Raw genomic sequence first — 144,179 nt, forward strand, 5'->3', positions numbered from 1 at the left:
TACATGTACAGCAATTAATTAGGAATGCATTACACCAAACATTGGCTGCACCAAACTATATTATACCTACCTGGAATGCGAAATAATTTGAATTATGAATTAATTTAAGATGTAGGCATTTTAATTCATTAAATTATATTCAATTAACATGAATAATATTTAATAAACATTATTTGTTAAATATTACAAAATTCTATTTGATAGAATTGTTATGAAATTGAAGTGCGTAAATATTAAATTAGGCCAAAATATTTGTGTAATTAAAAAAATAAATAAAAAAAATTAGATGACTTCAGGGCGTAGATTCCGGGAGGGATGGGAATTGTTCACGTTAAATGTACAACCTTGGATGAGTTCATATAATTTTATTATTTAAAATAAACCCGGTCAGTAATCGGTCGCTGTCTTTAAAGAAATGCTTTGTGAAAGACAAGAAAAATACAGAAAAAAAAAAAAAGTGCATTCATTGGAGATCTTTGTTAAATCTACCATTAAACTTTATACACATACAGTAACACGAGAGCGCGCGCGTCATCAGGTGAGGGAGTCGCATTTCATTGCCAACTTTCAAGATTAATCATCAACAGACTTCACATTCCTCTCCAAACTCCCCATAAACATTCCTCTAAAACACAGCAAACACATGCATTTAAACAACTAAAACACCTCAAACTCTCGGACACGCGCTAAAACGCCCTCGAACACGCGCCTTGCGAGTATTTTAACTTCACGCGCGCGGCGAAGCTTGTCACTTAACTGAATGAAGTTCATATTACTAAACAAGTTTATTTCTTACCTCCTCCTCTAATGAAACACTGGTGTTCGTCTCTGAATCTGACTTCAGACTCATTGTGTAACTTATCGCTTCTTTTTGTCTTTGTGCCAGAAAAACGAACAAAACAAAAACTCAGTTTTCCCTGTCGGTGATTTTCCCCTGGTGTGCGTTAAAGTTGCAGAAGAAAACCTCGGTGTCGTTTGTGCCCAGGTGAAGCCGTGAGTTAAAGCCAGAATCCGAAAATAAAGGTGAGAGGTGCTCTGTGAGGGTGAGAGAAGGGAAAGGAGGTGATTTTTTGGAGTTTTTGCCCCCCTCGCTCACATCAAGCTCGTTTGAGTTGAAATGGAAAGTAAGGAGAAAAGAGGAACCCTGGGTAGATTTAAAGCTGAAGTTGTGCGTCTCTGCTCTTCTGTCCTATTAGCGGGTCAATCATGTTCAATGCGCGCTCACGAGCCTCAGATGGGACTCAGCTGTGCGAGGCCCGGCCCACTTTACCATCACCAACATACTCAACTCTCTAACCCCTCCTTTACATCTAACCGTGTCGTCAGATTTAAGCCTGCCCAAATATCTAACTGTATCTTTCCCACTAACCCTGCATTAATAACATACAGAACCCTTCTTTCCCCAATAACATGTTAGGCCTATATACTGTATAACCCTCACTCTTCTGTCTACTTCCTCTACTCCATAATTGCACAAGTATTTTACTCCATGAGTCATGGGAATGTGTGTGTGTGTGTGTAATGCCGCGGTGCTCTTGACCATAAAGCACGCATTTTTACAGGCCAAACTGGCTCCGACCTTACTTAAATTAATTTAATTGGCTCTTTTCAAATGTGATGTACAAAATTACTGGACAAAGAGGACACGAATTCAGTTTCTGAGTAAATATTCCACAGCTAATTTAATCGACATATATCCTCTCAGAGTCAGATCTGTGTGGTCTGTGCGCCTGTCCCGCATGATGCGCCCCCTTGGTCTTGTGACGCACTCTTGATTTCGTCGCGCGTGTTTTATGGTCAATGCGCGTGTGAAACATTATTGATCCTGTAAAACAACTATGCTGACAGTTCTTACACGTTTATTAAAAAAAAAAAAAAAAAAACAAGAACAGATTATAAGTCATATTTAGTCAACTACCAAATATGAAATTCATGTTTAGTCATAATATTCTAATTTCAGTGCTGCTTTGGCCAAAAAAAATGTAAAAAATAAAATAAAATAAAAACCAACAATTTGATATTATAAATGAGAATCTGCTTTTCATCTAATAATATAGCATTGTTGTGTAGCTAATGAATTATGTAATAATGAACAATGGGTTTACACATAACATTTATAAAAAAATATATAATAACTTGAAGGGTAAGCGACTAGGCTATGCTATTTCAAAGACAACAATAATTATGCAATGGTACATCTTAATAGTAATTATATTTTATTTATATAGTATATACAATAGCCTATGTATATATATATATATATATATATATATATATATATATCCCTGATAGGACATGTACTTCCACAAGACGTATATTAGATGTGTGTGATTATATCTGGAAGACGTCTATTTTACGTCATTTGCTCATCTTCAATATGTCTATTATGACGTATTGTATCTGTTCCTCTCAGATGTCTATTAGACATTCAGCAGGAGTCTTTGTGACATTTATGATTTGGAATGTTCATAATTCAGATCTTTTTTAAGATGTTTATCAGATTGTGACGCTTTCCAGATCAAAAGACCTAAAACAGACCTCCTGGGGATGTATGTGTGCTGTCTGTCTGTCTGTCTATCTATCACATAACTCACACACAGTGACCCCTGACCCCTAGAGCAACATCCACCTGATCTGATTGTGTATACACCGATCAGCCACAACATTAAAACCACCTACCTAATATTGTGCAGGTCCCCCTCATGCCGCCTAAACAGTGGCAGCCCGCATCTCCAAATAGCATTCTCAGATTATATTCTTCTCACCACAATTGTTCAAAGCGGTTATCTGAGTTACTGTAGACTTTGTCAGTTCGAACTGGTTGATTTTTGTTTTTGGCACCATTTGAGTAAATTCTAGAGACTGTTGTGCATGAAAATCCCAGAAATACCTCAAACCAGCCCGTCTGGCACCAACAAACATCATGTGATTATCTAATCAGCCAATTGTGTGGCAGCAGTGCAGTGCATAAAATCATGCAGATACAGGTCAGGAGCTTCAGTTAATGTTCACATCAACCATCAGAGGGGGGAAAAATGTGATCTCAGTGATTTCGACCGTGGCAGGATTGTTTGTGCCAGGTGGGCTGGTTTGAGTATTTCTGTAACTGTTGTTCTCCTGGGATTTTCACACACAGAATGAAAATCAGAATGGTGCTAAAAACAAAAATCATCCAGTCATTATCTCATTATAAATGAGAATCTGATTTTTGTCTAATAATATAGCATTGTTGTGTAATTAATGAATTATGTAAATAATGAACAATGGGTTAAAAAATTACATTTATTAAAAAAATATATATAATAACTTGATAAAACTTATTTAAAAGACAACAATACATATGCAGTGGTACATCATAATAATAATTTTATTTTATTTAGTATATAGTAAATACAATAGCCTATATATATATATACACTCACCTAAAGGATTATTAGGAACACCTGTTCAATTTCTCATTAATGCAATTATCTAATCAACCAATCACATGGCAGTTGCTTCAATGCATTTAGGGGTGTGGTCCTGGTCAAGACAATCCCCTGAACTCCAAACTGAATGTCAGAATGGGAAAGAAAGGTGATTTAAGCAATTTTGAGCGTGGCATGGTTGTTGGTGCCAGACGGGCCAGTCTGAGTATTTCACAATCTGCTCAGTTACTGGGATTTTCACGCACAACCATTTCTAGGGTTTACAAAGAATGGTGTGAAAAGGGAAAAACATCCAGTATGTGGCAGTCCTGTGGGCGAAAATGCCTTGTTGATGCTAGAGGTCAGAGGAGAATGGGCCGACTGATTCAAGCTGATAGAAGAGCAACTTTGCCTGAAATAACCACTCGTTACAACCGAGGTATGCAGCAAAGCATTTGTGAAGCCACAACACGCACAACCTTGAGGCGGATGGGCTACAACAGCAGAAGACCCCACCGGGTACCACTCATCTCCACTACAAATAGGAAAAAGAGGCTACAATTTGCAAGAGCTCACCAAAATTGGACAGTTGAAGACTGGAAAAATGTTGCCTGGTCTGATGAGTCTCGATTTCTGTTGAGACATTCAGATGGTAGAGTCAGAATTTGGCGTAAACAGAATGAGAACATGGATCCTTCATGCCTTGTTACCACTGTGCAGGATGGTGGTGGTGGTGTAATGGTGTGGGGGATGTTTTCTTGGCACACTTTAGGCCCCTTAGTGTCAATTGGGCATCGTTTAAATGCCACGGCCTACCTGAGCATTGTTTCTGACCATGTCCATCCCTTTATGGCCACCATGTACCCATCCTCTGATGGCTACTTCCAGCAGGATAATGCACCATGTCACAAAGCTCGAATCATTTCAAATTGGTTTCTTGAACATGACAATGAGTTCACTGTACTAAAATGGCCCCCACAGTCACCAGATCTCAACCCAATAGAGCATCTTTGGGATGTGGTGGAACGGGAGCTTCGTGCCCTGGATGTGCATCCCACAAATCTCCATCAACTGCAAGATGCTATCCTATCAATATGGGCCAACATTTCTAAAGAATGCTTTCAGCACCTTGTTGAATCAATGCCACATAGAATTAAGGCAGTTCTGAAGGCGAAAGGGGGTCAAACACAGTATTAGTATGGTGTTCCTAATAATCCTTTAGGTGAGTGTATATATAGGCTGGTTTGAGTATTTCTGTAACTGCTGATCTTCTGGGATTTTCACACACAACAGTCTCTAAAATTTACTCGAAAGGTGCCAAAAACAAGAAACATCCAGTGAGGGGCAGTTCTGTGGATGGAAATGTCTTGTTGATGAGAGAGGTCAACAGAGACTGGCCAGACTGGTTCAAACTGACAAAGTCTACAGTAACTCAGATAACCACTCTGTGCAATTGTGGTGAGAAGAATATAATCTCAGAATGCTATTCTGGCGCTGTTTTGGTGGCACGAGGGGGACCTGCACAATATTAGACAGGTGGTTTTAATGTTGTGGCTGATCGGTGTGTGTATATATATATATATATTACAGTAGGCCTATATATACTGTATATATAAATAATGTGATCAGGTGGATAGATCAGGGGTCACTGTCTGTGTTTTAGTGTGTCCAGGGCCTGTGATTCAGTCAGTTAAATATGCACACAATCTACAGTTAAATTCACGAGGCTTCCGTCCTTTTGTGTTATAAGAATATTTACAGGTTTACAATAATTTCCATAATGATCCGTCTTACACAGTTTCGCCACTTTGTGATGTAACAGTATTAATTTACTGATTGATTTTTCCATCTTTAAGGTTTGGTAAATCATGAATATTCATAAGCAGGTACATGTATTGCTCAGAGGGTTTTGGGTTCACTCATTAATTTGTGTGACGGATTAATACACATTCATATTCTAGGACTTTTCTGTTCTAGATCTCTGTGAGATCTCTAATCAAAATACTTAATTGGGGTTTTAAGAGACTGAAACTGTTAAAAAAGATGTTTCAAGAAAATGTGAAAATGTGTATTGTAATATTCTATTAATTTCCAAGACCTTTCCAGACATTTCTGATTACTGAGAATTGAATTTTTGTATAATTTTAATTCAGACTGATTCACTTATAAATCATTCGGATGGATTTGGGAACCATTTTGACTAATTCTTTTGAGAAGAACTGATTTACTCACAAATCAATCAAACATCACCATGTCTTTTGAAAGTTCTACTATGGAAAATCTATTATTTTCCATGACTTTTAAAGTTTTTATTCATTTCCACGACCTTTGGCCTGGAAATCACAATAACAAAATGGCCTTAAATTTTCAGGTTTTCCATGACTGTGATTCTAAGATGTACAGTAATTAAGTCCAGTTTTTCTTAAAAGGTGACCCAAATCTGGGTCACAGATCTGTTGGGACTGGGTCACGGACAGCAGGGTCTTACCAGTGCTTATATGGCATTGAACTGTAAATATAAAGGCAAGTACGTCTGGACCTGGAAGACTTATGTACAAAGTTTTCCTCCTGTCAACGTTTAAAATGAGGGAGCGAAAACTTCATGTATCTTTTGTTGTCTACATCAACTACAAAAATAATGTCACTAATGTCTAAATATGCAAGATAAAAGAAAACGCCACCCAAGCTACATTAAATCCAGGTTACGTTTTTTTACTGTGTTGGGTTGCCACTTGATGTCCAATGTAAACACTGGGTTCAATCTACATATGTCTTTCCTTGGTTAATCGAGACATCAGATAAACAGCCTAATTAGCAGAGGGCGTGATTTGGATGCTAGTTTAACCCTGTAAATCTGTCCCAGCGGGGGTCTGCGTCTCGTTCTGAGACCACCCTGCCGCCTTCTTATCAGGGGTGGGTTAAGAGAATGCCGTCAGAGATAAACATGTCTGCCACCACCACCTCACTATCAGACACATGGGATATAAATAACAACCACTAACATTCTTCATCACCACAGTGATAACAGCAAGAGGACCTGACTGAGAGCACCCATAAACTGTTGCTGTTGAGACAAGGAACTGCAGCACTAACTGCAAGGGTTAGTCAGAGTATCACCAGTAAAATTCAAGGGATGTAAAAAGTACGAATAAAACAAATTGGCAGATTCTGAAAGTCAGAGAGAGAGCGAGAGAGAGAGAGAGAGAGAGAGAGAGATGACTGCATGCCTAGGCACTCTCATTCTCCTGCATAAATCCCATTTGTGTATAGCTCAGTTTCCCTGTTATGGTTAATATGATAGTGTACAGGTCTCCACAGCAAGAGAGAAGCAGCAAATTACAGACGTTTGTTTGACGAGGCCTGCGAGCCTTTCACGCTCCTGGTCAGCGATTTACACTGTCATAGGATTACAGCATTAATGTTTGTAAACACAAAGAACATTACACCTGAAAAGAGATGCTGAACATTATTATGATCTATCATGAAATATACAACGAAAATACTCATACTGCATTGGTCAAAGAAACTTCTGTGACCACATTAGAGGCTGTTTAAAGACCTTTTACAAGTTAAGCTCTATCAACAGTATATGAATAGAATATAATTTAGACTTTTCCCTATAAGAAATAAAATAACAAATAATTTAAAAAAATGTGTTGACAGTTTACAATGGAAGTCTATATGGCAAACATACAATGACTGCCCCATAGTCTTTCACTTTAAGTTTATTTAACTCTGAATGTTCCTTTAAACAGCCTCTGATGTGGTCACAGAAATGTATTCTTATTTTATTTATTTAGTCAAGTCAAGTGGTTTTTATTGTCGTTCAACCATATACAGTTAGTACAGTACACAGTGAAACCAGGACCATGGTGCTACATAAAACAACATAGGACAAACACAGAACCACATCAGACTGCACAGAGTAAATAACATACCTATATAAAGTACATGTGCAAACATGTGCAAAAAGTACGGGACAGTACAATAAATTACAAAACATTAACAGGACAATAGGCACAGTGAGAGACAGTACACAGAAGACAGTTTCTAAATAAAAAATTAAAAAAACATTTTAAAGTGGAAATTGAATTTAACCCAGACATTGAAACTTTTAAATATAGATGCACAAATATATTGGCAAAACATTGGTACCGGCCGATAAAAGCAATTATGATTGTTTAAAAACAGCCCATGCATGGATGATTATTTCCAGTCCAAAAGTGGGTGGAAAATTGCATCAGACAATTAGTCAACAGCTTGTGCTCTGTGTGAAAGTAAAAGTCTCTTGTGTGGAATTATTTTCAATTAGGTGACAATGACAGCAGAGTTGCAATTTGTACCATTTGCACTGCTAGAATTTCACAATGTAAAATGTAGCATAACGAATTTGATTTGAAGCTTGACACAGCAAGGACTATGATGAGTTTGTTAAAGCTAAAGTGGAGGCAGCCTGATCTCATGAACATTACATGACAGTGACAACATTTTTGCAAACCAAAATGATGTGCCTTATTTCTTGTTTGGCTGCAGTTTCCAAGGGAAATGTCCAGTGGGGGGTGCCAAACGTAAGCGAAATGGTGTCAAAATCAGACAAAGTTTTTAAGGTGGATATTAGATGGATGTTTTAATGAGTAAAATATACCTCCGTAACCTAAAACTTTAACCTAACCCTAAACAATAGTGTTATAAAATCAAATGAGAGGTAAACAAAACAGACATCCTATAATGTGTTGTTTTTCAAATGATGTGTTATAGTAAATGTCTTTCACTATCATAACATATCAGTGTGTGAGTAATAGTGCCAACATTATGTGTTTATAACGTCATAATCAGCCGCTGTACTCGTGACATGTGTGAAAGCATATAAAACGCACAGATGTTGTAGCACCTCTAGTGTTCATTTCACCTGGCATGTAAAAGTAAGTTAGCAAAATTGTAGTTATAATAACTTGTATCCAATACGATTAGGTTGGCTGCTTCAGCTTAAAAGGGCCAAGTTTAATCATTCAGAATAAAATGTTTAGGACATGTTGTTTCGGATATCGGTAACGAACACACATTTTGTATCGTGCTTTGCTACTTTCAACTCTATCAGTGTAAAAATAAACCGGATTTAGTGATGGACGACAGCTGGATGTTCTCAGATCATTGGGGGAAGGGTTTCTGTAAACTTCCTGCATCAACTTTAATATGTGCTGTATCTCTCGGTGCTGTCATCTGGCTTTGACGAAACACTGAGCTCTGTGTGAAATATTTAAAACCTCTTATTGCAGTTTCATGTCTGTCTAAAGATGGTTTCAAGGTAAAGATTTTAAAGTCCTTTAATAAACCACAAAAACAGCCCACAGGGAGGATTTGTATCCCTTTTTATCAGGACGGAGCACCTTGACTGTCTGAAAAATGAATCAAGAGTATAATGCCATTAGGTTTAGTATTATTACATGACGCCGATCTAGGGGCGGCTGTGGCTCAGGTGTTAGAGCGGGTCGGCTGCTAATCGCAGGGTTAGCGGTTAGATTCCCAGCCCACATGACTCCACATGCCGAAGTGTCCTTGGGCAAGACACTGAACCCCAAGTTGCTCACAATGGCAGGCTAGCACCTTGCATGGTAGCTCTGCCGTCATTGGTGTGTGAATGGGTGGATGGGACACAGAACCTCTCAGATTAAAAAAGGTGCTACATAAGTGCAGGCCATTTACCATCTGTAAATGTTAAAAACACACTGTTTCAAATGTATAGTCACAAGAAGAAAACATTATGCATGTTAATGTGATTTTAGTGTGATCAAATGCTTACTAACCTTTTCTATGTAAAGTTATATCCTTGTCATGACGTTAACGCCATAAACCCTAAAATCCTAAAACGACAACATTTTAAACAAACCTACCACTCAAATAATACAGAAGAATAAATGTTGGTGCTTTTAAAAACTATTAAGCTTCACAATTCTGCTTTTGTACCCTCCAAAAATTGGCCCCGTACATGTCTCACTGTAACATTGATTTTGTTGTTTTGTTTTTTGAAGAAAAAACATTTGTGGTAATCAACATTATGCAACAAACGCTGTCGATTGAGCTTAACTTGTATTGAACACAGAATAAACTACTGAACCTTTAAGAATTACATTTATGTAAAAAGACGTAAATGTGGGTGGTCATACAATATAGGCCATGAAAATCACATCATATCCACAAAACCAGGTATCTGTCATCTCTCTGTGTCCGGGATCAAAGGTTAATTTGTCACATGCTCACATAAAAGAAGTAAAAGAAGTGAATGTTTTGTTCTGCAAGCACTTTTGACTGCATTAAACAATAAAATGTCAATAAAAATGCAAAAACGTATAGGCAAGGTAAAGCCGTTCAAAGTACACAATCCAACTGCAAAACACAGGGTCTCTCTCACATACACAAACAGGAAAAACAGACGTTGAGGATCTAAGAAGTGCTTAAGTGACTGTAAACTGTTTCATGCAGTTGTATATACAGTCTCAGCTTCCTCTGGTTTATAGAGACTCAAGATTGGCTCCTTTTAAGGTGAATTCCCTGTTTGCTCTCTGCATTGCACTTTTACTGGCAAGAGCTCTTGGGAGAAAGTTTCACTGACGTTTCCCTGAGAGTCAGAGAGACAGGAACTACCCATTAGGAAGTAAATGACAAACTAGATTTGTAAAATGTTTTTTAAAGAAAATGTGAGTGGTACAAAACTCATCTGCTAGGTTGTTTTAGGTGATTGCGAAGGTTTTCTTAGTGGTTTTTAGGGTGTTGCTATGCGGTTGTTTGAGTGTTCTGGATGGTTGGTAGGTGGTTGCTTACTAGCCCAAGTCCAAAAAGCCCACCCCCAAGTGTCTACGATATAAAAGACTCTACAAATGGCTCTGGTTCCTTCTATAAATGGTGCCAAGTAACATGCTGAAGTTTTGTATGTAGACTCAAGAATGAGCTATAGCACTATTAAAGCTATTTAAAATCTCAAATATTTCTCTTAAAGAGAAATTTGACTCAATGGAGATCAAATGGACTTTTGCTTAAAAACTCATGTTTCCTCTGAGTTCTCAAATTGAACTCAAACATATATCTTCAAATGTACCCAAACCAAATTACTTGAGTTATGCTATCCGCATTTCTTAAATGGCATTACTATATTTCATCAATTGTCTGATTTGTGTCTATTTAGATTGATCCTAAAGAAGAGTTGGAGAAACATCTGAGACAAAGTTGATTCATGATTATTAAAGCTTAAATATTGTTTATAACTCCTATTGACTTTCTAGTCCTCAAGAAAAAACATAATTTTTTCATATCTAACTTCCAAACGCTTAAACGTAAACAAATCACTCTCAGAAGTCCAGGGCCTTTTATGGAGTCCAGAGCAGCTGAGATAAATTAAACTGTCAGTGTTTATTTTCCAAAAAATCAGCGGTTGAGCGCTCCGGCCCGTTTGTCAGCTGATAAAACACACTGACTGAGAGCGAAAGACGAAAACAAACTAGATGCAGACAAAACCTTGACTTAAAAGGGTAAACAGACAAAAGATGGAAGCAAAACTTTACTACGTAATCCTGCGTCTTGTCCGTTTGGTCAAGACGCTTAAAAAGGTCTTTTTTTAGCATTAGGATTTTAAAGGTCTATTTCTGGGCTTATAGAAATGCTCTGTCCTTTTAGGGAGGAGAGGCGCTCATGTACATCAAACCATGAAGAACAGAGAGAAGTATCAGTCCAAGCTATTGATACACACCAAGGCCTTTGAGTCTACAGTTTGGAGGGATTAGGAGGATTCAGAGACCATTTTTGTTTTTACTTCATTTTTTTTATCCTTAAAAGGTCTTGCTTCAAGTCTTATTGTTGTCTCCAGATAATGACCAGGAGCCAAGGGGCCACGCTTTACCATTACCCCATTCTGTGGTAAAATGGTCTTGGACTAAGCTTAGCTAATGCACGAAAGATAGCAACAACGCATCGTGTGCGTTTGAAACATCACTTTCGTCTGCTGAACAATTGTGAATGTGTCCTTGTAGTAAAAACAATGTCTGTTTCATTAAAGACAATACTATCCTTTTGAAAATTCATAAACTTTATGGTAAAGTGCAATGGCGTAAGTGCACAGTGTGTAGTGCGTCATTTGGGACGCAGCTATTGACTTTCAGACCACTTCCACACTAATCCGCTTTTGGTTAAAATGCAACAATTTTGGACCGCAACGGCACATACAATGGAATGGCATATTCCTTCACCAAAAATGGAGACTTTCGAAAATGCTCTCTTAGAAAACAGCATTAGGAAACTGAAAACTTTCAAATGAAAACAGAAAAGTGTGGAAGTGACCACAGCCTGGTCGAAAATAAAACTACAACTTGAAAAACTACTAAGTCGTTTTGTACGTATTTTCATGGACATCCTTGCTCAGTTTAGACTAGCATTCATTTCCATGTTAGTCAATGCTGGTTTATGCTGGTCTGTTGCTGGTCTAGGTGATGGATACCATTATTTTTACCAGTAAAATAAGCCTAGCTGATGGACCATCATAGAAATGGCGCAACTTAGCTTTGGAACCTGGTCAACCAGCATGGTTTTGCTGTTGAAGCTGGTTTGGTACAAATCGGCAGGTCATGTTGTATTAGTAAACTGATTCGTAACATGTGAAGGGGCTCACAACGTCCTGAGTGACAGAACTCAAACCGTGCATGTCCGACCTAAGTTAACAAGTCTGATGGTGACACTCCAGCAAATGCTGGGGACGAACTATGTTGGTTTTGCTGGTAAACAGCATGGCGCCCATCAGCTAGACCAGCTCAAAACCAACACTAACCAGCTTAAACCAACTTGGAACAAATCTAAACTGGTCTTTTCAGTAGCAATGACAAACAAAATCTGAATTGACTGGACAGAAACTGAATTGGAACTGGAAAACTGCATTGACGCCAACAAAATCCGGTCAATGTACCTTCAATACAGAGAATGTGTCTAGGATTGTGCAGTAGTTGCTCTGGTGTGGTGTGGCGATGGAGAGGCAGCACGACAGCAGGCTTTTAGCAGCCCTCAGAGGGGCCATCTTCCGTCTCACTGCCTTCCCCTCCACACTGTCAAATCTTACAGTTCATTACCCAACCCAAGCTAAAAACATCTTAGTGCTCGTGTTCAACGGGTCTGAGAGGGAACCAGAGCAAAGAAATGGATTGTGCATCAAAGATAGATGAGAAAGGAGACAGAGAGGAAAGCCTCCCTTTCAATTCTTAATTCATCATATGTAATTAAAGGTTATGTTCATCCGAGACCACCCGAGACGACTGTCAGGCTCTATTAAGACCCCTTACCTAAGCTTAGTCCTGGACTACAACACAAGAGAAGAAAGGAGTCATTGGGTAAAATAAATGCTTAAATCTGATATCACGAATCAAGTTACACACTGATTACAATATGAATTCAGCAACAGCAGATTGAAGTTTCTGCTGATAATATCGGTCTGTGCTTACCCAAATTTAAACCACTCCGCACCTCTGGGGCAACTCGGACAGGAAAAGGTGTGCCCCTCCCACAAACGTGCGGCTCTGGTTTAAGGCAGTCACGGCTTAATTACACAGGCTAACTTCATCTGTTACTTTAAAGAAGACAGCGAGTGAGCGAAAACTTTTCTTTCCAAAGCCACAGCGCTGTGAATGATTTAGCATCGCTGCGGCTGTACTACTGAAAACGATAGAGCTACATCAGCACTGGCTTTAACGCTCATCATTTATGGAACTTCAGGGCAAGAGGGGGGGTTTGTCGTTTCCTCGTCCCCCAGCGAGAGGTTCTCAGAGCTGGAAAGCATGAATAAGGCATGTTCGGCCTTCACTCTGTCTGTTTGAAAGGCCTCTGACAGCAAGATGGAATCTGGGGGAGGATAAGAGAGGCTGGTCACAATAAATAGGGCTTCCTATACAGAAATCTGATATGTGGCAATACATGTAAAACACCTATATAATATGTACACCCATGTATAATTTTCACTGATGTAAAAAATGCAATGGTCCCACTTTATATTAGGTGTCTTTAACTACTATGTACTTAAACATTTGAGACAATTGCATTATGCTTACTTTTAAAGTACCTGCATTTAATAAAAAAATTTTGTGGCAGGGCGGAGGGCGGGGCCGGGTCGTGATCCGGCACACCCGGTCCCGTATTAGGCTAATCAAGCCTCTGAGGTTTAAAGGCTGACTGCAGGGTGTCGTGCGGGAGAGAGAGATCGTTAGCCTAATACGGGACCGGGTGTGTAGGATCACGACCCGGCCCCGCCCTCCACCCTGCCACAAATGTATACACTGTTAACCTTACCCCAAACCCTAACTAACCCTTACCATGAAAACTAACTGTAACCCCTCTCCCTACACCTAGCCTTACTCCTAAACATACCTGTGACCCACAACCTCAATAGCAGCAAATGTGAACCTTGTGAGAATTTTGCAGAACATGTAGTTACACAGTAAATAAAATATTGTTATGTTATTCCATAGTAGTTAAAGACACCTAATATTAAGTGTGACCAATGCAACTTGTATGCAACATATATTTTAAAATACTGTAAAGGTTTTAGTTTATATTCATATCTGCAACATATATATTTCCATCATCATACATGACACATACAGTATATCCCTATGAATTTCTGCCACAAAACATTGGTAGAATTGGAAACATGAACTATGAAATATATTTGTATATACAGTATGCAATATGTCCAAATATGGCTATATATCAGATTTCTGTATGGGGGTGGGGGGTCAGACAGGAGGCATGTTGTGACTGGGAACAATGAGGTTTATATAGTATGACAGCAACAGCAGGAGATGCTACAGACACGAGAGCAGGTGTGTGTCTGACTGCCTTCCGATCATCGGACACAATCCAATATTATCATCATCAATGCCATTCTTAGGTTTTCCTAGGAATGGAATACTAGCCTACTCTAAACTGCTTACTAAGTTTTGAAACAATATTTCAACTTATTTACTGAAAAAAGTTATTTTGCTTTGTTAGTCCAAGTTTGTGTAGAAATGTGTTAAGCCTGTGTAAAAAAGAAGAAGACAGGATGTGAGGTCATTGCACAGAAGGAAGGCTGTTAAAAGAATATACACCTAGACATAAAAGGAAAGAGAGATTCTATTGTTCCCAGAAGAAGGAAAGACGCTCTGTGGATGGATGCATTGAAGGACCGACTCTACAATGTTTATCAGATAATGTTCTAGAATTTTTGGTAAGCTTGTCTTGATTGATCAGACAGTAGGACACACCTCCCTTCTAGATGATTCTCCTCAGCCAGACTCCCGGGAGGGGGATTGTCTGGACATGACATAACACCTCTAACATCCTGCTACCTGAAGATGACACATCATGTATGTTCATGGTAAGGAGGAAGCCCTGATGGAAGGTGAGTGCCCTGAGTGAACAGCGCTCAAGAATGTGTCACCAACTTTCTATTTTGCAGTTTCCTGCTGAAAAGACCAGCATATGTTGTGTTTTGGATGATGTTTTTCATTATGGGATGTTGGTGTCACAGCCAGGCATAATAACTAGCTTAACAAGCGAGAGTATCGTAGTCAGCATCACTAGAAGGAAAACGCTGGAAAACCATTTGAATGTTTTGCTGGTAAACAGACTTGCGTCAGACTAGCAACAACCAACATGAACCAGTCTGGACAATTTTGGATATTCATGGTGGTCTCCATGTGGTCATACGTCTCCATCTTTTACACTTCATTTTGAAACTCATCTCTCCTTTATTTTTTTCTCCAGCTTCTCGTTTCTTTCTCTCCTTTCTTACCTTCCTTTCTTTCTTCCTATAATTTTCTTCAGTCCTTCACTTTTCCCTTTAATTCCCTTTTTTTCTCATCTTCTTCTTCTCATTTCTTTCCCTTCCTTTGTTTTCATTTCTTTCTTTCTTCCTTATTCTCATTTCCTTCCTTCATTATTCTTTAATTTCTTTCTTTTTCATTCTTATATCCTTTTTCTTTCTTTCTTTCTTTCTCTTGTCCATCCTTCTTCTACTTTCTTTCTTCCTCTTATTTTCTCCCTATCCTTTTCTTGCTTTTTATTTAATTTCTTCCTTTTCATTCCTTCCTTTTTCTTTCTTTCTTTCTTCTTTCTCTTGTCCATCCTTCCTCTCCTTTCTTTCTTCCTCTCATTTTCTCCCTATCCTTTTTCTTCCTTTTTTATGTAATTTCTTCCTTTTCATTCCTTTCTTTTTCTTCCTTTTTTCTTTCTTTCTCTTGTTCTTCCTCTCCTTTATTTTCCTTCCTTCTTTTTTCTTCCTATCTTCTATCCTTTCTCACTTTTTTCTCGTTCTTTCACTCCTTACTGTCCCTCTCTTTCTTTCTCTCATTCTTTCTCTCCATTTTCCCATCCTTCCCCTTCCTTTCTTTTCTTCATTCTTTCCATTCCCTTCCTCATTTCCTCCTTCATTTTTCTTTCTTGCTTGCTTTCTAAATTCCTTCCTCTCATTTTCTTTTTACCTCTTCTTTTCTTCCTTTGTTTTATTCTTCCTCTAATTTATTTCCTTTTCCCCTTCCTTTTTCTTTCTTTCTTTCTTTCTTTCTCTCTCTCATTCTTCAGAGGAGTTGCTTCAGATACAAGTCGAGCTGCTGTTTCACCTAAAAGCAGTCCCAAAGGAACCTTGACTTCCCTGCCTCTCTCTTCTTCCCTCTTCCCTCCCTCTCTCTCTCTTTCACTCTCCCTTTCTCGCCTCAATGAAGACGTTCAATCGTGTTAGCCTCATCTCAGTGCTAAAACACCTTTTCCGCACCCCCTCTGTGCTCTGCGCTGTTGCCGCCCTCATTTCTACAGAGCAGAAACTCTTTGAAATCTCTCAGAACAGGAAAGATCCCGGCCCTCACTTCCTGTGCAGGGTTTGTGTTAGACAACATAATGACAGAAAATTACTCCAGTGATTTTGTAATTAGCTCTTAGAGCTGTTGACATTCCAGTCATTTCTGGTCTCAAAACTTATCAGTGTTTTTAGGGTATTTCCAAACAGAGCTAATTAATCAGAAGAGACCATCTCATAGGCTATAAGTCACCACTCACTTTTTCAGACACATTTGTTTAGTGATCAAGGGTGAGTACATATCTACAGAACTTTCATTTTTGGGGTGGAATATTACTTGTGCGAAAGTCATGGCACAGAGAGTCGCAACTTGTTAATTTGAAATCTCACTAAGTGTTACGGTAACCAAACACAAGCCCTATGCATGTCAATGATAGATCAAATCCAGCTCGTGTTTAGTCTGATGACAGATCAGTCTTTTTGGATTGATGACAGGAGATCAGAATGATCTGGAGCTCCACTAAAGCTAACTCTGTCAGAAAAATAAAAACTCTCTCTTGGTCTGTCTTTCTACATCTTAAGCTTTTTAAATCTCTTCTTTCAGGATTGCAAGCATAAGAAGGATCTGTCCTCGACACAAGGTGTTTACATTCTGTAGGGCTCTCCTTTTCCCTCTCCCCCTCTTTTTTCCCCCTTGTTCTGTGGAGGAGGACGAGCCACTGGAAGGATAAATGAATGTTCAGATAAGACGAGGTCACATGACCAACAGAACGGAGAAACATGCAGGATGAACGAAGGAACAGTCGATCACACATGACGTATGACACAAAGACGGAGAGTGAGTTTGTTTGAGGTGTAGCTCACACGTGACGTCAGAAAGACAGTGTGCGTCTCTCTCTCTCTCTCTGTCATGAGAGGTCAAGGGTACCATGTTCCCAACAAAGACAAAGCAAAAACAGCAGGGAGAACGATGCAGAGAGCTGAGGGGGTCTCAGGAGAACAGAAATAGCAGGAAAATGACCTTCTTCCTCACAGAGTCCATCTCCAGTGATCCTTAATTTAGTTCTATATGAGCATTTTAGAGCAAGAAAAGAAAAACATGGGAAATTCCACTGCGCACCCCCCCCTCTCTTTCTGTTGTCTAAATTTAATTTCAAATCCAATTTAGTGTGCTTTATTGGTGAAACAAAAACATCCATGCAGTTTAAAAAGTATTTGTATTGCCAAAGCAGAGAAAAATAAACACAAAACAAAACAAACCCATCAGTAGTGTATACAATTATTATATTGCCAAAGCAGTGAAAATAAGTAAACAAAACAAAATAAAACAAAAACAATGAAAAACTGTATTGTTAAATCAGTGCAAAACAAAAAACACAAACCAAACATAAGCAACAGTGCAGTGTTACCAAAACAAACTTGTATTATCAAAACAAATTTTGGTACCAAATTTATTTGTATATTGATTTTCACAGCAGGTGTTATTTCAAAGCATCTGTACATGGAATTATGCTATAAATGAACATAAATAAAAACAAAACAAAACTTAAAGTACTTACATTGGCAATGCAGTCAGTAACAATTAAACTAAATAAAACAAAAACAGTGCAATGTATAAAGTTTTACATTTCCAAAGCAGTCAAAAATCTGTAAATAAAACAAAACCAAATTAAAACAAAAAACAACAGTGAAGTGTAAAAAGAAATGTAAAAATAAACACAAAAAAAACACAACAGTGTAGTGTAAAACCTGTATTGCCAAAGCAGTGCAAAAACTAAAAATAACAGTGAAGTATTAAAAATATTTGTATCGCCAAAGCAGTTAAAAAAAGCAAAACAAAACAAACACAACACAATGTACATTTACATTTATTCATTTGGCAGACGCTTTTATCCAAAGCAACTTACAGTGCACTTATTACAGGGACAATCCCCCCGGAGCAACCTGGAGTTAAGTGCCTTGCTCAAGGACACAATGGTGGTGGCTGTGGGGATCAAACCAGCAACCTTCTGATTACCGGTTATGTGCTGTGCTTTAGTCTACTATGCCAACACCACTCGCAATGTAAAATTAGAAATGATCAATCTGCAAATGTAACAAAACTGAACAAATTGTGAGGGTAACATTAGGCAAGAGTTATTCGAAAGGATAAAGTCTCTCTTTTCTATCTGTTTCTGTGCTGTAGTTCTGTTCTCAGATCAGATGTTGATCCAATGTCTAACTCTGACGTCATATTCATCTCTCCTCCTGCCCCAGCTTTCCCATGAACACATGACCACATGAGTGACAACTCCATGACCTCCACACGTCTCTAGTGGAACTGAACCCACAGAACTGGGACGGGATTCACCGCTGGGGTTCCACCCACAAATGTTCCGCCTCCTCTTGTGAGCCCATGTCCCTGTTTACAATCCCCTAAAACAGCATGGGAATCCCAGCCGCCTGTCACAACATCTCAGGCTAAATTTCGAATCAGATACACTAAAACAGAACAAGTTTCCCACACGTTAACATGTTCCAGATAGGGTGGAATTATATGCTTACATCATATTAGTATCAGGATCAGACGGCACACAAAACTATCAAGAGCGTTCTCAGAACGGCAAATATGATTGGATGGCAATTTCTTGGGAGTCAGGGAGCAGATGATTTTATAAATCCGTACTGAAACTATTGTTTCCGCAATAATGAGCACTTCCGAGGAAGAACTAGGGAGAATGAGTGGTTGGTGGCATCAAGACTTACAGATATTAGTTAACACGATATCTGCCCTTAAACATGCCAATCAAACAGCCTCTTCCTGCCTAATTGAGCTGTATTTGGCCAGAATAAGCTGCGGGGTGGACGACTTTATATTGATAGTCAAAAGTCTGATTATGCATGACTAGAGGTTTACAGAGATTGGAAGTGGCGGGTTTGTTCATCAAGTTAGTATGAGCTCAATTTTGGGCTCAAAAAGTGTTTTATCTTTGCCTTATATAAAAACAAATGGACAACAACATTCTTAGATTACAGACTGGAGCTTTGAAGACTCCAGTTAAGATAAGACATCTCAGTTTAGGACATTCTCTCACAATCTTGTACCATCACTAACTGTTTATACATTTCTAAGAGGGCTGGACAATGAAGGCAGAACAATTCTCACACTCTCCACTCACTAATATGCTCTTATGAGGTTATGTCACTAACTCATTCTTTATGAATAGTTTGATTGTGCTTGAGGAGACTTTAAAGGGATGAGAAGAATGTTCAGCCTCAGTCACCAATGGCTTTGCATCTCTTTCCCCTAAAAATATAAAGACATGGGACTGAGACTGAACATTCTGCCTAGCATCTCCTTTTGTGGAAGCGTGCGTAAACGATGGCAGAATTTTAATATTTGGGTGAACTCCATCCATCCATCCATCCATCTTCAACCGCTTATCCGAAGTCGGGTCACGGGGGCAGCTGCTCCAGCAGTGGGCCCCAAACTTCCCTATCCCGAACCACATTAACCAGCTCTGACTGGGGGACCCTGAGGCATTTCCCAGGCCAGTGTGGAGATGTAATCCCTCCACCTAATCCTGGGTCTTCCCCGAGGCCTCCTCCCAGCTGGACGTGCCTGAAACACCTCCCTAGGGAGGTGGCCAGGGGGCATCCTTACCAGATGCCCAAACCACCTCATCTGACTCCTTTCGAAGCAAAGGAGCAGCGGCTCTACTCCGAGCTCCTCACGGATGACTGAGCTCCTCACCCTATCTCTAAGGGAGAAGCCCGCCACCCTTCTGAGGAAGCCCATTTCGGCCACTTGTACTCGTGACCTAGTTATATCGGTCATGACCCAGCCTTCACGACCATAGGTGAGGGTAGGAACAAAAATTGACCGGTAGATCGAGAGTCTTTTCGTGACAATGGTGCGATAGAGTGAGTGCAATCCCGTCCCCCGCTGCCCCGATTCTCCGGCCAACCTCCCGCTCCATTGTCCCCTCACTCGTGAACAAGACCCCGAGGTACTTGAACTCCTTCACTTGGGGCAATACCTCCTTCCCTACCTGGAGTACACACTCCATCGGTTTCCTATCCTATTTGGGTGAACTATCCCTTTAAACTCCTGCTCGACACGAGAGGTTGTTTGTGAGCGACACACTGAGCTGCAGAAACTCTGAGAGCATCAATCAGAGATTTGAAACCAAAACACATGCCATCTCTGTTTATATCTCTCTGTCTTTCTCTCGCACTTCACAACGTCATCTGGATTACGTCTATGAGCTGTCAGTGGTAAACCGCAGGCCCACCTAAAAATCTCTCAGCCCTAAACCAATCTCTTCTCTTCTCCTCTCACTTTCTCAAGTGTTTCATGTGTACTAAATTGGAACAAAAACACAAAGCATGTAATTAACTACAATGCCTGACGTAATCCAATCATTCATCACCACACTGAAATAAATGTCAGTTGTTAAAAACAAGCACAAACAGAAGGTTTTGATAACCTAAGCTTCAGTCCTGTTATGCTGTTTGAAACAAATGTTTGGGTTTTCAGGTTTGTCAAGCACCAGCAAGCGTAACTATGCAATGGATTATGGACCCATTAAGAATGCTGGTAAAAAACAAACTAAAAAGCTTAATTTTTACATTTGATCAAGAAAATGTGAGTGGTGCTTGCTTTTGGAAAAGTTGCACAATTCCAGGGTGTTCTTGGGGGTTGCCAGTGTGTTGCTATGCATTTCTAAGATGTTCTGAGTGTTTGTTAGCACGTTGCAATACTGTTGGTTGCTAGGGCGTTGCTAGGGTGTTCTGGATGGTTTTTAGCATGTTGCTAATGTGCTGTGGATGGTTGTAAGGGCATTAATATTCCTTGCTAAGGCATTCTGCATGCTTTTTAGCATGTTGCTAGGGCGTTGCTAAGCCTTGCTATGATGTTCTGAGTGGTTTTTAGCACATTTCTGGGGTGTTGGTGGTATTTGGGCTTTGCTATACCTTGCAATGGTGTCCTGAGTGGTTTTTAGCACATTGCTGGGGTGTTGTGGGTGGTTGCTTGGGCGTTGCTATGCCTAAGATGCACTACGTGTTTTATTTGTAGCACATTTCTAGGTTTACATGCCTTGCTACTGTGTTCTCTGTGTTTTTAGCACAGTGCTAGGGTGTTATGAATGACATTTAGTTCATTGTATGCCTTTCTAAGGTGCTGAGGTGTTGTGGGTGATTGCTAGGGCTTTGCTGTTCCTTGCATAGGTATTCTGAGTGTGTTCTGAGTGGTGTTTAGTGTATTGCTATGCAGTTTCAAGGGTTGCTCTAGGTGGTTTCTAGGTAGTTACTTACAGGCCTAAGTCAAAAGAGCTCACCTCCAAGTCTCTAGATATGGTCACTTACGTATGTCTGTTTTTTAATCTGCCAGGCAAGTCATATCACGTAGAAAAGTGATAGAACACCTCTCCTCAACAAGCCACAACATTTGCGGTACCACTCATGTCTGTAGTGTGAACAATACATGAAATGTTAATGATTGATACTTAAGGTGAAGAATTTGTTCAGATGCTTAACCCAAAGTATGAGCAATAGTAATAGTGAAACTTGCCTTAGCAAACAGAAAATTAAAGGATTTCCCCCCACAAAATCATAGAAATTCCACACATTCCCTTTACACACACACACACACACACACACACACAAACATATGCATGACCTCAGCTCTAAAATAGCACCATCTACGGGTCTGTAGCTGCAGACGAGACAGGAGATCGGATCTGCAGTCAAGTTTGTCCATCATACACTAATGACTGACTCATAAGAATTAAAGTTTGGTCTCTCTTTCTCTGTATCTGTCATCATGTGCTCTCTCTCTCTCTCTCTGCTTCTATGTCCATCTCTTTATATTTCTTTTAGCTGTGAGAATGCTACAGCACAGGCAGTGGGCAGAACTAATCTCATTAAATATGAAAGAACTTCCAGTGAATCGTGGAAGGAAAGAGAGAGAGTGAGAAAAAGAAGAGAGAGGAGGGGTCACTGAAAGTTGGATGTGTGTGTTTGTGTGTGTGTGTGTAGTACAGTTAATAAATCTGAACACACCTCTCCTGAGAGCTGGGAGAACTTTGAGTAAGTTTGACGTACTTGTGGTGCAGGGTTTCCTGTTTGGACAAACAAGAGGAGGTGTGACTCAGTTGAAGAACATCTCTCTAAACAAATAGGAACACAACTAATGTCTCACCTCAGTCAAAAGGAAATACCCATTGATTATATCTGGTGTGTTGACAGAAAGTGGCTATGTTTGGAAAGACCTTTGCAACGCCTCCACTCAGAACACCTTGGTAACAGCCTAGCATGTCCTAAAACTACTCAGAACACTTTAGCAGCACAGGTAGCAATTTTATGCTGTCAGAAAACTCATAATATGAGACACAAGTTGCATACTTTTATGATATTTTTGGGTCAATTTCGGTTTACTTTAAAGACTTTAAAGAAAGGTCGCTATTAACTAACTATTAACTTAAAAATACTGTTGGCTATATTCATTAAAACATCTAAGTTTGTGTTCTGCATAAGAAAGTCATATGGGTTTGAAATGACACATGGACCAACATTTAAAGGTACGATAGCAAAAACAGCCTCTTTATCTCTTAGGGTCAGAGAGAAGGTTCAAAATGGTCATGCAAATCCAAATTGCTGCAAAATACTTTTTTATGCTGTCTGTCAGGTCTTAGTGTATTTTGCTCAAATCAAACACAATAAATACATCAGATCAGCAGGAATCCTGCACTTATTACATAAGGGCAATTATTTACCTGTTTGATAAGGATCTGAAAGCACTAGGCAGCAATAACAACAAGCACAAACTGATTTAATCAGGACAATTGAAATTAGCCATATATGGATTTAATGTCCAGGAAAAGAAAGTTAAATCATGGAAATCTGAATCCATCATTTTACTTTGTTTGGCAAGAGAGGAACTTACTGAACACAAGAAGAATGCAGAGAGAGAGAGAGAGCAAGAGAGAGAGCGAGAGAGAGAGAGAGAGAGAGAGAGAGAAAGACTGGTGACTAGTATTTAGTTTACCGTCAGACAGTCTATTACTCAAAAGGATTTGTGCATCTGTGACCTTTCACCTTTATTCACCTTTAAAGTTGTGTGACCTCTGGGGCTCCTAGTACAGATGTTTATCACACTGCTGAAATTTACAGTTCAGTTGTCTTAAAAGGATAGTTCACCCAAAAAAATGGAAATTATGTTATTATTTACTCATACTAATGATGCTCCACAGAAGAACGTCATATGGGATTGGAACAAAATTAGGGTGAGTGACAGAATTTTAATTTTTGGGTGAACAATCCCTTTAAGTCGGGATAGGATAAACTATTTTCACATTGGAAAAATGACTTCAGCTTTAAGAAACATCCAAACGAAAGTCTTCTTTTAGGCAAAAATAACTATTATTAACGTGAAGCCAAATTTGTATAAAACAGTTGGTCAGATCTTAAATTTGGGTATAGTAAATATAATAGTAAATGTGGTCTTTCAGTTGTGCTGTGATCTTTGGTGGGAGGACCCGATGCGCTCCATGATGCCGAGCAGATTTAATGCTTATATCATGATGCAATCCTAAAAGAAAAGAAAACTCCCCTACGCTGGGATAACAAGCACTTTCCGGGCTGGAATTCCACTCATTATTCATCAACCGAGCAACATTCCAGTGCAGTGACATCATAATGACAGTCTCTCCTCTACAAATCATATTTGTTCTCTTCTGAACAGTGAAGGTATGTTCATTGAAAGAGAGGAGAGAGAGAGAGAGAGAGAGAGAGAGAGAGGAGGAAAGACAGCTAGCATCAGGCAAAAACTCCAATATCATCCAATGCATGGGATTCTTCCATCTGAATCGTCTTTTGAACAATAGGTTCCTGTAGCTCTACTGGCAGAGCATTGTGTTAGCAATGCCAAAATCATGGGTTTGATTCCCAGGGAACATTCAAATTGATAAAGATTCACTGTAAGTCACTGTGGATAATCGTCACATATTTTTACAAGTGCATCTTGTTATTTGTGTTTATGTTGCATGCACCTTCAAGACATCTTGATGCATGTGGCGATCAGGGTGGCGCCGAGCAGAGTCTGGGCAGAGGGAGGCCGGGAAGGTAAGTGGTGAATGAGGTCCACCTGTGTGCCACACCGGTCTCGGGTTACAGTAAGGGGTGGTGGGAGGATTTAAGGAGAGGAGATGGTGGCAGACAGGAGAGAGAGAGAGATTCTGATGCAGGTGAGGACATGAAGCATTTGGATCACTTAATAGTGTAGACCGCACATGTGTGTGTGTGTGTGTGTGTGTGTGTGTGTGTGTACAGGTTTGGCTATACTTGTGAGTGTTTTCTCTCCATATTAATTGAAATTGAAACAAAAACTGAGATAAAGGCTCATTAAAGGGCCAAATCATGTTTAGCTTTAAATCTACTGATATTAACAGGTTTCTGTAATGGTTAGGTTTTGGGGTAGAGTATAGTAAATATCATCAACTTTGTTTAAAAAACACTGTGTCTATGAGATGTCCTCACTAATAAAGTAAAAAATGCATACACTGCCTATAAAGCGACATAAAAATATCGGTTTTGTAAGTAGTAATAGTCCTACAAAAAAGAGCTTAAGCCAGAATGGACACAAAGATGGTCTCAACTGGTTTTAGATGAGTTAAATAAACTGGTTAAATTGGTTAATGTTGGAGGTACACCAGCTAAAGCCAGCACAAAAGTGGCCAAAACATAATGTTAACCAGCAATATGTTGTTATCTGCTTTTACTGGTCTTTTAAGATGGTCACCAGCTGAGTCCAGGCAGTTTTTGTCAGCAGGGATGTTTTACAATGGAAAAAACTCAGTACACGTCTCAGCTGTAGTTTACTTGTACTGACCTCTGACATCTAACAAGTATGGCCCCTCCCCCTCTCATCTCTAATTTGTGGTCACAGCTAAGATCATATCTAAATCAGAAAGTTTTAGCACAACAAAAATATTTCATCATACTGGCCAGGAAATTCTCAGCTCCTTGAGAGAGAGAGAAAGAGAATTGACTGTTATTTATTATGGAACTAATTACAAAAGCGCCCCCTTGTGGACAGAGCCAGATCAAAAACAATGAATATGCCCTGAATATGCCCTAAATACGCACATAAGAAAATGCTATGTTCGGAAAAGCATATTATCACACTATTCTATATAAATACTGCAGAAATAGTAAAAGTAGTATGGTAGTATGCTATTCCTAATTTAGTAAAAGGCTAAAATATGGGCATACTATGCACAGTATAAATATTATGTACTGCAGAAACAGTTAAGGTAGTATGGTAGTATGCTTTTCCAAACATTAAGGCTACAATTTTGCAGACTATGCACACTATACATACTATATATTGCAGAAATAGTAAGAGTAGCATGGTAGTACGTTATTCTAACCTTAAAAGCAATGCATCCTATGCACAATATGCATAAAAGTAAAATGGTAGTATTGTATTCTGAACATGCAAAGACAACATTTTTGCACGCTATGCACAATATACATAATACACATCAGAGATAGTAAGAGTAGTATGGTAGTATACTATTTCAAATTTAATCAAAGGATAAAAAATGGCATAGTGTGCACAGTATACATCCTATATTCTGCCGAAATGGCAAGAAAAGTATGGCAGTATGCTATTCCGAATTTAGCCAAAGGCTAAAATGTGCACACTATGTACAGCATTCATAATACATACTGCAGAAATAGTAAGAGCTGCATGGTAGCATGCTATTACTAATTTAATCAAAGGCTATTATAATTGCATTGTGTGCACAGTACACATTATATCTACTGCAGAAATAGCAGGAGCAGTATGGTAGTATGCTATTTCAAATTTTGTTAAAAATGTCCACATTATACACAGTATACATATTTTATAATGCAGAAATAGCAAGAGAAGTGTAGCAGTATACTATTGAATACAACCCCAATTCTGAAACAGTTGAGAAAGTATGAAAAATGCTTATAAAAACAAAAAATGAGCAAACAAAGAAAGTGCTACAACTACACATTATATGATGTTTTAACCTGTGAATTTCATTTATTTATTTATTTTTTTAAATGTAAAGTAATTTCAAATCAGATGATTGCAACACGCTCCAAAAATGTTGGAGCGTGTTGCAATCTTATCAAACTTATTAAGCATTTGGGCACTGAAGACACAAGCTTGTTAAGTTTAGAAAGTGGAATTTTCCCCCATTCATCCATTCTGTAGGTCTTTAGCTGCACAATTGTACGGGGTCTTCGATGCCGTATGGTGTGCTTCATAATGCACCACACATTCTCAATTGGAGACCGGTCAGGACTGCAGGCAGGCCAATCTAGCACCCGCACTCTCTGCTTACACAGCCATGCACTTGAAATCCGGCCAGTGAGTGGATTGAAGTTGTCCTGCTGGAAAATGCAGGGACGTCCCTGGAAAAGACGGTGCTGGATGGCAGTATATGTTGCTCCAATATTTGTACATATCTGTCTGTATTCATGGTGTTCTCACAGATGTGCGATTTACACATGCTATGAGCTCTGACACACCCCTGGCCCAAACAGACACTGCCTTTTGGACCTAACACTAATAACTGCTTGGATGGTTCTTTTCCTCTTTGGCCCGGATAACATGATGGCTTGTTTTTCAAAAACTATTTGAAATATGGACTCATCGGACCAAAAAATACAGTTCAACTATTCTACTTTCCATTTATGATGAGGCCGAGCCCAGAGGAGTCGGCAGCGCTTCTGGACAGTGTTGATGTACGGCTTCTGCTTTGCAGAGTAAAGTCTTAAACTTGCATCTGTGGATGCAGCAGTGAGTGGTGTTGACTAATAAAGGTTTACTAAAATAATCCCAAACTCATGTTCATGATATCCATTACAGATGAATGCCGTTTTGTATCTGTGTTTGAGTGACGTCTGAGGGATCAGAGATCATGCGCATTCAGAAATGGTTTTCGTCTTGCCCTTCATGCACCAAGATTTGACCAGATTCCTTGAATCTTTTAAATAAATTGTGCACTGTAGAGGGTGAAATGCCCAAAATCCTCCAATTCGTCTTTGGGGAACATTGTTTGTAAACTGCTGGATTATTTGCTGAAGCGTCTGTTGGTAAATTGACAAGTCTTGAATGATCCTTGCTCTCGATGTTCTAAGCTGTTTTTGGAGGCTCCTTTTGTTCAATGACACGATTGCCTCACCTGTTTAACATCTCCTGTTTCACATCGCCTTGTTATTTCAACTCGTCAGATTGTTATTAGTGTTAAATTGCCCCTCTCAACTTTTTTGGAGCGTGTTGCCATCATCTGATTTTAAATTACTGTACATTTTCAAATAAAAACAATGAAATTCACAAGGTAAAACATCATATAATGTGTAATTGGAGTGCTTTTAATGTAGAAAAGGGTGAATATACTTTACAAATCACTCCTTTCATAAGAGTATTGTGGAATGCTATTCAGAACTTAAAGGCTGAAAAACACGTACAATACATAATTGACCAACTATATACTGCAGATACAGTTATAGTAGTATGGTAGTATTCTATTTCCAATTTGGTCAAATGCTAAAATGTGCATACTATTCACAGTATACAAATACACATAAGAAACAGTAAGAATAGTATGGTAGTATACTATTCCAAATTCAGTCAAAGGCTAAGTATGCTATTCCACACATAATCCGAGTCTCATTTCACATCTAACCACAGACAACAGATGGCGCTACTCGCTAGAACAATGACACACAGACACAGATTCTCTGCCTGAAGACCCCTGACCTCTTATGCAGTGGGTTGTTTTTGGTTGTCACTTTGACAAATCCAATCGGTGATGAAGTGGCTTTCGATAATGCCCTGTCATTGGCAAACATGTCATTCTTATTGATTGACAGACAACCATATATTCAGTTACACAAACTTTCCCTCTGTCTTTCCCTATTTGTCCTTCTGGCCAAATCAATAACTCTCATTAGGCCAGCTACATGTGTATCCAGTGGATTTAGGTCAAACTTTGGTTATCTTGATGATTTTAAATCCAAATTACATATGAACTTAATCTCTGACTTCCTTGACCTCTGACCTGTACCCAGCTAGCCACCCTGTAATGAATACAAAACTTAATTACAGATATATGACACCACATCAATCCCTTTCATTACTGTACAGTGTTGCAGGCGCTTAGAACCATGTGATATATGACGTGAATATAGGATAGGCATTCCAGGTCACAAAACTCTCTCTTACTCATTCATGTTCTCTATTCATGGATCTGAGGTTTCCTCCTCATGCAAGAGTTTCCGGGATACATGCTTCTCAGCACGCACTGCTTTTGCACTGTGAGGTCAGAGACACTTGGACCAATCACTGAGAGATAAAAGATCAAACACACACTTCATAAAGCAGGTTATTTCCTCTTAAGTAAGTATAAGAAATAGTAAGAGGGGTACGGTGGTATGCTATTCCGAAATAAAAGGCAAATTAATTACATAGAGCACACAATGCATAGTATGCATACTATATAGTGCAGAAATAGTAATTATATGACCGTACGCTATCTCTAATTGAATGATATACTTCACCCAAAAATGTAGATTTTAAGCTGTCTAATGCCAGTCTAAGCTGGTCTATTCAGCAGAGAAGTTGCACAATGTGAGCAAGTGGAAACCCTTCAAATTTGCATATTGTGAACAGTATATTATGTACTGCAGAAATGGTAAGAGTAGCATGGTAGTATGCTATTATGAACCTAGAATTCTATGCACGGTATACATACTATATACTACAGAATTAGTGAGAGTATAATGGTGTGTTGTGAGAAGGGGGGGCTAGATGACCTAAATTGGCTGATCGCAGAAGTCGAGTTTACTGTTTTATGAAAAACTGAATGCCTTTGGCAGTTGTGAAGACAGGAACAAAGTCAATCGTTGACGTTTTCATTGCTTAAAACGCTGTACCAGTCACGTTCAAGCTTCCTTCCAGGAGTCATTTTCATAAACACACCAAAACAGACATTACCGGTCAGCAAGGTCCGAGAGACCTTTGAAATTAAGGTTACTCACACACATACTCCTTCACAAATTCACTATACCTTGTTTTAAATTTTGCACAAGAGGAATCAGATGGAGAGTTGTAACACAGGTAAACAAGAAGAGTGGTTACTGTGGGAACGTAACTAGCGGAATTGTAAACAGAATTATGGGAAACAGATATTTCTTGGCTCTGTGGGCTCCAGAAGTCCAGAGAAATGGCTGTCACAGATCTGCAGTCCCACACCCTGGTTCAGCTCTGTGTATGTGTGTGTTAGGACTCGTACATTGTTTCTACACTTCCTCCATTTTTCTTGTACTACACTTCTGATGATTCTGGTGGAAGTGAGTCTTTGCCGAGAGTGTTGAAACGATTCCCACGACCTGCTGCCCTTCCTACACAAACACTCACACACTTTCCTAAAACAGTTTTTTTCACAGAGCCCTGAGTATAAAAATAGACCCAGATGAGAACAGTGAAAAATCAGGGATCTCAGGGTTTGAGAAATGGGGGCCGATTTCCAGAATCCATAAAAGAGATGAGCGTGTCATGGACGTATTCTAATTCTGTATCATTTTATTTTTCACCCAGATGCCCACTTACAAAGTTAAGGTTTCTTCCAACAAAAACAGCCGTAATTAAGTTTTAAATAAGCATTTTGGACCCTCTCACTAACCCTCAGAATTTAAAGTTGCACTACGTAACTTAGTGCTGTCTAGTGACATCTATGGTTGAAACTTGTGGAAGAATATGTTACGTTAGTCGTGTTCAGGCACTGCTTTTCTGGTGGATGAATCTCCCAATTTGAGCTTACCTGAACATCGACTGTGTGTGTGATTCGTGACTGAATACGGAGTCATAACGTGCTATTCTCATGTTGATATTATGTTTGAAACAGAAATATTACTGTTTTGATGAAGATAAACAACACTCTTATTTACATTTTGTTATGAATTTTACCCTTCATTTGCTTCTGTGACACTCAAGGCACTTTTAAACAGAGAACAGGGGACCATCAGTAGACCATAATATGATTATTCAAATGTTTTATGAGCTATTAATGTTTGAATTGTACAACCATTTTCAATTTAAGAGGTTAAACTTGTAATATATGGCTGATACCAGTTCAATAGAAGACTATTATTTTTATACTATATTGTCCAGCCTCAGTTACTACAATAGAACGTCTAAGCAATGCACACAATAACAAATAAACTAAAAACCAACACACACTCAAGTCGAAATCGTCAGGATTCGTACGACTTTTCTAATTAATTGGCTAATTCGTATGATATCGTGCGCCTGCACTCATTTGAATTCCTACGACTTTCACTGCAGCCAATGACGTCACTGGACACCGTTTCCCACTAATATGCGTCAATTACTTGCTTCTGTCATACACAACAACTTCCTATCATGTTTTCACACTCCACTGATTGTTTAAGTTTAGATAAGGGGGTTGGGTAAGGCCATAATATTAGTAAGTATGTCCTTAACGTCTCGTGCGCGGAACTCGCGCTTACTTCCGCATTAGACATCCGGGAATTTGCATGTGATGAAGTCATACAAGTCTACGTGAACAACATCGTGCGAGACCATACGAAATAGCCAACTCGTAAATTATGCAATATTTTTTATGAGATTGTGTTGCTAAAAACATAAAACGAGGATTCAGTAATGATGGGGATAAAATATACATTATTAAATGTAAAAATAATATGCTTAAATATGCAATAGAACAATTACAAGTCAAGTTCATTAGTTATTAAACATGTCACAGTAACTTCACCGGAAAACATGGATACATTGCGATTGGTTAATGCATGAATAATGTATGAGATGCATTAACCATGATGAGCAACATAAGCTCCAACAAGCCGTTTTTGCAGCCTAGTTCCACAAATGTCTGGGTCATACTCAAAAATCACTGTCATGATTACTGTGAGGGTGAAATTGACAGTGGAAAATGACCATACTAAAATGTTACCCTCTCTCTCTCTTGTTCTCTGTCCACCTGTCTCTCTCCCCAGAATGTGATTCTGGGACAGTCTGTTCTAAGTGTCACTTTAAACCTCTGCAGTAATCCTGCTGAGTTCTTCATTCAGAGTGACTGATGTCTATGCTGTGTGTGTTGGGTCAGGAGAGAGCGCTTAGTGTGCAGGTGCATATTAGTGAAACCACACACACACACACACACACACACGCTCTTCACACACACTTAAGTGCTGAGTAAATACAGTTCATATTAGGGCTGAATCCAAGCCCTTGCGGTTTGATAATTGCACCATGTCATATCATGATTTCGATGAATTGTTTAGCCCTATAGGTAATATGATTTCTCATTGTGGTGGTGCTTTGATGATGACACCTGACAAAGCTTGCACATGACAAGCTGATGTTTTTAATCAAAGTCATTCCAAACTTTGCTGCAACTAGAGGCAGACTACACCATTCATCAAATGTGATCAACTTGTGTCCACAGCGCCACTCAATTCATTCAGTTATAACTGCGAGTTTAAGTTTGGGTGTTAAGGATTCAACGTGCATTTCACTGTATTTACAGTCAGCGAAGCTAAAATAAGCAAATTTGAGAAGTATTTTTAGTTTTTGCATGATTATTGCAGAACGAATACTCGACTACTCGTGCACATCCCTTGCATAAACATAGCAAAATGAATGTGTTTTCAAAGGAGAATGTATTAATGCATTGATGTGGTCAGATACTGAGCCTAACATAAGCTTGAGCGGTTCACTGTTGCTATAGTTACCAAACAGCATCTTATTTGGTTGTGTCTATTTTGATGGCAAAAGTACACACTCTGATTAGAGAGGCAGTCACAATTCTATGCAAAATCAAACTTTATTAAGCAATTAAGTGTATTAGTTTTAGTATGTGCTTAATTTAGTTAAAGTTGTGCTTAATTTGAAGTTTGTATTCTTTTCAACTTGATTTATACATAAGATCATGCTAAACAAAATTAAAAGAATATTCTGGGTTCAATGCAAATTGAGCTCAATCGACAGCATTTGTGGCATAATGTTGATTACCACAAAAATAAATTGTAATCTTGTCCCTCCTTAAAAAAAAAAAAAAAGGGCAAACAAATCTGGGTTACAGTGAGACACTTACAATGGAAGTGAATGGGGCCAATCTGTAAATTATAAAATACTCACTGTTTTAAAAGTATAGCAACAAGACATAAACAAAATGTGTGTTAACATGATTTTAGTGTTAAAAAAATCACTTATGAACCTTTTCTGTGTAAAATTATATCCAATTTTACAAATTCGTTGCCATGATGATATTACAGTGCAAACCCGAAAGCTCTACAGCTACTGAAAAAAATGACATTTTAAGCTCAAATAATACAGGAGTTGCTATCTTTTGTTTCGTTTTTTGCCAAGAGGTCAATCTGTGATGTTTACATCCTCTATCAGTCAAAATTCAGAGTTTGCCAACCACAACTTGTTTATGCAGTGGAATTCGAAAGACGCAAACTCATGCTCAATATATTTGCTGACCCATATTTACATGCATGTAGGCATATGAATGGAAATGAATGAAAAAATAAGTCCAGTGTCCAAACAGTCTTGACTACGCATTAACTTAAATGTTGCTTTAACAATGAGACTATAAAATGACCCTTCCATTAGGAATGGCAATATTGTTGGAAGGATGATAGATGAATGGTCAGTTAGTAGAAGTATCATGCTGTGTTCTTGGAAGTTAATGAGATGGCACTCAAGCACTGGACGTTTGTAATCATCTGTCCTGTGAAACGCTGCAATGGAAACCCTGAGCCAAGAACAAAAAGTATTAGTGTCAATCAGCTTAATGCCTGACACACACTCAGTTCAAGGGCTACAACTTAGTGCCAGACACATGCCAGATAAACTGCACCTCATTCGAGCCATCCATCAGGGTTTAAAGTTCAAGTCCAATGTCTTTATAACATGATTTAATTTAATGAGAGCATTTTTGTGTAAACAAATGCATGTTCTAAGGTCATGATATGGATAGTGTCTTTAATTGAAAAGTTTGTGTGTGTGTGTGTGTGTGTGTGAGTGTGAGAGAGAGAGTCTCAGAATGGGTAATCAACTGATACACCACTACCTGCGTCACTAAGGACAGAATATACCCAGGTGAGGATGTAAAAGGAACAGTCTGAACTCAACGCATCACTGGTGAAAGTTCATTTGGCTGCATTAGGGCATTTTGACGTTGCTTAGCAGTCTTTAGAGAGACAGGATCAGAACTCACGGTGAGTGAGCTTTACAGCAGAGGTTGGGAGGGAGAAAGAAAGATGCAGTTACACCTTCTAAGTGGCCTGTAAATGTAATATATATATATATACACTGTACAACTGATCCCAAAGTATAGTCAGGACATTAATAACGTGAAAAAGGGCCTGGGTTCCTCAGCAAGTAAAGACGCTGACTACCACACCTGGAGTCACAAATTCGAATCCAGGGCGTGCTGAGTGACTCCAGTCAGGCTTCCTAACAACCAATTGGCCCAGTTGTGGATGCCACGGTGAATAGCGTGAGCCTCCACACATGCTAGGTCTCCACGATGACACGCTCAACAAGACATGTGATAAGATGCACGGATTGACTGTCCCAGATGTGGAGGCAACTGAGATTTGTCCTCCACCACCCGGATTGAGGCGAGTCATTACGCCACCATGAGGACTTAGAGCGCATTGAAAATCCAAAAATAAATAAATAAAATAACGTGAAAAATTACAATTACAATTAGAAAATTGTTTTCACAACATCTTAAACTATATCAGAGTTCTCATAAAAAAATCCATAGAATTAAATGAAGCTGTCAGCGGAGGACATGTGAGACGTCTATTTCTCAAACTAGAGACTCTGATGTATCTTATCCTCTTGTTTAGTTGCACATCTGGTCTTCCACATCTCTTTCTGTCCTTGTTAGAGACAGCTGTGCTTTGTCTTTGAAGACTGTAGCTACACCTTCATGAAATATTCTGTTTATTTTTTGGCAATTTCAAGTATTGTATATCCTTCATTCCTCAAAACAACGATTGACTGATGAGTTTATAGAGAAAGCTGTTTTTTTTTTTTGCCATTTTTGACCTAATATTGACCTTAAGATATGCCAGTCTATTGCATAATGTTGTAACTCAAAAACAAACACAAAGACTTCATTAAGCTTCATTTAACGAACCAAATGGATTCCATCTGTTTTTGATATAATGGCAAGTGATTTTCTAGATCCAAATTATACATTTATCATGATTACTCAAGGATAAGGTGTTGGAGTGATGCTGCTGTTGTCTAGATTTGATAATAAATTACTTTGTTCAAACAGTGATGGTGCTGTTGTTTTACATCAGTAATGTCCTGAATATACTCTGTGATCAGTTGAATGCCACTTTGGTGAATTAAAGTATCAATTTCCTTCCGAAACAGCCAAATCTGTACATTATTCCAGAAATCCCAGATTGACAATCAAAGGTATATGATTCTATTGAAGCCATCAGTCCATGCAATTTGAACTTATGTTTTAAGAAATCTTGTTAAATAGCACAATTCTTGGTGAAGAACTACAATACCCATGATCCTAAAGAGAAACGCTCCACAAATCAGAGAAGCACAGCAAAACAAAGTGCTCCAAATGAGCTCTGTAGCGACCGCCCGCTCCCATGATGCACTGTGAATGATGCAATCGAGTCTGTCTCAAATGACTTATTTACCGTATTTGTTTATACCTGTATATTTTGCAATAAACATAAAATATGTCGATTTTACCATAGTTTTTAATTAGATTTTATCATTCGCAATGCTTCATGGGATTATAGTGTATTCCCATATTAAAGACATTTGAAGTACACAGTCTTAACTACTTTCTTTTTGTCTGATTTTTCAATACTTTTATACTTCAAATAAAAGTTTGCAATGGTGTGATTTATCTCGGAGCTGGTAGGTTTGGTTAATGGCTTAGAAGAACTCTTAAGAAGGATTTGATTGAATCCCAATGGAAAAAATAAACAGCAAAAATACTTCCGGAACCAAGCTGGCTGAAAAAGGATGGGCACTGCTGCACACTATTAGACCTAGGCATACATACAATTACATATAAAAATATATATAAAATATTGCAATGTGTATTGTAAGGCTTTGTGAATGCCTATAATTAATTATATAAACAAGACTTATAGAAAGTGTGACAAAAGAGGCTTTTCAATCAGTATTATTAATAAAATGCTATAAAATAAGGTATGAAGCGAGAGAATATCTCTCCATGCAGGCTCTGATATAAACAAGCATTTTATGGATGTACAAAGGATGGAATAAATAATACTTTCTGTCCCATTAGAACAGTGTGTGCCTTTTTCTGCAGTTTGTGTGTGTGTGTGTGTGTGTGTGTGTGTGTGTGTGTGTGTGTGTGTGTGTGTGTGTGTGTGTGTGTGTGTGCAGGTCTCCACTGAGAGTTCACAATGTAGTACACACTTCGTTAATGGGATTTTGGAGTCCTGAATTTTATCTTTGACTTACGATTTAAGGTTTTGTGCTAATTCAATATGATCTATTATCGATGTATTGCACTGAAAACCTTCATTTTGGATCAAATATTTCATTGTTTGTGACTGATTTTCTGTCACCAGGCAGGATGAATTAGTACGGAGCATCATTATGGAGGGAATAAAGAGGCAACGTACAGTCTCTGTTGTTTGTTTTGCCCTGGATGTTTTAAAAAGGGCTTGTTTCTGGTGGCAACTCCCAGACTCAATTTGAGAGAAACCACACGGAGGGTGTGTGTGACCAAGAACTGTGGCGTGATACGAAGTGACATATCATTAGCTCGTCAAACTTGTTTATCCTCAGCATCCAATCGGGTTGTTACTAACACCACACCTAGCACTTAAGGCACCATAACACAACACACAATTCATGTACAGTAATATCAGTCAACTAGGACAAACAAACTACGAGATGAAACATTAAGCTATAAATATGCGTGTTCCCTCTCATTTCTGTGGTTTCTGTTGTCATAAGTCCCACAAGGATTTCATGGCACTTTTTCATCATCATTGCAGCCCAAAATGACTGAATTTGCAGCAAGTTTTCTCCAAAATTACGATGCAATATGTAATTTTGCAGTAAAAACTCACAAATAATCATGGTATCCTTATGTAATTTGTGTCAATGACCTGTGAATATTTTAGAGCACAATAACTGAATATGCAGTTAGTGAGCAGAAAAATAATAAATACACACAAAAATACCATACATTTAAGAGGTGAAACCCACTATATGAATTAATGATATGGATCGGTTCAATGGAAGACTCTTAGTTATTTTTATATGCAAGTAAACTTTGGTAAGGTATAATTAGTAGACCTACAATAAAACTGTAAACTCAAAACAAAATGATAATTGAGTAATTAGACCTGTCTCGATTATTACATCACCTGATCATGAGCATTTGATCTAATCGCGATTACAGAGCACTTTAAATTAACATTTTAATGTCCAAATAAGGGATAAAACTATATAAGTGATATACTAGCTTTGATGTACAGGCGCCGTCTGCGATCCCGCAAATGCAATAGTATCCCCCTAAAATGTCTTGGCTCTAAAATACAGGACAATAGTTGTCTGGTAAGGGACGTCGTCATTTCAGCCAAAATACAGGATGTCCTGGCTAATACGGGACAGTTGGCAATCCTATGTGGGGATGATAGAATGGCAGCTGTGCAGCTGGATTTGTCTCGACACCTTCAAGCTTTTGTTTTGCTACTTTCAAATGTAGAGAAATGCAACTGTATTACCTCAGAATAAAGTTTTCTTGTGGAAAAATAGCTTACGATCCTCTACTCTGTTTAGTACTAATATCCTTCAGATTTTGAACCCACATCCAATATAGCTGTTCAGCAATGACATCGATTTGTTGCCAAAACCCGGTCTGTTGTAAACAGTACTTGAAGATCTTTTAGTTCTTTAACATAAATCACGCACAGTTATACCTCAAACCTGAAGCTGCTGTATGTTGCTAACAAGTTGCTAAATATGTTGCTAGGACTACAACTACTACAAGCATGTGAGTGATGGAAAACCGATGTGGTCCTTATCTAGCAATGTTTGAGGTATGACTGTGTAATTTATGTTGTAGACCAAAACATCCAAGTGTCTTACATTTACATTTATGCATTTGGCAGACGCTTTTATCCAAAGAGACTTACAGTGCACTTATTACAGGGAAAATCCCCCCGGAGCAACCTGGAGTTAAGTGCCTTGCTCAAGGACACAATGGTGGTGGCTGTGGGGATCGAACCAGCGACCTTCTGATTAACAGTTATGTGCTTTAGCCCACTACACCACCAGCACTCTTCAGGTAATGTTTACCGTACAGTATACATTCTTTTACTCATAAATCCAAAAATGCTTTCATAAAGGTCATTGTCAGCCATATCACCCTGCAGCTCTTGCCTAGTTGCCCACTAAAGCTAAGCAGGGTTGAGCCTGGTCAGTGCCTGGATGGAGACCTCCTGGGGGAAACTAAGGTTACTGCTGGAAGAGGTATTAGAGAGGCCAGCAGGGGGTGCTCACCCCATGGTCTGTGTGGGTCCTAATGCCCCAGTATAGTGACGGGGACACTATACTGTTAAAAAGCACTGTCTTTCAGATGAGATGTTAAACTAAGGTCCTGACACTCTGTGGTCATTAAAAATCTCAGAAAATTAGAGGTATAACCCCAGTGTCCTGGCCAAAATCCCCTGGACTGGCCCTTATCTATCATGGCCTCCTAATAATCTCCACCCCTGAATTGGCTACATCACTCTACTCTTCTCCTCTCCACCAATATCTGGTGTGTGGTGAGCATACTGGTGCACTATAGCTGCTGTCGCATCATCCAGGTTGATGCTGCACACTGGTGGTGGTTGAGGAAATTCCCCTATACTATGTAAATATAAATGTAAGGAATGAATTAAAAACTATTTATTGATCCCATGTCTCAAATGCGAATTCTCTCCTGGGTTTTTGGATTACAACCTGAACAACTCTTTTGAGGTTTTATTACTACTGAAAATTCAAATCCAGTGCCTTGCAGAGTCAAACCCCATCCTTTGAGATCTCAACTCTGTGCTGTGTGAGTTCTCTCGGGAGGTCATACACTTCACTCACTGAGATTGATCACTCACCGCTTTGTCATGATCACATCGTCTTGTGTTGTCAGGTTCCTAATCCTTTAATCTCTTGGCACATGGTCGTTTTCATTATCAGCTCTTACATAAATTCTGTCCACACCAATCCAAGAACGTCCTTTACCAGTGAAGGCCTTACAAAAAAATTATAATATACAAGAAATAATAATATAAAATATAATGAATAAAAATAGAAATATACAAGTAGGGCTATTATCAAGGACTTGGGCCAAATGCCTGGCTCAGACATCATCAGTTTATGCTTTTTTGCGCATCATATGATATAACATGACATTTGAGAATAAAATAATAAAATAATTTTCTGTTGTGGGAGCAGTTTTTGTGTTCAGTTTACATTTATATTTCCATTACATGTCAATTTGGATATTCAGAAACTCTATTGAAGGTACAACATGTAAAACTACATTTCCCAGAAACACTCAGTGCAGCGAATCCAACGCACTTCCTTCAGCAAATTTCAGTATAATGATTCTCAAGCCCGTAAATTAAACCATATTGACAAAAAACACATTCTTAATTCAATATTTTGCGCTTATCAACATTTAAAAACAGAGACCTACATAAATTGACCCACTGTCACTCCTTTGTTTTGAGTTCTTCTCGGTGGTCTCTCCGGAGTTCCGCTACGCGTCAAAGTAGCTCGGAACTCTTACAGTGCGTGCTGACGTAGTCACCTGATAATTAATATTAATTAGGAAACGCAACGTTCGATTGGCGAGCGTCACTAAGCCTAATTAATATTCACCATCAACTCCATAACGTCCCTGCAGAGATTCAGCAATCTGTCAGAGCGCAGGGCGCGCAGAAGGGAGTATAGAGGAATATCGTGATATTGAGACTTTTTTAACATATGGTGAATTTCTCCGTGGACTTTCTGCTCAACAGTCACTGTTTGGGTCATCAGAGTAAGACGGTCTAAGAGGAAAACATGTGCAACACTGAGAAGAGGTGAGAAGCCTCTCTCTTAGATAATAGTTATGATAATGTAATACAGTCTAAGACATTTGAACCATTAGTTTCCTTAACGATTATGACGATTATATCTGTTTTGTCTGTTTATCTTTTTAATATGATTTGCCAACATGTTTACACATTATATCATAGTTTAATGTACATCCACATTGTTATAAATATGGAATGCATATATATAGTACGAGAGATGTTGTGTAATACAATATATTCATGTATTTTCCATATACATCATATATTTTTATATTTGCATGATATATGCATTACATTTGTTATGATGTTATTGTTCTTATCATAGACTATTACCACTCTCCTTTGAAAACAGTAAGAATTAATGACAAATTAACTTTTTTAACACTCAAAAATGTGACATATATGAAATATTATGGATGGTCAGGGTGTCATTGCACTAAAGGATCAGACACACTCTGATTTAATGACGAGCAGGCAGGATGAGTGTGAGAGACAGAGAGAACTGATGCTATAAATATTTAATCCATAACCCCATCAACACATTTAGCATTCGTGAGATGGTAACATGACAGTCAGTGCTGACTGATCAAACGTGGTTTTTCCTAAACAATCTCATTTCCTCCTAATCTGCAATTTCCCAACCTGGATTTCAGAACGTTGTGTCCTTAATTAATAATAACCAAGCACCGGTCATCTATATGCATCTTGTTATGCAAGTCTGGACATTATCACTATATAAGATTATCTGAAGTTCAGGTGAGAGGCTGATAAACCACATTAAACCAGATTTACGATATTCTGAGCAAGGAATACGAGGACAGAACGTTATATATAAAACGTTATATAAGAGAGAGTTCTTAGAAAGTCCTTCTGTTAAGATGCACCATCATTGTTTACTGGAAAGGGATAGTTCACCTGAAAAATAATTTACTCACTCTTATGTTGTTCCAAAACTGTATAACTTCCATTCTTCCGTGGAACACTAAAGGAGATGTTCGGAAGCCACCATTTACTATTCACTCTCATTATATGGAAAAAGATGCATTGAAAATAACACTGTTACACTTATAAATGAAAGTCACACAGGTTTGGAACAACATGACAGTAAGTAAATGATGACACTTTTATTTTTGCGTGTACTGCCCCTTTAAATGAAATGCACCCTGCATTTTTTATGTGTGTGAGAACATGTTTTCCTCGCAGGTCATGAGTTGACATTCCAAATCCATCCACACTCACATTCATGCGACGTCCTGTTTCTCAACCTCAAATTCTGTTTGTGTTTTTGTTGTTAGACTTGGCGCGAAGCCAGACTTGCACAGCTCTTTTTAAAAACAATTTTTTTTAAGAATGTGGCACCAAATGAATCAAAATCCAGATGAGGCTGCAACAAAACAGAAACATGTCAGACTTGTTGTGGAGAATGCCGTTTGCTTGCTGAGGCTGTAATCTTATAGGTGAAAAACAAAACCTGCCCTATTTCTCCAAAATGTGTTTGCTGTGAGTTGAAGGTCAGACTTCACCCTTCGTGCCCCTCTGTAGCCAAATAATAACTGTTTTCCTGGAAGAAATGTTTTGGCTGTTTCCTGGTTATTCCTCAGCCACTTTTACACAAGTAATTCGGGCACTAAAGACGAACCTGAATTTAGTCTTAATCCAGACCTATACTGTCACCCCACCTTGCCCTTGAAGCTCACAAGGTCAAGTTGAGTTAGGAACGGCCTTCGTTGATAACAGCTACAGCCATGAGTTTGTCATAAATAACAGTTGTGATTTTGTTTTTGGAAAAATCTTAATCGCTCAGCAGCCGTGAGAACTACTTCATCAATAACAACCAGAAGGGTTTTGGAATTGTTTTGGGTTCGGCTTTTGCTTTTTGCTTTACAAAACCAACATTCTTCTTACCTTTATTATTGCTACTTCCTTAGACAAGCATGACATTGTAAACCCTAATTTTATCATTACTGTCAAAATCAAGTTGTCTTAATTACACGTTACTTGAAATGTCAAGTTTTGGGCTCATAACTCAAATATCTATGTCCCTTGAACTTATTTGTCTTAAAAATCTACAGGCTTAAGATTTTAAGTGTAAATAACTAAATTGAGTACAAAATTGCACAATGACTTTTGCTTGAATTATTTTATTATGTTTATTATTAGTTATTATTATGTTATTTTTTTATGTATTATTTTATTATGTTGTTTTTTTTTGGTCAAAAGGAACTTATGGGCATTTAAATAGTTGTTATTAATAGAGGTTTTAGCTCTTCTGAAGATTTATTTGTTTTGTTTTGTTGCAAACAGTTGTTTTGTGTAATGGCACCATAAGGGTGATCTGTGTCCCCTTTGGTCAATTTGGACCTGACCACCATTACAGTTCTCCTTGAGCATGTGCAACTGGAGTACGGGCATACATTCATTTCAGTGGAGAAATACATTTATTTAATGACTGACTTAAAATCGCCCATAATTTTCTTTATTTGAGCTGTGTTATTGTTTGGTTAAACTTTGAGTCAATTCAACTAAAATGATTAAGTAGAAACAACAATGTCTACTTGCATCTAGTTACGTTAACTTAAATAGTTAAGTTCATTCCACCAAGTTAAGCAAACTTAATTACTCAAGTTTTGGAGACGCCATTACTCGATTAAATTGAGAAAAGTCAACTTATTAGGGTTTTCAGTGTAAGCCTTTCTTCATGCAGAACAGATCCAAGACCTGTTTTTGTCACAAGACAGGCTTGTGTTGTCCTGGACTGTTTCATTTTTGCAAGTTGGCCTGTATCCGTTCTGATCTAGAGCTTATAATCAGAGACGGTGCAGGGGAGGGAGGTGTTTGAATGTCAGAGGGCGAGAGTGCCGGCTTTCAAAACAAGATGACATTTCACTTGCAGACACGCACTGCTCTATATAGGGACTAGGGGAGAGGAGAACGAATCAAGTGATCGTAAAATGTCTCTAAAAATCTGCTCAGGCACTGTGATACTTTATACTTAAAGGGATAGCTCAACTAAAAAACATAACTCTGCCATTGTTTACTCGACTCATGTTGTTCCAATCTGGTATGATTTTTTGCCGGCGTGAAGGAGATGTTAGGGAAAATGTTAGCCTCGGTTACCATACACTTTTATTGGGTTTGGAAGATGAGGATAAAATATACTATAAAATAGTCAGGAGGGTTACAGAGAGGGAGAGGTAACATCCTTGATCACAGATTTACCTGTTTTCATGAGGTCACAATGCAGATTTTGTCACGTGGGTTACGTGTCTGGTTGCTAGGGCGATGAAACCACAACTCCTCCCTTCTTCCCTTTCCCTGTTAGGTAAACTGTCTCAAGAGGGTTGTAAACAAACCACACTAGCTTTGAACAGCCATTTCTTAGACTGTGGTTAGTATTTAGTCCAAATCTCTATCAGCCCAGCAGAACATGTAAGAATCGTATCAGGGAAGGTTTTAGGACAGTGTCTGTCAGCTGATACTGGCATAAGAGAAGCCATTGTTGTGCTACCAGATCTGCTTATTACCAATGTCTGATTATTAGAATGTTGATATATGCTGAATGTACAGTATATGTATTGCCTACAGTATCATAAAACATAGATTATACATTACATCATTTAATTTCAGTTAAATATACAAACAAAAGAGTACACAAAAAGAGAGACAGTATACACCGATCAGCCACAACATTAAAACCACCTGTCTAATATTGTATAGGTTCTCTCATGCCGCCAACACAGCACCAACCCACGTCTCAGAATAGCGTTTTGAGATGATATTCTTCTCACCACAATTGTACAGAGTGGTTATCTGAGTTACCGTAGACTTTCGTTCAAAGAGTTCGAAGCAGTCTGGCCATTCTCTGTTGACCTCTCTCATCAAAAAGGCGTTTCCATCCACAGAACTGTTGCTCAATGGATGATTTTTGTTTTTGGCACCATTCTGAATACATTTTAAATACTGTTGTGCATGAAAATCCCAAGAGATCAGCAGTTACAGAAATACTCAAAGCAGCCCATCTGGCACCAACAATCGTCCATGCGAATATCAGACAATTGTGTGGCAGCAGTGCAGTGCATAAAATCATGCAGATGTGGGTCAGGAGCTTCAGTTAATGTTCAAATCAACCATCAGAATGGGGAAAAAATGTGATCACAGTGATTTGGACCGTGGCGTGATTGTTGGTGCCAGATGGGCTGGTTTGAGTACGGCGGCACGAGGGAGACCTACACAATATTAGGTTGGTGGTTTTATGGTTGTGGCTGATGCCCATTAACCCAATCTTGCCCTGCATGCAAACAGCTTTACCAGTATTCTTACCAGCTAATCAAGTGTTGTGCACATGACTGTGTTAATTAACCTGGTTATTCACTGCTTTTGCCGTCAAAACGTACACTTGCGCACATTGGATAAGCCAGTAAGAACGCCGGTGAAGGTGTTTACATGTGACATAAATCTATGTGTGGTGTTAGTTTTTTTTGGCTTAAAACATTTATGATCTTATTCTGATAAAGCAAAACTGTTTAAGGTGTTTACATGACCACGTTGCTGGACTCAAGCAAAATCGGTGCATAAAAGTGTATGTAAATGCGCTAATTTGTGAGACTTTTTCTACATTTTCTTTACATTAAATGAGGCAAATTCGTTACCCGAGACCGCCCAGGTGTTCAAAGGGTATTTATTTGTTCCTTGACAAATATGTACACAAAATTCACTCAAAAATATTTAAAAACAGCACATTATCACTCGATGTTGATAATCTAACAAAAAGCCAAATATCGGCTAAGCCATTATGTCAGTCTATAACAAATATATTTATAGATTATGAATTATAAATAGATAAACTAAATTAATAGAATTTATAGATTTGATGTTCATGTTTTAGATCACATATGCCTAAGTAGGAATATTGCAGGACTGCATAAATTAGTTACGTTTCAATATTAGTGTGCAACCTGTCTTTGAACGGAAGATCTCCCAGCGTGTCATGAGGACATAAATGTCTGTTATTACCATCTCTAAAAGCCAGTGCTGTAACTCAAGCCCTCTGGGATGTGAAATGTTCTCAGCCAGACAGCTATTTAGAGACGTGTTTTCACATCATGTGCTTGTTTGTGATCTGTGCAAACTGTTTGGGTCTGTTCTCTCAGATAAATCAGTGTATTATTTTCATAAACCTGAATATTAATCTCCTTAAAAGATTCCAAAAGGTGGTTAGGAATATTTGAAGAAATAGTTTTACATTAATCTAGCTCCACATTCGTAAAAAGTGTGTTCATGCTTTAATCAAAGTGACTGTCTCGAGTGTTGCCATAGTGTCTAATCAGAGGACTCGTCTTGAATGTGAAAACAGCACTGCAGGAAACATTATAAATAGTCTGTTAAGGTGTAAGAACAGAGAAAGAGACCGAGACCGAGAACTTTGAGTTAAGCAGACAACCAGACTGTTTTTGTGCTGTTGGCATGACAGGTATCTCTGCTATCAGCTGGCAATGCCAACCCTGTGCCATGCACTTGATTCATAGATGCTGTAGCCAAAGTGAAAGTAGCAAATGCAGATTAGCCTTGTGCCTTTATAAAGCATTTCACTGTCCTGTTCTTTGTTTAGTTTTTAGTGTAGACTGTTTATTATTAATAACTGAATATTAGTGTTTTAGTGCAAAACTCAGCAGCGAGAACACAATATGATGCTCCACATGTGCTTATGAAATGATTTAAACATATACAGTTCTCTTCAGCACTTCTGATGAGATGTTTTGTCTCTCTTCTGTCTGTCCTGTAGTTTTGCAGTGCTGGGCTCCAGGCAGCGGGCTCCAGGGCCTCTGTGGTGCTCCTGATGCCCCTCTCCCACTAACGAAGATCCCGGGTGGGCGAGGGACAGGCAGGGATCTCCCTCACAGCGTACTGCACAAGGTGAGAAAACATGCACAAATAGCTTACGTCCCCAATAGCCACCGTTGCATTCTTAAAAAAGAAGCAAAAATTGAGCACAAATGCTGTCGATTGAGCTGAACTTGAATTGAACGCGGAACATTCCTTTAATTCGCTGCAGGTTTAACCTGTGGATGTTGATATGGAAAAAGACCTGAATACCATTAACTAAGAGCTTTTGTAAATAAGAAACTAGGGCTTTTCCAAAACACACACTCAGAAAACTAGCCTGCAGTCCGAGGGACAAGAGGGGTGTGCAGAGAGCTTGTTTATCACATAAACTGTGTTTAGAGCTTGAGTTTCAATCTGGCCTACATATGCAAAGAAGTGGCATCGGGCACTCGAGCTCTGCATGCACCGGACCATGTGTGTGCATGAGACTATAGATGCCAGCAACGTCTGTGTTCATATGTTACATTTGAAAAGGTTAAATAGGTTTTTGGCTCACTCATACCTGTGATACACAAGTACACACACGTTCTGTGAAAGTTCTATGCACATGACTATTGTGCAATTGACTGTGGCTTCAGTAGCTTTGTTTTGGAGGGGTAAAGCTATTTTTCTCTAAGATTCTAGTAGTCTCACATGTCTTAACAGAAGAGATCTCAGCAATGTCTCAAACTTTGCTCAGATTTACCAAGATACCAAAGTCAGTTTAAATATCATTTTTATTCTCATCAAATTATTCCAATTATATAAGCTATGTTATCTACAATGATTTTATAGCACTAAACCATACTGAAACAAGTTAGGGTGGGACATACAGTATCAAAAATGTCATGTCATGACATGTAATGTCTCCCATTATTTATTTATTTATTAAATAGCTAATAGGTTGCAGCTGTGCTAGTCAAAGGCAGGTTACATTATGTGGCTCTGGCTTTAGGGTGCACCTCTAAACACTAGAGGCACTACAGCAACATCAATGACTTTTCATAACTTCCACACACACCACAAGTAAAACAGCAGATTGTCAGTCCAAAACACGTAATTTTCACTCTGATCCTCACAATGCTATCTCGTGACATATAAAAACCTTTACTTTTGCACATTACATATAAGGCGTTTGCATTACAAAACCAATCAAGCTTTGAGTGCAATCAAGTTGCACGAGTTGACACATGAGGAAAAAGTGTCGTAGAAGCATCACATAATGATGTGATTGCTTCAGAAATTGCATTTTTCTTCTCACTTTTGCTTTTTATGACACTATGCGTTAGGTTTAGGTTTAGGGTGGTCAGTTTTGTTGATTTAAATCTCAATAGAGCAGGAGTGTCAAACTCGGTTCCTTGAGGGCCACAGTCTAGTCGAGTTTAACTCCAACCCTAATTAAACAACCCCGAAGTAGCTAATCAAGATCTTCAGGAGTGCTTGAAGATTACAAGGAGGCATTTTGGAGCAGTGCTGGAACTAAGCTCTGCTGGGCTCCGGCCCTCCAGGAACTGAGTTTTGACACCCCTGCAATAGATCATTAACCTTAAAAACCTCTTCTGTTTAGGAGAACATTTAGCTTGTGTGCCACCCAGAGGATATTTCACCTTGAAACTGCAAAAACAATTTCGAAAATGCCACCACGATCACAATTTTCATGAGATCAGATTAGTATTTCTGCTAAAGGTTTTAGGTTCAAAGCTTTTAGAAATGGACTTAAAGCATCAAAAGTCAAATTTAGATTTCATAGGGGTTTTTAACCACTATTTCTACCCTCATTCCCTCTCAGGACGAAAAGTTGACTGTGACCCAAGCGGGGTCAGTCAGTGGAACGCCCCCTGTCCTGCACTTCCAGTACCAGCTGAGCGAGCGACTGTTCTCCTTCTGGGACACGGTTCTTTCAGACGATTCACTCTACCTAGAAATCCCTGCTGGATCTCTGCATAATTTCAGCCGTGAAGGGTACGCGCACACACATATGCCGTGTGTAGGTCTACATTGGGTTAAATGTTATCTCGTACAGCTCTATATTGAAGTTTACAGTGGGACTAGATCCGTCTGTCTTGGCAGGGTTTTGTTTTAACAGTCTTTTAGGTCACAGTAGAGAGAACGGCCGGTTTAATTTTAGTCAAAAACAGCTTGACTTGGTTTTCCATTTGACGTTTCATCACTGGTGTGAGATTGCGACTGATGCGTCTGACGGAAACAGAATCCAGTTGCTCTTGACAAAAGTTCTCCCAGTTGTTTTTCATTTAGATCCAGTCATGTGTTATCTGTGAGGACAATACAGACATTAGAACAGAAGCAGCTGGTGGATTGACAGCGTTGAGTGTGTTTGTGTATTCTGACTAAAGTTGTTCTGCGGCTGGTACATCTGCATTATTGCATAAGATATAGATTATGTAAAAGCAGCAGCGCGTCACCATCTCTCTCTCTCTCTCTCTCTCTCTCTACAATGCAGTTTTACCAGGCTGCTGGAGTTTGCAGAGGAGCAGTTGAAAGTCAGCTATGTGTTCCTGTGGTTCTACAAAAACAGAGACGATCGATGTAAGATCCATTTAAACACACATTAAAGAGATAGTTTACCCACTAATGAAAATTCGGCTATCATTTATCCTCATGTTGTACTAAAACCCTACGACTTTCTTTCTACCGGGACACGAAAGGACGATAATTCAGTCTGTTTTGACTATATTGCACCTGTCCGTAACTGAGGAACTTGCTCTCTGCTTGTTTTTGCAGTGTCCATCATGAAGACCTTCCACTACATGGGTTTTGAAGTTGTCAAACCGGGTCACCCACTGGTGCCAGCCCGGACCGATCTTCTCTTTATGGTCTATTCTATGGAATGCAGCATTTCTGATGAAGAGTGACCATCATCACCCTCAAAATGCCCACCCCTCCTCCATACTTCCTCTGTGCCCCCTCAATACTATTGCATCTAAGTGACTCTTTAGCTGGGGACTAAGACACAAGGGAGGGGTGATGCCAGGACGACTAACACTCTGATCGGTTCAGTTTCCGTTATTATCCCACCGATCATTTCTGGTTGGTCATTCCATCAGCAGGAGGTGGTTGGTGCTAATGGAGAAATCTAGCATATCCTTTCTGTTAACTCACACCATATATCAAACTGTCTATACTCTTGTATACTCTATGTATGATGCTCAGAACACAATATAGATTGCAGAAATTATAATAGGAGTATTATAACAGAAGGGAATGCATTTTTAATTGATTGTGAACAGTTTTTCTGTCAAGGTTTTGCTTTCGGTGGTGGTGGTAAAACAGGAATTTATTCTTTATTCCGTTTTGACAGTCTTCTCTGTAGTAATTTGGCTTTTCTTTTGGAGTTTTGGCAATAATTTTAACTAGTTAATCATTCAAAATGCTTTGAGGAAGGAAGCTGCATAGCTCTCTTTTAGCAACTAAGATGTGTTGTTTTACCTTGCTCACATTTAGCAGAATTAACCCTCTAAATGAGGCTGTGAATATTCATTAGAATTTATGCTACGTCCAATTCTTCTCAGGCCACGTCCACACTAATACTTTTTTTACGTCATCTTCGGAGCCTCCGGCAATGTAATGCTTCTAAGGTCGGAAGTAAAATATGTCAAGTAGGAATATCCCACATCAGACTTTGAATGAAACGCAGCATGAGACGAAAGAGCTTCAGGTTCATCAAAACAGTGCATCATTCCAGACCCCAACAAGGCACTTGAGTACTAGGTTAGGTTGAGTTTATTCTCAGATTGGCTTTTAAGTTTGCTTGTGATATGAATCCAATGAGTATTAGTTTTCAATTCAGGTCTGTTGCTTTTACAAGATGTAAAAACTTTGAGATGCATGAACATGTTTGTGATGAAATGATTATAGGTAATACTCTACCTTCTAGATAATGACATGCCTTTTACATGTAATTGAAAACCCCAAAAGGCCCTGGTCTTTTCTTGGGCAGATGCATAGAGCAGAGGTCTTCTTTATGAGTCTTACTGAATCCATGTTTCTCACCTTCTGTCTTCACCATCTTAAACCAAACCAACAGGAAACATACTACCCCACCCTTAGCCGTTGAGGGCTTTAACACAAGCACTTTAGGAAAACACATGCAATACAGCCAACAGTGCATTGTACATCCATTGCAGAGCTATGTACTTTGAGCCATTGAGATGTCTTGTGGTGTTTAGGAAACTTAACACACTTGCCAAAGATAATGGTCTCCATTCAAAGCTAACGCCTCAAGTTTCATTCAGATAACACTGCTGAATCTACCGTAGCAGCCTCGGTCCCGGCACAGTCAGGTATCACATGCAAAAACATTCCCCAGAGTTGAAGCATCAGTTTCTTTGGTTGTTGGTTGTCTAGATGGAAACTAGGTGCAATCTGTACATGGAATCCAGTTCTGGATACTTACCAGCAGGGTGGCCTTTAGGTTTTGCATGTGTAAATAGATCTTACCTTTCCTCATGGGCTGTGACAATAAGCTTTTAGATAATGTTTTTGTTCATCCACTTTAATTTTAATTTTATCTTGATTTATTGATTTTATTTTGTCTATATTGGTTGATTGATTTTTTTGTAGTGTAGAATTTAGATTTGATTAGATATTATCATTTAAAGACAATTTACACCTGTATACCTTAAATGTTTACCTTATTTCCAAATAAAACATGACAAAACACTTGATAATTTGCCTCTTTTCTTTCTTCTTCTCCCAAATAAAATCCAACTGGCCTATTCCAGCTTAATTCCACCATGTAACAAGGACTCCCTTATCAGAAATGGGCTGACTGAGCAATCTGAAATGGAACAAATACTACAATATACAGATGTTAAGTTCATTTGTAGGCCAACCAGAGGCTAATTCGCATTGTGGGATCCCTCAGGAATTTCCAATGACTTAAATTAGTGGTTTTCAAGTACAACAAGTTTTGTGGTTTTCATTACTTGAAGAGAGTTTCATGTGTTGTTCTACTACATCTATTAAAAACAGCTGGGTTTTGTTGTTGTTGTTGCTTTTTGCAATGCAAGAGGCTAAATAAGACTACAATTCTTCTCCAAATCACTGAGCATGTTTCACATCCTTGTGATGTTTGTAGTCCTTATTTAGCAACTTTACAGCACCCAAAGTAAAATAAATAAATAACAAAAAGAATTCAAAATTCACAGAGTTACTCTTTGACTTTTTACCTACTTAAAAGTCAAAATGCACTTGAAAATCTTATACATTCTCTTCTGGTATTTAGAACTACAAACTTTACAGCTCTAATGTAAGTAGACAGAAGATAGATAACTAATGTGCTTACGTTGTTGGTTATCAATGGTAAGTGGCCATTCTGGTTGCCCCATGTGTAGGCCCAGAGTCTGTGGATGTTTTTTCTGCATTGATTTTGAGGTAAAACCTACTGAATTCACATGATAAAAGTGTGTTAAAATTATAAAATGTCAACGTTTATACACGCCACAAACTCTATTTGGTGCCTTTAAAACTACTTAATCTGCTTCGCGTTTTGCTTACCAACTTACCTGTGGTAAAATCAAGGGCGTAGATACCATCCTAATAATCAAAACAATCAAGTAACACGCGTTTATGAAACGCGCTAAATATTCCCGCGCTTTTTGGTAAGCCCGCGAATCTTAACTGAACCAGTCTGTGATCTCTGACTAACACGTAAAAGCTCACGTTATCAAACCATACCTATCATAGTTTATAAAGACATTGTTTTCCAAGAGTTATTTGAGCATATTACAAAAAACTGTTAGCTTCCATGTTAATTACGATTTTACAATAACTATGGTTATATATTACAATACACTTAAAAGTTACCATGGTAAACTTCTGTAACGGTTAACTGAGCAGGGATGGAAGCTGCTCTTGACTTTCCCTAAAACACCCATATTGAAACTGACAGCCCACACCAGACTGAATGTAGTGGGTTAAACACTATTCACATTCGCTGCAGACATTTCCAGAAAAACGCCTTTACGTTTCATCCATTATTCAATGTATAACACCAGCTGTTGGTTGAAGCTAAGAAAGGAACCTTCCTCGCTACCTTGCACAACATTATCAGAACAAAACCAGACAAACAAATGCATCTTTTCTTTTTGTGTTTAATAAAGAAAATGACAGATCGACAGACAGAGCAATATGAATTTCTCTACAAATCCCAGCAGGCTTTCGTTTGTTTTTTTTAATAGAAAACAAGGTGCAGGGTTTATTTATTTATTTGTCTTTTTCCTTCTGATCCTTCTCCTTCTTGTCTTTCTCTGCTTTGGCCTCTTCCGCTTCATGTTTCTTGATCAGTTCTTCCACTTCCTTCTGCTTGAGGACTTTGATTCTGGTCTTGCCGTTCTCTCGTGTCAGTGTGGCGATCTCGACTGCACAGATGGACACAGAGCAGACAGGCATGGTTTAGAACAGCTGAAGCATAATTTTTAACAGGACCGTTTTAACTACAGTAGATTTTTCTTTACTGAAGTTGAGTGTTGTTTTAACTGTAGTGCTCAAGAGTGTGATCAGCTGCATTAGGTTGAGAGCTTAGATGGACTGTGCGTCTGTCATGATCATTCATAATGCAGAACTTTGCTCTACACCAGCCTGTCTCCATCCAACAGCCTCGTCTGAACACTAAAAAATTTATTCCATCGCCCTCATGCCAAACACACACACACACACACACCTTTCTCTGCTGAAAGCTTGCTGACATCCATGGTCTTGTTCAGCACTTTGACTGCGAGAGCAAGGGCAGCTGATAGAGACATCTCACCCTCTTTATAGTCCTGTTTTAGCATTGACACGGCAGCCTATAACACACACACAAATACACACGTTAAACCTTTGAAAACCTTCGAAAAAATCTCACTTTTAGTTCAAAGAGTAGAGGGGTCCAGGATTGACCAACAGGCTATCAAAGCGAAGTGTGTTGGCGCCATCTACAGGACAAATTATTATATTACTACAGTTCACTAGTAGCTGGAAATGGTGGTGTCAGATTTGATAAGAATTCTTTCAAACAGGTTCTTTTTAAGATTCTTTTGAAATGATTCACAAAGAATTGAGAAATCAGTCAACTGTTGGATGATATGTTGGGCATGATTAAACACTGAAACAACATTATTTGATGTGACATATTCAAGGACTTCGAAACAAAACTAAAGTGAGAACTCGTCGTTATCGTCACAAGATTTAAACTAAGTGTATTAACATGATTTTAGCATGATAAAATCACTTACTAATCTTTTCTGTGTGAAGTTATATCCAATTTTACAACTTCGTTCCTTCACAATGGTAAATATAGAACACTGTACATATACAGCATGTTCATAAGAGTAACTGTGACATACTCAATACATTTTTCTACCCAATTTTGGAATGCCCAATTACCACTACTTAGTAGGTCCTCATGGTGGCGCGGTAACTCTCCTCAACCAGGTGGCGGAGGACAAGTCTCAGTTGCCTCCACTTCTGAGACTCCATCTTATCACGTGGCTTACTGTGCATGACACCGCGGAGACTACACATGTGGTGGCACGTACTATACTCCGCGATCCACGCACAATTTACCACGCACCACATTGAGAGTGAGAACCACTAATCACAACCACGTGGAGGTTACCCCATGTGACTCTACCTTCCCTAGCAACCGGGCCAATTTGGTTGCTTAGGAGACATGGCTGGAGTCACTCAGCATGACTCCAGGGGTGGTAGTCAGTGTCAATACTCTATGAGCTGCCCAGGACCCCACTACTTGATGAATTGTTAAATTAAATGTTTTAATGTTTCTTTCAATTCCATGTCCCCAATTACTTTCAGGTGCAGTGCAATTCCCACTCCAGATGGGAGCATTGAACCTGCATCCCTGATGTCAAGAGTCCAGAGGATCTTCTTAAAAAAATTTATCTGTGCAACTTTCAACAGAAGTAATTCTCACAAACTGTTCCAGCTGATCAACTTCATTGACTGTTAAATTTATAATTTTTTAAATGGTAGTGCATTCGGATAAGTAGTGCTGACAAGATGTGCTACCCCGGTTTGTACCATTAATATTAAAGTGGTTGTGCAAGGGGGCCCCTCTACCCAGGTCTGACAAGCACACACAAAATAACAACAAAAACCACTTGCCCACGCTTAAGATCGCATCCTAGTACCAGCCCTGTTCTAAAGTTAAAAAAGGCACAATAATATTGTAAAATGTTTACATGCATGTTTCTGCATTGTGATTAGAACTGACTTTATGGGATATGATGTTCTATTCGGTGCAGATAAATGCATTAGGTTTTGATCAGATAATGTCAGTCACTTTTAGTAACAGCCTTAATGCTGCAGAATATGTGCGTTTCACTCACTGCACTGTTGTTGCCGATACATGTGGCTTTCCAGCCTCCGTAGTTTCCACTGGGGTCACTCTGATAGAGCTGGAATCCGTAATGTTTGTCCCACCCCATATAAAGCAGAGACACACCAAAGGGCCTCTTACCTGATCACACACACACACACACACACACACACACACACACACAGTTTACACTCAGCAGCCCAAAGCTTTGCCAGGACCATATTAGATGTCAAAAATACACTATTAATGCAAAATCTTGGCTTAATTTTGCAGTCATACCTCCAAACTGTGTGTAAGCCTGTTTGATGTCACAAAGTGCAGTAACGAGCTGCTCGCAGGGGATGGGCTCCTGATACTGCAGGAGATACCTGCCAACACACAGGCGTGAATTTCAGGTAATTTTCCACCATATTTTTGGCACAAAAGCTTGAAATTAGTTGGAAGAAATTACCAGACATAAATGTTTCACCACATAAAGTTCTGGGGTTAGGACAAATAAAAAGCAACCTTTTAGCTTGCTAACTAAAAACATTAGAGAGGTCAGACTGCAGTTTTTATATTGCAATGCAAACCATGCATTGGGTTGTAATTACTACAAATGTAGTCAGGAGGACACTGGCCAGAAGATTGATTCATTTGCCAACTAATCTTCACTCACACTTAGTTCTTGGTAGGAGTGAAATTTGGACCCTGCCAATCCTTTTGGCTGGCAAACAACACAACACTGCTTTGAAAGGTGTCCAAACAAGGCTTAACTCACCTCTGTGCAATAAGTCTCAGTTCGTTCGTGAGGACGTTGGCGTCTGAGGTAATTCCTGCTACACTGCATGCCATGTCTCTGCATTACACACACACACACACACACACACACACACACAACAACATTTATTCATACATATTGCTCAAGCACAGAAATGAACATACCTACACCCTCCAAATTAATTTTACTCCTCTGAGGGGAGCAACAGAACTAAAAATGTTGTCAACGAAATTACTGATGAATGTCAGTATGTCAATTATTATTATTCTTGTTTTTTATTTTATTTAGATTCACATAATCCAATCCAGCAGCTTGAGCTGCATGAGCTAAAAAAAAGGGCTGAACGCCTGTAAAATTATTTTTAACCGGGCATTTTCCCGGTGGGCCGATGCACTTTGGGGCCCATCAGGGGCGGACTGGCCATCGGGAGAACAGAACGGGCCAGCCTTGAAATGGGACGAATGGGCCGCTATAAGCTCAAATGAGCCGTCGCATTATGCAGAATAGACCACAAAACAGCACCGCGTTATGCAGAAAAGGACAGCGAACACCCACCCCGCTCAACTTTTGGGCAAGTTCCTATGTAAAATCCCGGGCCGATTTATCTTCCCAGTCAAGCCCTGCCTGAACTCCGATATTTACACTGTCAGTATTGGTTCTGATTTGTTGTTGCTCTAGTAACCGAAGCATGAGCTGTAAAGGCAAAGCCCTCTTCCGGAAAGGGGGCGGGGAGCAGCAGCTCATTTGCATTTAAAGAGACAGTGTGTTTTTGATTCCACCCAAAAAGAGGCATTTATAACATGGTATAATTAATTAACCGTGGGGTATTTTGAGCTGAAACTTTCACATTCTGGGAACACCTGAGACTTATATAACATTTTGTAAAATTGGGCATAATAGGTCTCCTTTTAAGTAAAAGACAGTAAAATAATTAATATATACTTATATAAGCATGCAGTGATAATACACACAAAATTGGAAAAACAACAACATGCTTTTATAACAGGTAGCCCACTTATTTTGGTGTTATACGCTTGGCCCTGTCAATTAGGCAATACTTCTTTGACACATGTGATGGCATCCCTGCATCCATCTATCCATATCCATTTATTCACTCATTTTATCTTATACAAGTTCGTAGGGTGAACTCTGCGGCATAAACGTTCTTTATTTCAATGTGCACTTTCTTTCCCTTTAATCTTGCGTGCTCCGCGTCTGTTGCAAGAAGGTTCATGTAATATGAGACCGACACATTGGGTATTCATTTATAATGATAATCGATTCTTAAATTTCGTAAACGATGCGTCGAAATTTCTTTAATAGACCGATGCACAGCGATGCATGCCTTTATGCTGCCCTTTATGAGCTTTCAAAAGGTCTGATCACCGTTCACTTACATTGTATGGATCTACAGAGCTGAGATTTTCTTTTAAAAACCTCAGTTTGTGTTCAGCAGAATGAAAGTCATACACATCTGGGATCTTATAAGAGTGAGTAAATGATGAGAATTTTCATTTTTGGGTGAACTATCCCTGTAAACAGGGCCCAGCCTGAAGCTTTCAATCAAAAGTGAAAACCACAACTCACTCATTGAGTTTGTAAATCTTCTCAGAGAAGAAAACCTCATCCAGCAGTTTGTGGATGTTTCTCCTCTCGGCTGCCAGCAACACGCCATCATTCGCCAGAATGCCCAAGCAGGTGCCAGCATGACCGATGGCCTCCATGGCATATTCTACCTGATACAGACGTCCTGCCAACAACACAAAGAGACCCCAATTACAGTGCAGAAGACATTGTCAACATTCAAAATAATATTAAAAACAGTGGGCTCTTACCCTCTGGAGAGAAGATGGTCGTTCTAGAGTCATATCTCCGAGACTACAAATAAAACACACACATATTACAAAGACAAACAACAAAAGACTATTTGGTATCCAGAAACTTGATCAGGGTGTTATTTCTTGTTTCAAATGTGAAGAGTTAGTCAACCATCACAAGTCTTAAAGATATAGTAGCAACAAAAAAAAAAATATCATTTTAATTCTAAGGGTGAAAAAGAAGGCAGAAAATAATTTGTAAATTTGAACGACAACTGTTTTGGTGCAGGCAACCTTGACTAACTTTATTAAGTAGACATTAAACATGCTACGAAAGTGTAAAATATGGCCACTTTAAAAACAGATGTATAAAATAAACCAATAACATTAACACTCACCATAGTGCCCTTCTTTTTAAATTATTCCTGCAAACAGGACAAAACATGCATTATTGATCAGTAACATCCTTCACATGTATAATTAACTTAACCCTTGTGCGTTAATTTAAAAAGTTACACTCAGGAACTTAGAGGACTAAAATATCCACGTCAAACTACCGGCATAAAAATATTCTACATTTATATTATTATCCACCTTCACTGACTTGGATTTGTTAACCAACATCAGTCCTGATCATAACTACCAAATATTCATTCATTTTCAGGATTTTCACCCTTTAACTCTTGTATGGTGTTCGGGTCTGTGGAACCCGTTTTCATTTTTTTATGAAAGAAAAATTATAAACTCAGACTCATTGGCCTTGGATCATTTTCTGTGAAGAACATATATCAGAACACATTTTCAATGACCACACACCATACACCCCCCCCCTACACATTTATACTACATACATGATGTTCGTGTCCACTGGACCCAGGGCTAATAAAAGTGTGGAAAGTGTAGGTCCTGTGTACCTTCCACTCTGTTCTCCTTCTGTCTGGGCCTGCTGTTAGTATGCGCGCGCGTGTGTGTGTGTGGTTCCTTATCACAACTGATCAAGATGGCCAAAAGATTCGCTGCTCTGCAGGCCTTGCAATTGATTTTTTGAAGAGAGAGAAGCTTTGATGATGTAGGAGGAAGAGGTTTCAGAATGTGAGGATCATTTGTGAAAATTCAGAGTCCGACAGTGACTTTGAAGAGGATGAGATTGAGCATCAGCTAGTTCCAAAACGAAGAGGAGTCCCAGGACCAGCCCGTCAGCAGCCGGCTCCAGGACCAGCCCGTCAGCTGTCAGCTGCCAGCCCCAGGACAATGTCTCTGGAAAACTTCCACATAATTTCCAGGATGATCCGCTTTGATAACCGAGATGACAGACCAGCTCCACGGCAGAGAGACAAGCTAGCTGCCATCAGGACAGTGTGAGACAAGTGGGTTTACCACCTCCCCCTGTATTACAACCCTGGGCATAATGTCACCATTGATGAGCAGCTGATGCCCCTTTAGGCAGTATATACCATCCAAACCTGCAAAATATGGTATAAATATCTGGGCTGCCTGTGATGCCACTTCCTCATATGCTTGGAACTTACAAGTCTACACAGGGAAACCTGATGGAGGAGCCCCTGAGAAAAATCAAGGAATTAGAGTTGTCATGGACATGACTCAGGGACTCAGTGGACACAACATCACATGCGACAATGTTTTTACCTTGCACAAGCTGGGACAGGAGCTCCTAAAGAGGAAGCTGACCATGGTGGGAACAATACAGATTTTTTTTTTGAAGAAAGTACATATGCAACACACACACACACACACACACACACACACACACACACACACAGTAAAACTCTGCCCTTCATGTGTTGCATAGGCTGGTATGAAAAGGCAATGTGTTCAATGGGGCTGATGTGTCGTCTAGACTGACATGGCTACTGTATGTGTTCAGCTTGTGTTGTGTAAACTGACCTGAATGGGTTCAATTTCTAATGAAGTTCAAATAAATAAAAATCAATAGTTATGAAAAAGGGCAAATATTAACCATATATGCGGTTTATATTGCTTGTAATTTGGATGAAGTAAACATCTGTGGAGTATTTTAACATAGTTCATCTGTTGAACAATATTAAAAAGAAATGTTGAAGCCAGGGCTCTGGAATAAAAGCATAATATAATATAATTCATGATTTCATGCATGAATGGCACTGGGATCAAATATTGCAGTTTTAATGGGTTTCAATGTGGACATTTTTGTCCTGAAGTTCATGAGTGTAACTATTTTGTGTACAGTGTATTATAGATGTATTATAGAAACTGAGGTTGAAATATCAAAATTCCCAGAGAAATACACATTTGGCAAAATGTATGCCGTTGGCATTAACACAGCCAAAATTATTGAAAATACAAAAATGTCCCGATGATCGCACAAGGGTTAATTACAAACTTATTTTAATTGATCAGTTTGTGCTACTGTCAAGCACTAAACATCCATAGATCTGCAAAATGAAACAGAAAGTAGCATAACATCACAAAACACTCAAAAACACCTCCAGGTGTCAGCCAAATACACTATATTTATTTTATAAAAAATAATACGTACACAATGAGGGGCATACATATGAGTTTTAAACGCTGCTTTCAGTTTTACTCATTTAACGGAGTTAAACGCTACTTAGCTTTAGCATTAGCACCTGCATAACAGCATGAAGCAGCAACTTTTCGCTGTCTTTAAACTTATCCTTTACCCAAATACTTTCAAGGCGGCTCCACCGATTACATGTGCCGCTAGGGCTTTTGTATATTAGGAATACAACGTATAGAATACCAAATATAGTATAAGCATGTCATTTTCATACCTAAAGCCTGTGCTCGTGCTGCCTGGTCACTGTTGCGACTCGCGACGCCACTTAATAATCTCACAAGGTGGAAAGTGCGTCCACTCTGCATTAACTTTAGGGACAAGTCACGTGTGCTAAACGATGCTCTCTGATTGGAACCTTTCTTTAGTTAGCTGTTCTGCTAACATCTTAGCCTTAATTAAAATATATTTACACAACAATTGGAAAGTTACATTTATCAGGCACTAATTTTGAATATATGTACTCTGGAATTCTAGTAGTTTAGAAGTTTTAAGGATTTCAACTTGCCTCAGAATGACGCAAATTTACAATATTAGCACTGAGCCAAAGGGATTTCGCTTATTCATACTTACTATTGCCCACTTCCGCATGTTTTGTGCTGGAGAGAGTGGGCGAAATGGATTGAATAGCAACTTCTACGCAATACAGAAATGAATCGCTGCTCAGTTCTACAGCGCCTAGGGTGTACGGGAAGACCAACATCAGCCGTGAATTAACAATGACTGGAACAGTTTTATTGGTCTATTTCTTTGAAAACACATTTTACATGTTATTTTTCCCATCTAACATTTTGTATGAGATAAATGTGTTGCAAGCTATTTTGTCAAAGAAATGGCATGCAGAATTTATTCACAGAAAATGTGAATTATATCACTGAAATAAATGTCTTGAGATATCTCAATGATCTCTTGTGACTGCACTAGCCTAAACTAAACTCTAAACAAAAATGTGAGCGGTCTTTTTTTGCTTAAATTCTGCCTGTCACTCATTGAGTGCGTACTCATAGGGCGAATTCCAATTGAAAGTGATCATCCCTATGCCCTACTCCCTTCGAAGGACAGATCTCTTGATGTGGACACTCTAAATGCAGCATGAAAGTACTGCATTAATGTACCCTTCACTAATAGTCTTGTAAAAGGTTCTCTTACTTTTGTTTGGAATGAACATTCGAGTGAGTCCCCTTCCCCAAGTTCCCGCAGTGCCCTTCAAGAGCAAAATTGCCATTTGGAAAACACCCATAGAGTTGATGTTGGTACGAATCATTAAGGTTTAAAGCCAAAAAGGAAAATGCTCTCATCATTAATACCCTCACACCTTTCACAGATGTGTATGGCTTTCTTTCCTCTGCAGAACACAAATGAAGATATTTAGAAGAATATCTCAGCTCTGTAGGTCCATACAATGTGTGTTAAGTTCTACTCACCATTCACTTGCAAAGGCAGCAATAATGTAATCCATATGACTTTAGTGGTTTAATCCATGTCTTCTGAAGAGTCTTTAGGCATGATCATGAAGCTCTTTGTACTTGGTGTTTCTAATCAAGCTTGAAATCATGATGGTCAAGGAGCCCACTAATGCAAAGATTTATAGTTTAAAAGGAGACATATTTTGGTCTGTTCTCGCCTAAAACAAAATGGATCTCTTCCAAAAACAGATTATGGTTTACCAGAGTCATGTAGATGACTTTTATGCTGATTTCATGTTCTTGTTGGAGCTTCGGAAATTTGGTCACCATTCACTTGCATTGTATGGACCTATGGAGCGGAGGTGTTCTTCTAAAAATCTTTGTCTGTGTACTGCAGTCCCATATCTGGGATGGCATGAGGGTGAATAAATGATGTGTGTTTATTTTCGGTTGAACTATCCCTTTAATGCCATATTCAGATTCAAAACAGTTGTCTGTTGAGGGCACTATTTTTGTACTGTTGTGTTTGACCACTGTAGGAAGACACACTGCTGCTCTTCTGCTCTGTGTCAGTCTCAGTCTCAATGGTATCTTTAGGGGGGCAGGATTTTGGAAAGAGAGGTACAGCTAAATCATCAGCTCGGTCTTGTGGAAGTTCCAGAACAGCTAAAATCGCTTACAGCACCTATCAAGCTGTGTTCCTATATATTTAAATGAAAACATCCAAATGAAGTTTATGATAAAGTATATCTACAAAATCCAAATTAAATTCTGATACTAACTTCTACAATAAATATACAATTAGATAGATAATTTGATAAATTAAGTAGCCCAACTGATTGTAGCTTTAAGGCCACTTCTCACTAATAAGTTTTTGTTTGCAAAAACAATTATTTTGCTACGTTTAAACCTCTCATCCACACTGGAATAGTGATTTCCTCTATTAAAAAATAAGACTTTCGAAAACACTCACTTGTACCACATACTTCAGAAGACGATGATGTTAGAAACACAAATCAAGAGTACATGCAGATGAGCTTTACTGCAATCTCTTACTTGTTGCCAAAAGTTTGTTGCAGGTTCACCACTACCGATGAAATGCTGCAAACGTTTGGCACACATCTGTGGCAACTCTCAAGCTTATTTGCATGGGAAAATAATGATTTGCGGCAAGTTTGCCCGAACTCTAAGTGTTACTTTTCAACTGGAAACGTTTAAAAATGTATCGTTTACTCTACGTGTACGGCTCTTATCCTCACTAGAAAGACTCTTCACTGGGATACTCTAATAGGAAACTGAAAACAGAGATTTTAAATGAAAATGGATTAGAGTGGACGCACTTTTTTGAAAAGTCTTGGGCACAGCTGAACCCTGTCAGAAGTTAAAGAAACAAACTGTGATGGGTGAATCTCATCAAAACATGTCCAAGTTATATTTCACCCCAAAATCGAGAAGATGAAGACATTTCCCCTCCAAATTCAGTAATGCATCCTGACATTCATGACTGTTGTTGTTGTTTTTAATCAGTATAATGTCAGCACAACATATAATACCATGATATATAAAGACTTTTCAAATTAAATATATAGGGTTTTGTTTTTAGGATTTCTTTAAGCAAAATATATCTCCATCTTTCTTTTACCAGGACTTATACTTGGTACTCAATGGATTTCATGAGATTCACCCAATAACTACCTTTAGTCGTCATCATCATTGTCACTCATTCTCAGAAACAGCAAACACAAAAGGGACGATTATAATAAATTAACTGATATTTCACTGGATCGGATCAAACAAATAGTGCTTAGCTGCTGTTGTGATGGCAATTTGTGGAAATTCATACAGAACAGACAGCTGGGAGAGTTTTGTATGTGTGAACACTTTTACTCCATATCAATGTGCCCGTGTCAAAATCAGCACCATGAGAGAAGAATGAAGCCTGTTTTAGATCCCAGGCCTCATCAACAGTGAAGTCATCATGCAGTATTTGAGTTCAACACTCAAAGCTTTCACATGGATGGAAAGTTTCTTGACACATGTTGCAGGCACTGCAGTATGAAATATTCAAATCAAACTAAACAGCTCTAACTCCACAACCAGACTGTGAAGGTCTTGCAAGCTCTCCGTCATGCCAGATTGTGGAGAGAATGATTTGGAGAGAACGACTGGACATTTTTTTAAGTGCAAAAGAATGACATCCTTCTGGAGCGGAGGATTCAGCAAACAAGAGGCACAGTTTGTGAGTTCATACGCCTCCTGAAGGCTTCAAGGTGGCGCTGTGCTGAGGGGTCCATGGGGTGTCTATGAGTCTGATTTTACTACTGCAAAAGAGAATGAGCCACATACTTCAGGATTCCTCCATGTCTGAAAAACACCACATCCATCTCATTCTCAAATAGAGCCACCACGCTGAAACTCTTTCCCGTGCTCGTCTGGAAACAAGAATGACAGCATGAGGCATCACAACATGAAGCAGAAATAACAGTCCATACTACACCAGCCAAAATACATTCACTTAGAGATTAATTAGTTTAACACTTTGACATTTTTCAATTGAATCATTCTGTTCTGTGTGATATCTAATGATTAGTCAGAGTCACAAGCACCATTTTAAAAATACAAAAATATTTATTTAGAGGAAAATCTTATTAATTTCATAAAGAAATTACAACGTTAACAGCAAATAATTATTTAAATCTAAAGTAGGGCTGCAACTAATGATTCTTTTGACAATCAAATAATCTTTTGTTGTCGATGATTATCATTATCGAGAACTACACATTAATGCTGTGACAATTAATTGATAAAATCTAAATGACAGACCTTGTATAAACACAAACAAAATCAAGTCGGAGTCAGTCATATTTTATAATCGGATAATTATAGGACGGAATAAGCATTTAGTATAATAATTGTAACAGCAATATATTCTTAAAAAGACAGATCTTGACATCTGTACCTGTACTGAGAGCTGTTGTCTGGGTGTGAGCTCTTGTGGGATGTTGATGGTGAATCGCTCTTTTCCACACAGCTCCAGCGAGTCGGCATTCTGTCCTGGCAGAAACTGCAGTGGAGCGATCCCCATTCCCACCAAATGATTCTTATGAATCTTCTCAAAGCTCTCAGCTATCACAGCACGCACCCCCTGAAACGCACACACATACCCACAGGGGGTTTAGGGATTAATGTATCTGAGATGCAAGTATTCTAGCTGTTATGCAAACAGAACAGCAAACTAGATTTGTATTTTCTGAAAGAAATACCAGTGATATCTATCTATCTATACGCCTTCCAACACAGTGTCATTTCCAGCACATCTCAAATTTTGTATTGTGTTTAATAGAATTCGCGCTGAAATGACACTGATGGGAATTAAACTTTAAAAATTAAATATAATAAAAATTAAAAAAAGGACAAATTCTTGCTAAGGCTAATTTCATAACTAGCATTTTGTATATCCTAAATGCACACAAATAATATTTACATTTTTGTGTATTTCTTAAATTTCAGCATGATTGGAAATTCCGTCCAATAAAAATATTCTGCTCACAAGTGAAATTTACCTTGATTTACCTTCATTTTTGTCTCATATTTCATCTCAAGCATGCTCTTCACTAAAACTTTTGTCGACTTGGTTAACAAGTAAACTAACTTTTGAAAAACATTTATTAGGGGCATAACTGGTATGGTGGAAATGACGCCATAACTGTGGGACTGACATAATATATATTTAAGCAATATCACACGAGCAAGAGTGCGTTATGGCCTTACATCAGCACTGCTGTGATTCGGCCACAGGCAGAGTGCCGTAGATGATCACAGCAGTGGTGATGTAGGGCCATATTGCACGATTGCGAGTGTGATATTGATTATATACACAACAATTACATTTTTAAAAATTAGGAAAAATTGAGTAGTCATAAAAACACATTTGTGCATGGAACTACTTTCTTACTTGATGGATCAGAATCTGCCATTGCTGGTTCAAAACAAATGATGCGTCCAAGCCTTAGTAATTCAAAAATTTAACTTCAGAAATAGTATCTCGGCTTGTGCTGTTTCTAACAAGTTATTGGATAAACAAGGATGGATGTGTGTGTGTGTGTGAGACAGAGAGAGATTGAGAGAGACGGAGCGTGTGCGATCACCTATTGCCACACCCAAGCAGAGATGTTGTCAGCTTTCTGAAGGTCAACTTTCTTAGTTGAAAAATAGCGTTCAAGCGGGGGTATTTCTCGGTAGCCGGTGCGCAAGAGTCGATCACTATAGAAACCGCAATGTCCTCCACCATTTTAAACAGCACCAATTATGTAATTAATCAGTCTGTTGTGTCTCTCAGCTGTGATGATCCGTAATGCTGAAGTTGTTTGCTTAAAGCCGTTTAAAGCTATTTCCTAGCTTTAGTAGTAGAAATACAAGCAATCACGATGATCTGTTGTATGTAAACGGCTGATGCGGATTCACTTCATATCACCTTATTGGCTCATATTACACTCACAAATTATCTTTTGCCACCACCTGCTGGCGAACATATGTAATGTCAGAAAAAAAGACAACCCATAGAATGGCTCATGGAACGTCTCTCTAACTGGTGTGTGTGTGTGTAATATATATATATCATTTTCACACAATAACAAAATAGATCCTTGATCGGTGACTGAAATTATATACAAAAAAATGTAAATAGAGTCTGTATGTTAAGAGGTTCAGAATTAATTTCAAATTGTTCAGAAGTTTTCTTTCAAGAAGGCATTTCAAAACAGTGCTGGGCTGGTAAACACTGTGATAAAGACCACCACGCAGAGGAGTTGGTGTCTCGTACCAGTAAATAGGGTCCTTTAGCAGCCCAGTCCCGTGAGCTGCCCGAGCCATACTCTTTTCCTGCCAGGATAATGAGAGGAACTCCATCTCTCTGATAGCGCTCAGCAGCTTCAAACACATCCAGCTGTGACGGAAAGACACATCAAACCATGAAGCCAACACAATACCTCAGAGCTCACAGCTAGAACAGATCGAGATGGACCGGTTCAGTCTGGTCACTCACCATTTGTCCTGATGGAATGTGCAGTGTTTTAGGTCCGGTCTTTCCGATGAGCCGGTTCTGAAGCTTTATGCTGGCAAATGTTCCTCGAGTCATCACTGCATCGTTTCCTCTCCGTGCACCATAGGAGTTAAACTCACGAGGGGTCAAACTGCAACAAACATTTAAAGAAAATAGAAGTCATCATTAGATCATCTTTAACATATAATTTCTGGTTTGAACAGTAAGGGGCAGTTCATACCGAACACGTTAAAAAAAGCTAGATTCAATACAACGAACAGAACTGAATGTAGTGGTCTTGCAATGAGTTTATGTTTATACAGGAAAACAAACTAACAAAAAAACTAAAACTACACATACAAAGACATATTCAGTGTGAATGATATTTGTAAACGTCTTATAACGGGCTTTAGATAAATAGTGCTAATAAATAAATATATATGAATAAGTCTTATGGTGCATTCACATACAACGCGAAGAAAATGTTCTCCTCGACAACGCGCCATGCAGACTTTTCACCAGAGTTGAAAAATGAAACTCACGCAAATAAGCGGTTTTGCGTGTTCGAGTCACACCATTCACATTGATTTTGTACGTAATCGCGTCGCGTGAAACTCTCGCTTCGTGTTATATGTGAACGAATCATTTCTTTCTAATGACTAGATTAAATCAATTTACAGAAGCATTTAAATCACTCAACAAATCATTCTTACAAATCCATTCTACTGAATAGACTGAACTGATTCACAAAGCATTTGTAATTCACTCATCTAAGAGATAACAGCAGTATTCAATGAATCAGTCGAATGAATCTGTTCTCTCTACTGATTAGATTGAACTGATTCATCACAAAACTAAGACTAATTTTAAACAATTTGTTCAACATCATTGAAAACACAGTGAAAAACTTAATGCCACACAGGGACATATTGGTATACTTGTGAGTTATGACAGTAAATCAGTATTTTTTGTCAATTTATTGAAATAAACTGCACAAACAATGATTTGCTAAAATTAATACGATTTCCCAACGCCACAAAGAATAAAGTAGGACTGTAAAAACTAAACATCAGCGACTGCTAAGCATCTCACCGTTTGCTCTGCAGGTATTTGGCAGCAGGACTGACTCTAGAGATGCTACCAGCTGGAGAGATGTGATCAGTCGTAACTTTATCACCCAGAAAGAGCAGCGCGTGAGCACTGTCAATAGACTGAGGAGAGCACACCTCTTTAGACTGAAAGAGAGAGGAACAAGAGGGATGTTAATACTGTAGTAAAATACAGTGAATGTGAGCTGTTTGGAGAAATCTGGATCTGAATGATAATCACCAGTTTGCTAAAGAAGGACGGACAGCGGATGTAGGTGGATTTGGGATCCCACGGGAAGAGGGCAGATTCTGCAGATTCTAAACTGTTCCAGAACATATTTCCTTTCTGCATAAAAAAACAAAACAATAAAAAAAAACACAGAATTGAACAAAACAGACAGTTCTTGGTCATAGTAAACCGCAATGTGGTTAAGCGGATTGTTAAAAGTCAGATTCTGCGAGACGACTGAAGGAATGAGTTTCCTCTCACCTCCATTCGGCTCCTCAGCTCTTTGAATATGGAGGCGATGACAATGTTCTCCTCTGTGTGCTGCACTTCCTCTTTGGAAGGCCAGATATCCCTTAGATACACATCCTTGCCTTCAGTGTTCACACCCAGTGGTTCTGTCTCCAGGTCAATGCTGACTGTGCCTGCAATTGCATACGCCACCACCAGCGGTGGCGAGGCCAGATAATTTGCCCGCACACAGTCGCACAGGCGTCCTTCTAAATGCCGGTTACCAGACAGCACGCCACATGCCACCAAATCACCCTGTAAACGACCACATCGTTCAGGTTAACATGCAGAATATCCAAAAGAAAGATAGAGACGAGAGCTACAAAAGCTCTGCTTCACCTGTTTAATAGCGTCCACCACACTCTCAGGTAAAGGCGCTGTGTTTCCCACACAAGTGGCACATCCATAACCAACCACTTCAAACCTGTTACACATAAACAATCATAAAACATATTGAGGGTGTTTTCCAAACAGGGTTTTGCTAACAACATTTGTTTCAATAAAATATTTATTGTACACGTGATGAATACAATATATGTTATGTTGTATGTTTTATATTTATTTTCTGTTTATCAAAGTGTGAAGTTTTTTTTTTTTTTTTTAGCTTTTATATTTTCAGTTTAGTTCTTTTGAAAACTTGCACTTTAAATATATATCCTACGTTTCTTGTTTATATACTGTATATTAGGGCTGAGAAATGTCACATACATACATACAACGCAATTAATTTAGTATCCCGTTTTATTTTTACTTCCTGAAAATTCACACAATAGGAGAAAGGTTTCCACGAGTTGTTCCTGTGGCAGGCTACCCAGCCTTAACTCTTTCCCCGCCAGCGTTTTTAAAAAAAAGTTGCCAGCCACCGCCATGGTTTTTGACGATTTTCGCTAAACTTTAATGGCCCGCAGAATATTTTCTTCCATGAATATATGAAGATGCTATATATCACAATAAAGATCTGAGCCTCTGCTTTTAGGCAAAAAAAAAAGATTTTATTTTATCTTCATTTGTTCTTTTTTTTATTGCGACTTGAACAGAGGTCGGTTTTGTCAAAAAACAACATTTCAGACAAAAAGCTGATAAAAAGCATGTTTATGTCTGATATTTTGAGCTTCTCAATACTCCACTTCTTCATGTTTGAGACGATCGCAGTCTGTTTCTTTGATCAAAGAGTTGCGAACTCTTTCAAAACATGCGGAGGGGTCTTCCTTACCGTATAACACCTAAAACACGGAAACCCGGAAAATTCCGTGTTTGGCGGGGAAGCGTTTTTTCATAAAACACGGAAAGAGTTAAGGGCCAGTCACACTTGGCTTTGAGCACACGATTGTTTTACGGATCATGCTACGAACCAGGATATGATGTCACATGGGAGGTCTTCTGATATAAGTAAATAATAAATCACAAATATATAAAAATATATTTATCCTTTGAAGTGAGCCAAGAGGTCAGCATGTAATGTTTCGGTCTCCTATTGAGCACGTGTCCTCTTGTCGTACTAATTCACGGTTCAGAGTTCACAAAGCAAGAACTTCCGTACGCAGCGTAATACGAAATTTCTTCGCATGAGCTCGCGTTTCCATTATACTGCATTCGTATGCAAGTGAACTTCAGCATTCAATATGTTTTATATCTGTATGCATCAGGTACATGCCGTGAGCATTGAGACTGGGCAAGCATCAAGGTTTTGTAATTGCTCAATTGCTTCTGTCTCTTCATGTAATCTCAGACTTACACAATGTTCAGTGGGGGGCTTTGTGGGGGCCATGACATCTGTTGCTGGAATCCCTGTTCTTTTATTCTAATATTTTCTATTTGCAAAATAATGTTTGGGACTCTAACATTTATATTTCCTATTGACACATTAAAGCTGAAGATATAAATAACCATCTTAAGACAAATACTTTTGTGAAACATCTTATGTGCCTAATTTTGCACAGTGCTGTTAATATGCATACACACACAGTATATGAAGTTTATGTACCCGAGTTTTCTGAGGAAGGGCAGGACTCCACTGGTGTTCAGGTAATGTGTAACAGTCCCACTGCCGGGCACCAGACTGGTTCTGATATACGGTTTTACCAACAGTCCAGCCTCAACGGCTTTCTTCGCCAACAGACCTGAACCAAACACAGACACACAAACACATTTTTCTTTAGAAACACTATGTTATACACAGAGATACACAGTGTGACGACAGCTCAGATCAGATCTAAAGGTGTGTTGATGTCTGACCTGCAGCCAGCATGACGGATGGGTTGCAGTTATTAGTGCAGCTGATGATGGCTGCGATAACGACAGACCCGTGTGCCAGGCTGTACTCCGCCCCCTTGTGCAGGAATGGCACCAGAGTTCCCTGCTTCTCTTTAGATATGTGGAAGCCCTTAAATCCCACCTGCACACAGACATATAGCTCATTTGACCAGACAGCTCAGGCAGACAAGAGACACATTCTTCCAGAAAGTCAGCAAGTACGTACCTTCTCATTCAGGCAGTTAATGAAGTCTTCCTTCATGCAAGTTATGGCCATTCTGTCCTGTGGCCGTTTGGGTCCACTGACATGAGGCACAATGGAGCTTAAGTTCATCTCAATGACCTATGAGACCAATTAGGAAGCATAGTTCATTAACAGTAACTTTTAAAGCATAAATAATATGAAAAAAAAAATAACATTATAAAGATGTACCGTGTAGACATGCTCTAACATTCATATGCAAAACGACAAAAGTGTTTAATAGGAGTCCTTTAAATACATTAAAGTAACAACCAATCAGCTCAAATTAGAAACAGAATTTCACCTCGGAGTAATGCGGCTCTTCTGATTGGTCGTCATAATTTCTGAAGAGTTTCACAGCCTTCAGGTAGTCTTCTAAAACCACAAGGTTCCCTTCACTACAGACTGTCAGGGAAACAAAACACTTAAGAGTTAAATTATACCCTTCCTGATATGTTAAGCTTTTAAATGCAGTGTACACTGGATGGTCCCATACTGGTGTGTTTAAAGTGCTCCAGGGTGATTTCATCCACAGGAAAAAAGCTGATGGTGGCGTTATACTCTGGGCACATGTTAGCAATGGTGGTCCGATCAGGAGCAGAGAGCTGCGACACACCCGGTCCGAAAAACTCCACAAACCTTCCTCCAATTCCAGCTTGACGCAGGTGCTAAGACACACAATTTGAACAGTGAGTTAACTAGACATCTAGAATGCTGTTGATGTTTAAGTCATTTTGCTTCAGCAGGTAATTAAAGGAATAGTTCACCCAAAAATTTTAATTCTCATTTACTCTCCATCCTAGATGTGTCAATCCTTCAGCCAAACACAATAATATAGGCAGCATAAAAATAATCCATATGACTCCAGTGGTCTTTTGAGTCCTTTTTTACAATAAATCTGGAGTCTTATGATTACTTTTATGCAGCTTCAATGTTTTGGCCACCTACAAATCTTTTTTTTGTGTTCTGCAGAAGTCATAAACATCTGGGATGGCATGAGGGTAAGTACATTATGAGAGGATTTTTCATTTCGGGTGAACTACGCCTTCAAGTTAAACTGTAAAAATGATAGTCTGACCCTCACTAACGTGTCCAAATTAAACTGTCAAACCAAAAAGATATGACTAGCTTGTCATTGTCTTTATCACAACTTTTAGTAGATGACATTTTTGAGCTATCTATTCCTTTAAGAGCACAATATCATACATTAAGGGCACATTAAGCTCTTTGTACCTTTGTGATGCCCAGGACAATGTCAATCGACGTGGAAAGAGGATTGATGGAGCCAACAAGTTTACAACCAATGACCTGAGGCAAAGTCAAATACACTGGCTGACCTAACATGACTGCCTCTGTTTCAATACCTCCAACTCCTGTGAGACAGAGAGAGAGAGAATGAGAATTAGGAATCACCAGTTCTCCACCACAAAATCAGAATGTGTGTTGATAAGACCACAACAAAATAAGCCACATAAATCTCAGGTGTCCTCTCACCCCAGCCAAGGATGCCGAGGCCATTAATCATGGTGGTGTGGGAATCCGTTCCCACCACGCTGTCTGGATAAATAAACCCCTCCTCTTCCTGTACCACCTGACACAGGTACTCTAGATTCACCTGGTGTACGGCGCCAATGTCTGGCGGAACTACGTTGACATTTTTGAAGGTTTTTGAACACCACTGGTGAGAGACCGAGAAAACAAACTCAGCATTAAGTGCCTTGAAGACAACATTATAATAGCATAAAAGCTATTTTTTAATAAATGTCCTTGGTCTTATGCATGATGCATATGTGCATGTTATTATAAAGGGAAAACAAGTTTTGTTTGCTTAAATTCTTTAAAATGTAATACTCAATATTATTTCACTCGTCAATTTGTCAATACAAATAATACTTTGTTAAATGTCTTCAAGGCCTTCCATGTAAATACAAATAATGTCTACATCATAAAAGCTTTGTGAAATCTCTGAAGAATCTCACCTTGAAAAACTGCAGCCTCTCTTTGTTTCTGTTCAGCTCCAGCTCTTGGTTTCTCATCATTGTTTCCGGCCTGCGAGTATAAGACATAGTTCATGTTAGAGGTGAAAGTAAAGAGATATAGAGAATGTTTTAATGTGTTTGAGAGGTACTGCCGTACTCTGACACGGGCTGTAGGTGGAAGGGGCAGAGGAGGGGTGTGTTCTCTATTTGTACAGCTGGGGATTGGCCACTGGGAGCGTCAGAGCAGAAGCCTTTACTGCAGCTGCCCCTCTGACCTGGTCGATGACCCCCACACTGACTGCTGCTGCGGGGAGATGACCGACCGACAGGAGATCTATCATCCACGGGGGTCGGAGGGGTCTGGATGCCACTGAGAAATGGGACACTCTTTAGTACATATTCACCATCACACCATGTCCTAACCAGATGCAATGCTATAGTGTCGGACAACAAAACGTTTCAGTTGCTTTGTTTTTATTTTGTGTCACACATATGGTTAACTTAATCAAACTGAAATCTCATTGTTGCTCATATTAAATACAGGTTTCCAACACTTTATTACCAATGAATTTCCATATCTTTTCCATGACCTTTCTCATCCTGTTAGTAATTACTTAAGCATTAAAAAAAATCATTTAAATTCTGATTTTGGTGAATCACAAGAAAACAGATTTTCAAGAAATTGTATTGGTTCTATTTTTCTCCAAAATAAAAAAAGATGGCCTTTTTTTTTTTACACAGATTTAAAAGGTGTGTTGTGATTTTTTACACGGTGACAGTTTTGCATTACAGTCACACAAATTTACCCCCAAATGCACGTTACCGCACAGTGAAAAATAGGTCTTTAATACATTCTCATTATCGCAACATGAAAATCACAAAGACAGACTATTTAAATTGTGTAATAAAAGTATATAAAGACCATAGTAGTATTCTCATAGTAAAGACTTTACATTTTTTTTTTTACAACAGCTTCTTTTGACCGATACAGAAAAAGGTGACTATGTTACGGTAATGAAAATCATTATTGAAAACAATGGAAATAGTAAAAGACCTCCAGATTTCATGAGAATCACCCGTTTGTTAATCAGTTTGACCAATTCATTAAAAAGAATGATTTACTCAAGGCCCCTGCACACTCCCAACAAAATCGAAGAATGAACGCGTGTGACAATTTCGAACTAAATCTGGCCAAACAAAGATGTTTTTGCGTTCGTTTCTGTGTTTTATAACAGCTCACCAGGGCAACCTTTCAGGACAACTTCTTAATGGGTGCTAAAACCTTACAAGCCATTGGTCCACGTCATCAGTAGGTGTGACCTGGAGCTCCAACAAATTCCCATTCACTCAACATGAACACACAGGGGAGCAGAGTTATTAGCGAACTGGTGCAAACTTACCAACGTCTATATGATTGTTTGCGTAGAGACATTTTCCAAGAACATGTCGTGGTTTGAAATGCTGCTTCACTTATGTGCCTTCTGCAGCTGAAAGCCCTTCACCCATCTACCCAAGTGTGAGTGATGTCTTATCATCATTCTTTTGTCTGTATTCTACTGATTAACACTCTTTTATACACCTATAATTTATGTATATTACATATATATATGCGTGTGTGTAAGTGTGTGTGTGAGAGAGATGGGGGCGAGGCAACGAGAGGAAGAGTGGTAAGGATTGACAACTGTGGGAAATTATCTCTACTAGCTGTTTTGTGTTGCAGTGAGAGCTGGAGATGGATATAAGGGAAGTCCAGACTGCCGGAGGTGGGAGAGAGAGAGAGCCGAGCCCCGTCCTGATTTCTTCTGTTTTTGCGTATATCTCATACTAAATGGTTTAAAAAATTCTAACAAAATCTAACATAAAACAAAGGCAGTCTGAGTAAACATAAAATACAGTTTCTAAATTATAATGTTATTAATTTAAGCAATAAAGTTATTCATTACCAACTGGGCCTGTGTAAAAAATTATTCGACCCCTTAGTTCCTAAATCCCTCTATGAAACTTCCTTTATAATGGGGTTCAGCTGGACTAGACACACCCAGGCCTGATTACTGCCAGCTCTGTTCAATCAAATCAACACCTAAATATAACCTTTTCAGCAGCTAAAAGATCACACCCAGAAGCACACTTTTTGGCTTCAATAAAAATATTCATATACATTACAAAAAACTGTATTTTGTGTTTACTCAAGTTGCCTTTGTTTTATGTTATATCTCGTTTGAAGATCTAAAACTATTTAGTATGAAAAATACACAGAAATAGAAGAAATCAGAAGGGGGCAAATACTTTATTACAGATATTGTGGGAATTCTACTCATAGAATGAGACATCAAGTCATTTATAACACATTTTAATATCATATTACTTTGTTTTACATGTAGTCTTGAGCGTCCTTATTTTTAAATGTTCCTCTAAATGCCTCCCACAGTGGTGTGGTCGGTGTCTAAATGTTTGCAAACAGTAGGTCATTGCTCAGCTGTGCCAAAGGGATCAGAGCCTCTGCTTTTATATGCTTCCCCAGAGAGAGTTTATCAGGAATCGTAGAATAAGTTTCCACTGTTCGTATTCATTTTTAAATTCTGTTAACAACATGCAAAGCTTTGAATGGTCTAGCTCCTCAGTACTTAAGTGACCTTCTGTCATGATATATTCCATCATGCTCATTACGATAGCAAAATTATGTCCTGTTAATAGTTCCTAGAATATCAAAATCCACAAAAGGAGGTAAATCCTATTCATATCTGGCTCCTAAACTATGGAATAGTCTCCCTAACACGGTTCGAGATCTGTGTCTAGACTAGCCAGGCATACTCCTAATTTATCATTCAACTCACAATCAGGCTGCTTTAGTTAGGTCTGCCAGAACCAGAAACATTGATTATTATCTATAACTCTCCAATAAATTGAATGGCGTCTATGCTAATATTATTCTATTTGCATCCATGTTTAACTAACAAAGGACAATGCATTTATGTGAACTTCTGCAGTTAATCTAGGATGAACTTCAAAGACATTAGTCATTAATCTTACAAAATCTTTGTTTAAACACTGACCCTTCACACTTACGTACATGACTTGCACTATACATAATTAACTAATATTGGCATTACAATTCATGATGTTAGCCAGAGGGGAACTGGCCCCCACAGTGCACCTGGTTTCTCCCAAGGTTATTTTTCTTCATTAACCAACATCTTATTGAGTTTTGTGTTCCTTGCCACAGTCACCTTTGGCTTGCTCAATGGGTTTCTGAATACAATTACTATTTAATTACTTTTCATAATTTACAATCCTATTTTATCAAACTACACAATGATGGGGGACGCCTAGTAAAGACGCTGACTACTACCCCTGGAGTTTGCGAGTTGGAATCCCAAGGCCTGCTGAGTGACTCCAGCCAGGTCTCCTAAGCAACCAAATTGGCCCGGTTGCTAGAGAGGGTAGAGTCTCATGGGGTAACGTCCTTGTGATCGCTATAATGTGATTCACGGTCAGTGGGGTGCGTGGAGAGTTGTGGCGGATAGCGTGAAGCCTCCACACGTGCCATTCCTCCGCTATAACACGCTCAACAAGCCACGTGATAAGATGCATGGTTTGATGGTCTCAGATGCGGAGACAACTGAGATTCATCCTCTGCCACCCGGATTGAGGCAAGTTACTATGCCACAACGAGGACTTATAACGCATTGGGAATTGGGCATTCTAAATTGGAGAGGAAAAAAACAACTACACAATGATAGCACCAAATCTTTATAGATATTACGGTTTCATTTTCTGTTAATGCATGATTTTCTGTAAAGCTGCTTTGAACCGATGTGTGTTGTGAAAGGCACTATACAAATAAATATGACTTGACTGAATGAAGAAGCATTTTGCCGTGTGTGTGCCGGGGCCTTCCCAAATCACTATGGCTTGTGAGCAGGTTTTACCCAAAAGCAGTATATTTATCCAATGAAATATCTACGTGCACAGCAAACCTTGGAAAATGTACATTAATAGTGGAAATCTCCATGATCAAGAATTTACTCATTTCCATGACTTTTATATTACCAAACAAAATAAAGTTTTTTTTTTTGTTTTTTTTTGTATCCAATATCAAGATCATGTGAATGACACTGTGAAGCATTTCACAAACATTTCACTAAGGTTAAAAAAAAAAATGAGCCAAAGAATTACTTGACGGAGAAAACTTGTTGCATCTTGCAAAAAAAGGTGTCAGTCATGGAGAAAGACTACTTACACGCAGCTAAACATAAAACATTACCGCCCTAATTATTGTTTATTTTACAGGATTCAAACACATCTTTAGACACATTTATGACAATGTTCTAATTATTGGGTTTTAAGACATAAATACTATTTATTTCTTTCCTCTAAACCCTGATGAGCCTCTGCATTCACTCTCACCATTTGCTGTAGTCGATCTGCAGGGAATGATCTACGATGAGGTCTGTGGGGCATTTGGGGTTCACCAGGTTTGGATCGACTCCCTGCTTAGCTAAAGCCTCTCTCATGGCTGCCAGGTCCACCATAGCAGGAATTCCCCTGTGAACAAACATGCACACACCTTCAGCAAACACTCAACATTACAATAGTCGAGTTACTGTAGACAGAGGTAAACCAGGAACCATGTGTTGATAACTCACGTAAAATCCTGCAGCAGAACCCTGGCAGGTAAGAACGGAACCTCGGCTTGGTTCTGCTGCATCTGCCAGTCCAGAATACTGGTGACATCCTCAGTCTTCACGTAGAACCCGTCACACTTACGGACAGCGGACTCCAGCAGAACCCGGATGCAGAATGGAAGTTTCTCTACAATACGAGAGATAGAGTGTTCATATCAGTTTATATGTCTGTTTTTACCGCCTATCTAAGCTTGATTGAGTTTGATTAAGTTGTTTATTATCTAGTCTGTTTCCTAGCCCATCAGTGATTACAGGCAATGACACAATGATGTCATCAGTGAGTACATCATATACAGTGAGGAAAATAAGTATTTAAACACCCTGCTATTTTGCAAGTTCTCCCACTTAGAAATCATGGAGGGGTCTGAAATTGTCATCGTAGGTGCATGACCACTGTGAGAGACATAATCTAAAAAAAAAAAAAATCCAGAAATCACAATGTATGATTTTTTAACTATTTATTTGTATGATACAGCTGCAAATAAGTATTTGAACACCTGAGAAAATCAATGTTAATATTTGGTACAGTAGCCTTTGTTTGCAATTACAGAGGTCAAACGTTTCCTGTAGTTTTTCACCAGGTTTGCACACACTGCAGGAGGGATTTTGGCCCACTCCTCAACACAGATCTTCTCTAGATCAGTCAGGTTTCTGGGCTGTCGCTGAGACATACGGAGTTTGAGCTCCCTCCAAAGATTCTCTATTGGGTTTAGGTCTGGAGACTGGCTAGGCCAAGCCAGAACCTTGATATGCTTCTTACAGAGCCACTCCTTGGTTATCCTGGCTGTGTGCTTCGGGTCATTGTCATGTTGGAAGACCCAGCCTCGACCCATCTTCAATGCTCTAACTGAGGGAAGGAGGTTGTTCCCCAAAATCTCGCAATACATGGCCCCAGTCATCCTCTCCTTAATACAGTGCAGTCGCCCTGTCCCATGTGCAGAAAAACACCCCCAAAGCATGATGCTACCACCCCCATGCTTCACAGTAGGGATGGTGTTCTTGGGATGGTACTCATCATTCTTCTTCCTCCAAACACGGTTAGTGGAATTATGACCAAAAAGTTCTATTTTGGTCTCATCTGACCACATGACGTTCTCTCATGACTCCTCTGGATCATCCAAATGGTCATTGGCAAACTTAAGACGGGCCTTGACATGTGCTGGTTTAAGCAGGGGAACCTTCCATGCCATGCATGATTTCAAACCATGACGTCTTAGTGTATTACCAACAGTAACCTTGGAAACGGTGGTCCCAGCTCTTTTCAGGTCATTGACCAGCTCCTCCCGTGTAGTTCTGGGCTGATTTCTCACCTTTCTTAGGATCATTGAGTCCCCACGAGGTGAGATCTTGCATGGAGCCCCAGTCTGAGGGAGATTGACAGTCATGTTTAGCTTCTTCCATTTTCTAATGATTGCTCCAACAGTGGACCTTTTTTCACCAAGCTGCTTGGCAATTTCCCCGTAGCCCTTTCCAGCCTTGTGGAGGTGTACAATTTTGTCTCTAGTGTCTTTGGACAGCTCTTTGGTCTTGGCCATGTTAGTAGTTGGATTCTTACTGATTGTATGGGGTGGACAGGTGTCTTTATGCAGCTATCGACCTCAATCAGGTGCATCTAATTTAGGATAATAAATGGAGTGGAGGTGGACATTTTAAAGGCAGACTAACAGGTCTTTGAGGGTCAGAATTCTAGCTGATATACAGGTGTTCAAATACTTATTTGCAGCTGTATCATACAAATAAATAGTTAAAAAATCATATATTGTGATTTCTGGATTTTTTTTTTTAGATTATGTCTCTCACAGTGGACATGCACCTACGATGACAATTTCAGACCCCTCCATGATTTCCAAGTGGGAGAACTTGCAAAATAGCAGGGTGTTCAAATACTTATTTTCCTCACTGTACATGCACAGCTATAATCGAAAAACTGTCTTCATATCTCGGTCCAATCATACATAGCAAAATGTGTAATTGAAAATTTGACATGAATACGCCGTGACAAACCATATGGGTTAAATAAGGAATGCAATTCTGTGTGCTTAAAGGAAAAGTTCACCCAAAATTGAAACTTCTCTCATCATTTACTCACCCTCAAGCCATCCCAGATGTGTATGACTTTCTTTATTCTGCAGAACACAAATTAAGGTTTCTAGAACAACATCTCAGCTCTGTTGGTCCATACAATGCAAGTGAATATTTTCTGAAACGATTTTGGATGAAAACAGACCAAAATGTAACTTCCTTTTCACTATTCATCTTGCCAAAGCAGTCTCTAGGCACAATCATGATTTCAACCTTGATTACACTTCCTTGTGCTTGACGCATGCGCAGAGTGCTAGATGCTGCTAGGAAGTGTAATCTTGAATTCATGATTGCCAAGGGGACTGCTGATGTCAAGGTTTATAATAAAAAGTTATTTTTTGGTCTGTTCTCAACAAAAACTGATTAGATTTCTTTAGAGGACATTAATTAAACCACTGAAGTCTTATGGATTACTTTTAAGATAACTTTGTGCTTTTTGGAGCTTCAAAGTTCTGGTCACCATTGACTTGCATTGTATGGAGGGTGAGTAAATAATGAGAGAATTTTTATTTTTGGGAGAACTATTCCTTTAAAATACAGGATGTCTCCGTATTTTTGCGGCCAGTTGCGGTCTGATTAACGTGTATACAGTTGAAGTCAGAAGTTTACACATTAGCTAAATACATTTAAAACTCAGTTTTTCACAATTCATTGTGTGACATTTAATTGTCGAAAACATTCCCTGTCTTAGGTCGTTTAGGATCACTACTTTATATTAAGAATGTGAAATGTCAGAATAATAGTGGTGAGAATTATTTCAGCTTTTATTTCTTTCATCACATTCCCAGTGGGTCAGAAGTTTACATACACTTTGTTAGTATTTAATAGCATTGACTTTAAATTGTTTAACTTGGGTCAAATGTTTTGGGTATCCTTCCACAAGCTTCTCACAATAAGTCGCTGGAATTTTGGCCCATTCCGCCAGACAGAACTGGAGGAACAAAACAGAGTCAGGTTTGTATCCCTCCTTGCTCACATAGTTTTTCAGTTCTGCCCACAAATGTTCTATCGAATTGAGGTCAGGGCTTTGTGATGGCTACTCCAATACCTTGACTTTGATTATATGAAGTGCACCAGTCCCTCCTGCAGCAAAGCACCCCCACAACATGATGTTGCCAACCTCATACTTCGCAGTTGAGATGGTGTTCTTTGGCTTGCAAGCATCACCGTTTTTCCTCCAAACATAATTATTTTTTTTCTGAGGTCTTTACTGATTTCTTTAGATTTTCCCACGATGTCAAGCAAAGAGGCACTGACTTTGAAGGCCTTAAAATACATCCACAGGTACATCTCCACTTCAGTTGACCTCCTATCAGAAGCTAACTGTCTAAAGGTTTGACATCATTTTCACATGAACATTTGCAAGCTGCTTAAAGGCACAGTTAACTTAGTGCATGTAAACATCTGACCCACTGGAATTGTGATATCGTCAATTAAAAGTGAAACAATCTGTCTGTAAACAATTGTTGGAAAAATTACTAATTTTATGCACAAAGTAGAAACTGCCAAAACTATAGTTTGCTAATATTAAATATGACTTCAACTGTACATGCTGGGCATAGCAGTTCTACAATTGCATTATCTAAGTCTTTAAGTCTGACTTAGCAAAATTGGAGTGGTACAAGGTATAAGTCAGATTAAAGCATTTACTTGACATTTTAATAAGACAAATTATTGTTTTACTCAAACTGAAATTGAACTTCTAAAAGTGCTTGTAAACGTTATATTGCAGTAAAATCATTATCTGATGGTTAAAGGAGCCCAATAAACAATGCAACTCACCATATCGGGCATCACTAAGCTTCTGTGGGTTGAAGTATCTCCGCTCTTCATATTTTTACGCTCTGGAGTGTGTCGATCAGATGCTCAAATGGATGTTCTGCACAAGACCAAAATTATTTGACTCTCATTTGTGAAACGCAAAGGAAATGAATGGCGTGTGTTTGTGAACAGCTATATAAAAGACTCACTGAAACTATTTGTTTTCAAGTTTTTTTCAAAGTCTTTGTTCAAAGCTTGCTGGCCTTTCACCTTTCCTCTCCTAAATTTCCCCAGCAGAAGGCATGCATGTTCATTTATCTCTCTTTAGCTTTAAACAGAGCAGTCTGCAGCTGTGAGTTCTGATCTTGGATTAAATGGAACACAGCCAGTTTATCTTTACTGTTTTTCTTCTTTATGTACTTCTTATGATATTTAATTAAGGACATATTTTTCCAATGAATACCCAGTCCGGTACGCAATATTAAACACGTAAGTGTTCAAGTACAACAGTATTCAGACTCTGTGTTACTTTCACAGTATGAAGAAAATACGTGCACACACACACGCTTATCACCGGCAGCCTGCAGCCCTTCTGACTGCTGCTCGTGTTAGATTAGTTGAGATGAGTTTGATTAAAGCTTAAGGGCAGTAGCACATAAAAAGAAACCTGCATCTCTTGCATATGTCCACAAATCATCAGTTAAAACACAGGAACCAATTTGTGAGCTATATTAAAGAAACTATGGATAAGACACTTTGAACAGGGAAAGTAAACAATACTCACACTGTCAGGCAGGAGAATTCCACAAACACGATGAAATAACACAATAATTAAACTGTTTCTCTCTGGAAGTTTCAAAATGTGGGTTTTTACTACATTTACTTTATAAACAATGTATCTATATGATACAATTTAATTAACTTATACAATTGTATTCAAAGCAAAAGAAAATAGATTTTAAGACATTTTTGGCACATTTTAACCCATAACTTAAGGTCTGTTCTGACAAGATGCTTAAGACGTTATATGTTGAGTAATTGTATAACAGGGAATAAATATTTTGAAATATGTCCCTAACCAAATAAGAGGGGGCTGTGCTTTATCCTAAAATATATATATATATATATATATATATATATATATATATATATATATATATATATATATAAAAATGTTTTAAATAAATATTGTGGTGATACCATCGCACAGTAATGTTATTTTCAGATGGTAATCCAAATGTATGATTACCATATTCTTATCCAATATATTTAAATGGTACTGGAACATCAAACACACAATAGTATAACCTGTACATGCCGCAAATGCCAAAACAAATTGTATAAGCATGGTACGTTTCTAAAAATCATGGTATTGCCATGGTTCTTTTGTGTTAGTGTAAACAGCATTCAATAGTTGAATATTGCAGCAAGTAGGTTGCATCTCAAAACCCAGTAAGCTGCCTGTCTCGACATCATTTTAGGCATCGTATACGTGTTCAAACACATGTTGTCCAGGAGGTCAGCTCACTTGTTTTTGATACACATCTACCGCACGCGAGCTCCTATATTCGGTCTCGAGCTGAATGTTAGTCACTCTCACACAGATTAGCCGCGCTGCTAACGGAGAAATTGCCTCAATCGTCCTTACAAAAACTTATTTTCTCACGACGTTCTGGGTATACGTCTGTATGCTATCATATGACCGGTTACTTATATCTGTGTTGAAATCATGTGTTGTTGTTTCTGTCTATTAAAGTGCTCTTACCGTGCTGAGCAGTACCGAGCGCCATGATGACTCCTGACATTAACACGACTCCACTCGCTCGAGCCACAACAGCCGGCCAATCGGCGAACAGTACCTCCCTGGAGTACTGTCCAATCAGAGTACAGGTTTTCCCACCGCACCATCCAATCAGCAAACAGTATTTGATACAATACTGTTTAGGAATGGCTTAAATTGGATGTAAAGATAATGATTTCATTATAATTAATATATTTATTTTAATAAGTACTATTAAGATGTATCAATCATCATTTATTCACCCTCATGCAAAGATCCACAGAGTGGTGGCCTAAAATATTGGCACCCTTGGTAAATATGAGCAAAGAAGGCTGTGAAAAATATGTCTTTATTGTTTATCCTTTTGATCTTTCATTCAAAATATTCACAAAAATATATCCTCTAATCAAGGATGGATTACCAACCCGCCAATTGGGCCAGTGCCCAGGGGCCCTTGACAACCAGGGGCCTTGGGCTTTATGATTGCGCGTGCTAGTTTGGCGATCCCCCTGTTCGAAAACCCATCAATAATGAAAACGATCTCAAACTCTAATGATGAACTCTAATGTAAAATATATATGAAGTATTTTCCCATTAATATTTAAAAAAAATGTGTGCACCTAGTGACTAGGAACATAAAACTGTTCAGCCATGACTTCCTGTTTCAAAGGGGTATACATATGATATAACACACAAGTCAAATTCCCTTAGTCATCAATTCACAATGGGTAAGACCAAAAGACCAAGTTATGATGTGCGGCAAAATGTTGTTGAGCTTCACAAAATGGAAAATGGCAATAAGAAAATTGCTGAAGCATTGAAAATACCCACTTCCATGTTCAGGGCAATAATTAAGAATCAACTGGAGATCTTAAGAATCGGCCTGGAAGAGGACACATGTCTATATTGTCTCCAGGCACGATGAGGAGGATGGTTCGAGTGGCCAAAAATTCTCAGGGGATCTCCAAGGATCACAGCTTGAGAATTGCAAAAATGTGTTGGGTCTTGGGGTCAGAAAGTCTCCAAAACTACAATTAAACAGCATCACAACAAGTTGTTCGGGAGGGTTTCAAGAAAAAAGCCTCTGCCCTCATTCAGCAACAAACTCAAGCATCTTCAATTTGCCAGACACTACTGGAACTTCAAATGGGACTGAGTTCTGTGATCAGATAAATCAAAAATATCGCTTTTTGGCAGCAAACACCATAGATGGGTTTGGTGCACACAGAGAGGTGGTCATATGGAAAAGTACCTCATGGCCACGTTAAATATGGTGGTGGATCTTTAACACTGTGGAGCTGTTTTTATGCCAAAGGTCCTGGACATCTTGTTTGAATTCATGGCATCATGGACTCTAACTGCCTGACTGCCTCAGCCGGAAAGCTTAAAATGGGCCCTGGTTGGATCTTCCAGTAAGACAGTGATCCAAAACACAGATTGGTACACTGACCACAAAATCAAGGTTCTGCCATGGCCATTCCAGTCTCCTGACCTGAACCCCATGGAAAACCTGTGGGGTGAACTGAAGAGGAGAGTCCACCATGTGGAATTTGAAGGATCTTGAGAGATTCCGTATGGAGGAATAGTCTCAGATCCCTTGCCGGGTGTTCTCCAACCTCATTAGCCATTAAAAGAGAAGACTCAGAGCTGTTATCTTGGCAAAGAGATGTTGCACAAAGTATTCAATAAAAGGGTGCCAATAATTGTGCCACACATATATTTGACAAAAATATTTGTTTCTCACCCACAACTATCATATAGCTTCTGAAGATAGATTACTTTTATGCTGCTTTAATGTGATTTTTGACCTTCAAAGTTCTGGTCACCATTCACATGCATTGTAAGGAGAGACAGGGATGAAATATTCTTCTAAAAAAATCTCCATTTGTGTTGAGCTGAAGAAAGAAAGTCATACACATCTCGGATGGCGTTAGTATACGACAAGAGAATTTTCCCTAGGGGAACCATCCCTTTAATATTCTTATAAAAAAAGATCAACGAACATCTGCACCGTCCAATCATCAAACAGTTCCGCCTGTGCTATTGTCCAATCAGTAACCAGCATTGGTCGCCTCGCCTGACTGTCACTCTGACGTATGTGTATGCGCCGGAAGTGTCCCGCAGAATTGAAGCAATCAATCGGCATGAGTTTCTGACAGAAGCGACACAAGTACTCTTTTTAGAGGCATAACAGCGGGTTTCTCTCATGACAGAACAGCGCCGTTTCAAGCCACTACATGGAGAAACAGAGAAAATGGCGAGATAACCGTGTGAGTTAATGTTGTCTAACAGGTCACATGTAAGTGCCATACACTTGCAAGGGGCAAGGAGAGAAGAACACGATAGGAAAGGGAGGGGGCACAACATGAGCTCTTTAGTTGGTGTCAGTCAGAGTTTTTTTGTGTTCTGTAAAGCGCATGTGCGATAGACCTCGTAGACTGTTACATTTGCCTCTTCACCATGAAAAGGTCACAATGACTCTAATCAGGCGAGCTTAAGCAAAGACTACCATTAAATATGTAAGCTAAATACAATTTGAATTTTGGGTGAAGTACAGCAGGAGTCGTTTGGAAGGGGATTATTTGCTATTTATGTTAATTGTCATATGACTCGAGTTGCATCATCAAGGTAGTGTTTCACCTCAGAATGAAGATGTATGTGTATGTATGATCTCAGATGTTGAAGATCACAAGCTGTTGTTTTGTTTAAACATTGTTAGGTTTGACCCTTGTGTATCAGGGTCGTGAACAAATTAATTTGAATTGAGATTGCCTTTTAAATTACAATTATGTACCTTATTTTGGAATTGTGGTAGAATACAGAACTGCAATAACTTTTACTGTCAATCCAATTGCCAATTCAACATCCTGTGGGCGGGGACAATTCAATTCAGATTCCAATTCATAAATTCAACAATTAAATTCTGAATTTGAACCTACCCGTGCAACTCTGGAATGTATGTTCTTTACATAATCCAGGAGTCACATGCCATGACCTTTGATCTCTGTATATACAGCACTAGTACAACGAGTTCATCTGTTCCATAAAGCCCAAAGTATACTTCAGGCAGATGCGAACGCTAGGTGTCAGCTTATAGGACGCGTGATGCAAATTTCATCATCAGTAGAGTACTCCGCACTGAATGCGTACAGCCCGATTTTTCTAACCGTGTGTATTCTGAACGCACGGTATGTGCATGTGCATGTGCCTGGATTGGTGCACGCTAGGATTCGACTTTTAATTTTCAGGAGTTTAGACCCATAAATATGTCTCTCTCGAGTTAAACAAATGCAGATCTTTCCATGCACGATTACATCTTCTAGCACTTCTTAATGAAAGCAAAGGCTTATTTGCGAGTGTTGCCACCTTGTGGACCCACTCATAAGAGCAAATAATTTCAAGTGTATATGCATTCCACGCATTCAGAGTGCGTGCGGTTAGAAAAATCAGCCGCAGTGTCCTGTATGCTTACACCTAGCATTTGCGTCTGACTGAAGTATACTTTTGGCTTTAGAAGCAAAATTAGTGGCTTGTTTGAAATATTGTGCTTTTGTTTCTTCAGGTTGGATGGGCGAGGAGTGAGTGTGTGTGTGCGTGATCTGTGAGTTCATCTGACACAATGATTCAACAGAAGCGCAACATTCAGATCATTGAATGGGAAGATCTGGACAAGAGGAAGTTCTACTCGCTGGGCATTTTCATGACCATGACGACACGGGCGACTGTCTATCCATTCACCCTGATCCGCACCAGACTGCAGGTCCAGAAAGGGAAGTCACTCTATAACGGCACCTTCGATGCCTTCTGTAAGATCCTGAAGGCAGAGGGCGTGCATGGACTCTACCGAGGGTTCATGGTCAACACATTCACCCTAATCTCAGGTCAGGCCTACATCACCACATATGAATTGGTGAGGAAATACATGTCCTGTTACTCCTCCAATAACACTGTGAAGTCTCTGGTGGCGGGCGGATCGGCATCACTCGTGGCCCAGAGCATCACGGTGCCCATTGATGTGGTGTCCCAGCAGCTGATGGTGCAGGGTCAGGGGTGTCAACTCACCCGCTTTAAACTCAAGTCCAAGATGGCTATGGCCACATCAAAAAACAAAATAACATTTGGTCAGACTAGAGACATTGCGGTTCAGATTTTCCACGCGGATGGATTTCGGGGGTTTTATCGTGGTTATGTGGCATCGCTGCTCACCTACATACCCAACAGTGCAGTCTGGTGGCCCTTTTATCATTTTTATGCAGGTAAAGAATAGAAACGCTTCACTTTCACAGATAAGTACAACAGTATAAGGTGTACTGAGCGAGAGACATACTGGCACACTGAAAACCGAGGTTTACTCATCAGTACAGCAGGCACGAATCTCCTGGTGCAGCCAGATAGTTTGCGTCGTTGCGTGTCTTTGCACATACACCTGCCGTTGACTCTGCTATAAGAGTATGATATAGCAGTCTTGGGGTGCATGCATCGAATACATCAAAAGAGTGTACTTTGAAAGGCTGAGCGCTAAGCCATGTGCAAAATGGAATGGCATGTTTAAAAGATGAAAGTACACTTTAGTGTTTAGCACCATGTGCTAAATAGGCATGATGCGATGAAGCATAATGCAGCAAGTTATTTTGTTTTGTTGCATTAATTTGGGTAGCAAATTCATTTGCCATAATCCTGTTGCATATAGCAGAATATATTAACCCTGTAAAGTCTGACAAATGAAATAATTGTGAAAAGAAAAATGGAAAGATATTTAAATAATTGAAACCTTTTAGACAAAATAAATAAAATATATATTTAAGCCATATCGCACGAGCAAGAGTGCGATATGGCCCTACATCAGCTCTGCTGTGTTTCGGCCGCAGGCAGAGTACCTTAGGTAATAACAGCAGTGTTGATTTAGGGCCGTATAGCACGATTGCGAGTGTGATATTGCTTACAGTGCATCGAAAATATACACAGCGCTTCACTTTTTCCGCATTTTGTTATGTTACAGCCTTATTCCAAAATGGATTAAATTCAGTATTTTCCTCAAAATTCTACAAACAATGCGACTGTTGCCTGTTGCGACTCCCAAGCAGAGATGCTGTCAGCTTTCTGAAGATCAGATTTCAGTGGAAAAATAGCATCCATGCAGGGATATTTCTCTCTATTTCACGGTAGCCGGTGAGCAAGAGTCGATCACTATAGAAACCGCAATGTCCTCCACCATTTAAACAGCACCCATTGTGTAAATAATCAGTCTGTGGTGTCTCTCAGCTGTGATGAGCCGTAATGCTGAAGTTGTTCGTTTAAAGTTATTTCCTAGCTTTAGTAGTAGTAATACAAGCGATCACGAAGAGCTGTTGTATGTAAACGGCTGACGCAGATTCACTTCACGTCACCTAACTGGCTCATATTACACTCACAAATTATTCTTTTGCCACCACCTGCTGGTGAATAATAAGTAATGTAAAAATAAAAAGACAAACAGTAACTCTCTTAACACATATGCACTGCTCTTACACTTTAGTTTAGAACAGCACAAACACAAGCGGAGTGATACACACAGTGAAGTGTCGGAGTGCTGATGATGTCAGCACTCCGACAAGCATAATGATAAGAAAATGTTAAGCTTCATTTAACAAACCAAATATCTTTCTACTGTGTTTGTTAAATGAAGTTAAGTGATTAAGTGATTTTCTAGTACCAAATTAGTAATTTAGCATGATTACTCAAGGAAAAGGTGTTGGAGTGATGGCTGCTGGAAATGGGGCCTGTCTAGATTTGATTAAAAAAAAAAGATGGAGACATTATTTCATGATATTTTAACTGTCCTGTGAATTTTTATACATGGATGAAGGGATGTAGAGCCATGCATAACATATAAATTCATCTATTACAAAATATCTTTGTCTTTACATCTCTAATTGTAAAAACATCAAGTGTTCAAAGATCAGATATGTTCTGATAGACTGTGAATTTGATGCTTCACAAAGACATTTTTGCCCTAACCAACAAGACGTTTGTTGGTTGTTTCACAGTGGGTAGCTCCGCCCCCAGTGAAATGTCATTGGTCAAGAATCCTGCTCCACTTAGCTGTATGTTAAACCTCAGATACGTTCTGATTGGCTGTGATTTTGCCACGTTGTGCTGCATTTTCAACTGTGCTTTGTTAAATGTTTGTTTAAAATAGTCTGTTTAAAATACTGTAAATTTGTCCATTCTATTTTAATATCTACATATACTGTGGTTGGTAAATATTTGAAATGAATTCATAGCCAGGTCTAAGGGGAGGCACCCTCCCCAGAATCTTCTGCCACCCCATATCCAATAGCTAAAATGATCAAGGGGGAGATGCCGAAGATCATATCCTTATACTGCCCCAGCCTGAATTTAAGAGCTGATGTAATGTTTATACACACTGAAATGTGTTTGGGAGTCCTGGTGCTTCATCATAAACTTGATCGGTCTGTAAACATAAAACCCATTTGATTGAGGTGGTGAGTTGTGTCTGTTTTCAGAGCAGCTCTCCAGGCTGGCCCCTGCTGACTGCCCGCACCTGATCCTGCAGGCCGTGGCTGGACCAATGGCTGCAGCTACAGCCTCGACATTGACCAACCCCATGGATGTGGTCAGAGCCAGAGTACAGGTAAAAACACACTCACTCATAACCTGTTTCAAACCCTTTTATTCACAATTAATATAGAAGTATTGCCTGTTCTGTTTGACCTGTGTGAGTTAATACAGTGTTCGTGTTTGCAGGTTGAAGGCCGTTCGTCAGTTATCGAGACGTTTAAGCAGCTCCTGGCTGAAGAGGGCACGTGGGGTCTCACCAAGGGTCTGTCTGCTCGCATCATTTCCTCTACGCCCACCTCCGTCTTGATCGTCATCGGTTACGAGACACTGAAGAGACTCAGTCTGCGGCCTGAACTGGTAGACACCAGACACTGGTGAAATAACGTACAGACTCACCCAAACCTTGTGTTGGATCTCTATACCTCAGCCCTGTTCTCTGGGCCCCTCTCGCCCCGTGCTTCTGACCTTCTAAACAGATGCCTTTTAGTTTTATGAGGACCAGGCAGTAATTGACTGATACTAATGTGATAAAATGTGACATTTTATTTCTTTTCTCTTTCTTGTGAATCTCATAGTGTTTTACTCCCTGTCTGACACTTTGATCGCCATGTGGTTAAAGGAATGAAAACATTTTAAAAAATACTTTTTTCTAGTTATGAAAAAATGGTTAGAAATGACTGAGTGCAATTTTCTAGGTCGTAAAATAAAAATCCTCATCTAGTATTCACAGAAGACTAGAGAGGTCTTGGAAATTCATTGGTCAAAAGCAGTGGGAACTCTGGATTTGAGCTACACCGACTGTGGGTGGTCATGTTTTTGGTCATTGTCTTGTATTAACCTTAAAAAAAAAAACAGTGTTTGGGGGCCAAAACAATGTTTGTCTCAAATGTGCAAGAAATAACTTTTAAAGTGTTTAATTTGAATCTTGGTGTCACAATCATGAGTGCATTGAATTAACTGCACAAGAATGAAACCGTTCACACAGACTGTTCTTTTATCTGCTCCAAGCAGTTGAACAGGGTCCAAAATGTACTTTTTGCCACATCTGTGAGTTGAGAAATTTTACCCTGCATATTTATTTCCTACTGGCTGTATTTTGAATCATTTTCATTAAAAAGTATATTTGTGCATATGGCAACAGAATTATTTTTCTTGTATGAGTCATGAAAGAGTTAAGAGAAAAAGCATAGGCTTTCTAGAACCTCTGATGGTAAAATTGTATCTGCGGTAAATGTTGTGAAAAGGCACGTTAGTCATAGTCACGCCAGATATTTGTGGTTTGACAGTTTAATTTGGACATGTCAGATACGTTAGTGAGGGTCAGACTATAATTTTTTATAGTTCACCCAAAATGGAAAATTCTCTCATCGTTTACTCACCTTCATGCCAGATGTGTGTGACTTTATTATGCACAAAACAATTTAAGATTTTCTGAAGAATATCTCAGCTCTGTTGGTCCATACAATGCAAGTGAATGGTGACCAGAACTTTGAATCTCCAAAAATCACATAAAGGCAGCATAAAGTAATCCTGACTCCAGTGGTTAAACCCATGTGTGCAGAAGTGATATGATAGATGTGGGTGAGAAACGGATCAATATTTAAGTCCTTTTAACAATAGATTCTCCTCCCTGCCCAGTAGGTGGCAATATGCACCAAGAACGTGAATCACCAAAAACATAAGCGAAAGGGATTTATGGTAAAAACTACATAAATATTGATCTGTTTGTCACCCATACCTATCATATCACTTCTGAAGACATGGATTAAGCCACTGTAGTCTTATGGATTACTTTTATGCTGCCTTTATGGGAGAGCTGAAGATTCAAATTTCAGGTCACCATTCACTTGCATTGTATGGACCAACAGAGCTGAGATATTCTTCAGAAAATCTTCATTTGATTTCAGCAGAATAAAAGTCATGCACATTTGGGATGGCATGAGAGTGAGTAAATGATGACATTTTACATTTTTGGGTGAACTTTTCCTTTAAAACACCATTTATGTTGCAATTAGGGCTGGACATCTATTTATTCCAAAGCATTGGGAATCGAAAGAACATGTTATACACCTAAACAGAATTGATTCTGCTTTGGCGTTAAATCTTTTGTTAATCATAAATAGTCTAAAGTATTCTTACATTCCACTGTTTATTGTAAGATTTAAATTTTTCTTTTTTTTTTTAAGAATCAAGCAAATGTATTTTTGGACTCTTGGAATTGATTCAGTCAATTCCGAATACCTTGAATTCTTGTAAATTCCAAAATTTCTCTAATCAAACGGCCCTAGTTTCAGTTCAACTGTCCTTTTACTCCCAGTTTGGTGTGTGTTAAAGGTGCTGTAAATCATTTTTTGAATGAAACGACTAAATTACCAGTCAGATAACATTCAGTATTTATTACACATTTTCAGGATGCAAACTCATGAGAGGTGGAAAAAGTCATAGCAGATGTTCCATTTACTGATTATTATTATTTCTTTGTTGTGTTTAAGCCTTAAGTATCCCTTTCAAGTGATTTTAATAAGGAAGATGTAGAAACCTAACTAAATTTACCTAACTAAATTTAGCTTCAGAAAAGGAAGAATTTAGCATCCCTAAGCTCAGAGCCAGCCAAACCAAAAAGTATTTTCTAAACTGATGTTGCAGTGGAGATGCAGTAACTGCCAGAGGCCTGTAGAGGGCAGTACAGCGTTTAAATGTACATAATGCAGAAATCACAACACAGGCCAAATAGGGACAAACTTCTTTAGAAAACAAAAACGTTTTTATCTCCATATACAGATGTTGAATTTGGCAATGAAACCATGAAATAAAAATAATAATAAAAGGAGTTGGTGTGGTCTCGGCCTGCAGAAGATTTTTCAAGAGGCCGCACTGACAGGGAGATTCACATGGGACAATCATAAATGTGGATTGCTCGATCATCGCCCGCTGAGACGATCTTTGAGCCGGTGGGATTGTATTTCACACTCCAAACCTACACACACACACACTTTTTGAAATCACATGATACATACCACCAAGAAACGTAAAAACAGAGTGATACGCTAGTAGTAACAAACTCCCTCAAATTGCCATTTGTCACAAATATTTGATACTAGAATAATCTCACCTCAAATGTAATATTTAAAAGGGGTCATGCATGCATTTATTATTTTAAAGTTCCATGAGGTTCACCTATACCATCAGTTAAAACATGATCATTTTCCACATCATTCTGACCCCCTTTCAGAAACGCTCAGTTTTGGTGCTGCTTCTCCTTTAAGACTTGACAGTAATCGCCCACTGTTATGATTGGCTCTCTGCTCTTGACTGACATGCCATCTCACTGCTCAATGCTACTGGGCGGGGCTATTAAAGTGATAATGTAAAGTAGGCGTTGATGTGTTGTTGTGCGGGCAGTCAGACGCAAATGTTTACCCCAGTGTGACATCACAATGTGAAGTAGAAACCGTAGTCGCTTTGGCAGCTTTGAGGAAATTTTGACTTCTGAAACTTGCAGTATGTTCAATAGTACAATGACCTCTTATATTAAAAGATCAAGGAAAATTTGATTCCTCATGACCCCATTAAATGCTCCCATCAACCCAACCTAAAGTCATGGGTTAATAACACTGTACTATTTTGCCATTTAAAAATTTGGTTAGCTTATTTTAAATGTCTAACGTTTACCTGCGTCTGCTTATGTTTAATGGACATTTACTGTATATGTTTGTCTATGTTTAACACCCATGTCAAATTATTATTATTTTTTTAACGCAAAAGAAAATGACAGGTGTGGACAGACAGGTGACTCACTTGGTCCTGATGATCAAAGAACGTATTCACACACGATCTGCTGTTGGTGTCCCAAACTTTTACGCTCTTATCTGATGAGCTGAAGAGTAAATAACAGATCAATAACAGACTTTATATTCTGCACAAATCGAAAGGATATCAAGACTTGGAAACAAACCTGGACACAAAGTGCGTGTCGTCAGGTGAGAAAGCCACGTTCAGCACCCACGACCCGTGACCACTAAGAGTCCCAGCCAGATTAGCGTGCTGCCTGGAACACAAACGCACAGCAGACTTTTAAAGAGATTCATGTGTATTTGGAAGTTAAAGACACATGTTGAAGGAAGAAAATGCATCTTGGATTCATCTAAAGTTCTCAGACCAAACGTACACATCATAAATCTTGATGTAGCCATCATCTGATGCCGTAACCAGCAGCTGAGAGTCTGGAGAGAAGGTCAGAGACCTGATGGGCATAGCATGACCTGGAAAGAGACAGCATTTAACTTCTCCAACACACCAGTTTAGCGTTCAACGTTCTTTCCAGCCATTCTCATTTGAGCAAACGAAAGGAATAATTGAGGGATAAGATGAGTGAAATATGAAAGGATGCAGGAAGACGGCGAGGAAAAACGTAGTTGCTCTGTGACAGGAGCTGAAATTTACGACCCTTGAGGGACAGCCAGAGGACCGAATGTTCTACGTTTTTCCACCAGAGTCACAAAACCTACAATCACTATGATCCATTGAACAGAAGGCATCAGAACCGGACTATAGAATGTCTACAGAACAGATGCTCTCTTTTAATTGAGAAACTAAAGAGGGATTGAATGATGTGGGAGAAGATTTTCACCTTCCAACGTGTGCAGGAGTTTCCCAGTCGCAATATCAAAGATATTAATGATTCCATCGATAGCACCGCTGGCCAAGTACTTTCCATCTGGACTCTAGAGAGAGGAAGAGATCAGGAAAATTAGCATCAGAAAATACAATATTTGAAATCGATCAGACATTAAAACAGCAAACATTCACTCAAAAACATTTATCTGCTTTTTGAATAGAGATGAAAAGTTAAACTCATTTTTGCGAATCAGTTCGTTCGGACGGGTTGTTTCTAAGAATAAATAAATAAATAATAATAAAAACATTCAGATCCATTTTGTCACTCAAACTATTTTGTAGTTAAATAAATATTTGGCTAAAAATTATATATACATATATATATATATATATATATATCCGTAACACTCTTCTCCAATTATCTGTTGTCCAATGTCTGTGTTCCTGTGCCCACTCTAAGTGTCTTATTCTTTGCAATTCTTCCTATAAGGCCTTCACCCAGAGTCTTCTCTTTACTGTTGTACATGAAACTGGTGTTGAGTGGGTAGAATTAAATGAAGCTGTCAGCGGAGGACATGTGAGGCGTCTATTTCTCAAACTAGAGACTCTGATGTACTTATCCTCTTGTTTAGTTGCACATCTGGCCTTCCACATCTCTTTCTGTCCTTGTTAGAGCCAGTTGTCCTACAGAAGACTGTAGTTACACCTTTATGAAATATTCTGTTTATTTTTTGGCAATTTCAAGTACTGTATAGCCTACATTCCTAGAGTCTATAGTCTAGATTTGATAAAAAATGACTTTGTTCAAACAGTGATGGAGTTGTTTTTAACATCAGTAATGTCCTGACTATATTTTGTGATCAGTTGAATGCTACTTGGTGAATTCAAGTACCAATTTCCTTCCAAAACAGCAAAATCTGTACATTATTCCAAACTTATGGCCACCAGTGCGTGCGTGTATAGAGATCACAGAGTTTGTAATTGTTTAGTATTTAATGTAAATTATAATAAATTGTATTGTACCATATTTGTACTTCACTCAAATGGAGACCATTTGATATACAAGCTCTTGATTTCGATTTGATATAGATTCATATTGGTATATTTCAGGTATAATATCCACACTTTCTCCCAGCTAATGCCAATCATTACACAGGGGACCTTCTAACTAGGTATATTATTACAATATTCATTTTACTAATGATATTTTATAAATGTACAAATCCATGTATTCCATCAGTAAATATTATATTATATTGCAAATAATATATTACATAACATGTTTATAGTTTACATGTGTAATTTGTACTATTTACAAATCTTTCCATTGATTTGTGAACACATGCTAAAAACTGGTACTGTCTCTTTAAGAAAACCGGATATTCAGTATAGAGCGCATATTAATGAGAAAGACTCAAACTTTTCACCTCATTCATTTTTTTGTGTTTTTTTGATCAACAACTGACTGCATAAATAGCTGCATATTTCGGACTGTAAAAATGCATGCCATTGACTTTCCCTAGCTAGAAGTCTATGCGCTGATATACTTGTGTAGCATATGTTTTGGTCTTTACAGTCCAGATTAACTTTTTGCGAATAGGTACGAATGAAACATTAAAGAGAACTGGCTCAAAAGATCAATGTGTTCGTCAAATGCTGATGTCTTTTCATGATGCAACATCATTTTATAGATACTGGGGTTTTATACAAGTAATGATCATACATACATAAGCGATGCTCAGAATGAATTTCCCTCTTGTGTCCAGCGAGTACTCCTTTTTTCCGCTCTCCACGCCGAAAATGTTGACCTTCCCTAGATGGCTTCCGGTAGCAATGTATTTAGAATCCGGGGAAAAAGCGACAGTCCAGGCATCAACTGTAGACAGTTAAGAAAGAGTTTATCACCTTTCAGAAGAATTTTGGTAAATTAAATCTTCATACATCACCCTCGTGCATTAAGACAGCACTGTTAAAATTCACTGGCCCGGCACAAAATGCATATAGTGCGTGCACTCACCTGGGCCTGCATCCATGGACTTGATTTGCTTGCCCGTTTCTAGGTCCCAAAGGCGAATGTGAGCATCCAGAGAACTGGAGGCAGTGATCGCCCCGTTTTGACTGATATCAACAGAGACTATGCCCAACTGGTGACCCTCCAGGGTCCACTGCAGCTCCAGTTTTTCATCCGACCTACAAGCCAACACAACATGAGGGGTATGCTCGGAAATGCATACTACAGGCAATGCTTAAAAATATAGTATGCAGTATGTATGCTGTGCTAAGTATGCATGGAAAAATAGCTAGGTCATGCTATTTCACATTGAAGTTTAAAACATTTATCATAGCATACTGCATACTATTTTCAATAACAGCATACAGTATACATATATACAGTGCAGTACACTAGTACTCCATTTACTTAAGTTCATATAACTAATACTGTCATCACAAGTTAATGGAAATAAAAAAAATTTTAGCTGCTGAAAGTAATTTTTTTTTTTCCCTCCAATTTGGGATGCCCAATTCCCAAAGCGGTCTAAGTCCTCGTGGTGGTATAGTGACTCGCCTCAATCTGGGTGGCGGAAGTTGCCTCCGCGTCTGGAACTGTCAATCTGTGCATTTTATCACATGTCTGTTGAGCGCGTTACCACGGAGACCTAGCGCGTTTGGAGGCTTCACGCTATTCTCTGCAGCATCCACACACAACTCACAACACACCCCACCGAGAAACACATTATAGTGACCACGAGGAGGTTAACCCATGTGACTCTACCCTCCCTAGCAACCGGGCCAATTTGGTTGCTTAAGAGATCTGGCTAGAGTCACTCAGCACGCCCTGGATTCAAACTCTCGACTCCAGGGGTGGTAGTCAGCATCTTTGCTCGCAGAGTTACCCCACACTTTGCTAATTTTGATTAAAGCACGATTTACCATTTCCACACTTTAACCAGATCATCCAGAGAGCCGGTGACGATGGTTTCTGATCCGTCTTTCTCACTGCGGCCCCATGCCGCTGTCCAAATTGCATCCTCATGAGCTGCAGAAATACAGAATCTCATTGACTTACTCATAACCTAGAGAGCTGCCTACCTAGACAACATCTTTAGGCATCATATGCATGCTCAAGCATGCAATTTGTGTTTTAAAACCTTGTGAGCTACTTATATATACAACATTTCAGGCATTATAGGTTTGTTCCAAATGCACATATGATGACCAATATGCTGTCTAGGTAGGCAGCTCACTACGTTTTGACACTCTCTCTGATCAGAATATATCAGTAGAAATATTGTATGTGTGTGTACTCACCATGCTCTTGCTTGAAGAGTATACTGTACTGAAAACAAAGTAATACACATATTTAAATCACATTAAATTATTCTTATTATTATTATAATCAACGTTATAATCAAACATAAATGAGGGGAACTCACTTGTGTGCTCATAGTCTATGTTTCCAAACCCGTTTATGATGGGGAAAAGGTCCTATGAGTTTATAAACGCGTGTATTACGTGAAATAGTTCAGATCATGAGTTTATAAGCTCACTTTATACACAGCTTCTATCTTAGCTTAGCATATGCATATATAAACTGTCTGGATGTCCACGACCGTCAAAGGAGGTTTAATTGCATCCGCGATTGCATATGTTGTATACGATTTTTTACGATCGCCAGCGGACAGTAAAATCACACGAGATGAAGAATTAAATCACTTTAGGAACAATAACAAACACACGCTCCAACACTGACTAGAGAGCCGCCATGACACCTGCGTACAGAGCATGATGGGAACAGATGTCTGACTCCGCCCCATCCGTTAATCTCGTTCACTGAGCCAGCCCCTTTTGTGAATCTCTTTCGCTGACTCCGCCCCTTTTTGATTGTCTTCCGATGACTCCGCCCTTTCTGTTCTGCACTTTCAATTGATTTATTTTTGCAATTTTAAGTGCTTTGTGGCACAACTATTTTGCATATGATTTTGATAAAAATTATTAACATCTTATTAGCTAATAATATAATCGAAAAATGAAAAATAAATAAAAAATAAACAAACAAAAATATTACTACATTTTATTTTATTTTATTTTATTTAACATAAAATAAAATCTGACATAGAAGATAAATACAAATTATAATAAATAAAGATTATACTAATATATATACATTTATATATATATATATAAAATACTAATATATTAATAAAAATAAAATAATAAAGCAATACAATAGAATAAACTTTAAACAAGACAGTGAATTGTAAGAATATTATATTGCATTCAGACATACACAGACAAGTAGTGAATATGGTGATCAAAGCAGTGATTGGTTGGTCCTAGTTGCTCTAGCTCTCTCTCAACTTTCAATGTCAATTTAGTTTACATGATTGGCATGGCAATTAACTGTACATTTAAATGGCCAAATAATTTGCAGCTTAGGCATATATGCAATATAAGTATTTTCTCTCTCGATGTGTCACTGCGTACCTTTGTAAAGGATGTTTATAAAATATTACCAAACAATATATTGGATGTTTATCGTATTATCAATATTTGGATGCATATTGTAAACATCCATGTATGCATAATATATTTGTTTTTGCAACAGTTAACAAAAGCTTTATTTAGTAATTTAGACATATCTTTATTATTAACAGCCTTAATTTATTTAAATCAAATTATTTTTTTAAATTTAAGTCACCTTCATTACATTTAAAGGAGAATACATTTTCTGAGTCCAATACAAGCTAAGCTCAATCAACAGCATTTGTGGCATAATGTTGATTACCACCCAAATTAATATTGACTCGTCCCTCCTTTTCTTTAAAAAACAAAATTGATGTTACAGTGAGCCACTTACAATGAAAGTGAATGGGGCACTTTTCAGAGGGTTTAAACACAAAAATGTGAAGCTTATAATTTTATAATAGCACTTACATGAATTATTATGTTAAAACTAATTTATTATTTTTGAACTCTAAAATTGTTTAAATGGTTATTTTTACAGTCATTTTAAGGTTTTAGTGTTTAGGGCATTGTCATCAAGGCAACACATTTATAATATTGGATCTAACTTTACAGAGAAAAGGTTATTAAGCGATTTTTATAAAACTAAAATCAAATTAACACACATATTGTTTACATTTTGTGGCTATTTTTGTTTTTTTAACATTTGTGAATTGGCCCCCATTTACTACCAATGTAAGTGCCTCACTGTAACCACAACTTTTGCCATCTTTTTTAAAAAAAGAAAAGGAGGGAAAAGTCCATATACATTTTTGTGGTAATCAACATCATGCCACAAATGCTGTTGATTGAGCTTAAATTGCATTGAACCCGGAATATCCCTTTAACATCAACAGAAGGGAGTCCATATGTGATGCAGGATTTTAGCCCTTTTATGTCTCGAGCAGTGAGAGTATCTCAGTTGATGCCCTTTGAGGTGCAATGTGCCTCTCAGAGGGAATTCAACATTGACTGACCTAGATCTGACAGAGCTGGAGAAAGACAGAGAAAGAATACGGTGCTTTGCGGTTCGAATGACCGAAATACTGTCTGTTTTCTGGCTCGTAACTACTCACCCTGTTCTTTAAATCAGCAGGAGTCAAATCTACAAACATGCCATTTCATAACACCAACTGTTTAGAAATACTGGTGATTTTGTAGAAAAGCCATTTGAACCCAAGCCCCTATTATAAATAGTACTGTGGAGGTATCATGGTACAGCGATAGAAAAAGATGGTAATATCATTGTAATATCATATATACCATGGAACTATTTAATAACCATGATGTTTACATATTTACTCCAATGTACCTAAAAAAACCTCATATCACCATAGTACACATCCATAAACGTAATACTATGGTACTTTAATATACCTACATACCATGAAACTGTTCAATTACCATGGTACATCAAAGAATATAATGATATTACCATAGAACATTTTTGCAAATGGCCCAAAAATAATCGCCCCAACCCCCTTTATTCCATATTTTAGAATAATTTGAAACACACACAAAAAAAAACATAACACTGTATTGAGCACAGATGCTGATGTGTTATAGCTCTACTTCAGAGGGCATCAAAATGAGCTGCTTTTAATATTTTATGTAAAAAAATAAAATAAAATAAAATACAAATAAAAACATTACCATAAAAATATTTCAAATTATTTCCTCAAATCTCAAGTTTCTAACATATTAGGCATTCTTGACCTAAGCCACAAGACATTTAAATGAAAATTAAGTTAGTTGTTTTACTTTCCTGCAGCATTAAATTCTTAAACTAAAGCATCTGTTTGTAGGCAGGTGGTTAATATGCATCTGTGTTTTAATTGCTTCCTTTTGGCCCATCTCAAGCTTTAACTTAGTAAGGACACACAACAAAATTTACTATCAGCGTTTAGCGGTAATTAGCACTTTATGTTCTCATGTCGTTGTGTTTCCTGTAGTACCAGTCCATTTTCTCCGCAAAACAGCTCCTCATTTCATCTACCGTTCTCTGAATAAAACAAGCCGTTGTCTGAAAAAAAAATCCACTGAACTAAAACCTTTTAGCGTGCCTTCTGAAAACCAGTTAGCCTCTAAGGGTTGTTGAGTTCGTTTGTGTCCGTCTTTGCAAAGAAAAACTCAGCGTGTGGCATCTGCACAGCCTCTTGAAGGTTCTCAGACTGCAACTGAAAAATTACGGCTCCTGGTTTCTCATGACTAAATACACTTTAATAAACGTCACTTCAGAGAGCAATGAGCAGGACAGCCTTTTCAGGGCTGCTGAAGTGTTTATCTCGGGAAACTGCGCTTCTGTTCAAGCACATTTGAGGGCAGGAAACTTTGGAATTGAAATATAAAGACCTAAAGCTTGTGTCCAAAACTAATTAAGACCATCTACAGAGAGTATTTTGTCATGATCAAAGACTGTAGCTGTGCTTTTGTCTAGAAAACATAATGAGATGTGTCATGGCTTTGGAGAATTGGTCTAATTTAGCTGTTTTTTTTAAGTGGCAATAAAAGAGGTCATTATGGCTCTCTGAAATACTTGACTTTAATTCGTCGTTAGCAGAATTTTGCAGTATAATGATCGCTAAGCTGTATAACTGACCATTGTCACAAGCAACCGGTTTCTATATACTGTATTGTCTCCGGTTATACATGTAACCTCGGTTCCCTGAATGGTAAATGGTCTGCACTTATATAGCACCTTTTTAACCTTAACGGTATTCAAAGCGCTTTTCACTGTGTGAAGAGCTGCAATGCAAGGTGCTAGCCTGCCATTGGGGGCAACTTGGGGTTCAGTGTCTTGCCCAAGGACAATTCGGCATATGGAGTCGAACCACCAACCCTGCAATTAGTGGCCGACCCGCTCTACCAACTGAGCCACAGCCGCCCCAATGAATGAAGGGAACGAGACATTGCTGTAAGCACTATGGGGAGTGTCCTCCACACAACCTAGTTGAAACCATTATACAATCACGCCAATCCACTGATTGGCAATGGTGTCTGAGTCAGCCTATAGAAGCGGCTGCTCAGTCACCATTTCTTCAGAATTTTCTGACTGAGAGACAAGAGTGAGTCACTCGTATTAACTAAACTCTTAAGTAGTAGTGTGGCCAGCTTTGGCAATGTCTCGTTCCCTTCATCTCCGGGAACCGAGATTACATGAGTAAGATATTCCCTTTCAATTCACTCGACATTGCTGTCAGCACTAGGGGGAACGATATCTCATCACGCAGATATACGTGACATTACACTCCCAGAGTTATAACACTAAATAGAGATATTCATAAGGAGTCACAGGAAACAGGCAGATGACTTATAAGGAATTAAAGTGTATATGAATAGTCCCATGTGGCAGACACCTGATGGAAATGAATGTAGACTGTGATCTATATAAACCATATAGATATGTGTAACCGGTCCTGCTTGCCCCGCTCCGAACGGGACTCGAACCAGCGTCTCCGGCATGGGAGGTGGGTGCTCTAACAAGGAAGCTAAAGGCTACAGCCTCTAGCATCAGTCGCTAGTTCACCTTTGAGGTCAGGAGAGTGAGGTTTACACACTGCACAGCTATCTACCAGCTGGCTCCCATTACATATACACAGTATATATTAGTAACCCTCTCACAACAAGGTTGGGAAAGTAGGTTTTATTTCTTACGGGTGTGCTTATAACTTTTAAAGAGGCAGTTCAACAGCATATAATTAGGTGGCTGTGTTAATTATAGTCGGAAGCCCACCCGTAATAAGGGCTTGGGCTCACCCGCTTGAATGTAAGAAGCACTCTATGCAGAGAGGACTTGTGAGCAGATGGACGCCACGTCCAGGTTATAAAAACATGTTTTTTGAGAACCATCCTGCTGCCAAACATATATCCATATTGCACAGGTGAGGACGTTAGATCAGAAGTCTGTGGGGCTCACAGGGCTTGCGCTGGCACAAGATCCTCCTCTAATTCTTCCATCTCAACCTCAAGGCCCCACCGTGCCTCCTCATGTGGTCCCTCCAGACCTAATGTAGAAAAGGTGGATGGGAGGGCACGAGAGGCTGGATCTTCCCTAAGAACAAGGTCGATCCTAGAGGGCAATGTCCAGAGATTCATGCCCTTGCAGTGTGGGCAGTCTGTCTCCATGAGAGCTGCTTGTGCGTGGGCTTGGCCCAGGCAGTGAACACAGCTCTCATGCTCATCATAGGGAACACTTGCAGAACGACATCTTTAAAATATATATATATACATTTTATATATATATATATATATATATATATATATATATATATATATATATATATATATATATATATATATAAAGGATACAGTAACTCCAGCTGGTGTACTGTGGGAGGCAGGTAGGAGCTGAAGCGCCACGTTGATGAACAACCAACGAGCATCTGAAGTGAAGAACCCCTTCAACAAGAGCGTCTTTGATGGGGATGTAGACAATTCTTCACTGGAACACACAGGGGAGTGGAAGCCTCTTGGTGCAGGTGCTGGGCAGAGGCGACGAGTCGTCCTGTTCACATCTTGCTGAGAAGTTCCGTCCACTGTAAGTGTATATCGACGGTGAAGCAGAAAAGGTTCCAAGATGAAGACAAAGTTTGCAGTCTTGAAGGAAGAAAATTCTGAATGGTGACTGAGCACCCGCTTATACACTCACCTAAAGGATTATTAGGAACACCATACTAATACTGTGTTTGACCCCATTTCGCCTTCAGAACTGCCTTAATTCTATGTGGCATTGATTCAACAAGGTGCTGAAAGCATTCTTTAGAAATGTTGGCCCATATTGATAGGATAGCATCTTGCAGTTGATGGAGATTTGTGGAATGCACATCCAGGGCACGAAGCTCCCGTTCCACCACATCCCAAAGATGCTCTATTGGGTTGAGATCTGGTGACTGTGGGGGCCATTTTACTACAGTGAACTCATTTTCATGTTCAAGAAACCAATTTGAAATGATTCGAGCTTTGTGACATGGTGCATTATCCTGCTGGAAGTAGCCATCAGAGGATGGGTACATGGTCGCCATAAAGGGATGGACATGGTCAGAAACAATGCTCAGGTAGGCCGTGGCATTTAAACGATGCCCAACTGGCACTAAGGGGCCTAAATTGTGCCAAGAAAACATCCCCCACACCATTACACCACCACCACCAGCCTGCACAGTGGTAACAAGGCATGATGGATCCATGTTCTCATTCTGTTTACGCCAAATTCTGACTCTACCATCTGAATGTCTCAACAGAAATCGAGACTCATCAGACCAGGCAACATTTTTCCAGTCTTCAACTGTCCAATTGTGGTGAGCTCTTGCAAATTGTAGCCTCTTTTTCCTATTTGTAGTGGAGATGAGTGGTACCCGGTGGGGTCTTCTGCTGTTGTAGCCCATCCGCCTCAAGGTTGTGCGTGTTGTGGCTTCACAAATGCTTTGCTGCATACCTCGGTTGTAACGAGTGGTTATTTCAGGCAAAGTTGCTCTTCTATCAGCTTGAATCAGTCGGCCCATTCTCCTCTGACCTCTAGCATCAGCAAGGCATTTTCGCCCACAGGACTGCCGCATGCTGGATGTTTTTCCCTTTTCACACCATTCTTTGTAAACCCTAGAAATGGTTGTGCGTGAAAATCCCAGTAACTGAGCAGATTGTGAAATACTCAGACCGGCCCGTCTGGCACCAACAACCATGCCACGCTCAAAATTGCTTAAATCAACTTTCTTTCCCATTCTGACATTCAGTTTGGAGTTCAGGAGATTGTCTTGACCAGGACCACACCCATAAATGCATTGAAGCAACTGCCATGTGATTGGTTGATTAGATAATTGCATTAATGAGAAATTGAACAGGTGTTCCTAATAATCCTTTAGGTGAGTGTATAGGCCGACTGCACACCTAAAAGGGCGGGCCTCAAGACACCATTGCCAATCAGAGGATTGGCGTGATTGTATAAGGGTTTCAACAAGGTCATGTAAAGGACACTCCCCACAGTGCTTACAGCAATGTTGAGTGAACTGAATCGATATGGAACCACATTTTTCCTGATGAACCTCTGGGAGGCATCATGATGATTCTGATTGCCACTGGACTGTTTTCTGGTTCCAGTCGCCATAAGAATCAATGTAAAAAACAACCAAAACGAATGATCCAGATGGAGACAACAACCATTTTGTGTGTTAGTTGGAGTAAAAATGAGCTCAACTTGTACAGTTGTTGACTGACATCCCTTACAAAAATTGAGAGCTCATGGCAAATTTGCCACAAACTTGCCACTGATCAATTTCACATGCAAACTTGCGGCAAACTGTCCATTGTTGCCCAAGGTTGGCTTCAGGTTCACCACTACTGGTGAAGAGCTGCAAACTTTTGGAAAACATTTCCAGCAAATCACAAACTCATTTGCATGTAAAAATAATGAGTGGCAAGTTTGTGGCTAGTTTGCAAGAACTCTAGATTTTATGTAAGGGATAACATCTTAAATTAATTAATGATATCAACGTGACTAAACTCGGGCCATGGCTTCATAACATCAGTGACTCTGTAAAATATTGGCACTATAAAGCCAATTTTTATTACATTTCACAATTTTTGCTAATTTAATATGCTAAACATAACATTATTGAGTGAAAAACTGGCAAACACTTCCGCATTCAGGAAAAAGTCCGATAGGTTTGCTAGTTTCGTGTCTCTGGTATCACTCTGGCCTCTGTACGGTCAACCATTAATTATCATAAAATGCATATTAATATTAATACAAGACCTGTATGAATCACAATGTCTGGGATTATTCTGCGATATCAATTAAACATTCTCTTATTTGTTTGCCATCTTCTCATCTGTTTGCAAGAAAACTATGAAGATCAGTGAACAACAAACTACAGCAAACAACAAAATTACTTCTTTAATGAACTATAGATAGAGTGATTTAAGTGTGACCTGTTCTTATAGAGATCAATTGTCTGTTAAATGTCTGCACATGGATGGTTGATAACACTTGAAGTGTATGGCATGTAGGGCATGAAATATAGCCTGTATTTTTAGAGGCTGTAACTTTCAAGTTTTCCCACCATTTTTAATCACCTTTAACTTTTTTGCAGATCACTTCAGTAGTCAGTCCTGAGCTCGAGTCCCTCCATTATAGAAATCCCGGCAAATGCTTTTACTTTAATGCGTTCCAGGACTATATGAACCAGTGAACTTGTGTACTGCAAGTATTGGGTCGCTGTAATTTCGAATCTTTTGATTCTCCCATTTAAAATATGTTGAAGACTAGAATTTGTAATCTGGAAAATCTTGGATGTCTCCTGTGCAGATGTGAATTGTGTGCTTGTTAAAATCACGACTGTTTGAGTGTGTATGATGGATCCCAGTCCCATCCAGACACATTACAACAGTTCCTGCATGGTGACACATCTGGAGTGGTGGTGACGTAATGGGCTAAAGCGCATAACTGGTAATCAGAAGGTTGCTGGTTCAATCCCTACAGCCACCACCATTGTGTCCATGAGCAAGTCACTTAACTCCAGGTTGCTTCAGGGGGATTGTCCCTTTAATAAGTGCTCTGTAGGTAGATTTGGATAAAACCTGCCGAATGCATAAATGTATATCTTGACAAATACCATAGTCACATCCACATCCTTCAAAATACTTCACAAGACAGATTTACAGCACATGGGTGTATTAATGATAGTGAGAAACATTAGTGTCTGGTGTGTGGTTGATGCTGGAACAGGTTGTTGGATGCAGCAGTCTAAACAGTGAGACAGCAGCACTGCCAGTGGGCGGGAGAGAGAGTTAAGGCAAGAGGGGAGGGACAGGGTGAGCGAGAGACACAAGACAGTGAGGCAACATACAATCACAAAGAGAGGAGAGAGATAGAGTAATAAAGGAGAACAAGTGTAGCGAGGGATCAGAGAAAAGAAAGAGAGCAGGACAATCCGAAGATCAAGATGCCACCCAACTTTGCCGGCACCTGGAAAATGAAGAGCAGCGAGAATTTTGATGAACTTCTGAAAGCTCTTGGTAAAATTGCATTTCATCTGATCCATCTGTGTAGCTGTGATCTTCACATCCATGACTGTCTCTTCTTCAGATGCTCATGTTAGAAGGAAAAGGGCTGGAGACATCTTGGACAATGAGATGTTTCAGGGTACATTTGAGTCTTAAAGAAGATGGTATTGTATAGTAGAATGCGAGAGTGCATGTTTATGCACATTTATCACAGATTATGTTTGGAGCTTGCAGGACTGTCTGGTAAATGTGGGTCACTAAACAGATAAAGTTAGTTGAGGACAACTCTGAAGATGAATAGGAGTGTTTGTATTTGAAACATAACCGATTTGTTAGACTTAAACTAGGCTTCAACACTGGCAGTCTGTAGCTAAACTCTGGGCGTGATGGTGAGACATTTTATTGCTCAGAAGTTGCTCTTTCATAGCTCAGGAGATGTTTCAACTTTGTCTGAGATGTTTCTCTTAAAATTGCTTTGAAGGAAAAAATAGACACAATTGTGACAATTGCTGATATACTGTAAGAGTATAGAGCTATGAAATTAGGTTTGTTAAAGCTAATTTGAGGACGAATGTTGAATTAATATTGAAATCTCTGACTTTCCAATGCAGACTTTGTTAAATTGGTAATTCTGAGCACAGAATTTCTTTTCTGAAATTCAAGATGAGAGAGATTATATGAGAGATTACTGGGGGGTCTCTCAGGAGAAGCATCTGAGAACTAGAAGACTTAAGCAAGTCTCCATTTGCTCTTCATTTAATCTAATGGATGTTTCGGAGAAACATTTGAAACATTTAAGTGATCTCATTTTATATTTATCTTTCCATTTGGTAAGAACACAGCTTTTATTGTGCTGTCACACTACTCTGTGAGATTGTCCAGGGATTTATGATTCAAATTTTGCATGGTGCAAAGAACTTACATAACTGTGGATGTTTTTTAGGTTGCAATTTTCAGTTTTTTCCAACAAGGGTGGCTTTCTCTAAACTGGGTACCAGGATGGGGTTTAGGAGACCAAGATATAAGAGAAGGGAAGAGAAGATAAACCCCTGAGAATTTGTCTCAGAAGAAAATAAAACAAATCACATAATGATTTTTAGCCGCCTGCTAGTCTTACCATAAAATCTGTGCTGTGGTCCAAACCAAAGAGAGAGAGAGAGAGAGAGAGAGAGAGAGAGAGAGAGAGAGAAAAAGAGGGGAAAACTAAATTAAATATCTAACTTCTCACACAATCCCAGAATTCCTCAAATTCATGTTGAGGTATCATGAAGCATTTGTGGAGTTTTGCATGGCAGATATTTGTAAACAAACTCTTCTAAGGACTTTATATTTTAAGACACGAGCGAACCTGAAATGACAAAATCTAGACTGCATCCTAATTCGCATATTTTCTACTATACGCACCACAAGTATGTATTTATGTCTCATACAGCTTGGCTCGTATGAAAAGGCTATTCCCGTAGAGACCAACCAATCAACACACAGAATTTCATATCGATACAATACAGGCATCAAATTCTACCCAGACTCCTATACAAACACTTTATTTTAAGAGAGGAAACATCTGTGAACAAATCTGGTTACTCAATCTATATTTGTTTATGCAATGTGAATAACATGTTATATTCTGCCCTTGACTCTTTTCAAACCCTGATGTTTTCTTTCTTCCCTGAAACACAACAGTTATATTCCTATTAAAAGTAGGGTTAGGTTTAGGGTTTGGGTAATGGGTTAGACTTTGTGGTTAGGTTTAGGTTTGGGGATTAAACTTCATAACATCATTTGCAACAAAATTTGTGAACCAAATTCATTGGTTTGTGTACTATTCTCTATGGGTGTAACAGCCTTACGGTTTTATACAAGCAAACTCGTATGTTTTCGCTCTTTCTTATTATTACTATGATACTGGTAGTTGGTATATAGACACTACAGTTTAAATACACGTATACAAGTATAGATGTGTAGTTGTGTTGTATAATTGTTTTAATGTTGTTTGGTTGTAAATTAATTTATTTGGTTGCATAGATTTTGAATACTGAGTTGTTTTTCAAGAGTAATGAGGAATTAATTAATATGGAAGTTAATATGAGAATTACTAGAAAAAAACTGACATCATACTGATTAACATTTATATTTTTTATAAGAAGATATTTTTACATGTATGAACAGCTAAGAAGTTAGCAATGAGCTACAATATGATTTTTCATTAAAACTAATGTATTATGAATGTTTTATAAGCTTAAAATTCCACCGGCTCAAAACTGACCCTCAAATGCAAAAGGTGTATGCAGATTTTGAACGTAATTGGAGGGTTAAGCACATGCTATCATGTCATATACTGTCATATACTGTTTATGTTTGCATGCAAGTGTTGAATTACCTTAAAATTTATAACTACTTTGATACATTTGATACATTCTGTTCCCCTCCAGGTGTGAACGCCATGCTCCGGAAAGTGGCTGGTGCTGCCGCAGCCAAACCACACGTGGAGATCCGACAGGATGGAGAGCAGTTCTACATCAAGACCTCCACCTCTGTTCGCACCACTGAAATTAACTTCTGCGTTGGACAGGAGTTCAACGAGGAGACGGTGGATGGCAGGAAATGTAAGGTGAGACATGCTTGTTTCAGAAACAATCCTCAGACCCAAACCAAAAAGAAAACAGAAGATCTAATCTCAGATCAGTTTCTGAAGATTGAAATTGTGGTCAACCACTGTTCATTTAAACATCTCAATTTCAAGATAACATCACACACATCAACCTTCTATATCTAATAATCACAGCACCAAAGAACACAAAGTATACACATATTTGCTATGTAAGGACAGTGACAGAAAACAAAGCAGAGCTCCAGAATTACTTAGACAGATTTTGAAAGCGAGACACCGACCTGGTTGAGCTTCACAACAAGCAGTTAAGCCCGGAGGAAACCACCCAGATCCATGACATCAGGACAGTATGGGTCCTGGAAAACATGCACAGAAGTAATCTGGAAACTATGAGTAGAAATGCCATTCAAAATCTAGAATTTGATTGCAAGTGATAATAAATAAATCTTAAAGACAGGCCTGAAGGTTATGTAATGTTATATGCCTCTGTAAAAGCTAAAAGTCAGTGTTATTTTATTTTCATTTATAAAAAGGGGTTAATTGCCAAATTCCCCAGGCAGTACTACGTTACCTACAATCCTGAAGTGCAATTTATCAGCCATGGAAACAAGAATCGGGGCAATCTCCACATTGAGAAGTTTTTTCAGGCTAGCAGAAGCTAACAGGTTAATGTTAGCTAGCTACCTACACGACGCTGTGCTGATAAGAAAATACATTAAAAAAAAAGGCACAAAACTCCATTCTATCAATTATTACATGATAAAAGAAGTAAACATTTGTGATTTTTTCTGATAAGAAAATACATTTAAAAAGGCACAAAACTCCATTCTATCAATTATTACATTATAAAAGAAGTTAAGTAAACATTTGTGATTTTGACCTAATTTTTCAGGCTAGCAGAGGCTAAATGGAGACTTTTAGCTAGCTAGCTATCTAGTGTTGCACTTAAAATACAGTGGTAGTGTTTTCTGATGAGAAAATACATAAAAAATGCACAAAACACCATCCAATCATTTATTTCCTCATTAAAGAAGGTAAGTACACAGTTGTGTGTTTTTCACCAATTCTTTAGGCTAGCAGAGGCTAAATGGAGACTTTTAGCTAGCTAGCTATCTAGTGTTGCACTTAAAATACAGTGGTAGTGTTTTCTGATGAGAAAATACATAAAAAATGCACAAAACACCATCCAATCATTTATTTCCTCATTAAAGAAGGTAAGTACACAGTTGTGTGTTTTTCACCAATTCTTTAGGCTAGCAGAGGCTAAAAGGGTAAAGCTAGCTAGCTACCAACCAATATAACACTGTGTTTAAAATACTGTAGGTGGTGTTTTTTTTATTACAAAAAAAGGCACAAAATCACTATCCAATCATTTATTGGATAGTGATTTTGTTCACACAGTTGTGTGTGATTTTCACAAATGTTTCATGCTAGCTAGACTGTATATATATATATATATGGAGGCCTATGGAGAAATGAATGTGAACTGGCAGTCACTGTAGAGCGAGTTTAGGTTTATGTAGATTTCGGACAGTTGCTGCCACCTGTAACTACGTACAATTCTGGGAATGGAAGGCTGTTGTTTTTCTGATATCTTCCCCGGACATCTTGGACTCTGATTTCAGTAGATACACTCAAAGACACGTTTATGTAGATTTACATTAGCTCACAGTTAAAAAGCATTGCCTTGCATCCACCAGGATAAATTAGCTACTAACGAGCAGCAATTTTCTCAGCAAGAGTTTGTTCATCTTCTCTAATTTCCTTCCAGATGAATCTTAATCTCTCTATATTACCCTTAATCATGTTTTTAAGCCTTTTGCAGAGGTGCTGTTTTTTGTTGCTAGTGCTAGCAGTTGAATCCACCCTGTAACTCGATCAGATCTAGTGATCCTTGCATTCATGTTCAACAAAAGCCATTCTACACAATCAAATCTGGAACCTCTTCCATAAAACTGAGAAACGGAGCCCTTTATATTTTATTTCAGTGACCTTAACAACGCCGTCTAACCGAGTGAAATGATGGCATCATCAAACTGGGAGAAATCGAAACCTTCAGACTGCAGAGCTCAGCAGAGGGTCATCTCTGATAGGTTTTTTGATATGGAAGTTGAGAGTTTTGGGGGTAAAACCAAAAATAATATTTTAGACAAGAGAAGGAGGGCAGCTACCTGATTTTAAATGTCAAATTCTTCTAATTATTTCCTCATCATGAGCAATGCGGTAACCTTCTAAATCAGCTGTGACCGCATTAAGCGGTGACGACAACAAGCGATAGAACATTTTGGTGATTGCTTTGCGCTGAGTAGCCCCGCCTCACCATGAAATCATATTGGCCCAAAATCCTTCTACACACAACTGTATATTAAAATGCAAATATGTTATGATTGACTGTGATTGTCACGTTGCGCAGCAGTTTCACATTTAGTATGGATAAAAACGAATTGCATTTTTGCAATTCAAAATTTACGGGCTGTATAACATGATTGGCTGCAGTTTTCCAGTGAAATGTCCAGCTGAGGGCGCCAAAAGTGAGAAAAATGGTATCATGTTCAGACGAGGTTTTAAGGTGAATTTTAAATGGATGTTTTAATGATTAATACATACCTCCTTTTTCCCATTTGCCTGAACCTTACTAATAATTTTGAAATATAAATGCCTTACCTAATCAATGCCTAAACCTACCCATATCCCCTCTGAACAATTGTAGTGAGCAGAATAGCATCTTAGAATGCACAACATGTCAAAACTTGAGGCGAGTGGGTTACAACAGTAGAAGACTACGTCAGGTTCCACTTCTGTCAGCCATGAACAGAAATCTGAGGCTGCAGTGGGCACAGGCTTACCAAAACTGAATCTTGATTTCTGCTGAGATACTCAAATGGTAGGCCCACTGCAGCCTCAGCTTTTTGTTCTTGGCTGACAGAAGAGGAACCTGACTTTTTCTTCTGTTGTTGTAGCCTATCAGCCTCATGGTTCGAAGTGTTGTGCATTCTGAGATGCTATTCTTCTCACTACAACTGTTATCTGAGTTACCGTAGCCTTTCTGTCAGCTCGAACCAGTCTGGTCATTCTCTGCTGACCTCTCTCATCAACAAGGCATTTCCGTCCAAAGAACTGCCGCTCACTGGATGTTTTTTGTTTTTTGGCATCATTCTGAGTAAATTATAGAGACTGTTGTATACATGTGAAAATCCCAGGAGATCAGCAGTTACAGAAATACTCAAAACAGCCCGTCTGGCACAACAATCATGCCACAGTCCAAATCACTGAGATCACATTTTTCCCCATTCTGATGGTTGATGTGAAAGTTAACTGAAGCTGACCCATATCTGCGTGATTTTATGTACTGCACTGCTGCCACACGATTGGCTGATTAGATAATCACATGAATAAGTAGGTGCACAGGTGTTCCTAATAAAGTGGTCACTTAGTGTAGGTCACATCCTGACTAATACGTTTAAAGAAAAAATAAAACATTGATTTTGCTACGTTTACGCCTCTCATCTACACAGGAATGGTGGTCATCGACTGTGGAATAATCAAGATGCAGATTTATTTTTTATTCCCAAGAAATTAATGAAGTCAGTCTTAATTTTGGAGATTAGCTGAAAGATTAATTTATCATGGAAGTGGCTTTGTTTTTTCCTAATAATGAAAGGACAGGTGTATAGCCAGAGATTTCACCTCATTTTGTTCTGGAACAGATAGTAAAGGGAGGGGGATTATTTGTGAGTCTTGCAGCCCCTGAGAGACGCGTATCTCTCTGTCTTGAACAGTGTGTGTGTGTGTGTGTGTGTGTGTGTATGTGTGTGTGTGGTGACATTATAACGTGGGTCTTTATGACCTAGCTATACTTTTGGAACCAAAGGTTTTGAAAAATGTCACAAAAAGTTAAAGAAACTCTATTAGGGGACATTCTCAAAATGAAGAGTGGTTTATAAAGACTTCATCCTTTTCTAAAATGCCAAGCATTTAGAGTTTAGCTAGGGTTATTTAATGTAATGTAGTAGTGTGTAAGTGTGTAGGTCTTATTGGGTACAAAATGTGCCAACACGTAAACCTACATTGTGGATTAAACCCACATTAATGTCTTAATGTGCCTGAAAATGTGAAAATGTAAAAATGTTGGTGTAAGGGTTAGGTTTAGGGGCAGGGATATGGTTAGGGAATAGAAGATCATTAGCTTAGTTAAAAAAAACTCAATAGAAGTCAGTGGTAAGTTACCAATATGATAGAAAAGAAAATGTGTGTGTGTGAGAGACAGTATATGTGCTGTGTCACCCTGTGCAGATTATTATTAATAGCAGTACATCAGATCCCCGCAGGCCAAATTCACACCCCATATGCACTACGACGTGACAAGACTACAATGCTCCCGTTATAAACAAAGCATCAGTTGTGTGCCTGCAATGTACACAGCTTTGTTGATTCTAATGGGAGCATTTAATTTTGTCGCCTACTGACCCTCTGATTTGTGACATATGGTAAATGGTAAATGGACATGTAACACCATTTCAGCTAAAGCAACAAGAAAGAATGGTTTTCAGTCAAAAATGTCTATTCTAAAAAGATGGGAAGTCTGATGGGATGAGCCACATTTGAAGTAAAACAGCCGATATACACACACACCTGTGATTGCACATAAGTTTGACTTCTATGTTATTCTTCCATGCAGTATTTGTGTCTTATTTTCCGGAGAAAATATCTAAACATCCTTAAAAGGAGATGCATTTAATCATGTCACAGTACCTACATTTATGTGGCTTGTTGCGCGTATAGCAACGCTATACTAGAGACGCTATAAAAATGATTTTTATTCCCTTTCACACAAATTACAAAAACGGCAGATTATCAGTTAATAAACACTTACTTTTCACACTGTTCCTCAAACTATGGTACTTTATGACATCAAAACACTTACTATAGCACATGAATTGTAAGACAAAACATATTAACGTTTGCATTACATAAGCAACTACATTTAAATGCTTGTTCAAATGCGATCAAATTGCACGGTAGCTCAACTGATATGTGAATTAGCGGGTACGATTCCAGAAGAGCACATGAGTCGACATGTGAGCCGAAAGTGTCAGGTGTAGGTTTAGGTGTAAGGCTTAGGGTTGGGAGGTTGGTTTTGTTGATTTAAAACTTGAGGGAATTACCCTTAAAAATCTCATTTGTTTAGAGGAAAATTTTACTTGCTTTTAGCGCCACACAGTGGACATTTCATATCGGAACTGCCGCGATACAAGGAACCACAGTGCAAAAATGCCGCCACAGTCACGTAACGTTCATGAGATCAGGTCGTTTACTTAAGTGCAGTGTACGCTAAGCACACAACTGTTAGAATATATAATTGTATTCAAATAATTTTTATTATGATTAAATAAAATAAATGTAACTAATGAATTTTAGAGTATTTGCCGCTGTTTTTATTTAAGTCATTTATTTAAGCCTTTTTTAAGGCAAAGGTGTAAAAAGGCAAGAGAATCAAACCACGGCTACAGTACTATGTTTTAATTTGGAAACGCATCGATTTTGCTACGTTTACACCTTTTTAATGCACTGAAAATGGACAATGGTCGAAAACGCTCTCCATAACTGCATACTTTGGAAAACGATGACGTTAGGAAATTGAAAACGGATTAGTGTGGATGATTTGGCCTCAAAGTAATCCAGCCATTTTCTAGGCCAGTTGCTATAGCGACAGACTGCTCACCTGCCACAGGGCAGAAGGCAGACTCAATGATCGTCAGCGAGAGAAAATGAAACGGCGAGAAAGGATGGGTGGCAAAACAATGCCATAGCTAATCGACTCCTAGAGCTTTTGTTTTTGGGGAGTGCACGATGGGGAGTTTGATTCATTTCAAAAGAGGGATTTTATTATGTAGTTGTTTTCAAACACTGCAAGAAACTGCAAGAGGGAAAAAAATGTAGATTTACTTTGGGGGACAAATTTGTGTCCCCATGAAGTGAGCTTAATCTGACAAAACATCCCTTTAGGTAAATCCTCAACTGGAAAAATTATTTAAAAATGCAAATACTGTTTATAGGTGTAGGGTTTGTTTTCAGGTCAGGAGTGGTGTTGGTGTAGTGGTCTAAAGCACATAACTGTGCATAACATAATCTGGTAATCAGAAGAATGCTGGTTCAAGCCCTACAGCCACCACCATTGTGTCCTTGAGCAAGACACTTAACTCCAGGTTGCTCCGGGGGATTGTCCCTGTAATAAGTGCACTGTAAGTCGCTTTGGATAAAAGCGTCTGCCAAATGCATAAATGTAAATGTAAATGTAAGGTCAGTCTGTAGTCATTATCAATGGCTGTATATTAAAACAATAGAAGCTATAGTATGTCTTTATTTAGCCAAGTTAACATATGTGTGTGTGTGTGTGTGTGTGTGTCACTGTCGTCAAGAGTTTTTGTTCGTCTAAGCGAGACGAATGAGTGTGTCAGGACGTTGTACACAGTCTCATTTAAGATCAAGCTGCATAAATGAGTTTAAACACAGCGCCCGAGGCCAGAGAGAGAGACAGAGAGAAGAGAGATGAATGCTGTCTGATCGCTGATGCTGTGTCGCTGCAGTTCTCTAATATTGTTCAGTTATCTATACCATCAAACAAATCATTATGACACTAAAGGGAGTTAATCCAAAAATGAAAATTCTGTCATTCACTCATCTACCTCATGTCGTTCCTAACCCGTATGACTGTTGTATTAATATGGAACACTAAAGGAGATGTTTTAATGAATATCATGGCCCGTCTTTTCCAGTGTTGGAGAGTAGTCAGCTAAAAGTAGCAACGCTTCTAATTTAAAGGAATAGTTATTTCAATAATACATATCCTCTCATCATTTACTCACCTTCATGGCATCCCAGATGTCTGACTTTCTTTCTTCAGCAGAACACAAATGAAGATATTTAGAATATCTCAGCTCTGTTGGTCCTCATAATGTGTGGTGAATGGTGACCAGATCACAGAAGGTTCAAAAAGGACATGAAGGCAGCATAAAATTATCCATACGACTCCAGTGGTTTAATCCATGTCTTCTGAATCAGTATGATAAGTGTGGATGAGAAACAGATCAATATTTAAGTTCCTTTTTTACTATAAATCCCCACCTTTGCCCAGCCCCAACCTGCAGGTGGCTGAATGTGAAAGTGACTTCAACTCCAGATTGTCAAAGTGAAAGTGAAAGTGCAGATTTATGGTAAAAAAAGGGCTTAAATGTTGTTCTGTTTCACACCCACACCTATCATATCACTTCAGAGGATATAGATTTAACCTCTGGAGTTGGACAAATTACTTTTATGTGGTTTTTGGATCTTATGAATTATGGTCATCATTCACTTGCATTGTATAGAAAAATCTTTCTTTACGTTCTGCAGATGAAAGAAAGTCATACACATCTGGGATGGCATGGGAGTAAATAAATGAGAGAATTTTCAAATTTGGGTGAACTATCCCTTTAAATGCATTTTTTCAGGAGCATGGCAGAAGCTCAGCTATTTTGGCAATAAAAAGCTTTTCCAGTAACAAGCCACATTTTCTAACAAGTAGCACTGTCACGTCACAATAAGCTACACTTGTCACATTGTATTACGAACGCAGCAATGGAGCTGAGGGAACTCTGATTCATTTTAGTGAGTCAGTTCTTTCAGACAGTTCATATAAATGAACCTGATTACAAAAATGATTAATTCTGTCATTCATTCAAGCCCCACGCAGCCCTAAAGGGACTGAGCCCTCTTAGTGTACGGCTGCTTTTTATCACTATATTTAAATTCAGTTATATGAAATGTTTTATTTGTGCATATAGTTAATCTAGTTTATTTGTGTATATTAAGTATTAATTGCTGTTCAAATGTTTTTTGTTATCATCCTATTTGTTTAACCCTTTTGAAAACGTTACCATGGTTTTACTATAGAAACATTTTAGTAACCATGACTACAGTAACTATGGTTACTTTCATTGTTAATATGGTTTTCTACCATGTTTTTTTGTTGTCATTTTCAATTCAGCTGGTATCAGAACTGATCGCAGAATTAAATAAAATCATCCGACTATTAAATATCTTAAATATTTTCTTCTTTAAATAGCTTCAGTGTAGTTAGCTCCTTTTTTTGTAACTTGTAGTGTTGCTTACTACTTATAAAGAGTAGCTTGAGTAGCTTGACTGTAGATCAACTGCTTAAAGCTACAGCTACAGTTAAGCTACATTTTCAAAGAAGCTTCCCCAACACTTGTCTTTTCAATACAATTGCAGTGGATAGTGCCTCACTTTAAAGCTTAAAAGGGACCCAAAAGTATCATTAAAGTAGTAACCAGTGTGACTTGTGTGTAATTTTCCAAATCTCAAGCAAACATATGATAGGTTTTGGTGAGAAACTACCCAAAATAAACTCTTAAAATTGAAATAATTAAACTCATAGCGCTCATGAATGCGCAACGGATGTCAAGATATTCACTGAAAAATGTATTTTGGGTTGCTTCACCTATCGTATGACTTCAGAAGACTTGGAATATGTTGCACATGTTGCATGGACTACTTTTATCATACTTTTTTGGTCCTTTTTTAAGCACTTTTCAATGCTACTGCATAAAGTTGAGTAAATTATGACAGAATTAAAATTGTTTATGTGAACTATTCCTTTAATGCAGTGCTCGAACTCTTATTGTGTGTGTTATCTGTAGAGTTTTCCCACGTGGGAGACAGAGAATAAAATCTACTGCAAACAGACACTGGTGGGTGGGGACGGACCCGTTACATACTGGAGCAGAGAGCTGCGTGGAGACGAACTTATCTTGGTAAGACACACAAAACCCAAATTAACATATTGTTGCTCAGACGTTGCTCTTTCATTTCTCATTAGATATAATGGTGTTTTCTGTTATATTTCACTGAAGCATCAACTTTGTCTCAGATGTTACTCATAAAACTCTAGAGATTCATTTCTAGTGTTTTAAAAAAAAAAAATATATATATATCCTGTTTCTATTTTCTACCCCTCTAAAAGGGAGAGTCTGGGCGATTTTACATCATGGCAGAGTTCACTGTGATCATAAATGATTAGCTCACAGAACACACCTGTGGTTTTTTCCCATATAGCTCAATGTTTTAAGCCAGACAGACAGACAGACAGACAGACAGACAGACAGAGAGAGTGAGAGAGACAGCGGGTGTGAGATTGTTAATGGAGCAAATCGAGCAAATCGGAGACAAAAAGAGAGGCTACCAGATTCCTTTTCTCACTTCTCACATATTTGGGGGAGATATATTTGACCCCAAAATCAATCGAACAATTACATTGACTTTTTACTTAAAAAAATAATAATTGTGCCATTATTTTCATGCACATTTAAACCACCCCCCCCAAATCTTTGGTAGCCTCCTGTAATACAAAAAAATAAAAACTCATTCCTGTAACCTGAAAAAAACCAACGATGTATTATTTGTAAATGACAGATGTACATTGTGGTAATGTTTGTTGTACTGAAGAAATGTAAACATCTATAAAAAATTTAATAAAAACAGACAGAATTAAGATTTCGTTTTTTACAGTAACATTACTGTATTACACTTCTGCAGTAATGAGAGTTATATATTTTTTGCATTTCAGGGTGAAATTGTCATGAAAATAATGAGACAATGATACAAATCTGAAAATAGGCTTCATTTTCTTTAGGTGAAATATACATGATTTCCAGAAAATATAATACAAATATCTAAAGGAAACACTTTACAGTAAGATTATATACATCTACATGAGTTAACATGAACAAACAATAAACAATACTACTTAATCTTAGTTATGTAAATTGTAACATACTTTAAAAATACATCTTTAAAATAAAATGTTTTGTATTTCTTCAACTTCTGCCAAGTTCATGTACTAGAGGTTGTTATTTTAAACTAGCAATGTTTTGTTAACTAACTTCTTTCTTTTTGTTATATGAAGGAAACTATTATAATACTGTTATATTAATGTTTCATCATTTAGTTTAGGTACATTTCAAATGTTGATTTTACTGAGGAACCCAAAGACCCAGACTAAGACTATTAATAATAAACTATGAAAATACATTATGTAAAACAAATTATTACATGTTTAAAACTATGATAATCTTAACAAAGTGTGAAATAAATATTACAACTGTCCCACGGTTGTAGGCGTCATTTCCATAACACCAAACAATTTATATATATATATATACTTATATATATATATATATATATATATATATATATATATATAAATAATATAATATAATTATATATTTTCTTTGCACTTTATTAGGGGCAAAATTGTTATTTATATATATAATAAAAGAATCTAGGTAAATATCACTTGATTATTTTTTATTATTATTATTTTACTGGCTGTAATTTACAATCAAGCTTTTATTTTTATATCCAATTATACAAAAACATTTAAAATATTATTTAATTTTGAGAATCTTTGATGCACAAAATGTTAGCTATGAAATGTGCCTTAGCAAGACAAAGTAGGTGATTTTATTTCAAAGACATTAAAAACGTCATTTCTATCAACATCATTTCCACCATAGAATTCTATTAAACACAATAAAGAATTGTAGATTAGAATTTGAGGTGGTAATAACACTGTGGTGGGAATTTCCTTGACTTTCAGGAAAAAAGAAATTACAACAAAAACAAAAAATCTCCTGTCGTGCATGTACATACTTTTTGGGGTAAAATATGACCTGGAAATTTCTTTGTGAGATTCATCCATTTGAAACTGAATAAACTACTGTGGAACAAACACACACACACACACTTAAACACACCATACAGCCTGACTTCCTGTGAAAAGAACATTATAACATCGTAAATTCAGAACAGTATAAGAATAACATTTCAGATCTCTCCTCCAGCCACAGCATGTCATCTTAAAGGCATAAACTATGATTAAGTAGAAACATTTGAGCTGATGTTCTGCTGTAATACACTGGCATGAATCCAAATTCAACAATAAAATAAGAGGGTTATGAATCAGTTCCAGAATAGAGACTCCTGACAACCCCAGAGAGCGAATGCCGGATAGTTATTCAGTCTGAATACAACGGAATGTGAAAAACTGTCCAAAATAAATGCAGGTCTGGCCCAAATCACAGCCGCACTCTTTAAATCTGACATTTAAGCAGCTTAAAAAATTCTCACGGTTTTGCAAGGTAATTCAGAGCTCGACTTCTGCGGAAACAATCCCAGAATGCAGCATTGATTGTCTTTGCCGTTTCATTTTGAATCCAGGACACATTTGAACAAGGCAACTGTGCTTCGTTTAGTTTAGTCCACATATAAAGTACAATAGGGATAACTGGAGGCTCTGATTGTCTTTATTTCGTAAACACAACATTATGGAGGTTAACTGAAGGATGCTATCGGCTGATCGTGCTTGCTAGGACAAGCATAATAAACCACTAGCCATATGACCAGTATTCAACTTTTGCATGTAACTCCATCCACAGCGTTTGTGCTACGGACATGTGTGATACCTCAAATTGTGCAACTTGTTGAGGAGAAGTGGGCAATTACTTTTCTAAGTAATTCGAATTGCCTGGCGTCACAGTTTTTCATGTTCCTTGCTTTCATTCCTAGATTTTTGGGGCAGACGATGTGGTTTGCAAACGGATTTACGTTCGGGAATGAGGTGGATTGCCAACAGAGACAGCAACCAAACCATGAATAACGCAACCAGTCAGCCCTGCATCCCAAGATACCGTGTGTCCAAAACAAACCCTGAACCCTTCGTGCATGTCACGCGGTGAACATGCATCCGTGCAGTGCATTGTGGAATTTCATTTCTCAACTGTGACCTCCATGTTCCTCCAGTTTCACTTTAATTGTCTCTCTTTCCTTCTCTCTAACTCACTTTGTCCTTTTTTTTTCACAGATATGTGTATTGCAAACAAAAACAGGAACCGAAATAAAAAAGGAACCAAACATCTGAATAGTCTCACTCTCTGTCATATATTGTCTAAACGTTTAAATGTAAGTGTCATATTTTCTAGACATCTAGTAAAGATTCAGAAGTAGAACCAAAAAGGGTTTGCCATACAATCATTTTTTTGTTTTACTTTTCCACTATAAAACTTATTCTCCAAAAATCCATATAGCCAACTCAAGTACCATATACAGCAAAACCATAATGCTTGATTAAAAGAGGGTTCTTTGCTCAACCTAAGGAACTACAAAGAACCTTTATCAGTGGTATTTGACACTTAAGCAACCACAGAGCAACACACTGGCATTGTGGCAGTGAGTTTTGCACACATAATCACCACTCACATTGTCTTCAGAAAATTAAATAAATCTAGTTTTTAACAGCTGTTTTTGGAGAATCTACTGTCTGGTTTTTCAGCTCTTTTGATCTCATTACACACAGATTTTGCCCCACTGTCAGATTCCAGCGGGTGGCAGAGGCAGATAAGGGGAACAGACGGTTCCATCCTTTATGGGAACGCACTTATTGCCAACGCTGAAATGTGTGATCAGATTTAGGGGGCGTCATGCTCAGGGAAACTCATTATATGAATTTCCCTAAAGAGAAAACAAATTCAAACACACACACATAAAGTGGTTGGTTAAACCTCAAATCAAGACAAAGAAAAGCTAAACACTGCGTCTACAAAGAGTGCGAGCGACACAAAGCGACAAAACTAGAACACTCCCATTATAATAAACAAAGCTGTCTACAAGACAAGCAGACCATGCCACAAAATGAGAAAGTTTGCCATTATAATTGGCAGAACTAGAACATTTGTTATGATCAACCAAACGATCTACAAAGTAAGTAATTAGTGCATCAAAACTAGAACATTTGTTATGATCCACGACATTGTCTACACTGACTTTCTACAAAATTAGAAAGCTTCTGTTATAATCAACAATGCTCTCTACTGGGGGCCTGGGTAGCTCAGCGAGTATTGAAGCTGACTACCACCCCTGGTGTCTCAAGTTCGAATCCATGGTGTGCTGAGTGACTCCAGCTAGGTTTCTTAAGCATCCAATTTGGTGCGGTTGCTAGAGAGGCTAGAGTCACATGGGGTAACCTCCTCGTGGTCGCGATTAGTGGTTCTCGCTCTCAATGGGGTGTGAGGTAAGTTTGTGCGTGGATCACGGAGAGTAGCATGAGCTTCAACATGCTGGGAGTCTCTGCTGTGTCATGCACACCGAGTCATGTGATAAGATGCGCGGATTGACTGTCTCAGAAGCAGAGGCAGCTGAGACTTGTCCACCACCACCCAGATTCAGGTGAGTAACTGCGCCATCACAAGGACCTACTAAGTAGTAGGAACTGGGCATTCCAAATTGAGGGGAAAAGCGGATACAAAAATACACACACACAAAAAAACAATGCTGTCTGTAGCAATGCAACAAACTAGAACACTTCTGTTATAATAAAGGAAACTGTCTACACTGCAAGTGAGCAAAGCAACAAAACTAGAACACTTTTGTTATAATTAACAGTGATGACTACACTGCAAGTGAGCAACGTAACAAAATTGGAACACTACCATTTTAATCAGCAACACTCTCTACACTGCAAGTGAGTAACGTAACAAAATTGGAACACTACCATTTTAATCAGCAACACTCTCTACATTGCAAGTGGCAAAGTAGCAAAATTGGAACACTTGCAGTTTAATCAGCAACGCTCTCTACACTGCAAGTGAGCAACATAACAAAACTGGAACACTTCAATTTTAATCAGCAACACTCTCTACATTGCAAGTGGCAACGTAACAAAATTGGAACACTTCCATTTTAATCAGCAACACTCTCTACACTACAAGTGCCAACGTAACAAAATTGGAACGCTTCCATTTTAATCAGCAACACTCTCTACACTGCAAGTGGCAAAGTAGCAAAATTGGAACACTTCCATTTTAATCAGCAACACTCTCTACACTACAAGTGGCAACGTAACAAAATTGGAACGCTTCCATTTTAATCAGCAACACTCTCTACACTGCAAGTGGCAAAGTAGCAAAATTGGAACACTTCCATTTTAATCAGCAACGCTCTCTACACTACAAGTGGCAACGTAACAAAATTGGAACACTTCCATTTTAATCAGCGACGCTCTCTACATTGCAAGTGGCAAAGTAGCAAAATTGGAACACTTGCAGTTTAATCAGCAACGCTCTCTACACTGCAAGTGAGCAACATAACAAAATTGGAACACTTCAATTTTAATCAGCAACACTCTCTACATTGCAAGTGGCAACGTAACAAAATTGGAACACTTCCATTTTAATCAGCAACACTCTCTACACTACAAGTGGCAATGTAACAAAATTGGAACGCTTCCATTTTAATCAGCAACACTCTCTACACTGCAAGTGGCAAAGTAGCAAAATTGGAACACTTCCATTTTAATCAGCAACGCTCTTTACACTACAAGTGGCAATGTAACAAAATTGGAACGCTTCCATTTTAATCAGCAACACTCTCTATATTGCAAGTGGCAAAGTAGCAAAATTGGAACACTTCCATTTTAATCAGCAACGCTCTCTACACTACAAGTGGCAACGTAACAAAATTGGAACGCTTCCATTTTAATCAGCAACGCTCTCTACACTACAAGTGGCAACGTAACAAAATTGGAACACTTCCATTTTAATCAGCAACGCTCTCTACACTGCAAGTGAGCAACATAACAAAATTGGAACACTTCCATTTTAATCAGCGACGCTCTCTACATTGCAAGTGGTAACGTAAATGTTTTTTAAAAACTCTTCAAAGTACAGTACATGAAATACCACCATTGTGTCCTTGCGTAATCTCAGGCTATTTAAGACTGAACCTCTACTGTTTTAGGTTGCAATTTAAATGTCCACTATGCCCTACAAGTATGAACTTCACTGGTGATGAAAAAGACAGTACGACAGTTTTGCCATACTACCAAATCATAAAATTGCATCCTGATACCGTTACTCACAAACCGTTTGCCTTTGCAATTGTTTGCATTTAGCAAATTCAGTTAGCATAAAAATAATTATTACTTCACTTTCAGGTTCATACACTTCAAAACAACTGTGATAACTTCAGTCTCACGTTTTTTAAATGTTTAAATTTTAACTTAATTTACATGCAATTAGATACGAATAGTTTTAGCTCTTAAAAGTATGCACATATAGTATGCACACTTTGGAATCCACTGAATACAACTGGTTGCATTTGGCATAATATAATCAATTGCTGGAGCAATTTGGGTTTCACACTGAACTCATTGATAGAGAATTTACACAAATTACTCATCTTCAATAGTGCGAGGGATGATTGCTAATGTTAGCCCAACGAGTGTGCTCAAAAATCCACTAATTGTAACCTTGCATACTACATAGGATGCATGCTTCGGTATGGGATGCAAACTGTTTAGGATGCATACTTTGGTATAGGGATGCATACTGTTTAGGATGCATACTTTGGTATGGGAGGCATACTGTTTAGGATGCATACTTTGGTATGGGATGCATACTGTTTAGGATGCATACTTTGGTATGAAATGTAGCCTAACCGATGATCTAACATGAAAAAATTTAAATCCATTCTGAGCAGCTGGAGCATCAAACACAGAATGAAAATGAGTCAAAATCATTCTTACATTTGTTCTTACTGTCTCTATCACTTCAAACAACAATTCAGCTAATTGTTTCAGTTTACAGAGGCTTTGGCCTCGTGTTGGCCCCTGTGGGCCCCTCAGAAGATGCAGGGAGCCCCGTTCCAGCTCATAGAGAGTGTGTTCTCAGAGCCTGTGTGTGCTGACCGTTCTTAACAAAGAGCTCTTTCAGCACAAAGAAGAGCATCCAAACCAAACCCCTCATCAAATTAACATAATGGCACACACTCGCACAGTTGCCCGAGGCTCTCTGAGAGTGTGTATTGTGGAGCTGATGCATTCTTTCAGAGTGTAGCAGGTCAGAAATCAGGGCTGTGTGCAGAGAACCTGGCAACTGCCGTTTTGGGAGTTTGTGTTGTTTGGTGCTGTGAAACAGCATGTTGAAAGAACAGCTTTCAGCTCCCATGGCATGAAGACAAATCGCATCACGACGTTTGATGTTTTGTTGTTTGTGTCCTGGCGTTTGTTAGTTGTGACAGTGATTTAGAACGCTGAATTGAGACAAAGCGAATGCAAAGACGTGCAGAACCACTGAGAAAATAGGGTCCGAACACAATCGTGGCTTCCTGAGACATAAACAGCAGGAATTAAACTGAATGTTGGGTTTTTTAGGGCCGTCACTGAGCAGGTGTTTTATCAGGGCCCCTGAAATGGCCCTTCGTAACCGTTAACGTCTCTACAAATCGATATATATTTTTTTATTTATCAATTTGTCTTGCCTGATCAGAAGGGAAGTGTCCGTGCAGTTTGTTTACTAGATGTTTCAGACACTGATAGGTTTTTTTGTCATCTTCTTACTGGGTTTGAAAAGAGAGGGAGACAGAGAGAGAGAGAGAGGGGAAGATGTGGAGATAGTAAAGTCTGTATCCTGTGTTGCTCATCGGAGTGATACATTACCTCATCCATCAGCTTTGATCTGACTGCAGCCAGAGGCCAAAACAATTCTGTCTGTCTCGCACACCTCACACTCAATCCTGAACAACAACCTCATTCCTTAATAATGTTGAACATTTTTGAAAGCCGAATGTTTTACTAACTTCTGTGCAAGTGAAGGATTACTGACTTACCAGTGTGGACATACACAAGCACACATTGTGATACCCTTCATCTTGAGTTTATCCATTTGTTTCTTATAAATTGTAACATTTGTCTTCTAGCCGACACAAAACAGAGGCATGTGTGATATATGTACACTCACCGAACACTTTATTAGGAACACTATGGTCCTAATAAAGTGCCCAATGTGGTCTCCTGCTGTTGTAGCCCATCTGCCTCAAGGTTTGACGTATTGTGCTTTCTGAGATGCTATTCTGCCCACTGCAATTGTACAGAGTGGTTATCTGAGTTACCGTAGCCTTTCTGTCAGCTCGAACCAGTCTGGCCATTCTCCGTTGACCTCTCTCATCAACAAGGAATTTCTGTCTACAGAACTGCCGCTCACTGGATGTTTTTTGTGAAATGAACCTGCAACATTTCTTTAAATTACAGGAACAGTCCATGGCACCACAGGAGATTGGTTGTGTCTGTGAGAGGGCTCAGCCAATGAGAAGACACATCACAGTAGATTGCCATGTAGTAGCCTAACTCTGAAAATGTATTCACAGTCATTGCCAAATCTCTGTGCTATTAATCGATAGTATTAAATGCATTAATTTTGCCCTAATATGATTGGTGGGCGACTCATTTAGCCATAACTTATGAACATCTTGGATGTATTGGCACTAAAATAAGATGTCATTCTATTTTGAGAGCCAATCAGATGTCTAACTGCTATGAACATATTCTGCAAACATATTACTCAGATGGCACCATCCTGTCAAAGTGGGTGGTTCTTGGCCAAAAAAAAGCTGTAAAGTAGACCCTACTTCATGCCGAAGATCAGATTTATCCAATCCAAAATTTCACGTAAACCTGACAAATTGTGGTCAGTTGCTCTACATGTCAATCAGACATCTACTTCCTGTCTTAGTGGGCGTTTCCTGGCTAGAATGAGCTACAGTGTGGACCAGACTTCATGCCAATAGCCAAAAGTTTATTATTTGACAGTTTATCAGCTCATAGAGATGCCAGATTTAACTAATGAAGGCTCTCTCTCTCTCACTCTCTCACACACACACACACACACACACACACACCTCTGACAGAGCAGATTGTCTCTCTGTCTCGTTACCTCGCTGTGGGAGTCTCACTGCACCTGTCAGCCCGAGCGCCCGTCAGAGCCACACACAACAATCTGGGTCACTCTGACTGGGCCGAAAAGAAAGAGAACCATCCTTCACCTGTCCGAAACCATTCCGTCTAGCCTCTAACACACACAGACACATAGATTGTTCCAGCCCTAAAGAGCTACACAGTGTCCACCGAGAGCACATAAAACACATTCAGGCTGGATGACTTTTTTCTTTACCGTGTGCTTGAAGGTATGATGATTAATTTGCTGATGGACCTGTTGGTACCAGAGCCCAGTCTGAATTTCTAATTATATTGAACTTGACAAATCTAAAGAAGAAGAAGATGAAGAAGACATGACGTGAACAATCTTTGCAATAACACCGTATTCTTTCATTACTCTCATAGTTCTGTGTCTATAGAGAATCAGTTACTGGCCAAGATACTTCTAAGTCTTGGTTCGGATACATACATTCACTGACCACCAACAGAGAGAGACAGACTGACCATAGCATGGGCTATTCGGTAGATGAGTTGGAGTAAAAGGAGTAGAAACCACAAAGATATGCTGCACATGTGCAATACTCATAGGAATACACCAAATGTTTACAACTTGATATATCAAGCATGGGGTCAGATAATTGAAACAAGTGGGTAAAATGGCAATTAAAGGATCGTTCAGGGTTTAATACAAGTTGAGCTCAACCGACGGCATGTGGCATCATGTAACTTGAATGGGAATAAAGAAGAGTAACACATTACGGAAACTATTAATTATGACTTGTCGGATTCGGTGACCCTACTGTATCTCTATATATGTTCACGTCTGGCTATGGTTAAGAAGGAAGGACAAAAAGAGGATTGTGCAGAAATGAGAAAGGCACTTGGGAGAAGTAGGGATAGGGAACATTTGTGATGTTTGAGATTATGTGTGGTACAATTACATTGGGGGAAGGACTACTAGGGCTGGTGTCTGTCTAGTGTGTTTACAAGGGTTATGAGAGAGGTTTGTGCAGTGTCGTGTGGTAGAATGCCATATGGAACCAGGGGCACCGAGCACACATTAACGGTGCCAGTGGGGTTAGCACAGCCTTAGCCACTGGGTTGGCGCATATGGTCCGAAGGGAGTTTATGCCACACAGAACCAGAAGGACAGAGTACACATTAACGGTGCTAGCACAGACTTAGCCACTGGGCTAGCACTTATAGACACATGGGAGGTTATATGCCGCAGGGTGGGTGTATGGTATAGTATGTGCAGCAGATGTCAGCATGGCATGGGATGCAGGGTAGGATTTCTTCAGGGGTTTCTTCTGGGATTAATGGTGCGATAAATATGTGATGGGTGGCTCCCAGCTGATGTCCACGCTGCTGTGCAGAAGGGTACAAACTACAGGAGTTTGGACATGACTGGGTGAGTATGGTGAATAGAAATAAGAATAGATACATTTATCAGTGTATTTGCAACATAAACCACAAGCAACTATAGTAAACCTTAAACAGAATAAACAAAAACAGTAATAACATACAAACACCTGGACGACAACAACAGCAATAATTTGTTTCATTTCTATAATTGGGTCATTCTTGGGATTCTGTAATATTTCAGTCCATTTTTAAATGGTGGTTCGCTAAAATGAAATGATCCTATTTGGAAGTGTATTAAATTCAGGGTGTCGTCAAGCTCAACAATTCAACCCCGTCACATGAAATTAAGTTGTTAAATCAGTACTTTTCAAAATAAATATTTTAATCCATAAATATGTCGAATTTATTAATTTCATGCATACTATGTGGTCTTCTGTCCTACTCCACATGAGGAACAGTGGCCATTTTGAGCAAAAAAACACAACCCTGTAACATTTCTTCACTGTCAACCTGGGACGGGGTTGAGTTATTCAATACATTTATGGATATTGTAAAAAAAAAAAAATGAAATAGTCAAAATATTATACATTACAAATACTATATATTCACTTGAATGGAACATGGTGTTAGAAATATGTGGGTGCAAGTAGCCCAGTGGTGGGAGAGTTGTGACAGGGTTGAGATGGGAGGGGCAATATTGGATAATTAAAATTGGAACACAATTAAAAATCAATGTATTGTTCGATGCACACACCCTGACATGTTAAGGGAGAGCATTAAAAAGTTAAGTGTTTTTGTAAAAAAAATAAATAAATAAATATATATATAAAAAATATTTGTAGCTCAATCACTCAATCATTGAGAAAATGGTCATAAATGTCATATTTGTGGTTGTTCAATTGGTATGAGGGACACATGAGCAGTAGGTATATGTTTTATAACCAGTATTGTGTAGAATCACACCTGTAGCCTAAACCTTAGAATTTGGTATACGTCATTATACTACAAAGGTGTCAAATGATATTAACTTGTAATATTTAACCAGGAAGAAATAGTACATCGACTGTGTTGTCACACGGCACGTGTTACTTTTCTCAGCGCTGGTCAGGATGTATCAATTACAGCCATTTGTGATTTTTATTAAAGGATTTTAACATACAAACAAACATTAGAAAGTAAGATTTGCTGTCCAGTGTAACAAACAATCCAGCTCCTCTTGAGAAACCGAGCATCGTTTTAAACAAGTGTTGCGCCCCCTGGTGAACAGAAATAAGACTTCAGGCCTGACTCTCCACAAAACGAATTTAAAGGGACAGTTCACCCCAAAATGAAAATTCTCTCTTAATTTACTCACACTCATGCTATCACAGAAACTTATGATTTTCTTTCTTCTGCTGAACACAAACAAAGATTTTTAGAAGAATATCTCAGCTCTGTAGGTGCTCACAGTGCAAGTGAATGGTGATCAAAATGTTGAAGCTCACAAAGCCAGATCCTGTGGTTAAATCCAAATCTTCAGAAGCGTAACCTATCAACTTCAGAATATGATGTGTGGGTGAGAAACAGATTCATATTAAGACCATTTGTACTATAAATCTCCACTTTCACTCTCTTTTTGGCGATTCACATTTCTGTGCATATCGCACCTACTGGGCAGGGAGGAGAATTTATAGTAAAAAAAGTACTTAAATATTGATCTGTTTCTCAGCTTCTGAAGACATGGATTAAGCCACTGGAGTATTATTGATTACTTTTATGCTGCCTATATGTACTTTTTGGAGCTTAAAAATATTGGTACCCATTCACATGCATTGTATGGGTCTAAAAAGCTGAAATATTCATCCAAAAATCTTTGTGTTCAGCTGAAGACAAATATTTCATACACATCTGTGATGGCATGAGTGTGTGTACATGATAAGAGAATTTTCATTTTTGGGTGAACTATCCCTTTAATAGATACGTAGAGAGGAACCACATTACAAACAGCTGAGATTAACAGTCTTTCATATTTTACTGTCAACATTTTCTAAAAAGAGTAAAAAGTAAGGAGGCAGATGTTTATGCTACAAATGTAATTTTTATTCATTTAAATATTATGCAAATAAAGGGTCTATAATGATCCACAGAAAAGACAAGCGTTGACTCATTTTTAAAATGTGTATATATATTCATATTTTTCCAGCAGAAATCTATCCAGAGCGAAGACTGAACCTCTGACAACGATAAAGACCTTTACATAGAGTTGTGTATTTGTGTGTGTGTGTTTGCGAGAGGACGCAGCTGAAGATTTATCCAAAACGGTCAAGTGATAAAAGTGTACAGTATTTGAGATCCATATTCAAACTTCAAAAATTAAAATGCTTTTTTTTTTTTATTATAAAAACTTCCATTTGAAAAACAAGAACCTGGATACATTTCTACTTTTCCAAATTAACATTATACTATTAAAAATAAGGGACAAAAGGGAAGAGGAAAACAAAGAAAACACAAAAGGAGAAAAAAAAAAAACACAAGCCCCAACCTTAAAGGAATAGTTCTCTCAAATGTTACAATTCTGTCATTTACTCACCCTCATGTCGCTCCAAACCTGTAAGACTTTTTGTTTTTCCATGGAACACAAAAGACATTTTGTCTAATATTTCCTTTTGTGTAAGACAGAAGAAAAAAGCTGGAACTTGAGAGTAAATGACAGAATTTAAACTTTTGGGCAAACTATCCATTTGAGAAACTATAATAAACCATCTTGCATTTTTCATAGTTTCTCAAGTGGATTCCAGCATCTTTATCTCTTAACGCCACACTGAAGCACTAAACACAACACACACACACATCTGGCTTAAAAAAGGTCAGGCGATATTTACACTTTATTTACAAAACTAGTGAATTGTGTGTGTGTCTGTGGTTCACATGTATGCTTGATGTAAGCTGGTGTATGGTGCAGATGTATGGGTTTACCAATTCTATAGATTCTATACTGATAGATCTTTATTGCTGAGACTCTTTTATTTTTTGCCTTTTTCAATAAAAAAATGTGTTCATTCTAATATTACACAGATTTTTGTTCACCTTAAATCTTTGTTCTGCTTTGAAATGTGGTAGAATAAATCTCCAGCTCTCATGCTGAAGTTAAGTGCACTTATCCCAAAACTAGGAGTCTATCAACACGTTTTTAATTTTCATAAAAAGTTGTTAAAATGACACATCTGATCCAGACAGGTCAACTTCTCTGCCACAGATTTAGTAAGATATGCTGCCTGTGAATATTTTAAACTATCAAAACCAGTGAAACACACTTTATGTGTAACTGGCGTTCTAGAGTTACAGAACGATCTAGATATATCAGGTGAGTGGGCTGGTCTGCTATAAGAGCTGTGCTGATTGGTCCAGACTGGGTTTGACTGACAGGTCATTAGCCCTGGGGTTTGGCACTGGGGGACTTAATGGAAAAAAACACTGTTACAAATCTTGTGTATGTCAATGCCATTTGACAATCTTGACAGTATAATTTGGCCCACGCATGTGATCTCCAAGCCACGCCCCTCACTCCACCCTGTCTGCTGATGTCACTGACTCTTGTAGGCACTGCCGTACTTGACTCTGTATTTATTAACACGCTGGAAGTGAACGATTTCGGGGTCACAGGTGGTGGAACAGGGTACTAGTCCCTCCCGCCTTTCTCCCATCAACCACCTGCTGTTTTCAGCAGCCATGTCTCTGGTCACATGCTCCTTTACCCACCGCTGAGTCCACGCATGAAAACGCTCGTGTAAGCGCGTGCTGACGCGCTCGTGAGACTGAGAAAGAGAGAGAAGAAAGAGGTAAATCGCAAGTCAGAGGGCCAGTAAAGGCCTATTCACACTGGACACAAATTTTCAATGCGACAATATTTAAAAGAAATTTAAATAATGGGCACTGCACAAATTACGAAAATAATAAAAAATAAAAATAAACTGAAGCAATATTTTTAATCTAAACACATGCCAATTGATCCCGTCGCACAACAAGCAAAACATTTAAAAATAAATAAATAAACAGTCCACAATTTTTTGCTGTGACAATATTTAAAATATAAACCCATTCCAATTGACCACATTGCACAAAATAAGATTTCTGTTTTTGCTGTGACAATATTTTAAAGCTAAAAATTCCTTCCAATTGGCCCCTTTAGGGCGGGCATACACAGTGCAATTTTTGGCTGCCATGCAAGCTCCCGACCGATTTTATCCAGTCGGGAGAGATTGCGTGGAAATCGTTGGTGCTCGTGTGGTCGCTGCTCGCATAATGTGAGAGGAATTACGAGCAGGATCAGTGATGATCTGGGGGTGCTTCAGCAAGGCTGGAATTGGGCTGATTCGTCTTTGTGAAGGACGCATGAATCAAGTCACATACAAGGTTATCCTGGAAGAAAACCTGCTTCCTTCTGCTCTGACAATGTTCCTCAACTCTGACGATTGTTTTTTCCAGCAGGTCAAATCAAGGTGTGGATTGAGGACCACCAGATCAAGACCCTGTCATGGCCAGTCCAATCTCAAAACCTGAACCCCATTGAAAACCTCTGGAATGTGATCAAGAGGAAGATGGACGGTCATAAGCATCAAAGAAAGTCGAGCTGCTTGAATGTTTGCGCCAGGAGTGGCATAATGTCACCCAACAGCAATGTGAAAGACTGGTCAAGAGCATGCCAAGATGCATGAGATATTGATTTCTGAACTCTTCCGAAGTTAAAACATTAGTATTGTGTTGTTTATAAATGGATATCAACTTATTTTCTTTGCATTATTCAAGGTCGGAAAACGCAGCATCTTTTCTGTTATTTTGACCAGTTGTCATTTTCTGCAAATAAATGCTCTAAATGACAATATTTTTATCTGGAATTTGGGAGAAATGTTTTCAGTACTTTATAGAATAAAACTAAAATGTTCATTTTACTCAAATGCATACCTATCAATTTTGAATGCAGAGAAACTGATAAATTTGCAGTGGTCTCTTAATTTGTTCAAGAGCTGTATGTATGTTTATATATATATATAAAAATCAACTCATCCCAACTGACACCTTTGCACATCTAGTGAAAATTCACAGAGTGAAGAAACTGGGGCATAGCTTGAAGAATAAAAAAAAAATACTGAACATTAAAATTAAAATTGTGTCAGTGCCCTAAACTGACATTTCAGATTGACGTCAAGTTGTTAATATCGTTGGTATCAGAGTACAAAAGTAATAGCAGCAACAATCAAGAAGTAAAAAGTGACATGTCAACTTTGAACAGTGGATCACTATTATCATAATCTTAGTGCAAAATTTTTATATATAACAATCAAATATTTTTAGCGATGGGCTGAATTTTTCATTAGAACACGTAAATAAACGGTGTGATTCGTTTTCATTCATATGTTAAAACAAACAATATTCTGGGTTCAACTCAAGTTCAGCTCTATCGACAGTATTTGTAGAACATCGTTGATTACAACAAAACTGTTGTTGACTCGTCCCTCCAAAAGCAAAAAAATCATGGTTAGAGCAATTTTAAGTGTCTAAATGCGATTTTTGCTTTTTATATAAACCGAAGGGTGAGAAATTATTTTCTGTGGTAGTTGACGTTATGCCACAAATGCTGATGATAGAGCTTAAAAAGGAATATTCTGGGTTGAATACAAATTAAGCTCAATCGACAGCATTTGTGGCATAATATTGATTACCACAAAAATGTATTTTGACTCGTCCCTCATTTTCTTTAAGAAAAAAGCAAAAATCTGGGATACAGTGAGGCACCTACAATGGAAGTGAATGAGGCCAAACTGTAAACATTAAAATACTAACTGTTTCGAATGTATAGCCAACAGACATAAGCAAGATGAATGTAAACATGATTTTATTGTAATAAAATCACTTAAACCTTTCTGTGTAAAGTTATAGCCAATTTTACAACTTCGTTACCAAGATGATGTAATGTCCACAAACCCAAAAACCTTAAAAATGACAATTTAAACAACTTTAAAGCTCAAATTGTAACAGAAGAATGAAAGTGCGTTTACAAAATTATACGCTACACATTCCTGCCTTTAAACCCTCCAAAAATTGGCCATATTCACTTTTGAATGGGGACAATTGTCCCCATTCACTTCCATTGTAAGTGCCTCACTATAACCTAGATTTTTGCTTTTTTTTTGTGGTAATCAACATTACGCCACAAATGCTGTCGACTGTGCTTAACTTGTATTGAACCTCAAATATTCCTTCTTTAAAAGTCAAGAGTGTGCTCAGATTTTTACCTGGTGGGCTCTCAGCAGTGCTGTGTGTCTGTACATGTAATCTTCTGATTTGAAGACGTACACCATCTTATACGAGTTCAGTTTGAACATACATTCCATCCTCATGCTCTCTGGGTTCTCCTTTGTGCCTCCATCCTTCGCCGCCTCCTCCTGAGACTTACGGCCACGCTGACACTTACGGATTTGCCGTAGGTTCCTTCGGCAATAAGGAGAAAGACGGACAAACACAGCAACAACAGATGTGGATGAATGAGGTATATATTTATCAATAAAAAGCTCAACTCTGCTGGATGAAAACAGTATGATTGCTAAAATTCAGCTGTTGGCTGCAAGACGCAGAGGTCAATAATCATAGGTACCTTGGCAGAAACACGGGCTTCTGGGCCATATGATCCCTCAGTTCTGGAGATGTTAAATCAGCCGACAGATACCGCATGACGTAATCTGACCAGCACTACACACACACACACCCACACATTCAAAATACTCTTAGTATGAGAAAACTACACACACTCATGACACAAACAATGCTGAAAATTGACAAATGATCGTAATATCTATCTGTCTGTCATTTCTGTGTATATTCAGAGTTTAAGTGCTATGGTTCACCTCTATCTCCACAGGCTCATCTGAATTCCCCTCTTCTGTGTCCAATAGCTCCACTGTCAGCTGAATGTTCCCTTGGTCCTTCATTAACATAACCTGGAAAGAGAGACAATGAAAATAAGTTTGGATACTGTAAAACTCAGACTTTCCATGAGCTAATGTTTAAGTTGTACCTTAAAGCAGTTTTCGTCAGACATGAGATGTTCGGCTTTGCGCTGGTAAGACGTTTCCGCTGCTGCTCTGGTACTCTGAGTGAGCAGAGATCCACCTGTGGCTGAGTGACTGCTTTCATTCAGGTACAGTTCAGTCACATGAACACAAATCTCTTCATTCACTATGTGCTGGAGCTGCAGAGACACAAAGAGAGAACAAGTGACTTTTTTTTTGTGATGCATAACTTTTTGACTTCTGCACATTGTCAGCGCATCCTAGTGTTGTAAATCTTACTTTTAACTTATCAGATCATTTGACCATTTCTTCATCTGGCAAAATGCTAGAGCTGACTGTGTTAAAGCATTACTAACCTGTCTGACAATGTTCTGGATGAGTTTGTCCATGGTGAAGGCGATGTAGGCATGAATGGTGAACATCTCTCGGAGAGAATCTTCATACTGAGACGCCTCCATATTCCCGTCCAACAGATTACGCACCATCTCTAGAAACGCAGAGTAATAGTCCTCCACATCCACGTCCACTGTAAGACATAGACAAAAAGAGTGTTTTTAAAATCAGTCCAACACATTTCTATCAGATAGATAGATTTATTCAAAAGAAAACAAATATTTTTCAACTTTCTCCATCTCTAACACAGCTTTTTTCTGCTGATGTAACCAAGTCTACGTGGGCGGCCAAAAAAATATTAACCAATTATATCACAGACTGCTTTTTTACAATCCAATCAAATCATTCACCCGCCCTACATTATGTTTCCTGAATATTCTGTTTCACTCTGAAATTCGTCATAACAGAAATTAAATGCACTGCGAATGTATTTTCACTTTGGCTTTAATAATAGATCTAAAGAGCCGTTTTGAGCATGTTTTCGTTTCCACCTGCTCTCTTTTTCCATAGCGGTAGATGTACGTCTTTGACTGTTGTGCCTCATCCAGCTGATTTTTCAGCATCTCGCACAGGAGTAGGGATGTAAAAAAGTACTGGTTCCTCAGTCCCAAGTCGATACTAAAATAAAATGTCATGATACCAGTGTTTTTGCAGTACTGGTAGTACCAAGCACACACTCAATTTGATACCCGCACGCGGTCTGATTGGCACAAGGCTGCTTTTATATGCGCACACATGAATTTTACATATTTGGGACAACAAATTAGCAAAATTAATCTAATTCAAATCGTGATAGGCCCTAGTATGAGTATTAATTAAATATAATGTCTGCATGTGCTGCATGCTTTACAGTGAATGTATGAAGCTGCTCATATACTAAAATCACTGCAAAAAGAGCATCACGCATGCTGTGAGTGTTGTAATAGATGACAGAACAGAGTGCTTATTCACTGTGATGTGTGCAGTTGTGTGTGTTGACTGCCGTAATGCACCGCTCACTAATTTCTTATGGAATTATTTTATGGAAAGTCGTGTTATGTAGTCGTATTATGCTACTGGAGCAAATGGGAGAGCAAAAATAACTGCAATAGAAGTTAACCCAGCCACACTTTACTTCCGGGCTCCAAACCAGGCAATGTAAAAAGGGTCCATCGAATAGTTTCATGGCCATGGCCACAAGGGTGACACGGGGTGGCAGCTGCCACCCTAAATAGAGGCTTTGCCACCCTTCGTCACCACAATTTCAACCAGTAACATATACATTTTGACACATTTCTGATATTGATAATAATTTGCAATAGTTGTAGTACATGCTATTTTTATGTTCATTGTAACAATCTAACCATGTTAGTTGTAGTATATATTATTTCATTATTGCAATAAAGGTGCATTTCTGCCCCCAGCAGTAAGAGTAAATGCAGATCGGTAGATGAACAGTCTGATCAGAGCATGTACGGAGGAACAGCCCAGAATGAGCAGGATGGAGAGGAAGCAGGAGCGGAGAGCAAAGGCAACTTTACAAAAGGTTAAAATCAACCAAGAAGAGGAGGAAGAGCAAAGTAGAGAGGCAGAAGTATCATCAGGGATACACCTTTTGCATGTCCAGTAGGTATGCCCATTGTTAACAATAGTGTTGTCATAATTCTTAATTTACTGTAGATTAGATCAGTGAGTAAATTTAAAGGGATAAATTTCACCTAAACATGAAAATTCTGTCATCATTTACTCACTCTTATGTCGTTCTAAACCAATATGACTTCTGGCATTACAATTATTATAAATATTATCTATTTACATGGTATGCGTAATATTAGTTATGTGTTTATTGAATAATATTCATTTATTCAAAATATTACCTAAAATGACTGAGTGATGCAGGTAGTGGTCAGTGAAGTGTCCTCATATAGGCTGTAGTTTGCAGTCCTGTGTTGGTAGTCTATTGACTGAAATGCTGCAGGCAATAGTCACTCTCTGGCCGGTATAGGCTGCATGAAGTCGTCATTTAACAACACAGATTTTATGCCTATAAATTAGTGATTGAATAGTGTATGAAGCTTTCCCATTGATAAATTCTGTTTGAATTTAAATCACATCTGAAAGCTATAATCCTTCAATGTGATTTCTTATAGGCCCAATAAAACTGATGCTTTAGTATGGAGGTAGTATGAAGATCATACTGTAATATCATCATATTAATGCTTTTAGACCACTTCACAAATCTTGTGATATTCTACATATGGAAAATTGTAATTTGACTATTTATTTAGCACATTTGAACTGAACTGAGAGCAGTTTACGCTCACTGCCTCAAATTTACCTCTACAGCAGACTCCCATCAGGAGCAGGTTCCTGATTGAGGTCACTTCAACACACAGGGGCAGCTGAATTTTAACAGCTCTGTCTCCTGAGCTCCGGCTACCCCAACTCATTAATGCTATTAATCCTGGCAATGCAACTGCAATCAAATATATACAGTATACATCGGTCAGCCACAACATTAAAACCACCTACCTGGGGCCTGGGTAGCTCAGCGAGTATTGACGCTGACTACCACCCATGGAGTCACGAGTTCGAATCCAGGGTGTGCTGGGTGACTCCAGCCAGGTCTCTTAAGCAATCAAATTGGCCCGGTTGCTAGTGAAGGTAGAGTCATATTGGGTAACCTCCTCTTGGTTGCGATGAGTGGTTCTAGATCTCAATGTGGCTCGTGGTAAATTGTGTGTGGATCGCGGAGAGTAGCATGTGGCTCCACATGTGAAGTCTCCACAGTGTCATGCACAACGAGCCACGTGATAAGATGCGCGGTTTGGCGGTCTCAGAAGAGGCAACTGAGACTTGTCCTCCGCCACCCGGATTGAGGCGAGTAACCATGCCACCATGAGGACCTACTAAGTAGTGGGAATCAGGCATTCCAAATTGGTAGAAACGGGGATAAAAAAAATAAATAACTACATGCCTAATATTAGACCCCCTCATGCCACCAAATATTAGTTCCCCCTCGTGTCGCCAAAACAATGCCAGCCTACATCTCAGAATAGCATTCTGTTCTCTCACCACATTCATAATCTTCTCACCACAATTATACAGTCTGGCCGTTCTCGAACCAGTCTGGCCATTCTCTGTTGACCTCTCTCACCAACAAGGCGTTTCCGTCCACAAAACTGCCACTCACTGGATGCATTTAGTTTTTGGCACCATTCTGAGTAAATCCTAGAGACTGTTGTGCTTGAAATCCCAGGAGATCAGCAGTTACAGAAATACTCAAACCAGCCCATCTGTCACCAACAATCATGCCACAGTCGAAATCACTGAGATCACATTTTTCCCCATTCTGATGTGAACATTAACTGAAGCTCATGACCCGTATCTGCATGATTTTATGCACTGCACTTCTGCCACACGATTGGCTGATTAGATAATCGCATGGATGATTATTGGTGCCAGACGGGTTGGTTTGAGTATTTCTGTAACAGCTGATCCCCTGGGATTTTCATGCTCAACAGTCTTTAGACACAATATTAGGCAGGTTGTAGCTGATCGGTGTATATATACACACTGTATACTGTTGCCACCCTTTATTCTGCTCATGCCTCCACTTTGCCACCCCATGTATAAAATCCTGGACATGCCCCTGAATAGATTCTATACTCACTGGGCTCCTTCAGACGCAGCTGTATGGCGGTATTTTCATTCTTGTTCCGTTTGAGTCCGAGCACCTCCCTCTCCCACTTGCGCTCTCTCAGGTCCTCTTCGATCTGCCGTTCGGCCTGCGTGCAGAGTCGCAGCAGCCGCGAGCACAGCGTGTTGTGCAACCGGAGAAATATGTACCAGTTATTATTCACGAAGAACAGATTGTACGCATCCTCGCAAGAGCGAAGCCGTTGAGCTGTGGGCAAGCTAAAGAGCAGTTTGGAATTTGGCGGGCTGCCACAAACTCCTCCAGTTAGCCCGTTATGCTTCTTTGAAGCTCCCTCTTCAAGGTCCACGTCTTCCTCGTCATCCTCTTCCTCAGCATCCGACAGCACCCCCCGCTGGAAAAATAGCAAGTCAGGGATAAAATGGTAGATGATTTGTTTGATCTTGTATTTGTCCTCTTTGTTGATGCTGCTCTGGCGTTTCACATGGTGGATGATCAAAGCTGCTGCATCTTCTAGAATCTGGCGGTCGTCGTAGGTCAGTGTCAGGTGAGGGCCACTAGGGGGCCTACTGCTGTCCTCCGAGGTCTGTTCCTGCCGCTAAACAAACACACAACTATCAACCATCTTTTCTTTGAGAACAAACATTTGCAACCTCCTCTAGATGATAAAGAGTGTCTCACCTCATCAAAGATGCTCTCAATCTCGTTGAGAAGCGTTTTAGAACGCAGAACTTTAGTGTCATTCTGTTTGAAATTAATGCCTTGATGGTCCAGAGATTTCAGGAAATATTTCTCATTCTGCTCCCTCCAGATCTTGTTAAAACCCCGTTGAGCTTCACGCCACTCTTCCTCTTTCAACTTAAGTCTTAAGAGCGTGAAAAGAGACATATCAGCACTACATCACTTCTATTTACCTTCACTGGCACATGTAATGCTAAAACTTGTATAGTACCTCTAAAACTTGCAACAATGTGATACTTCATCGACAACAACAACAACTTATTGGCAAACTTGGAGACCGTGTCCACTTGGCTTATTAAAAGAAGTGCTGGGAAAATCTATTTATGCTGTGTATATTCTCTCTAACCTCTTGAGTACAATGGGCACAGACATGGCTGGGTTCTTCTTCAGCCCGTCGATGATATCTAGAGCTTTGTCACCATATATCCTCTGAATGGCTTTCCGGTGGATGATCTCAGAGGAGCCGCCCAAAGTGTTGTCCAGCCGGAATTTCACCTGCTCTTCTGCAGACATCCGAGAGAGCTTCTTTTGAATTGACTCCAATACACGAATGGTGGCCAGGTTAGTTTCCAAGACGACATCCAACTACAGTGAGAAATCAACACCATTGTTAAAAGGAATTTCCACTGTTCTATACAAGTTAAGCTTAATTGCCCGCATTTGTGGAATAATGTTGATTACCACAAAAAAAATAAAATAATAATAAATATATATTATTTATTATTCTGTGTATATATATGTGTGTATATATATCTGTGTGTATATATATGTGTATATATGTGTATATATATATATATATATATATATATATATATATATATATATATATATATATATACACATACACACACACACACAGATTGGCCCCATTTACTTCCACTCTGCCCCATATTTTTGCTTCTTTTTAAAGCTGTACTACTTTAAAGCTGTACACTTTACATCAGTTGTGTTTCAGCATTGCTCTTCTGGTAGATGAATCTCATGATTTAAGATACTGAACAATTGTTTTGAACCTGGAATATTCCTTTAAAAAGATGGGCATCACACAAGCATTTTATGACCAGCAAAAAAATAACTTGCTGTGTGTGTGGAAGTGTCTCACCTCAAATTGCTCATCCTCACATCTGTACATGTGCTCTTCATACTGAGTCTTTTTAGAGCTGACGAAGGTGGAGTCCTCAGACCAGGAAGGAAAGGAAACCCAAGTATCATTCAGCACCTGATGGATTCAGATGAAACCAAAATCAGTCTATAAATGATCATTACATTTCTCTCTAACTTTAAAACCTTCTCAAAAAGGAACATTAGAACACTATAATTCAGAAATCAGTATAAACAGTATCTGCCAAACTGGTCAGTGATTCAATGCAGGTCATGGGATATTTTAGGTAAAGTTCTGACTCGCCTCTTTACAAAGTGGTGTTCTCCCTGTGCATTTGGGCAGCTGGTAGCTCTTGGGTAAAGCTCTGTAACTCGAACCCAGACGTTTGCATGATGCATAGTCAATTTCCATGGCGATTCCCTCAGTGGCTCTTTCTTTAGGGTATGTCTCCATGTGTGACATCTCCTTATAGCCAATAAAGTTCTTAAACCAGGTAAACAGCTCAGGAAATTTGCTAAAGAAAAAAAGACAAATCAAATGATTTGGTTAATTATATAAGAATTTAAAATACAAACATGATACTGCAAAAATAAATATAATGAATCATGAATTACTGCTATTAATGGTAAAGGGACATTAAATATTATCTTCGAATAAATTTTATCTCTACTTTAACCCAGATTTACCCCAGGAATGGAACCACAAGTTGAACCAGCTCAGCGTGTGAAATAATCTCTTGGTTAAAAAGGACCAGGCACCGCAGGAAGTTATCAAAGGCCTCAGCACTCTGCAAGGCTTTCCTCACCTACAAAATATCATTAATGTCAGTCAATATGAAATAACTAGGCCTTTGAGATAAAACAACAACAACATTAATCCAGTGCAACTCACTTTGTCAAAGAAAAGAGACTCTGTTCCTCCATGTTTGCTGGCGTCAGCCACAGATGAATCTTTAAGATTCAATAACTTGTGCTTTTTCTGAAAAAGTGACACAACGGTTTGAGAAATCAAGCAAGTGGAAAACAAATGAAACAGATCACAAAATGAAGATGTTTTAGATCAATAGGCTGAAAGGACAAACCCTTGCTTTTCATGATCCGTCAGTGGATTTTTAAAAATCATTTTAAAAGATATTGCACTGACAAAGAGCAATTTCTAGCCAATGAAATATTGTAGAGCTCGCATAATTAGGTTAAAACAAAAATCATTTTAAAAGATTTTGGCTGATTAAATATTTTTGAGCTGCCCATAACTAGTTTAAAAATCATTCTGTAGAGACTGCACTCACATAAAAGCAATTTCTAGCTGATTAAATACTGTATTGTTCAGCTGTGCATAACTAGGAAACTTTGCATTCTTTTTTAACATCTTTTCCATGACTTTACCAGGCCTTGAGTTCACAATTTAAAAATTCCCTGATATATTTTCAGGTTTGACATGACCGTGGAAACCCTGTGTGGTTGTTTTAATGGTTGTAGTGGTAGTGTACCTTCACAGGTGGAGTGACCGCTGTAGTCGAGTGTCTGCGTATCTGGCAGCCATTCTGATTAAGCCTCTGCTTGTTATAGAGCTGCGGTTTCTTGACCGTTCCACCGTGATCGTTACGCACAGATTCAGCCTTCTCTGCTGTTGTCTTGCCCAGCAACTAGAAGAAATGCAGAGAGAAAGAAAATGACAATTAAACCATCACTTTGTGCTGTATTTAAACACCAGATGACAGAACACATCAAGAAGTGATAGCTGGTTAATCTTGTTTTTTAGAATGTTCAGGTAATTTTGAATTGATTATTTTTTATTCTAAAACTCTAGAATTCTAAATCAGTTACTACTGATATATATATAGATATATATATATAGATGAAGTTACTGTTTACAAGCAAACGCACCACTCCAACACTTTTGGGTTCTTTTGGAAGACCAGAAAAGACCTGTGTTCAAAAGGCGCTTTGCACAAATTAAGCTTAAATTGCCTAACAAAATGTTGTTTGTGAGGTTGAAATACTCCAAATTATTGGCGATTTGGGCTTCCTTTAAATTTACATTTCAATATATTTCCATCAGGATCGTTGGATCAGGAAAACTCTAGAGATATTTCATAGATCACCATCATTGTCATTGCATCTGCTCTATTAGACCCAGTTGATCTGCAGCTGCTGTTGGTGGATTTGCACTTATTTTCACAAAGAAATCACGAAATCTTGGATTGCAAACGGCTTAAATTAATTTGCAAAGTCCAATTGCTGTGACAGATGAGGCCAAATATGATCTTAAGTTGATCAAATATTAAGAAAACCCATTGAAGGTTTAACATAAATATTTTTAAAAATAAAGAAAACTGGCTTCTGTTCAACTGAAGACATTCACTGGAATTACTACATTATACAGTAGACTAGTTAACAATAAAAGTTTTTTTTAATAGGCTATACATTTGTATTAAAATAACGTGTAGTTAAAGGTTTGTGTTTCTTTACATATAAAAGTGTACCCCCAATTAGTATCACAGAGTGAGGTAAAGATATTCTAAACGGATTATGAAAAAAATAATCAAAATGGGATCGGTATTGGCCGATACTGATATTTCAGGTATCAGAATTGGATCGGAAGAGGAAAAGTGGTATCGGTGTATCCCTAGTCATGGAACAAACATGTATGTAAAATACACAGTTTTCAAAAGTATAGCCAGGGATGCACGATACCACTTTTTCTCTTCCGATCCAATTCCAATATCTCAATATCAGCTGATACAGACACTGATCTGACACCAGTGTTGTTTTTTTGCATAATCAGTTTAGAATATCTTTACCTCACTCTGTAATACTAATTGAGGGTACTCATTAATATGTACAAAAACACAAACCTCTAACCACACATTATTTAAAAATAAATGTATAGCCTATTAAAAAAACTTTGTTAAATGGATAATGTTTTAAAGTTTTCTTTGCAAACCTTTTCAACTTGTATCTGGATTTATAAAGGATTCAGATATCTTTTTTGTTTAATTTTGTTGCAAGATACCAGTTCAGTTTTCTTTCACACAGTTATTTTTTGAACCCATTCAACTTAGTTATAATTTGTAAACAAATAATTATAATGATGAAATAATAAATGATTATTATTATTGACTTTGGAATTTGAAATACAACAGTCAATCATGCACCTTTAACTTTAAAACCCTCTTACTTCTATTTTGACAATCGGAAGACTCCAGAAAGTCCCGTTAGTGTCTGCATTTTGATTTCATTTGCATTTTGAATTCACAGTAGTTTAATTCGTTCTAATTCAAATTCACGTAAAATGCTCCTCCGGTGACATTATAAATGCATATTATAAGTGAACCAAATTATTTAGCATCTACATCGGAGATGTTGTTCGTGAGTAGAGGTCAAATATTGCACACCACTGTGAAAGTTGAAAATGCTAGGATTTTCGAAATTTTCAGATCCGATTTGAACGACTCGTGTGACTAGACCTGCACGACCGGAAATTATTTATTCGTGCAAAACCATCAGCACGAAATGAGAAATAACCATAGATTTTGTGCTAAACACCTGCTACTTATGCATTTTGGATAATTAATAATTAGAAGAAAGGCAGAAATTATTGTTTACGTTGCAAATATCACAAAAAGCTTTTGGAATTACAGTAAACGTGTGATTAAATTGGTTCATGTGTCATTTTATTTCTGCACAAGCAAAACCTCCATATTTAAAAATCGCAAAAAGAGTTAAAAAGAAAAAGCAACTTGACTATGAGTTTTTGGTTTTCATCTTCTGTTTTTGAACAAGCTGTCGCGTTATCTCATCCATCTTTAGATGCACAGCGAGAAGACACAATGGAATATGCGCAACATCAACAGAACAGCATCTCCTCATGAACAGCTACTTCATGTTTGGAGCGCCACAGCAGCCGGCCAATAAACACGCTGGCTTCTGCTTTATGGACAGTGGTCCAAGGAAAGGAGGAAGGGCATGCTGTCCAGGAGGAGGAGGAGCAGCCGTTGCCGTCTCCCATGGGCAGGAGTGGCTGTGGACCGGGTGGGCGGCGTGCTCGTGGGAGCCGAAGAAGAGCATTTCTTTTCTCTCTCTTCTGCTTGCTCTTCCTCTCTCAGATTCTCAGGAGGCGGGGTGGACCATCGGGCGGCAGAATGGCCGGAAGGACAGCATCTCCTATCCAGAGATGGGGAGAAGAGTAAGCCAGTCCGGATTGCAGCCCGGCCTG

General features: G+C 38.7%; 7 protein-coding genes and 1 pseudogene across 10 annotated transcripts in view; 3 read left to right on the forward strand and 5 right to left on the reverse strand.

The window, feature by feature from the left end:
- The window catches only part of LOC127640404 (RNA-binding protein, mRNA-processing factor 2a-like), a 13,172-nt gene extending 11,942 nt beyond the window's left edge, over positions 1–1,230 (reverse strand). Inside the window, exon 1 of the mRNA XM_052122935.1 lies at positions 797–1,230. Within this exon, the coding sequence (XP_051978895.1) occupies positions 797–850 (54 nt within the window). The 5' untranslated portion in view covers positions 851–1,230. The remainder of the gene's footprint in view (positions 1–796) is intronic.
- Positions 1,231–39,213: 37,983 nt separating this feature from the next.
- On the forward strand, positions 39,214–49,931 carry LOC127640578 (ornithine decarboxylase antizyme 2-like; annotated as a pseudogene).
- A 1,410-nt stretch (positions 49,932–51,341) lies between these two features.
- Positions 51,342–59,008, reverse strand: LOC127640435 (proteasome subunit alpha type-4-like). Its single transcript, XM_052123012.1, has 9 exons — positions 58,951–59,008; positions 56,557–56,583; positions 56,177–56,219; positions 55,929–56,091; positions 54,342–54,419; positions 53,861–53,949; positions 53,592–53,722; positions 51,926–52,049; positions 51,342–51,623 (listed from the first exon to the last, which is right to left on the reverse strand). The coding sequence occupies exons 2-9, from the start codon at positions 56,557–56,559 to the stop codon at positions 51,469–51,471; spliced, it is 786 nt and encodes a 261-aa protein (XP_051978972.1). The 5' UTR covers positions 56,560–56,583; positions 58,951–59,008; the 3' UTR covers positions 51,342–51,468.
- A 327-nt stretch (positions 59,009–59,335) lies between these two features.
- On the reverse strand, positions 59,336–81,576 carry LOC127640155 (iron-responsive element-binding protein 2-like). Its single transcript, XM_052122578.1, is given in 22 exon segments — positions 59,336–62,571; positions 63,099–63,284; positions 64,962–65,084; positions 65,184–65,331; positions 66,273–66,415; positions 66,510–66,614; positions 66,759–67,040; positions 67,125–67,209; positions 68,770–68,905; positions 69,021–69,180; positions 69,265–69,381; positions 69,584–69,684; positions 69,776–69,947; positions 70,513–70,652; positions 70,774–70,957; positions 71,259–71,328; positions 71,416–71,628; positions 75,666–75,803; positions 75,905–76,070; positions 79,808–79,862; positions 79,864–79,904; positions 81,552–81,576. Coding segments are annotated over 22 exon segments (2,904 nt in total). The 3' UTR covers positions 59,336–62,457.
- A 2,122-nt stretch (positions 81,577–83,698) lies between these two features.
- Positions 83,699–89,270, forward strand: LOC127640156 (solute carrier family 25 member 44-like). 2 transcript variants are annotated; one of them, XM_052122579.1, is made up of 4 exons: positions 83,699–83,836; positions 85,129–85,822; positions 88,073–88,200; positions 88,314–89,270. In XM_052122579.1, exons 2-4 carry the CDS (start codon positions 85,186–85,188, stop codon positions 88,503–88,505), a joined length of 957 nt encoding a protein of 318 aa, XP_051978539.1. In that variant the 5' UTR covers positions 83,699–83,836; positions 85,129–85,185; the 3' UTR covers positions 88,506–89,270. The 2 variants fall into 2 exon arrangements, with proteins under 2 accessions (XP_051978539.1, XP_051978540.1); XM_052122580.1 differs by lacking the exon at positions 83,699–83,836 and adding an exon at positions 83,993–84,085.
- A 1,233-nt stretch (positions 89,271–90,503) lies between these two features.
- LOC127640157 (WD repeat-containing protein 61) lies at positions 90,504–96,528 on the reverse strand. Its single transcript, XM_052122581.1, has 10 exons — positions 96,179–96,528; positions 96,054–96,081; positions 95,676–95,781; positions 94,762–94,934; positions 94,472–94,620; positions 92,758–92,851; positions 92,296–92,389; positions 92,083–92,175; positions 91,926–92,004; positions 90,504–91,104 (listed from the first exon to the last, which is right to left on the reverse strand). The coding sequence occupies exons 1-10, from the start codon at positions 96,188–96,190 to the stop codon at positions 91,015–91,017; spliced, it is 918 nt and encodes a 305-aa protein (XP_051978541.1). The 5' UTR covers positions 96,191–96,528; the 3' UTR covers positions 90,504–91,014.
- An 8,559-nt stretch (positions 96,529–105,087) lies between these two features.
- LOC127640158 (cellular retinoic acid-binding protein 1-like) lies at positions 105,088–119,849 on the forward strand. Its single transcript, XM_052122582.1, has 4 exons — positions 105,088–105,254; positions 107,675–107,853; positions 116,553–116,666; positions 119,479–119,849. Exons 1-4 carry the CDS (start codon positions 105,182–105,184, stop codon positions 119,527–119,529), a joined length of 417 nt encoding a protein of 138 aa, XP_051978542.1. The 5' UTR covers positions 105,088–105,181; the 3' UTR covers positions 119,530–119,849.
- A 9,221-nt stretch (positions 119,850–129,070) lies between these two features.
- LOC127640154 (paired amphipathic helix protein Sin3a-like) overlaps positions 129,071–144,179 on the reverse strand; it is a 26,057-nt gene continuing 10,948 nt past the window's right edge. For all 3 annotated transcript variants that reach the window (XM_052122577.1, XM_052122576.1, XM_052122573.1), the window contains 14 exons: positions 141,451–141,606; positions 140,853–140,939; positions 140,648–140,766; positions 140,265–140,475; positions 139,962–140,078; positions 139,206–139,444; positions 138,800–138,983; positions 138,134–138,716; positions 134,445–134,614; positions 134,094–134,267; positions 133,924–134,016; positions 133,674–133,768; positions 133,315–133,510; positions 129,071–130,836 (listed from right to left, as the gene is read on the reverse strand). In XM_052122577.1, the coding sequence (XP_051978537.1) occupies positions 130,606–130,836; positions 133,315–133,510; positions 133,674–133,768; positions 133,924–134,016; positions 134,094–134,267; positions 134,445–134,614; positions 138,134–138,716; positions 138,800–138,983; positions 139,206–139,444; positions 139,962–140,078; positions 140,265–140,475; positions 140,648–140,766; positions 140,853–140,939; positions 141,451–141,606 (2,655 nt within the window). In that variant the 3' untranslated portion in view covers positions 129,071–130,605. The remainder of the gene's footprint in view (positions 130,837–133,314; positions 133,511–133,673; positions 133,769–133,923; positions 134,017–134,093; positions 134,268–134,444; positions 134,615–138,133; positions 138,717–138,799; positions 138,984–139,205; positions 139,445–139,961; positions 140,079–140,264; positions 140,476–140,647; positions 140,767–140,852; positions 140,940–141,450; positions 141,607–144,179) is intronic.

Source organism: Xyrauchen texanus, chromosome 49 (assembly GCF_025860055.1).
Source record: "Xyrauchen texanus isolate HMW12.3.18 chromosome 49, RBS_HiC_50CHRs, whole genome shotgun sequence".
NCBI classification, from domain to species: Eukaryota; Metazoa; Chordata; class Actinopteri; order Cypriniformes; family Catostomidae; genus Xyrauchen; species Xyrauchen texanus.

Bases quoted from the DNA above. Each gene is read 5' to 3' on its own strand.
- LOC127640157 (XM_052122581.1), bottom strand. The intron at 92,852-94,471 runs GTATGTATGATC...TCCTCTCTCTAG, and splicing joins TCATTCTGAGCATCGCTTAT to AGTCCAGATGGAAAGTACTT. The intron at 92,390-92,757 runs GTGAAAATCTTC...GTCTCTTTCCAG, and splicing joins ACTCCTGCACACGTTGGAAG to GTCATGCTATGCCCATCAGG.
- LOC127640158 (XM_052122582.1), top strand. From the start codon at position 105,182: ATGCCACCCAACTTTGCCGGCACCTGGAAAATGAAGAGCAGCGAGAAT. The intron at 105,255-107,674 runs GTAAAATTGCAT...GTTCCCCTCCAG, and splicing joins TGAACTTCTGAAAGCTCTTG to GTGTGAACGCCATGCTCCGG. The intron at 107,854-116,552 runs GTGAGACATGCT...TGTTATCTGTAG, and splicing joins TGGATGGCAGGAAATGTAAG to AGTTTTCCCACGTGGGAGAC.
- LOC127640156 (XM_052122579.1), top strand. From the start codon at position 85,186: ATGATTCAACAGAAGCGCAACATTCAGATCATTGAATGGGAAGATCTG. The intron at 85,823-88,072 runs GTAAAGAATAGA...GTCTGTTTTCAG, and splicing joins CTTTTATCATTTTTATGCAG to AGCAGCTCTCCAGGCTGGCC. The intron at 88,201-88,313 runs GTAAAAACACAC...TCGTGTTTGCAG, and splicing joins TGGTCAGAGCCAGAGTACAG to GTTGAAGGCCGTTCGTCAGT.
- LOC127640435 (XM_052123012.1), bottom strand. The intron at 53,723-53,860 runs GTATGACTGCAA...GTGTGTGATCAG, and splicing joins GGCTTACACACAGTTTGGAG to GTAAGAGGCCCTTTGGTGTG. The intron at 52,050-53,591 runs GTGAGTGAAACG...TGTGTGTTATAG, and splicing joins GTATCGGCAACAACAGTGCA to GCTGCCGTGTCAATGCTAAA.